A 102,557-nucleotide genomic window follows, 5' to 3' on the forward strand; every position below is an offset into this window, starting at 1 on the left:
TTTCAGTGAAGAAAAACAAAACATAATAATAAAGCGGAATATTAAAGTTAAAAGTGATATTAAATATACCATCACAAATATCTCATGAGAAATTTTTATTTAAGATAGTAAATATTTTATTTTTAAAATGTTAAAAAATCAATTATCTTCTCTGAGCATCTTTTACTACATATTCGAGTAAACTTTAGTAATACATAGTTTCATTTTAGGAAAACGTCGAGTACATGATCTTATTTTTTTTTGATCAACTACTTTCAATAAAATTTTAATATTGTTAATCTCAGATTTTTGTACAATAATATAGTTAAAAATTTTAATTTAAATTATAATTAGTCATTTACTTTAAAAACTGTTCTATTCAATTTTTGATTTTATAGCTATAGAAGTTTTAAGCATAGCATATTTAAAAAAATAATTCTTAGAAAATTGAGAGAATTTTGTTAAAAATTTTATATTTAAACTTGAATGGCATCAAAGGATGTCGCCAATTTTAGCATTAAATTCGCTATTGTATCCACTACCAAATTTTCACCATTAAATTGTATCACCTGTTTCTGTCCGTTTCTATAGAAACGGTGTGCATTTTTAGGTGCCGGCACCCAAACTAACATATTGGGATTTAAACAATTGATCCATAATTCAGCATTTGATTTACCTTGCACAATGATATATTCACTTGTTTTAGATGCATTTGTAATGCAATCAAAGTCTTCTTCCGACAACGGAAGTCGCTTGAGAATGCGATGTGTCGGATTTGATTCTGATAAGGTGCAAGCTATGATTAGCAATTCAGGTTTATCTTCATCATTTAACAAATGTTGAAGTAATACAAACATACGATTATTATCTCTTTCAGTATGCATAAAGCACAATACACCTAAATTAAAACCCAAATTTAAGTTGAGATCATAATTGAATAGTGTATCGCCACTGCGATGATTCCAAATCGTTACAACAGTTTTACCAAATCCAACGAGTTGTTCTTCTAAAACGAAATAATTTAAATAATTGCAAAAGTTTTTAGTTTATCTTATTATATACCATACCATTTAAGCATTGTAATTGTAATATTTTATAATTTATATTTTTAAAGTCACGTATGCTGGCCAAACTATCCATTAGCGGTGAAACAGCATATTTACATATACCGGAACGATTTTTTCCTGCAACATTCTGTTGATACCATGACACCAAAAAATATCCAGAACCCGGTATGCACGTATAAGTAATATCATCGAATCGACTGAAAAAAGTTCCATATATTTTACATTGTATTAAAGGTACGAGTTGTGATACTTTAAAAAAATGATATATTCAAGTACTATAGTAACTATTTTTTAAATTGTTTATGTCATAAATTGAAGAGCTTTTGATAGAATAACTTTTTTTAATACGATGTATGTCGATATACCTTTATTATTGAGTAACCAGACTTTAAAGTAAAATGCTTTTTATATAAATCAAAAATTATAACGATATCTGAAGCAATAAAGCTAAATTAACTTATAGTGCAAGGAAAAAAACTTTTTGAGAATATTGAATTTTGCCATAATTAGTTATTAAATTGCGATTTCTGTGCAATTGGAATCGTTCCAATAAATTATATAATTATTAATTTGTATAGTAGATGCATTTTATAATAAAATTGATTTTTAATGTATATATATGGCAAGCAACATAATTCATTTTGGAAGACCTACGTCACTACATCTGCCAGACGACCAATTGGCGGTCAATCCCAATTCCAAAGATGGATAAAACCAGCAGATGTCTTCATGTTAAATCAACAACAAAAGTGACATATAAATTACTTAGTTCAACACAGTATTAATATGGAAATAACACAAGATTTAATTGTAGTGTTCGTAGGCTGCACAAGTAGTTCTTGAGATAAAAACGTTACATTCAAAGCACAAAGACGTTTTTTTAATTTCTAAATTGATAGCTTGTTGCATAAACAATTTTTTTTTTTAAAGAAATTATTCTGATATAATTATTTAATAGCTTCAGCAGTATAAAATATAAAGTATATCCTTCATTGCTATTTGAATCATAAATCAATGAACCACAATGAAATTAATATAAACGTTTTGCGTTAGAACTATATAGTAAACAATTTTTAATTAAATAGCAAACTCTAAATTATATCTAAACGTGCATATTTCTATGCTATGAAATGTTCAATGCCCTATAGTTAGTTACCTTTGTAAAGTATCCAAGTTTATTTGATGCACTCCCACGCTATCAAACTCATCACTATAAAAATATATTTTTATGTACATACAAACGAGATCACATGTCCGATATGAACTCTCGATACCTTTACCATGCAATTCCAAGTACATTGTATTATTAGTAATCGTTGTGCAGATACGGTTAGAAACAACTGTTTTAACTTCGGTATCTAAAAAAATTTCGTGTCAATTATTTTGAGATAAAATAAAAAATGTACGACTTACCATTCACAGTTCGATTACTACAACCCAACCTTAACCAATTAATTTCTTCGAATGAGGTGGCAGCATTACTTGTATTACTTGTATTTGTATAATTTGGGACGCTCTGTGTTTCAATATTATCAGTAGTTTGAAGCTGTTGTTGATTTACATTTTGCAAAATATCTACTGAGTCAACTAATGTATTTACCAATTTCGAGTATTTCCAAAAACTGACTAAAATTTCCTGTACTACAACAAGTACATCAGATTCAAAGAATATATGTAATATTTTTCCCTTTTCATTATTTATATCAATTTTTGGATCAGGTGGAGGACGAGTTATGTATTTGACAGGTAACTCAGGTTCACAATTTTCGCACTGAGTTGCTATATCCTTTGTCTCTACTATTATATCAGAGCTTATAAATGAATCTTTACTAATCATCAATTCATCAGCTTTTGTTATAACGTTGTTGTTAATAGTCATTTCAATCGAATTATCTGTATCTCCATTTAATAATTCTACAACATTATCATCTGTGCTCTGGACTACCGCCTGAGACGTATCAACTTCAATAGCCGTTGGCAATTCATCAGGAAGTAAAATTGTTGCGTTCGCTGTTTCTTTATGAATATTATTTATTGACTTATTTTCAGGGGAATTCCGACCTGATACCCTTGAACTACGTTCAATCATTTTTGATGTGGCAATCAAAGTTTCTTCAACGGGTTTTTTATTTTTATTTTTTTTATTTTTACGCAATTTATGTAGTATTATTACTTTTCTACTGCGTAACGTTTTTTGTAAACTCAATCTAAAATGCCCAGAAGTCATTAGCTTTGACAATCGAGCTCTTGGGTTACGTTTAGAGACTACACCATTTACTAAATTTGTTTTACTTTTTGTTGAAGTTGGAGAGTCAGTAGTATTAGCTTTTGGTATTTCATGTGTGATAGCTGCACTTATAGAAGGTATTTCTATTGGCGGCGGCGAATTTGATAGGGATTGCTGCGAAGGTATAACAGTTTGTGTCCCAATTTCCGTTTTATTTATATCAGATATTGCCTTTGGGTCTGTATGTACCTCTTTTGTACTTGAAAATTGATCCACAATTATAGATCTGGATTCTTGATTCTGTACGGAGGCGACTAAGAGTCTATACTTTGCTTGTACCTTATCTAATAATTCGGAGCAGTTGTAGGTTTGTTCATGAGGAATAATTTTTTGTAACAAATCGATACTTCTTTCAAAATCAAGAGCTGTAAATTTTTTTACTGGCGTATTATTTAAATTTATTGTAGAATTCTGAGTGGATGAACTTTCGTCCAATCCTTCTGACATTACATCATTTTTTTGAATTGGTTGTAATGATGATGGAGTACAAGAGGTCTCTGGAGTTCGTGAAAATACTGCTCTTCTTTGTACTTGGTATAATAAGCGTGAATTTTTTAAACTTATATTTTGAGATATTGGCAAGATAGAATTGCGTAATGTTACATTATTCATATTTGGCAAATATCCACTACAATCACCCTGGCAACATTGTAGTGGGCGCGGAAACAGCTTTATCTTTTTGGTAGTTGGAAAAGGTGGTGTCACTAGTAATCGATAACCATTTTGTACACGATAGTACTCTGATTTGATGCTACCTCCACCCCTGTCACTAAATGATGAACGTGGACAAGTTGATGATTCTGGTGTAGATTTTCTGACGATTTTTTGTTCACTTTCTAAATGAGGGATTGTAAGTGGCGTAGTTGAATGACTTTTGCTATTGTCCGTATTGTCATTAGATGAAAAGTGGTATTCTATCTTTATTTTGGCTTCACGATTATTAGGTATATTAAATGGTTTTGGTACTGTTGGAGTTTTCTTATTTCTGAAATGAAAAAAATTGTTTTGGTATAAATAAACTACATATATAAGAATTATCTTCATGATACGTACTTTTCTTTCTTTTGCTTATCTTTAGCTTTTTTTATTCTTGACTTATTTGGACGCGCTATTTTATAAGACTTCTTGTCCTTAGTCATATTTTTCTCCTTATCTAACTGCATACGTCGTACGCGAAGCGAACGACGTTGTAGATGACTAGTTGCCAGTTCAGCGCTCGCACTTGTTATGGCATTCATATTTGACGTGTCAGTCAGGCCTAAATAAGTATAAAATTCTTGTTGTTGGTGTTCATTACTAAGTGATGTTGAAAGTTCATTACTATAATCTGCAGTACTATCGTCGCTATTGCTGTCCTTATGGTTGCTTTCACTGCCACTGAAGTCATTTGAGTTTGATCCTTTGCGGGACTTAAACAATTGGTCAGCATGTTCTTTTAAATTGAAATTTTCTTTAAATTTTGTAAAATCCCAGAACGTTTCAATGAGGCGTTTTGTATTATTATTAAGACCTGTTGGTTTAGAAACAAGAGCTATGTTATTATCGCATTTATTGCAATTATCTGCAGGTGTTGTATTTGTATTTGTATATTTTTTAGCATTTTTATCTTCAATTGTGTTTTCTTTAATTGCAGGATGTTTACCATTTTCATTCACTTGAGTTATAAATTGGACATTTGTACGCTTTTTGCGGGCAAATTGGGCTCTACCCTCAGTTGACGTTGAGTCTTCATATGAGGACGGTTTACCACAGTGTCCAGTTTCTTGTAATCTAGCTCTATAATCGTTAGCTTCTTGCAATAACTTTTGCCTTTTTGTAACACCAGATGTGCTAGGAAGTTCTGGATTGTTATCTTGTAAGTTTGATTTATCGTTAATAGTCGTTGAATACAATCTAAAATCTTTTAAATCTGTAGGCATAGATCCAGTTTCAATTAGTTTACGTCTTTCAACTTCGTATTTCTCAAAATCTTTATCGAAATTAATCACGTCTTCAATATCACTAACAACATCAGAGGAATTCCATGCTTCTATTTTATCTCGAATATTTAGACGTAAATGCTCCAATTGTATGAGACGAAATTCAAATAAGTCTGTTGATAAACGTCGTTTTCTTTTACCTTGACACGAAGAATCACTGACCGGAAAGTCACCTGTTGAATCTGTTCTACTTTTATTTGCTCTTTCAATTGGTTTTCTTTGGCTAATGCTTATGGACATTCCGGTACGATATGGTGAAAATTTACGCAAAGAATTGTAGTTGGAGCTGGAGATTTCAATTGCAGCACTTGTATCTAAATTCTCACTAGCTCCTTTAAAGGATATATAATAAGGAATTCATATTTATACAACACACAGAAGTATTATTGTAAGTGTATATTTATATATAATGTAATACAAATATATAAAATTGTAGAGTTGTGAGTACTAGACTGAATCATTAATTTTATCTTATTAGTAGTTATGGTATAAGTCATTATTGCCAATATTTATAATTATGAAAGTTAATGCGCACATATGAAAAAAGTTGCGATAAGATGAATTTTATTCATTCTTTGAAAGCAATGATATGCAATCTCATAAGGTTAGATTGTAATACAAAACGCATATGCTTATTGACATCAACCAGGTATCATATTCCGCACTCATGCAATTTAATATATCGATTCAAAATTTTTTATATAACATACTGCCTTACATACATAAATCTAAATAAGTTAATTCATTGTAAAAGTGCGACTTAAATAAAAAAACGTAATTAATATAATAGGCATTTTGATGAACAAGGCGTTGGCAGTTATATCAACTTTAAATAAATAAACATTTCTAAGGAATAATTTGTATACATTAAACTTATAAAAGAATCCTCTATATACACTAATAATATACAAAAGCGTTTATATACAATCGAAATTAAAATGCAGATACATATATATATATCTATAAATATATGTATATATCTACATATACTAAATACACACTTGCTGCGATAATTAACTATGTAGATGTATATATATATAAAAATATAGGCGTATATGAAATTATTTATTTGACTAAAATATTACCTATATTTTGACTTTCCATATTGACCACAGCAGGGCTTTCAGAATCGATTATATTTATTTTTTCATCTTCAACATCGACAACTATAATATCAGAGTCGTTGTCAATATTAACAGAAGAATTCACTTGTTGTTCATTCTTTGGACTTGAATTTATTGACATATTGTTTTCTGTTTTAATCCTAACAGGAGCAGCAGCATTAAAACGTTCTGAAAGAATATCATTTTCGGGACCCGTTGACTCGTTACTTAAACCACTGCCGCATGAACTTATAATAATTGTATCTCTGAAATTACAAAAGGCGCTACCTTTCAATTTGTTGGATTCAGTATTGCCTTCGTTCACTGGATTATTTGCTAGCCCGCGTTTTTCCATTTTTTCTCCCGTTTCAGGCGAAGACAATATAGTTTTCTGCTCCATTCCCTCTCCAGAAGGAAGAGGAGAATGGTGCGACATCTGCAAATATTAAAAAATATATGTTTATATTTTTTTTTTCATTTTTCGCACTGAAATAAAATATATTTTACTATTTACAGTTAGTTCGCTTTATAGATATTTACCTTCGTGTATTTTGCACCCCTATTAATTATTGGTATATTGCGCTTTGTATGTATAACTATTTTTGTGTATAATAAAAGGATATTTTGAAAATAAATATTTTTCACTTAAATTTTTATTTTACTTTAAACGCGATCGCATTAAAAATAAATCTAACACCAACCAAAGTTAACACTGACAAAATATTCGTACAATTTATGTATTAACTTCGTAAAATATTCTGACATTTTGGTACTCCGCTCGTGGACAGGGTTGTTAAATACAGAGTTGCTTATATGCACTGAATTAAAAATTTTATATAAAATTGATTTTTAACGTCCGCTAACTTTTGAATCAAGCTTTGTATTGATTACACAAATATATAATTTATTTTATTTCTCGAACCAAAAAATCAATTCTTACAGTTAATTTAAGTTAATAAATTATAATATATAATTTAGTCACTTTTATTATTTCTCTTGCGAGTTTGTTTTTATTTTTTCACCATATCTTCCTTTGCTCTATAAAACTTATGTATATTAAAAATATTTATGTAATTTTCTTTGTTTTTATAAAAACTTTCATCCTAATTTGTATGCAAAATGACATCAAATATATATTGAATCGTATCACGTATATCACGTATATTTTCGTGTTTGATGATCGACGAATTTGTTTTGGTAGTGAACTTTGAGAAAATGAACTGTTTTTCTATTCCCTTCCTTGAAAAAGCAATCAAACACATATTTCTCCAAAACATAAAGAAATCAGTTAGGAAAACATAAAAAAATTTTGAGTAAATGCATAGCACAGTTACTTTTTAGACAAAACTTAATGGTTGTGATAATAAAAAGAAGGTTTGAAAAATAATTACAAGTTTCTGACTTGCACATTATTTTCCTAATTGGTCTGTAATTTATTTAAATGGAAAGTGATGTTTATGTTGTTCGAATATTGCAATAGTTAAGCAGTGCACGTATATTCGAATTCGAATATTTGGATCGAATATCTTAAATATACTTTATATTTGTTTTGCGTTATACAATTACATATGTTTAACAGCGAACATGATATAGTGGGAATTTCGATGGTATTAGGTTATTTTAAAATATATCGGTTTGGTTCCGGTTTTCGCTCTGGCAAAAATATCGGTTTTCGGTTCGGTTGCGTACCAATATTTTTTATGTATTTGTTTTTTTTTTTGTCATAATTAAAATACTTGTTCATTCTTTTAGAAAGCATAGGTAATACATTTATTTAATAAAAAAATTTCAGCTTCAGAATTTCTTAAGTAAATTTAAATAGAAATAAAATAATTAAATAAATAAACAAATTTCACTTTAATTTTACTTCAAGTTTAATTAAAATTTTTCCTATTTTTCTTGCTTTTGTATAATAAATAAACACAAAATCAGTTGTTTTGAAAACTATGCGTTCTGAAGTTTGTCATTTTACAACGTTACCGAGTACACAGTTACCGAGTTATGGAGCTACCTCTGAATACCTTTATTATAATATTATGGTAGATATCAGTTTACATAACTTTCCTTTGAAAAAATGTTTCATTATTGTATATAACTTCTATACTAAAACAGGAAAATATTATGCATAATTAAGAAGTTTATAAAAATGATAACTTTGGCTATTAGAGTTGAAAATAAATTTTCAATCATCGACTACTTTAAGTGCATACATATATTAATATGTATATGTTAATGTAACATTTAAGATATATGGTCTGTGCCACGAGCTACTCGTAGTAACTTTGAGTAACACTGTGTATACACAAGTGCGTTCCACCAGCATATTCGTATAAATTTAACTTGTGTTTTACTACGAGTAGCTCGTGGAACAGACCTATAATTTGAGTCAATTTTAAATATATTTAAAAAAAATAAAAAATCGACAACTGAAGAGAAATTCAAGTAAATGAACAGATACTAAACTATATGGTGCTAAACCGAAGTAAACCGCTACATTTTATTCGGTTCGGTTCTGGATTTCGCTCTAGTAAATATATCGGTTTTTTTTCGGTGCGGTTTCGGTTAAAAGCCTACAAACTTTTTCTTAAATTTTGCATAACTTTTCTAATTTTTACTCAAATTGATTTTGATTTTCTGATTTATTTTACCCAAACAAACAACAATGAAGTACATACATATAAAATTAAAGGTTATTCTTTTTAAAAAAAATTAAACAAAAATATATACAAAAGCAACAATTTTCGAAGCAGAAAAAGTCTGCGTTCACTTCTTAACATTTAAATTAAAAGTACTAAAATTTACAGAAATCTTAAATTTAATAACCTGTGGGGTAACGTCTGCGTTTAATAACCTTTTTTAAGCGTCTTTGCATGGACTCAACCAGCTTTGCAATATCCTGTGCGTTTATTTTTAGCCATTCTTAATTAATGACGTTTCTTAACATATCCTCGATGGAAATCGTGTGCTGGTGAATCTTATTTTCCAATGATATCTGTATATATATATCAATATTTGGTGATCGATTTTTCTTTGTTGTATTGAAAAGCCAGTGACTGAATATATCCATACTGCTTTTCCGATCAATCATATTTCTATCTGTGCGTTAAAAATAACAATATTTGGATATTCAGCATACCCACACTGCCTTTTTTGCCTTATCCTATCTGCAGCATATTTCTCTAACCACTCTTTCCACCCTGCGCTGCCCCTTATGTTGTATTGCAATTCATTTGTATTCTTAACCTCACTGTGCACATAAGAGCAACAACAATATAAGTTATTTATTTACTGATAAAAACATAAAGATATCTTAATACATATATGTACATATCTATATCAAGTTAGCGTGGTCCATTAATTGCTATATTGAGTCAGAATTTGCTGAATTTAAATTTAAATTATTTTTCTATTTTAATTAAAAATTGTAAAGAACAATTTCCATTGAACTACTGTATGTTTCTTCATATGTAATTGCAATTCAAAATTTTATTACCGTTTAACAATCAACATTTGACTTAGATGTGATGCTGATAACTTTTTATTCCTTCAATTTAATAGTTTATTCCATAAGGATCATATTACAAATATAATTTACAGCCCACAAGGACGGACAGACGGAGGCAGCACGGCCTGTAAGCCATGTAATAAATTAAGAGAAAAAAGCTCCAAGCTCTTCACGTTCTCGCCATTATACTTTTTTTTTTTAATTCTATTAAAGTTTTTAATGTAAAAGCTTTAGACATATCACAATAATTTAACTAAAGCTACAGTTATATTTTTATTTATTACAAATAAATAATACATTGTGTTTAAATTTAGTTATTTATTTGATTTGATAATAAATGAGTATATTGAATTCGCTATACACAACATTAATTACAAAAATTTTTTCTGCCCAGCATTTGTCAGTCAATCGCAGAACATCCTTATGTTAAATTTTTGAGAGAGTTGAATTCAATGAATATTACGTGATATCTTGCATATGGCTATATATTAAAAGTCCTTAACCCTTGATTACTGCAATAGGTCTTAATTTCATACATTTTTTACTTATGCCAGCTGCATGACAGGTGTCTACTACATCGGTTACATCTTTATATGATTCAGGTGCTTCTTCCATGACTAGTTTAGGTGAAGCAACTCGAATTGCAATGCCAACGCTCTCCAGCTTTTGTAGTACATCTTTATAATCTAAGTTGCGACGAGATTTTGCACGTGATAATGCACGACCCTAATATTTATATATATATAATGTAATTTATAATTAATAATATATTTACAATTACTTACAGCTCCATGACATGTAGAACCAAATGTTTCGAACATTCCCTTTTCAGTACCTGTTAATACATAACTGCACGTTCCCATAGTACCACCAACGAGTACAGGTTGTCCAGTTAGCTGGTAGTCTACTGGAATCATTGGGTGATGTGGGGGAAATGCACGTGTAGAACCCTTTGATAACATATATATTATTTAATGCATTACTACGAAAATTCCTTCACCTACCTTTCTATGTACAAGCAGCTTTTTTTCTTTGCCATCCACCATATGGTTTTCTATTTTTGCTATATTATGTGATACATCGTAAATCACATGCATGTCTAGGTCGTCAGGTGTGGTGTCAAACTGTTTGGCAAATGCTTGACGTGTTAAGAAAGTCATTGAACTACGATTGACCCACGCAAAGTTTGCAGCCGCTGCCATAGCCTTAAGATAATCTTGTCCTTCTGGAGAATTTATTCGTGCACAAGCCAACTGACGGTCGTTTGTTTCAATTTTATCTCTTTTCATAGCCTTTTCCATTTGTACTAGAGCATCAGTAGCCACCTGATGACCAAAACCACGGCTACCAGAATGTATCATAACACATATTTGTCCCGTTTCTTCGATACCCATTTTTCCAGCACTCCACTTATCAAAAATTTCATCAACCACTTGAATTTCTGCATAATGATTACCAGCGCCTAATGTGCCTAATTGTGGTAAACCACGTTTTTTAGCACGTAAACTAACTTTAGACGGATCAGCATTTAGCATACGCCCATATTCTTCGCAATGTTCTTTATCTTCGGCCCAAACATAGCCTTCACGTAATGACCAATCCATTCCCATTTCTAATGCTTCTTCCAAATCACGAGCATTCATGGGTATAATACCTTTTGATCCCACGCCAACTGGAATATGATCAAACAGGGATTGAGCTAATCGCTCTTTAACTGGTTGAACATCGTCTTCATATAAATTTGTACGTAGTAAACGTACACCACAATTAATATCAAAGCCAACACCGCCAGGACTTATCTAAGAAATGAGTAGTAATATGAGTTAAAAGTAATAACATATTAAAAGGTTTGATATACAATAGACTTGGGGTCATCCATATCAAATGCTGCCATGTTACCAATAGCAAAGCCATAACCGGAGTGTATATCTGGCAAACCAATTGAGCGACCAACAATGCCTGGTAATGCAGCAACATTTGCAATTTGTTTAACACCTGGCAAAAAACCACCAACTGCACCTGGTCGGCAGGAGTTTTTTAATTCTTCAAGCATTAAACGTTCCAAACGGCTGTTGACATAAAAGCAGCCTTCGACATTCATATGTGGTTGAAAACCTTTTTTGATGCGCCAACAGCAATCACTAATTTTCTCCATATATTTCAATTCTTCCGTATACGGACGCACAACCATTATTATTTTTTAATTTCAATATTTCGTTTCAAAGAAAATTTATATATTATAATATAATATATTCTCTTTTTTATTTAAAATTCAATTTTTATCTATAAAACCAGGGAATGAACCAATACCGGCTGCATTAGTTTTGATCGAATTTAAGCTGTCAGAATTTGATTAATTTTGTAAATTGTGCAAATCAAAGAACATCTTACATGAAAGGTCTTGTTTACTGCAGATGCATCCAGATTCACAATAGGGCATTAATTTTTATTTAAATAATATTCCGCAAATAATAAAATATTGATTTTATAGCAGATAGTTTTACAATAGTTTTACATTTAGTTTTACAATACACGAATATTACTTAAAAATACAAAAAAAAATTAAAATAGATGTAAAAATTGTATACATGTATATAATGATTGCAGTTTATGTATGCGCATTTATTATATGATTTATTTAGCAACTCGCTATTTTTTTGCCATACTTAAAAGCTGCCGAATGCACCTTATATTAACAGTCGGATTATGTAGCTGCTAACGCTACTGCAGTATTATAACGGACTAAATAATAGTGGTATTCAGTATTTATTTGGTAACTTGAAATTCGGTAAAGTGATGGAACGCCAAACATCTGAACGGTCCAATTTATTTCTTTCTCAAAAAATTGTACAATGACACTATAACTTCAACAAGTTTTAAGGTGTATTTCTTTGACATGAATGTTTCAAGAAAACACGTGGTGCTTACAAATAAAAATGCAAAGCAAAAACAAAAGCACTAAAATAAGTTTACTTTTCTGAAATTGGTTAACAAATAAGCATGTCACAATACAATGGTGTCAAATCGTAAAACTGATCTATTGTGAATGATTTTTGAAAAAAAGTGGAAAACTCCAGTCAGCTGTTTATTATAGACAACTGTTGCGAGTGTTAATGAATAAATTTAAATATTTTAAATAAGTAATTTTTTAATAAAATTTGTGAAAATGACTGAATGATTAGTAATTGTGAAGAAGTCATTGGTTAATTACTTGTTAAGGAATTTTTAATTTCTGTGTTCATTAAAATATGCAATGAATGACTAAATACAAAAAACAATCATTAAAATAAAAACAAAAAGTTGTAAGAAAGAATTGCAAGAAAAATAATACAGTGTTGAATACTGCTCATTTAGCATTAACTACTGATGTTATAAGTTTAAAAATTATAAAATACATAATTTTTGAGTTATATAACTTTTGTTAATTGTCCCCTTCATTTAAAAATTTATTGCTTTGCTCATTATACTAGAATTTGTACTTTATACTACTATTGTGAATAACTCTTTTCTCTCTCTGCACTTGTTATTTGCTTTCCTTTTAATTTCACAATATTAAAAAATAACCCAAACGCCGATAGTAAGTTAATGCAAATTATTAAAATCTTGTGAAACATTTGTAATATTTTTGCTTATAAGCTATACATTTGTACTCGACGTAGATATACGGTTACACACTGTCAAGAAGTTTAAAACATATTAGTATTTTGAACTTTTAAGTAAATTTTAACGGTCCATATAGATATAAAAAAAACTTAATATGGTTGTTCGTAAATATAATGACGAGTTACAATACTTAGAAAAAGTTAACGATTATTGTTGGCGAATAAAAAAGGGTTTTCAGCCTAATATGAATGTGGAAGGCTGCTTTTATGCAAATAGTCACCTGGAGAATTTGATGTTTGAGGAATTAAAAACCTCCTGCAACACAAATACAGCAGGTGGGTTCCTTCCTGCTGTTAAACAAATTGCTAATGTAGCTGCACTGCCAGGTATTGTGGGCCAATCTATTGGCTTACCTGACATACATTCCGGTTATGGTTTCGCGATTGGTAATTTGGCTGCTTTTGATATGAATGATCCGAATGCAATTGTAATAAAATTTGATATACAGTTTTTATGTTTGCGAATTTTATTAATTTAACTTTCTTTTAGGTAAGCCCTGGAGGTGTAGGATTTGACATTAATTGCGGTGTACGTTTGCTGCGCACAAATCTACTTGAAAAGGATATACAGCCGGTAAAAGATAAATTAGCACAATCACTTTTTGACCACATTCCCGTTGGTATCGGTTCGAAAGGTGTTATACCAATGGATAGCACAAATCTAGAAGAAGCTTTGAGAACTGGTATGGATTGGTCATTAAGTAAGGGTTATGCATGGCCGGAAGATAAGGATCATTGCGAGGAGAATGGTCGCATGATGGCTGCTGATCCATCTAAATGTAGTCAGCGTGCTGTACAGCGTGGTCTACCACAATTGGGAACGTTAGGAGCCGGAAACCATTATGCAGAAATACAAGTGGTTGATGAAATTTACGATAAAAACAGTGCTTCTAAAATGGGTATTAAAGAAAAGGGGCAAGTTTGCATTATGATACATTCCGGTAGCCGTGGGTTCGGTCATCAGGTTGCAACTGATGCCTTAGTTGAAATGGAAAAAGCAATGAAGAGAGATAAAATCGAAACAAATGATCGCCAATTGGCTTGTGCACGAATAAATTCTCAAGAAGGGCAGGACTATCTAAAGGCAATGGCAGCTGCTGCAAACTTTGCCTGGGTTAATCGTACCTCAATGACATACTTAACACGTAAAGCATTTTCCAAAATGTTCAACACATCTGCCGATGATCTAGATATGCATGTTATTTATGATGTATCACATAACATCGCTAAAGAGGAAACTCACATAGTTGATGGAAAAGAAAAAAAATTGTTGGTACACAGAAAAGTAATATTAACTAATATAAATTTAAAACTGCATTATAATACAAAATACATTTGCATAGGGTGCTACACGCGCATTTCCCCCAGACCATCCACTTATACCTGTTGATTATAAATCTATTGGACAGCCGGTATTAGTTGGTGGTACTATGGGTACATGCAGCTATGTTTTGACTGGTACTGAATGTGGTATGACAGAGACATTTGGTTCAACATGTCACGGAGCTGTAAGTATAAAAATTTTTTTGAAAATTAATATTAATTTATTCTAACAGGGACGTGCACTGTCAAGAGCGCAATCACGACGTACTTTGGACCACAAAGAGGTGCTTAAGAGGTTGGATGCAATGGGTGTAGCTATTAGGGTTGCTTCACCAAAATTAATTATGGAAGAAGCGCCAGAAGCATATAAAGATGTTACGGATGTTGTAGATACTTGCCACATGGCCGGTATCAGTAAGAAATGTGTTAAATTAAAGCCTATTGTTGTGATTAAAGGTTGAACCTTTTTAAAATAGTATTTAATATAGTTTACTACTAAATTATTTTATATTTGTAATATATATGTATATATATATTTATATATATATTTATATATATATTTATATATATATTTATATATATATTTATATATTATATAGAATTATATATATATTTATATATATTTTATATATTATTTATATATTATTTATATATATATATATAGTATTTATATATATATTTATATATATATTTGTATATTGAACTATAATACAAATAAATGCACTATATTATTATTATTTTAAATTTGCAGTTTTTCTCTAAATACTTAAGAGATTCTTTTACTTATATAATGTGCTAAATTAAAGGTCCATGCCCAACGATTGGAATTTAAGTGTGCTTTGCCCAATCCACAAAAAAGGTGATCCTGCAAACTGCGCCAACTACCGCGGGATCAGTCTTTTAAATATCGCATATAAGGTTCTATCAAACGTACTATGTGAAAGATTGAAGCCAATCGTCAACCAACTGATTGGACCTTATCAGTGTGGCTTCAGACCTGGCAAATCCACTCTAGACCAGATATTCACAGTGCGTCAAATCCTGGAGAAGACTCAAGAAAAACAAATCGACACACACCACCTATTTGTCGACTTCAAAGCTGCTTTTGACACTACGACTAGAAGCACACTCTATGCCGCTATGTCTGAATTTGGTATCCCAGCAAAACTTATACGGCTATGTAAAATGACGTTGAGCAACACCACCAGCTCCGTTAGAATTGGAAAGAACCTCTCCGAGCCGTTTGATACCAAACGAGGTTTCAGACAGGGTGACTCCTTGTCGTGTGACTACTTTAACCTAATGTTGGAAACGATAATTCGAGCAGCAGATTTAAACCGTACTGGCACAATATTCTACAAAAGTGTAATGCTGCTTGCGTATGCCGACGATATTGATATCATTGGTCTGAACACCCGCGTCGTCAGTGCGGCATTTTCCAACTTAGAAAAACAAGCAAAGCAAATGGGTCTTGTGGTAAATGAGGACAAAACAAAGTACTTTCTGTCAACAAACAAATCTCCTGAGCGTCTTGGGACCTACGTCACTGTTGACAATTATAAGTTCGAAGTTGTGAAAGACTTTGTTTATTTAGGAACCAGCTTAAACACCAAAAATGACGTCAGCCTAGAGATTCAACGAAGAATTACTCTTGCCAACAAATGTTACTTCGGGCTAAGTAAGCAATTGAGAAATAAAGCCCTCTCTCGACAAACAAAAATCACGCTCTACAAATCCCTTATCATGCCTGTCCTGCTGTATGGTGCAGAAGCTTGGACAATTACCAACAGTGATGAGAAGGCGTTAGGAGCATTCGAGAGAAAAATTCTTCGGAAGATCTATGGTCCCTTACGCGTTGGCGACGAGTATCGAATTAGATGGAACGATGAGCTGTATGAGCTATACCGCGACATTGACATAGTTAAGCGCATAAAAATTCAGCGGCTACGCTGGCTTGGTCATGTCGTGCGAATGGAAGAAAGTGCTCCGGCTAGAAAGGTATTTGATTCGATACCCGCAGGTGGAAAACGCGGTAGAGGACGTCCGCATCTTCGGTGGAAGGACCAGGTGACCAACGATTTGGGGGCGCTCGGTATTACCAACTGGCGTCAGAAGGCAACTAATCGGGCTGACTGGCGGAGGCTACTCGACGCGGCCAAGGACGACACACGTCTGTAATGGCCAACTAAGTAAGTAAGTAAGTAAATTAAAGGTCCAACATCATTAGTAATGTTTCTACATTGATTGCTAAAAACGCATTTACAAAATCATGATGTAAAATAAGTTATCTTGAGTTAACGCTTAATGTTAAAACTCATACACTCAGCGATAATCAAAAGTACTTGATTTTCCTACTCTATAGTTGTAGTGATTTAGTAGCTAGTCTCAGAACAGACTTAGATCTAAAGCGGACTCATAAAAGGAAACACCACGACATACAGAAGATCTAAAAATAGTTGCATAGTTACTTCCTTTACCAAAAGAGTGAATGTCACTTCAAAAGTTGTGACATTAAACAATTCTGGAACTGCATTATAAAAATTGTTTTAATGAATGCCACTTACTTTCCCAAAATGTAGGTGAACAGAATGAGTCACCATTTCTCCTTACCACTGTTACAGACATAATTACAACCGAATAACACAAGTCAATTTTTTTCTGCAGAAGATCTATATGACTCATATTTAGAATTCTCTACGTCTAGAAGGTTGAATAAATGAAATAGTCTAGTTTTTAAACGCTATGATCGTTAATTAAAATTTTTACACATCCAAAATTGTACTAACTCCTTACCATTGTCCGATCTGTAGAAGAGTAACTTCTTAAGTAAGTAAATTGTAAGTAACCTTCCTGACAGATAAAATTTGAAGAGTTTCAATAAATAATAATTAAAGAAATATTATTAGAAATAAAAACTTAAATGAAAAACTAAACGAATGAAAACAAAAACAATTCTAATTACACTAATTTACAAATAATTAAAAGTTTCGTTTTCCAAAGACGAGCCCTAATTCCAATTACACTAGTTCACAAATAGTTAAAAGTTTCGTTTTCCAAAGACGAGCCCCAATTCCAATTACACTAGTTTACAAATAATTAAAAGTTTCGTTTTCCAAACACGAAACCTTATTTACAAAAAGGAAATTGGAAGGAAGGTGAAACTTGTACGAATATTTTAAGCTATATAAAGTTAATATATCTTAATTGGTTTAGCTATTATAGCTAAAAATGTACGGATGAAAAATGTTTTTTTTTACGCTTTTTTAAACTCTTTCGATTTTCAATGTGATGGGACTCCCACAAATATATTAAAAAAAATTTTATGAATATTGAAAAATTGGTCTTACATCATCATTATAAAATATATTTATAAATAAATCTATATATAATGAAAATATCGGTTCTTTTATTAGGTATCCAATTATAAATTTTTTTGTTTATTCATTGATATGATTTGTTTTATAAATATATTTCAAAGTTAATTAGGGTTTATACATTCACAATTAATAAGAGCTCATATACATATATATATATGTAGGCTAGGTTATACAGGCGATCCCAAGGGGATCCATTGTGCGCCGTATTATTAAAAACTCAAGGGTTAGAATCATTTAGAACCTTTGGCAAAGTTTATGATGCTATTTAAAGAGAGGTCCTGAAGTTCGCCAAGATCCTCAAAAAAGAAAGCCCTTAAAGTATAGAGGCGGCACCGCACATCTACCGGATAGAAGCAAAAGAGGTGGGATGCACTTTCATCGTTCTTACCACAACTGCGGCAGATATGGTTGAAGGGGAGCTTTAGTCTCTTAGCATGATTACCTAGAATATAACGACCTGTAAGTAAACCTACTGCAAGACTGATATCTCTTCGAGGCATCTTTATGAGAGAGTTTGATTTTCTTCTATTGGTGTGTGGCCAAATTGCGTACAGATGCTTGCATATCGTAGAGTCTTCCCATCTTTTATTAAAAAGATCGGCACAGGAAGAACTCTATACCAGTTTACATTATGTCAACGATATGATTGTTTAGATGTTTCTGTTGCTTTGCAATTGCCGAAAATATTCCTATGACTAGGAACTCAGAATAGAGAGATATTGAACTGCGTCGACATCCCATTTAGAGATGTGTATTTCTGCTGGTGTTGTTGTTGCTGTACTGTTGTTTTGAATGCGTTTTATTCATTTATTATTATTATTATCATTTTACGAATATTAATAATAAAATATATTTATAAAAAACATTTATAAATATTAAAAATTTTAAGAATATTAACTCAGTTTAATTAAAAGAAGTACAAGGTCTTTATATAATTTATTTTTGTTATAAAATGAAGTGGGCTTAATTATTTACCAGAATTAATGCAAGATTTAAATGAGATATATTCTTTAAATGCTTCAAAAAGCCATGGTACATCCCCACAAATGACGTGCTAAGAGGCCTTAGAATAGACCCGGTCGAAAAATACATAAGGGACAGAGCTTTGAAGCTATTCGCGAAAACCAACAGGCTGTTCTACTTAGTACTATCTAATCTCAGAATAATCTATAGCAGCACGGGGCGGTACGCAATTATCGAATAATCACGAAGCTTTTGAGGAATACTTAAATTAGTCAGTGAGAAGGTTGGGACTATGCAGAAACCCCCAGCTATTAAAAAGTAAAAGTGCACAGATGCACTAACTTGAAAAAGACTCATCATGAATATATATAAAAATAAATATTTTTTTTGTATTTTTGATCTGTAGAATATATGAATATTTTCTTTAGGTTTTAAATGATATTATAAACATAAAAATGTATTAGGATTCATGATGTGATTAAGTAATGTGGCGCCTTATGTGAAATGACACATTTTAGTATAAATAAATGATTGTCTAAGTAAAGAGGACTTCCAATTTTTTATAGTTCACAGTTTACAGTTTTAATGAATATGTACTCAATATTCATTAAAGTAATACATGCAAACTTCAGTCTACAAAATTACTATAAAATTTATATTATTATTATATTATTAATATTATTATAATCTTAATGTGAACATAAAATGATCACTTACTAATATTTTAACATAAATAATGGTAAAATACTTTTACAAAACATTTATATTAGAAATGTGCATAGAACTTGAATGAAAATTTATTCACTTCTATTCTAAATAATCCCAGGGAATAACTCTCCCTCTTCCCACGCTATTCCCAAAAAATATAAGTTTCTTGTTGTGAAATGCTTGGGAGATAGCTGTTTTGAGCATAACAAAAATAATTTTGGGCATAAAAAATTAAATATTCCATAAATAAGTTATGTCGCTTTTACTCTTCCAATTCTTGCTGTTTCAGTTTTTCCATTTTCTGGAAGTGTTTGCTTTGAAGATCGAGCAGCTTTCCAATAGAACGGTTTATTTTGTTTGTGTTTTGTGAGTCTTTCTTGCTATTTTCCATTTCAATTTTAAACAAGTTCCTCTTTTAAAGTACTTGTAGCAATATCTCTATTACTTGCTGATCCTTTCATAAAGGTAAGTGGATCGGTTGTGGTTTTGGCCAAAAACTTCAGAAAAAGGAGCTTCTTTATTTTTGAACTGCTCTCCTTCTGTTTCTGTTGTCTGTAGAAACTTCTGTTAAATTCAATCCAATTTCTTTTACAGGCAAGCCTTCAACACCATTTTTAGTCCAATTAGGTTATAAATTGCTTCTTCAACAACGGAAAATTTATTTTCTATATTAGGAGCTCCTTCTGTTTAGGACCTCTTCTGTTTAACCCACACATTTTTCCAACCGTGTAACTTAATTTCTTTTTAACTGTTTTTTAACTTATCTCCTACACAACTTGCTGGGAAAAAATTTGGTGCGAAATAGGGAAAAAAACTCCTATTTCCATTTCATTCAGAATATGAGAAATGGGAATAGGGAAAAAAACTACCATTCCCATTTGATTTAGAATAATTCAGAATAAGTGGATAAGGAAATAAACTTCCACTCTTATTTGATTTAGAATACAGGAACTGGGAAAAGACAAAAAACTTCCCTTCCCATTTGATTCAGAATAGGGGTAATTTTAACTATTCAGATTGAATATACTGATTCTAAATACACATGGTATATAACTGCTCTAAACTAACACTCCAGATCACCAGTCTCCAGATTCAAGTGTATTCGAGAAGAACTTGCCACAATTTTCCACTCACAAATCTTCTGAAATACTATGGAATAGAAATTTAAATTGAAATTTAATTAAAATTTAGTTTATTTTGAGCTATAAGATGCGTCATAAATTTTATTCGTTTGTATTAACTACTGTGTATATTTTATATGTAGGATTCCCGAAGACAAGTTATAAACGCTATTCATCCATTTCACAAGTTAATAAAATTTTAAAAAATTTTTTAAACTAATAGATTGGCGTATACATGATAGGGAAGTAGATGAGTAGGGGATGTTTTCAGTCTCTTCTTGAAAAAATAATCTACATATACATATAAAAAATTATTTGCTTTTATGTCTCCGCCTTGGCACAATCCTGAGTATATCACCGGTCTCATATCAAAATAATTAGATAGCATGATTTTAAAAATAGTATATTTTTAAATCTATGTATAATGAAAACATCGGTTCTTTTATTAGGTATCCAATTATAAATTTTTTTTGTTTATTCATTAATATGATTTTTCTTTTTATAAATATATTTCAAAGTTTAATGGGGTTTATACATTCACAATTAATATGAGTTCATACACATATATATATGTATATTTGTATATATATATATAGATATATATATACTATTAGCATACATAAATTAAACATACTGTTTATTAATTTATTCAAAATTTTAGAATAATTAAAAACTTAAAAAAATCTTAGTAAATATTTTTCAAATTCTGCTAGTGTTTGTTATTGTAGTGCAGTGGTAGTGTTGTTGTTGTTGTTGTTGTTGTACTGTGTTTTGAATGAACAAAAATTAATATTAGAATTTGTAGTTTCCATAATGGAATAGTGAATCCCCTAATCCTTTTCGTATTCAAATTTTTGCCGCGTCAGATTCAATATTTCCAAGTCAAAGACCCAAATTGATATATTTACTTGATTTGCTATATGCATTTTAATATATTCTTTTATAAATTATTTTAAATTTCTTTAATAGTAAAGTGATAGAAGAGAACGGTTCGTTTATGTTAATTTTTTTTTTGTTTTTTTATTTATTTGTGTTATATAGTAAAGCGCTTTTATTGAAAAGATTAGGCGTAGTAGGCAGGTTAAATGATTATATTAAAATAATAAACTCTTATTATTACGTTTATTACGATTATGTATTTTTTCTACATAAAATTTAACAAGCATTTTAATTATGTATTTATATTTTTATGTAATTAAAAAATAATTAAATAAAATAAAAATAAAAATAGAAAAGTAATGTTAAGAATTTGTTTTTAGTATTATATAAATAAGTGTTCTTTATTAGGTTGGGTGATGTGTTTGTATTTATTTGATATTTTTAATAAAATAATTGTCAAATAATTATGTTATTATTTTACTTTTCAAAAAAGCAAATCATATTTAAAACTTCAAAAATAAAGTTTGTCTTTCAATCTCAACTTATATTAAAAGTACTAGTGTAAGCATATTGAAGTTCATTGCAGAGCATAGGTCCTCATTTTCAAATTGCATATAATTTTGACTAAAATAATTTTTTATAGTTTTACGTCCATAAAGTTACTTTACATTATTATCATTATTTACTTGAATTAATTATTTAATATATTTCAAAATTATGCATAGACAAAATATGATTTTTTTTCTTATATTGTTTGCTTATTTGTAAATTAATTTATATATATTTTTGTTACTTTTATTTACTAAGTTCAAATGACCTTATTTCATCATGTACATTTAAATTGTTTGCTTTTAAAACAGATTATATATATTATATATATAAAAATTACCTATAAATTTCATTTATATTTTAGCTTTAAATGCTAAAGGTAAAATAAAACAAAATAAGATTTTTTAAAATTTTTATTTATTTTTTAAAGCATTTTATGATTTAATAAAAAAAAACGTTATACAAAAGTATTTTAAAATGATTTTTTTAATTATGTTTTCAACTTAACGCTAAAATTATTAGTGATAATTGATAATAATAAAAATAATAATTATACATGTAACCAGATAATTTTACCATTTTTGGCTTTTAATTTTATTTTTCTTCGTTTACATATTTATATGCTTATTAGCAAATATATAGGTAGTTATTTATTTTTAAAAGCATATTTTATTTTCTGGTTATATATTAAACACACGATAATACTTAAGTTATTTTAAAAATAATTTTAAACTCGACGCTTAGTTTTTTTTAATTAATTTTTTTTTTTGTGTAGAATAATATTTTTATATACGTATATATAAATGAATTTTGTTTTCAATTTACTCTTTACTCTAACAAAAATGGTTTATATAGCAATTGCAAGCGTTGCTTCGGAAAAATTAAGCAATCAATAGTTTATATATATTTCTCGGGCCATTGGTTTTTTAAGTTTATATTGGAAATAGGTAATAGGTAAAAAAAAGTTTTTTAATATTTAAGTTTTTGAATATTATTTAAAAGAAAACATTATTTATAAACACGCAAAATTATAACAATAAATATGCGTTACTTAAAAAATAGACTACAATTGAAAAATTGATTAAATTAATTAAAAAAGATATATCATTTTACAATTAATTTTGAATTGACATATTTAAATAAAGTTATATGAAGTCATAGGGATTTAATTATAACTATAAAGTATTATACAAAGATTATAGGTACTAGTGATATTCGAATAAAATTGTATTCGAATTTTTTCGAATATTTTGAAGTATTTTTGATTCAAATTTTCGCATTCGAATGCATTCTAACTGCTCGAAAATAAATTATAAACCTAAATATTAAAAATAAATAATTTTTATTTAATGTTTGTGTCGAAATGTGTTTAATTTATTTAGTAGAAATTTGTTTCACTTTAAGAAAATTTCAAAAATTTTTTTTTTTTGTATTCATCTTGAATACTTTAGCAATTTAATAATAATAAATAGGTACTCGGAATAAAACTTGTTTCTGAACTGTGAATTAGTAATATTATTAGTTATATTATCGTAAGCAATTTTAATTAATATTAAATTAAATGTTATTTTTAAGAAATATAACATATAACGTGTTCATAAATAATGTTTCAAGTAGAAAGCAATAATATTAAAATTTAAATTGAATATTAAATCATATTATGCAATTTAAAATATATACGGTTTTATGGTCTTTAACAAATTAATAAAATCAAATTAATTATCATGTAATTAATTGGGAATTTAAAAAAGAAATAAATATAAATATTTTACAGTGAACGCTTGGTTCATTTTAATACGAAAGGTCAATAAAATCATACACAGTGAGAGACTTTTCCCTTAGAATAGATTATTAAAATGAGCAAATATCCCACATTCAAGAGATTAAACTTAAGGGAAATTTGTTGTGTAGTTGGTATATACATCCAATGCTCGCTACCATAATTTTCCGTTAAGTTCATAAAACCCTTTCCATATATTTAATTAATAATTTTTGTTTCATATCACCATAACTTCTTAATTAGATATTGCATAGAGTCGCAGGATAATCAATTAATATTGTTGATAGATAATTACTTAATTGTAATTAATAATTTTTACTGTAGGTATTAATATTGTAAGAATTGAGATAAAATAATTTGATTTGTATATGGAATAATCGTATATAATATCTAAATAAAATGGTAAGATAATGAACATTTCTATGTCCAGACAAGAAATCTTTAAACAAGTGAAGTGTTTATCTGAACAAATATGTTAGTTATTATCAGACATCAGACATGACCATATATCCATCATAAGTGGACCAATTAAATCAATAGATGTTTACAAATATCACTAATAATGTACAATGTATATTTGATAATATTTAAAATACCTTTGTATGCGCGAACGAAAAGTTCATTTGATTAAATGTTAAGTTATTGGATTTAATATATACTCACAATTACCCCATTTCTATTCTGAAAGAGTAATCTGAAAATATTTTTCATAGGCAAATTAAAACTATTCTCAATAATTTCGAAAATTTAAAACCCACTCTAGTTGGTCCTCAACTTTTCAGTATAAATTTTTCTACATTGTGTATTATTGGTTATCACAATGGCTTACGTGATTTAAAACGCGACTTAAGACGTGCGTTAAGGCGTGACTTAACACATAACTTAAGACATGACTTAAAACATGACTTAAGACTTGACTTAAGCTGTGACTTAAGACATGACTTAAAGCATGATATAAAACATGATTTAAGGTTTCATTAAAGGCATGACTTAAGTCATGATTTAAGACGTGATATAAGATGTAATTTTAAATGTGATTTAAGACGTGATCTAAGACAAATATAACACTTAGCGTTGCATCATAACTAATATGTGCAGATTTTAGCATTGTCATCGGTATTGACCGATGTTTAGCTAATTTATTGAAAACAATGTATATATATCCTAAATTCTGCTAATGCACTTTTATTCATATAGATTCGCATGGAGTAAAAAAGTTCTTATTATGAATGCAACTCCTGATATAACAACTGAAAGTGTTATATTTAGGCTTTATGGTCATTGATAACACAATTTCAGTATAGGAAATCAGCGTTATCATTACCACAATATATGCCAGTATTTCGGGATATGAAAGCCTTAATCACGCTTCTGGCTAGTGTATACAGTTTTCACCATTGACATTTCCTTGGCATTACAGTAATATTGTAAGTACTAACAATTGCTATATAGAAACTATATAAATGCAAAGTATATGGCTCTCATTTTTTTGTTTTGTCTGTTTGTGGCCGCATATGTGTGCAAATTTTTTTAAATATATATTAGATTTTTAATTTTTTAAATTTAATTTTAGTATATCTTTTACTGCTTTAATAGAGTTCCTGTTCAGCTATTATATTTTGTTTGAAATTTGTTTCTTATAAATACACATATATTTATATATAATCGTATATTCATAAATGTTGTTTTTTTTAACATGACACATTATTAGTATTTATGGTTTTGTTTGGTTACATTCGGTTACACAATTTACTTGATTTTTAAAGATATTTAAGATAAAAATGATCGATTTTATTTTATATTTGCAATTTTTATTTTTTTCAAAATTTTACTTTTTATATACTTAGTACATCAATAAATTTTTATTTTTATTTATTTTAATAAGTAATAATAATAAAGAATTTATAAATAATAATTATAATAATAATAATAATAATTAATACAATATTTATATATATTTATTTTTTTATATGGGCTTATGTTGGATTTCGTTCTTCGAATATATATTTTGAATAAAAATTTTTTTAGTTTTCTGTTGTTTGCTGTTGTTTTTAATGCGAACATTTCTGTTAATAAATTTGAAATGAATAAATTTGGTTTTTGTTTCAATTTTATTTCAAAGTTAAATTTAAAAATGATTTCTTCTTTTTTGAAAACCATTGCAATCATGTTTTCCATCTTAATGATGTTTTATTTTTCCTAACACAATTTTTGAAAAATGTGTAGAAATTCAAATAATTTTCTTCCTTTTGGAGAAAAAATAATTTTATTATTTTTTTAATTGTTCACATTAAATATTTTTCTTATCAATTTTTTTAATATATATATATTTTGTTGAAAAAAGCTGCTGTTTGTTATGTATTTGTATTGAAATTTTTGCAAATTTTATGTTGTTTTTTCATTATTTTAATTTTAATTTTAATTTAATTTTTTTGTTCTTAATTTTTCTTTACTAATATTAATATTGTGTTGCTTTTATAGCTGCATTTATTGTTTTTTGTGGTTGGAATTTAACCAGATGAAGCAATTGGTTCAACATTCTCATCAGTTAGTGGCTGCTGGGCAGCTTTATTCTGACGCACCAATTCTGCGCGACGTTCCTACGGTAAAGAAAAAAAAAAAAACAAATTATTTAAAAAAAAAACAAATTATTTAAAAAAAAACAAATTATTTAAAAAAAACCAAAATTTATTATAGGCATTTAAATATTATATATATATATATATATATATATATATATATATATTATATATATATATAGTACATATATGTATATAGTAGGTAGGTATATACAAAAGTTGGTATAAAAAAAATAATAGATATACATATATACAAATCATATTTGCAATTAATATATAGTATATTTATTTACAGATATTACTATATACAACAGCATTTTTTTATTTTTTTTTTTGAATAGTTAGTTGAGTTCCCTATTGAATAATTAGTCGGTAAGCTGACTGATGTCATATATACAAATCCTATTTGCAATTAATATATAGTATATTTATTTACATATATTACTATATACAACAGCACTTTATTAATTTTCTAATAGTTAGTTGAGTTTCCTATTGATTAATTAGTCTGTAAGCCGACTATGGAAAAAGAGGAAAAATGCCTTTCGCATTCAGGAAAACTATCCTTGACGAAATAAGGTCAGAATATAGCCACGTGTTAAATAATTACTTGTCACCCATGAATAAGTCAATTCTCCATGAGTGCACCAATTGCAGCTTTATTTAGCATGACATCTCCATCTGTTTTCCTGTTCAAATGCACCTACTTTTTGTAGTTCTATTAATCTAAGGCTCTATTCCATTGAAGTGGCCTGTCACCTTTAATTCTATCCAGGTAGTGTCAGTTAACACTTACCTTAAATTCTTATTTCTATACCAACTTACACAACCCACATCTTTTACTAACCAATATATTTCACTTACATTTCTGGTGTCTGTTATATAAATCCTAATTATAGTACTAACAACAACTGACATCTCCTTAGGTCATTGTTTTTTTTTTTAAATAACTCGAAATTAGTTAGAAAGTTTTAAAGATGAACTAAACTAGTTTCAATCTAAAATTCTGTAATATATAATTTCTTTTCTTTTTTGTTATTGTAAATCTTTGAGAAACTCTTCTAGGAACAGGATCTTTACTAAATGTATGCTTGAAGTAATACAAATTAATTTTATTTATTTAAATAAAATTTTTATACAATAATATAATAGAGGTTCTGTTTTTGCCAAGTTTGTTATAAAGTCCATTACTTTTTATTAAATATATAGAAAGCACCAATTTTTTTGATAGACAAATTGAAGAATGAGAATCAAGCATAAAAAAAAAATGCGGAGTATCTAATTTCCCGGTTCGCGCTGTGACAAGGGATTTTAATAAATTTCAGTTTTCTGGGCAATTCCTCTATTTCACTATATCTAATATAATTGTAAGCTTACAAAAAAAACTACCCACACTATTTAGTGACAATTTGTATATATAATTTTTACATTAATTTACACCAAATAGGTAGGTAGATGACGCGACTACATTTTGTTTGTGTTGTTTGCAACTTAATATCTACAGAATTAGGGTAAGGCGCCGTAAAAAATGTTGCTAAGAATATTGAAATTCATTAAAATAAATAATTTAAAATAGGTTTTAAACACATAAAGTTATAATTTTTGATATTTTGTTTGCTAAAGCCTATTTAAATTCATTGATATAAAGAAACTTGTGAACTTAAGTAATAGTTAAATCCGTTGCCAAAACTAGCGTCTGGCAGATCGATAACTCTTTAAATATTTTCATTGCATATTTTTATATTTACACTATATTAAGGATAGATGATGGTTAACACAAACACCATTTAAATAAAATCTGTAGGCTATTAGGATCATAGAACAGCAAAGCGCATGTACTGTTGTGGCTAAGCTACATATATCAAATATCTGAGGTTTGCGATCTTGAAGCTTTAGATAAAATTAAATCCGGACCAATGGTTCGATTTTACAATAGTCCACAATTAGGTTAACTAAAATAGAAGGCCATACAAAAGATTTTTTAAAGTCGTGGTACACATATAGGTTAAACTGCAATAATTATGTAATAAGTAGTAGACAACAAATTGATCTCAATTCAAAACGATATAGGTTTCAGATATTTATGTATAAATGAATAAAAATGTGTTAAAATTGTTAGAAGCTTCATATTATTTGTTATTTCAGATTAATAGTTAGATAGCATAGTTATTAATATTACTTGTACCGAGTATTTAGAAGACCCGATTACACATGTAACATAAATTATTGAAATAATCTCAATATGAATAACATACATATTTTTTATGTTAATGCATTATTATCTACATTTATTATCTACATTATTATTTATATTCTACAAAATATAAGGTTGAACTTGTTAAATTTATATGATAAAAACTATTTACGATGTGTCCAGATTCCTACAATTGTTTTTCAGAAAGATTACTGTATCTACAGACCATTAATATGATAACCTAATTTTTAATTAAAAAGTACTGTTTTATATATATTTTTTTCTTGTAAACTTGAGTTTTGCATTGGACTGTTAATTTCGCTCAGTAACCCTGGTTTTTTGTTCTATAAAAAATATTTAATTTATTTCTTTCTCTGGTAATAATCTGTACGGTTGTTAAAAAAAATTAGATTTAAAATTGATTAGCTAAATATTTTTATGTTTACATAAATATACAATACTTAATTATAATGGGAAAAAGGGAAGAATTTATATATATGTATTTGGACTTATTACGCAGATTGAGTTTTGATTGAAGTCTTTGTTTTAGAGTATTAAAATATAAGTAACATAAGTTGAATTTACAATTACTTTTTGAATGGATTTCAAACTTGTTTAAAAAATCTTATATACTAAACAATATATATGTATACATTTTAACTAATTACGGACCGATCTAAAACTTTGCTTTACCTTTTGTCCTATTATGTTATAATTAAAGCAAACTCCTCTCTAACGCTTTTTCGCGTGATGTAATATTTGAATGACCTATTATTTAATATTTTATAAATAACAATTCGCTTACGAATTAGTGATGTATGTATGTAGTACGAATTTTCATATTCATAATTTAAATAATATATATATAATTATAATATATAATATATATATAATTATAATATATAATATATATATAATTATAATATATAATATATATATAATTATAATATATAATATATATTTCTTCACTATATCAAAAAAATGTTCCTTTCGTTTCTTTCTTCCGTATTTATTTATGACAGCGATTTGTGAACTTTTCTTAAGACACATAAACAAAGAATTAATCAAGGCTCTACAATAAAATACTGACTACATTCCGTACTTATATCTGGTATCAAATTTTCCGAGTTTTCCTAGTTTATCTTTTAAAAGATATTAAAAAATATATAATACTAGTATTAGGCATGTAGTTAGAGGGCAATTTAAGGACCCTTTACCATGAAAAATAAAAATATATTACCACGAAATATAATATATCACGACAGGCTGAGTGCACTTACTTTAATTTTAGTTTACTGAACTTCGCGGATTCTACTGATCCGGTGAAATAAAATCTAGAATATTATTTTTATAATTATTCGGTTATTAATCTGCAAGCACCCTTCGAAGTGAATGTTTAGCTACAGGCCTTGTCTGTGTTCACAAATACTTATTCATTATTTAGTCAGTAACAAAACAGAGTTGTGATAATCATAGATGTGAATCTGTTCGGAACCACATAGATTTTGAGCCAGAACCTACGAACTTAAAATGTGAATTTTTAAGTTCCGAATTTTTTTTGGGTGACACATAATTTGGATGCTTGAGATCATAATAATACACAAGATTTAGTTGCAGTTCATAGTGAAGCAGTATAATACATTAATAGTAGGTATAAAGTGGTAAGAATAAAATATATGTGTGTATCATAATATTGTTGATAATATATAATATAATATTGTTGACATTGATATGACCTATTATACCTAACAATTTCTTTGATTTTAATAATGTTTGCCACATACTTGGCTTTGCAAATAATTATATTGGCGAACCCCACCAATAGTTCATAGTATAGAACCACTACTGAACAACTTCAGAAGACATTTTTATGATCAACTTATAATTCCAAATTTATTTATACTTATTATTATATATATTCAAATTCTGCCAGAAGAGGACAGGAATTTGTTACAACTTATAGTTTTGAACTAAACAAATTTTTTATAGGTACACGTGCAACATATTTAACGGAAGTAGGTAAAGCTATGTTATAAATAGAGTAAATAGTGGCTTTAGTAAGTCAAAATCTTACGAAGTAAAAAATATTTATTTATATAAATCTATAAGTATATGCGAAATTTTAAGGTTCATTAATTTTTTTCTCAATTAATATATAAAACAATATGCCTGATTCAGGTAATGTGGTTATGTATAGCTAACTAATCTCCAGGTTATGATAATCTAACACAATGAAGTATATTTTGATTTCGTACCCTAGCAGAACTATTATAGGTGAGCTTAGTTTGTTAGATATTATACGTAATAGATTATAATATTGTACCACATAGCAGACCTATTATGATAAGCTTAATACCTTATACACACGTTATAGATTTTAATTTCGTATTCTAGCAAACCCATTATAGGTAAGCTTAGTATGTTATATACATACAGGTACATAATATTTTTATTTACATGCTTAAAAATAATGTATCATAAATGGTTTGAAAAACGACATTTACTTAATGATATGATAACAAAATGAGTAAAAACCACATTAAGTAGTCTGCAAAAATAAAAAAAAATATTCGAGAGAAATGAGTTAAGTGGGGTTATATTAGTTTTAAGGCATAACATAAATAAAATAAAAAATATTTAAGAGCATTTGCGATTTTTACACACCTTTAATAAAAGTTCAAAAAAAATTTTTAACTTTGTATTTATAAAACATAAAAAAATAGATTAAAAAAGAAAGACATAGAGATAGAGAGAGAGAGACAAAGAGAGTGATATAGATATATGAAACGTACAAGTTGTTGAACTTTTTCAATTTTCTTTTTTAACTCCTTTTCACGATTTTGCTCAGCGGTGTATAATTTATTTTCTATAATGCGGGTCTTCTCCTCGATTTTCTGTGATTCCAATTGATCGATTTGATTTTTGATTTCGGCAATTTTGTTTGTGTTCTAAAAAAAATTAATTTAAATTGATAATTAAAAAAAAATATGTGATGTGGTTTTTTAATGATTTTCTGTTTACTATAAAATTAATTTTTTACGGGTTTTTAGTCAGGCATTTGCAATTGAGTTTAGTAAGATTATATTAGGGGTTAGTACTTAGTTAAATGCATTACCATTGGTGATCATACAAATTTATTAGAAAGTGTTAAGTTAGTAATATAGACGGGTTATATAAACGTAGATCAGATTTTTTTAGATATATTGTTCATAAAATTTCTTCGAGATTAAAATAAGATTAAAGTGTTCTAAATTTTTAAGTTTAATACTAAGAGGGCTTGTGCAGCGTGTTGTGCTTATCAGCTCGATTTGTTCTATTAAAAAATATATATAACAAAATATAAATACAATATTCAAACTTAATTAAGATTTGAAAAAGAAATAAGCTTTGAAATGATTAAAATTTAAAGAAAAAAATTGTATGATTCATGAACTCTAGTAGGAAAATAATAATAAGTTTTACATGTTAAACGTTGATTCAGGGATGCAATTAATTAAAATTAAAAACTGAACAGATACTTTAAGCTTATTAGAATATAAGCGAAAAATAATTCCTTTTTTCAAAAATATATATATATATAAAATGATAAATTTATAAAACTAAAGTTAGATCAGTTTATTAGTTTTAATGTTTTATTTGATAATTTTTATTTAAAATAACACCCGATATGAATCAGCTCAATGTTTGTGGTTGCCTTAAAATGTGATTGTCATCTACACGGGGCATGACTATGTTGATTATTATTTTGAAATAGTCTAATTATTACACAGAATTTGTACAGAATATCACATTATTGAGAGTCCTAAAATTTGAAAAATTTGTAGTAAAGTGGTCAAAAAATATTCAAAATACTTTCTCAACATATACAAGGTGATCAAATAATTACTATAAAATATAATATTGTACCTTCTTTCTAAAATTAATATTTGTTTTAAGTATTGTTTGCAAATTAAATTTTTTATAAAGAAAAAAGAAAACTGCACGGGTTTTAATATGAGGATATGGTGAAATTTGTGGCCAACATAATTGACATACAGAGTTATTAAGTAATTCAAGAATTCAGGTGAAATGGCAATGTTTGTCAAAACCGTTATAAACGTTAAAAACCCGCTAAAAATGTAGATGGAGTTAACGTACCCAAGTCTGGCCTAAAATTGAAAGCAATAAATTGTATGTCATTCACAAAAACTTGGAGTTTTCTATGGTTTAATGGAACTTATCGTTCCAATTAATTATTGCATTTCAATGCGTGTAAAAATCAGTTGACCTATGAAGTTCAAATAAATGACGATTGCATTTATAGAAAGTTTGCAGAATTGGGCTATCGAGAAAATTGAAACAGTTCCATTACTACATGGAAAAATCATCTTTAGTAATAATACCTATTTATGACTAGGTAAGGATATAAAGTCTTAATAAATAAGAAACATCCCTGCATTTCAATTGAAGAAATTCACAAAGTATGAAGACACAGTTTGGTGTACCATAGTTCATGGTTTACGAGTATATTCCGCAGAAACAGTATAACTGATTTTTTGTGGCATAAATTAAATGATTTTGAATTGGTCTATATGTGGTTTCATACAAGATGTTGCATAATGCCGTACATAGTCATCATGAATTTATCTTCAAAAATGTTGATTTAGAGTGGTCACCAAAATTCTGCGATATACTGCTATTACATTTTTTCTTTGTGTGTAAAAGAAAAAACCTTTTCTTCCAATAAACCCTATATCTATACCCTATATCAGGTTCGTAGTTAGAAATTTACTTTTATGCTTTTGACAATGAAACATAGTGAAACATAGTTACTTCATATAAATAATCTTTTCGAATATAACCTAATGAATTTTGAAAATCATAACGAAAAATTTAATTAAAGGATTTCCTTTACTGCTGTCAAGTTTTCAAATAAATAAAATATTGGTTTATTTAATTAAATATAATTTTACAGCTGTGCTGCTAAAATTGTTGTTCATTTCCCCATAAAATCAACGTTTACATATTCTACTATAAAAATATGAGGTTAATGGTGCATAAATGTGAGGTTTAATTTTATTAGTCGTTAGAAAAAAATAAAGAATAAAGACATTAAAGTAGATACTATACAAAACCATAACAATTCATGTTACTCGTAAAATATTTTCATAATATTATTTTGCTTTCTCATCATAACATTGTTATTGTGCTTACATGCTCCTTAAGACGTTCCAACATCTTTTTGATATAATCATCACGCAATGACTGAGCGCTTTTCAATTTCTCCTCGATTGCCACCTTTTCAGAAATCTTTTGCTGCTCCAATTGTTCACGAGTTTTTTCAATTTCTTGTGAATGAATCTGTTGTTGTTGGATTTTTATAGAAAAATAAACAAATATTATTTATTCGCAGAATAATAAAATAATAAAACACTTTCTTCTTATATTAAATTACCTTCAATTTTTCCTTCAAGTCACTAATAATAGCTTCACGCTTCTCAACATGATGTTCCATTTTAGATTCCAATTGTTCCTTAGTTTGATTGATGAATTCATTGGCGATTTCATCCTTTTTACGTGTAGCTTCTTCAATCTTAGCCAACTTATTGGTCAAATCTGCCATTTTCTTTTGCTCCAATGACTATAATTATTTTATTAAAAAATTAATTATATAAAATCTTTATCTAATACAAAAAAAAATTAAAATATAAAAATAAAATAAAAATATACTTATTTAATAATATTTAGAATAATAATAATATATTAATAATAATATATATTATATTATATACATAACATATATATATATATATATATATAAATATATAATAATATATATATTAATAATTATATATAATATTTAATAATAATATATTTATTATAAAATAATAAGATATTTATATTAAAGCACATTACTAATAATAATTTATATCAAAGATGTTCTTAAAGAAGCTTACAAATCAAATCACCGGAATAACTAGATTTCTTAGAGATATATATAATACACATTTTTATGTACTATATATGTCCATAAAATAAGTCCATGTTCTATAATGACATATACTACCGAAAGCAAATACTACAAACTAACCAGATAGGATAAACTTAAGCCTTATTGATATAAGGCTCCATCTCGTTGAGGTGAACAAAGTCACAAAGCAGGTACTACAAATTTACCAGAAAGCTATATAATTAAGCCCGATTAATTGAAGGGTCCATCCCACTGACGTGAAAAAAGTGCTTAAGCAGATACTACAAACTATAGCGGCTAGTATAAAATTGGTACTTAATGATTTATGGCTCCATTCAATTGAGGTGGCAAGAATCTAAGTTAAATTGAATATTTCACCTATCCCTTCTACCATATTACCTTCTACCATTCACTTCACTATGTGTATGCTTAACTTTCTTTCATGTGTCTACTTTTCAGATTTAGAACAGGAACAACATAAATAACAAAATACAGGATTATAGATGCTGACTATAGAACATATCGGATTAGCCATTTGGGTCACAAAAGTGTGATACTTTTAGCTTATATCGGTGATATTGATATCATTAGGTATAACAACCGTACGAATTGCGTTGCGTACGATGTCCCAAAGAAAAAAGCTAAATGGGTGGGCTTTGCGATGAACGAGGATAAACTGATTTATTTTTTATTGTCAAATATTTCCTTCCAGCATGTAACATATTAATCATAGTTTCAAAGTTGTAAAATGCCTTGCCAGCATTAACATCAGCAATAACATAAACCTCGATAACAAGCTAATAAAAAATTTTGCCAACAGGAGATATTGAGTTTTCTTCCGATAAACAAAAATAACTACATACAAGTCCGTTTTAATTTAAGGCATAAAGGCATGATTAATTAATATCACGTCCTAAGAGTTTTTTAAATAAAATTCAGTTCTATCTACTCTATTGGTAAATATTTTTCAGAATGATATGATGAGTTGTATGAACTGTAACACGACATTGATATACATAGTCAAGCGATCTGTATACGGATCCAGTGGCTATGTTGGCTAGTTGTGAGAATATAAGAACATACAAGCTAAACAAACGTACGAAATGGTAACATATAAGAAAAACCGCGGTACCTAGTACTTCATACTTTCATCTTTCTTTAAGATGAAAGTATGAAGTACTGGGTACCTGGCTGTAGGTTACATTTTCTAACTGTCGTCAGTGCGGGAAACGTAGAAGTCACTGGTAGCTATTAAAGCTTATTAAGTAATTAATTAAACCACAACGATGTTAGGAGTGGATTAAAAATAATGCCCGAATAACAACTACAATGTTGAGTAAAGTACATAACTTCTTATAATATATTATGAAGTGACTTATAGGATTTTAATCATTTTTTAAGTTGTTACTTACAATACGTCTCTCTTCGGCAGCCTTCAATTTTTGCTCGATCTCTTCAGCTGAGACATTTTTACCAGGTGTAACTGGACGCTTTGGTACAGCAACATTTGGTGCTGGCTCAGCTAAAATCACTTCATAACTTAAACCGCCGCGAGATTTCTCCTGGCAACGAATCTCAGTGGCTGCAAATAAGAGAAAAGGATATAAAATAAATATATAAAAATCAAATTTTAGACAATTATAAAAATTATTAAATTAAATATTAAATAACAATAACGTTTCGCCACAGAAATGAAGTTCTTTCCTCTTCTTTGAGTTTTCAAGAAATTTTGATCATTTTGATCTGTTTTGAATCATTTCGAATATGATTTTGATCATTATGATTTGGGTTTCTGTCAATAACGGTTTTAAGTTCAAAAATTGAGGTTCAAAAGGGTTAAAAAATTTTTTCTATTTCAGAGATACGAATTTCGTATTTGCAGTAAACTTGCTAAGAATGAATAAATAAAAATTATTGTTTTAGCCATTCTACCTTAAATTCCATTCATTCTCTCTTAAAAAAGGATTTTTTTTTAAATCAATCTTTAGAAAAAAATCGTATTTAAAATATTTGCAAAATCTCAGTTTTTGATAAGAAAAACAGAAGTTTGGAAAAAGATGTCTTATACAAAAATATTTATTTATTTATTCTTGATAAATTCACAGAATACACATTTTTTGTATCTCTTGAAATAAATTTTTTTTTTATTAACCATTAAAAATCACAATTTTTAAAGAATAGGCTTTATTGTCAGAGACACGGGTTGTAAATTTGAGCTGAGCAACCTCCAACTAACTTAACATCATATAAAAATTCGAAAAGAGAATTTAGTGCCGCACAGTGTAATCCATTAAGTTAGTATTTTCTTCACAATAGTGTTAAGGTTTGAAATATCAGCACTTTATAATAGTTAACTTATGTAGCTTTAGTTTATGCATTTATTGCAATAATACCACAGCAGGTACTATTACTGTTTGCGAATAAACAACATAAATTGGCGAAACTCTAAATTCGAATAACGCAAATGGAGTGCACGTTGGCTTTGTGTGCCAACACGCGGGTCCTCAGTTTAAATTGGACAGGGTCAAAGAGGATCTAGTGATTTCCATTTAGAATAGCTGTAAAAAACACAATAATAATTGTTTTCAAAAAACGCTGTACTTGACGAGGGGTGAATAAAATTAAAAAAATTATTATGAGTATCTTCAATATTGCATAGAAGTTAATTTTATGACAGAAATACCATATTTATATATGCAGATCTCGTTCAATTGTTTGTTCACATCATCTGAAGCGATGTTTAACAACAATGCCAGCACTGATTTTTATTTTATTATTTTTGCAATTGGTTTATTTTATTCAGGCTTTCATGTGTTTCTACTCGTATTTTATGTGCAGTTTATCATTAATTTTTCATGCTCCCAGCATTTAGCACTGCTCCCATTGTCGTTTCCATTTCTGTACAGTTTAATCCACGGACTGAAAACGTGAACTGCCGTCGAGTTCTGGGACATACGAAAATGAAAAAATTGTAAAGTAAAATTTTTCATTTTTCACACATTTTTCCATTCTTTTTTTTTATTTATTTAATTTTTTTTTATTTTTCCTTTAAAAAATATGTGCAATTAAGAAAATAAATGCACTAGAAATATTTTTCCAAGTGAGTACAGTCTTGTATTTTAATGTTTTTAACAAATTGTAGAAGACATTTGAAAAACCTTATGAGCTAAGAGAGTTCTAAAATATTACGAGTAATTATCTAACTTGTCCAGTAAAAAATATTTAAGCAATATATATATATAATAATACAATATTTTATATTTATGAATTTTAGCATAGCGTACTAAATGTGATGAAATACCTACCCCTTAAAATGGAAATAAGTATATATAGAAGAGTCACTCTCTATATTCTGCTAGTATGTATAAATATTATTATTATTGCTACAATAATATGTTATAAGGATGACTACTTACTGGTATTACCATATATAGATGCGATATTATACGATATTACCATATATAGAAGAGTTACTTCATACATTCTGCCGTTATAATAATATTATTTTTATTATTGAATTACTAACTGGTATTAACGTATTCCGGGTCATTGACCGAAGGATTCAAGTTTTACACCCTTAGCCGATTATTTCCCTCATTAAGTTCGCCGTGCTCAACAAGACCGCTTTCAGCATTTGGGTTATGTTTAATGGTTTTAGATTTATATGTGCATGTGAAATTATTGTTGTTTTCGGGAGTAGCCCTGTGGAACTGTGGTAGTATTTTTACTGCATCTATGTCTTGTGAATTTTTAATATATTGTACTACTTGTTGGTATTTCCTTATGTTATTGTTGTATGTATCTTGAATGTTGTTATTAAGGGGAACTGCAGAATCTATTATGTGTGCTGTTTTATTCTATTTATTTATTATGACCATATCAGGTCTGTTGGGTATTTGTGTTTTTTGTATTGTATTTATAGGAATGGACCGGTCCCAGTATATTGTGATTTCAGTAGCACTTATCACAAGTTCCGGGTTGTATTTGTAATATGGTGTTTCTACATTAGCTATTTTTAGAGTTCGTAGGATATTAATATGCATTATTTTTCCAATATTGTTATGTTGTTGTTCCACCATAATTATTATTATAAATATAAGGAAATATAATACTGAAATCTTGAGAGCTATTGTATGGCTTTATTGTATGTATTTAGAGTTATTGTATTAATCCAACTTACCCAATATATAGTAGGAGTTATTCAAGTTTTAAATCATAATTTTCTGCTATTAATAGAATCCTCACTGTTTTCTTTGAGTAAGGTTTATGAGTAAATAGAAAGAAGTGCATATGGAAAGGAGATATATAAGTAGTGTTGCCGACTTAGACTAGACTAGAGACATCAGAGAAGTACTTGTGTATATAATAATACTTGTGTATATAATTATAAAAGAACAATGACTACACCACCGTATAGGCTATAGAATTCAAATCGATAAATAACGAATTACAAAAGCAAGTCAATAAATTGGTAGAAAATCAGAAAGAGGGTTCTTATAGTATGTCGATACATTTTTTTTTAAAAAGTTAAATTCTTTATAGTCCGTCATATCATATCGACTGATTGAAGAGTGAGAGTATGCATATATATTGAAGTTAAAAACGATCAATAAAACTGATACAGTGTTTGATATTATAGAGCATAAGCGTGACCGTGTTAACATATTTTTGTGTTAATTTAAGGCAACAAATAAAATATAAATTGATTACTATACCCATCAGATGAAGAAGTAATTAAAACAAAAAAAAAGTGAGCGCGCTGCGAAAAAGATGAAGAATGTTAAGTTGACCAAAAAGATAATGGCCAAGTTCTTGAAAAAAAAATTTAAATTATTGTTTTTCATTTTCAGTCAGAATTTAAATGACTTTATGCTTTCGATAGGTTAAATTCTAAACTTCACAGTTATTAATATTTAATATGAATTCTATTGAGCACGAAATTCTTTACTTTAATAATATATATTAATAATTTCCATATGCTGTGCAACTATAAACCCTTTAATTGTTACTTCTTAAATAATGCTAAACAAAAATGACAGTTTTGGTGGGTATCTAAAATACGTGGTCGGTACGATGCTTAAATTATATAGTAATGATTTGATCACTCTGTAAATACTTTTTACTCGAGAACCCTCCTTTTGCTATATTTTTGGGTATTAAAACTCAATATTTAATTTCAGTGGTAAATAAAAAGATTAAGATTATATTAATTTTTTACCGTTTTAGATTTAGATTTGTCTTTATAGCCTGAGAGCTTGGGAATCTATCATTGCTGTAGAGTTATGTTACCCTGAAGAAAACTATGTATTACTGCTTTAGATTCAGTGCAATAATTTATTAGTTTATGTTCCATGAAAGCACCTTTTCAAGGAATTCAATGAGTTGTTAAATGTACCACAATTAAACAAATAGCGATGTAATTAGCGATGTAGACATTATATTGTATTTTAGTCCTATCAAAATAACTTTTGCAAAGTTTTACAAACCGCAAGCAAAACTTTTCGTAGTCCTACTACTAATTGTTTTAAGTTCCATTCATAAGATTAATCCATTGAAGTTAAATACTTCCTTAACGTACGAGGACTCATCAAACGTGATTGCGTTTTTATTGTACATTTTTTGTGTTTTTCAATCTAGTAAAATATTGAAAAAAGGAACTCCACATAAACCACTACAAAATTAAGTGAAAAAAAAATACTTTTGTCCCAAAAATAAACGGAAAAGACTAATCAAGCGGCGACTGCCAGGTGCAAATACCCATGTCGATTTTAAAACTATTCATATATCAACGGAACGTACTGACCAAAATAATGAATTTGCAGCGAATGTGTTCCTGTGTCTAACCGACAAGAAAATAAAAAATTACAGATAAAAAACATAAAATAGCGTAAAGGAGTAGGAATTTTTAAATTGAACGCAAAAACCACAAATATTTCTGGTTGGCATGGCATAAAACCCAAAAATTTATTTTTATAGATCGGTACGTTTGTGCATATTTGCAGATATTTCGAGTCACAAGTAAGCGTAGAGGAGGAGCCGGTAGAGCTTGCACAGCAGGCAGTAGCACTTTTCACCTTTCGCCAAAGGAGCAGAAGACCACTGCTGTCGAAATGAACGCAAAATATTCGTACCATAAATACAAAAGAAAAATTGGTAAAAAATCTTCGAAAATATTATAGTCAGTCCTTGGTTGGAATGGCTGATAAAAATGGATTGGTGTTTCCATTTGAGGTAAACTTTTCGTTGGTGCCAAATGTGGCAGTACAAAGAGCAAATGAAGTGGAAAATTATTTGTCAAAATAATGTAACAAAATTTTGGCATAATCGTCTCACAAGGACCTTTGAGTGAAATTGGTTCTTTTTTTCGTTCACTATTTATTTGTGTAGTGTATTTAAGTGAGTGTGGCGGAATCGTTTATGGGTATACATGACAGTCTCTTGTGCCTATTTGGCTTTGTGTTAAGCTGTTCGATACTCGAGTTTGAAATATGAATTGAATCAGTCAAAAGCCACAAAGAAGCTAATTTTTCCTTTTTCGCCTTTTTGCCTATATAAGACTTTCTGCTGTTCATTTATTGGCAATTGTGGTTAGTTTCAGAGTGACTCCTACACATCAACAAGTAGGAAGGACATGATAAAATTTGGAATACTCGACCAATTAAACCATTTTTTCAAAGTCACAATGGAGAAAACGACAAAAACATGACATTAAACTAATTTTTCTTAAATTTAATACTGAAGTAAATAAATTTTAATTCCGGAGAAAATTTTCAATGAAATTTAGCTATCATAAAACTTTATGAAACATTAAAAGTAGAATATTTGGATACATTGAGGTATCCATACACTTTTTACAATTTTATAATTGAATAACTTATAACAGTTATATACTTGAAATATCACGTATGTTGTATAGATGTACATTATCTGACCAAAACCTGAATGTTTTGAATGTATTAATAAAAATGATAAGAATCCTTGCACGACGTCCTTGATTTCGATTCGCTTCTATTACTGGCAATAGGCAGTCTAAAGCCATTTTCATCTTTCTCATCGTAACGCTAAATTCTTCACTTTGCCAATGTTACTTATTCTCCCGCTCTGAAAACATGTTTACAGACCTTTGAATTATTTAAAACCAATAAACTTACTTTCAGTGTGTAGAAAAATTTCGTAGCAAATCTTGCTATTAAGACTATAATAAAAAAAATCTAGAAATTTCCGTAATGTAATTTGATTTTACTTATAACCATTCCAGTAATCCGTTTTCAACAAGGCTTTCTTAAACGCCTCGTATTGTTAGACACTTCCAGAACCTATATTAGATTAGATAATATGTCAATAACGACTCTGTCAATTCGTTCATTCTTGTTAATGCAGATGTTGACTGTGTTAGCAAAGACAGAGTCTAGACTCCAGTCGCCTTTACAGCACATGTGAGTGGCAAACCTCAGATCGAGGTTTGGATTAGATCAGAACAAATGTAGTTGATTGAAAATGGAACTGGGAAATCCTGATTCAGTTGGTGTTTGTGCGAAATATTAGTACTGAACCAGCGTATTAGAGTGTTAAATCTGTTGACTGTTAAATTATTTTGCTGTTTTACCAAGAGCTTATATTATTGTTATTATAAGCACTTACAGTTCGTGATAGATTTTAGCAAATAACAGAACTGTAGTCGTAAGATATGATTTTTTAATCATAATAAAAACTATGATTTCTTGAATGAAACTATGATTCGCTAAAAACACGAATCGGTCGTGTGATTTTACGTATTTATTCTACACTTACAAACAAATTTACATAAATTTAAATAACAATTTAATTTGATTATAATTGAATAAATTGAATAAATATCTGTAAGTTTCTATCTCTCTGTGATAGACAAATACATCTGAGATATGAAATTCTTGTACCAAACCAGTTGTTTATGATGTCTACATATATAAATTTATTATTGAAAATTACAAATTAATTATTTAAACAAAATAATAAATTACATAAATAAAAATAATTTTTTGTTTACTTTGAATCAATTTTAAGTAATGAAATCTTCTCATAAGCACACACAGCCAACTTCAGAATTCTAACTGAATGTTGTGGCGAAATTTAATTGCTTTGAACTGCACACTTAATTGTCAATATTTGAGATATTCAATTGCGTTAAATTGCACAAATATGCCAATAAGGCCTTCAGCAACAGATGCAACTCAGTGCGGTCTACAAATAATGAAAATTCAAAATATTTTGGCGTCCATATCACAACATTTTGAGTTATCGCTGGAACTTTGTTTGCATCCATTTCAATCGTTGCTCTGCTGTCTGCCCTATGATGTTATGATCCACATGATTGAAGCAAACAGATAGTGTGAAATATAAATGCCAATGGCAGTTCTGAAATATGTCATCATTTAATGTGCACCTACATATTCATGTGGAGCAATGAGGTTTCACTTAGAATATTTGCTAAAGAACTTTATGAAAGCAATATTTTTTTAAGCGAGAGACTCACATATAGCACATATGCTTTGTTGCAATAGTAAAAAAGTAACGTGGGGCTTTAAAAGCAAAAGAAAACCTAACAAAGAAGGAAGTACAAAGTTTTAAGTTTCGCCCCCCCAAAAAATAGTACCATTTTACAAAACTTAGTTGAAAATATAAAAAAAAATTTTGTTCCGAAGTAAAAGGAATTAGTTTAGATATTTTATTGCAACCTTGCTCCAGAAAAAAATATAATAAAATTGAAAAACGTACGTCAATGCAGTGCAGCATCAACTCACCTCTACATTTCATTGATGGTGTCTCCGGAAGACAAAATCAATCAAATTCAGTTCATAAACGACAACTTGAATTTTCCAAAAAAACCACATGTTTAGGTTACCTCAATCTGCCTTATATCCTTTTGCAATTATAAAAAAAGTATATATTATTTAGTGTGTGTATTTTTTTTGCTGCATAGGAACTTAAAATGATAATAAAAGACAGAAATATTATTGAAATGAATTTTTTTTTATTCTAATCCGGTGGATAATTTCATGCCATTTATTAATCATTTTTGAATATGCGTTCTGACATATATCCGCCGCGGCTACATAATCCATTAGATCAGTCTACTTATTGACTATTTTTTGCAATAAATATGGCTTTATGTTACGTCAATGATGGCCAAGGACTTAAAATAGCCCCATAAAAATTAATCGAGAGGCGCTAAATCACACGGACGGGGAGTTTCATATAAATCGATTGTTAAGCGCGCGGTATGGCAAGTTGCGCCATATGTCGCCTTGTGGGTACCAAATGTCGTCGATGTCGATGATTATTCTTGGAAACAAAGAAATGTAGTCAGAATGGCTCGATAGCGCTTGCAATTCACCGTAACGGCAGCTCCTTCCTCATTTCGAAACAAATAAGGACCAATTAAGTCAACAGCGAGCAGCAAACAGTTAATTTTAATGAACATAATGGTGATCCGTTAACGGCTTGAGGATTATCTTCGCAGAAATGAATCTTCGTCATTTAAGCAAAAATGAGCTTTAACACTAAAAACAATTCTTCGATTTGGATTTTGAAAAAAGATTTATATTTTTCAAAGTAAATTTCCAAAATTTGGAAATATTGTTCTACCCGTAAACGATTCATAATGAAATGGCAAACCTTACTGAACAGAAATATCAACACAATTTGACATTTTGAGTTGGCAAACCATAGTTATCGATATCAAAAGTTCTCATGCAGCTAAAAAAACATCCGTTATTTAGATAACTTAATTATGTAATTAATTAATAATTACTTATTTTCATAACGTGCTACTAAATTTGAATATGAAATACGAAAATATAATACGAAATTGTTTATAGTTAATATTTGGCAGTACGTGTTTTCTAATGATTAGTTGCCAAGCCCAGAATAGAACTACTGGTTTCGTGACGAAGTGCATCATTATCTTTTGGTTTTGATAGCAGTTGAATAATACCTTACTCAGAGATATCTCGTTTTTACAAGTGCTGGTTGCAGCGATGTTCTGTTATGCCATCGAAAATGATTCCCAGATTGTGAAAACACGCCTGTTAGGTCGTAGAGCTTTCTCATTTCTACTTTTTCTGAGTGATACAAACTTCTTGGTATGTACTAACTTAGCTTATTCAAACAAAAATGAGTGAGTTTATATGTTTAAAAATTATATAGGTAGACTGTTGCTTAGGGCCAACTACGTGATATTTAACAATAATATTATTTTGATCCTTTAATAAAAAGCGTAAATTGGTTGTTGCTAAAGAAAAAAAAATATATTCTGTTTAATAACATTATTTTTTTTTATGATTTTATTTGGTTTTTATTTCTGATGTTTGGTTTAAGTTGCCTCCTTTTTGAATTAAAAATATTGTTTTGAATAGTTCAACAATACAAAAGGTGCCGTGAGGCATATGTAATCCATTTTTACAAGGATAAAGAATATTTTTGACTATCTTTTTACAAAGTAGCACCATTTTATGTTGCAATCCATTAAATAATCATATAATATTAATATAATTATCATTTAAATATATAATAATGTTTATAATTTAAAACAAAAATTCTATTTACGATAAGATACTTAATTGGATGTCCTTAAAATAAGAAATCAATTTATGGTGATAATTATTAAAACGATTTGCAATCATTTGTACTGAAAAAATAAAATTGGTAGACAAATGACTTCCAAAATGAAGTATATGCTCGTATTATATTTAAACTTATGTATGTACATAAATACAAAGTATATGAGTACTTGGTACTGGGTTCATTGTTGCTGTAACTATATAACAACAAAGTGTAGTAATTGTCTACCAACGCTGACAGTTCCCCACGAGTCACGCCAATCGTATATTCTCCAATTATCGTAACCGCAGCTGGTGTCTGCTTCCTTTAGATAATTATTACATCGAGGCAGTGGCCACTGAAATTTGACCGCACAATATTGCTGAATGGTATACCCACACCTTTGAAATATATCTTTCCTTTTCATCATATGCTTTATGCTTTTCACTCATTGTTTTTGCTAACCTTATAACCGCAATTGTATTCAGAAATAATTGAAATCATTGAGTAATAAAAATAAAAACTTTGTAAGAAATTAAATTATTCAATTTATGCCCAAATTTTTGAAATTTATTAATTATGAAATGCCCTACGCACTAATATAGTTTAGTGAAATGTTTACAATACATTAATGAATACGTCGGTGACCATTAGAACTGAATTTAATTTTCCGCCTGTCCGTCTGCCTATCTCCGTGCCTGACTATGAATTTGCATACTACGTATTTAATTAGTCGACTAGAACCTTGTACAGAGATTCTAGTGAATCCAAAAAGAAAAAGTTTAAAAATATATTAAATTTGTAGACTATAGCATGTAGCATCCGTAGAAATATGAACTGAAAAAAAACTTTGGATTGGACAAAAAGTTTTTGGCATTTTTCTGTTTAATGGACTTTGAAGTGCATAAGAAGTGATATGCTTGGTTCTTTGAAAATAAATTTATTTGTGTTTCAAGCCGATTAACTCGGCAAATGAATAAATTGATAACTGTTGAAAATAAGTTCACATTTATATAAAAATTTTTGGCTAGGCAAAAAGTATTCGGCGTTTTGGTATTCGATTGAATTTGACGTACATAATACTAAAATGATTATTGTTTTCATAATTCCTATATATTCATCCGTAACATTCAATTATTTTGGGTTATTTAAAAACTATATTAAAAGTTTTCAACATTCTTGCCTTGTGATTGTTTCGTAATTATTTTGCATTTTTTTTAAAGATTCTTTTCATCAAATGCGGTCAAGGAGAAATAAATATTGAATATTAAATAATTCAATTTTATTGAAATTATTTACCTCAAGGATGTTTTAACTTAAATGGAAAATGAATGGCCTAGTTTGACTATTGAATGGACAAGGATTTGGTTGCAGTTTAAGAAGGAATGAAGTAGAAATTCATTGTTCATGGTTTAAACGAGTTGAAAAGTATTCTATACTATATAAGAAACTCATTGTAGTGTTGAAATGAATTTAGAAGAAAATCCTTGTCATGTTCGATGTAAAGAAAGGTTTTTAAAAAAAAATTATTTTGAAGTTTTCTAAGAGAAAAATAAATTCCATAAAATGAATTTAACTTAAAAATAACTGCTACGGACGTATTTATTGTAATATTAATACAAATGCATTTATTTATTGAAATATCACAAAAAAAAATTCACTGCACTTTGTTCAGAAGTCTTTCTAAAACAAGGAAAAATTTAAGAAAATGTCAAATATGTAATAAACTAAGTTACAAACGTTTACGTGAAATATATAAGAGAATTGTTCATTAATATTTAATACTTACGATATATGCCATCATTGGACGAAGGACCTTACACAGAGCTATTGCGAAAGCTCAAACCAAAGGTTGGCAGGTAAAACCCATAATCTTATATATACACAATACATACATAATATATAATTATACAATCTGTATAATAGATACACAATTTTATACAGGAAATTTTCTGTATACAACCCGAAATTTATAAGTTGATGATTTAATTCCCCTGAAAAAAATTTCTGAGAGTTTCATATGAACCTATAAAGAGCTCTGTGATGTATCTCTTTCTATGTTTCAAATGGTCGACGTTCAGTATGCTTAGTTTTGGTGGTTGTTTTTTAAATCAAAATTGTCAAATTACAAACTTTACATTGTTTTATTAAACTGGTAGACTTCCTAACAAGTTAGTGTGATATACGTAGGCATTCATGCAAGAAAGGTTTAGATCAAGAAAATTTGGGCTGCAGTTATAACAAAGTTGAAGCTAGTTTGTCACACCTACTTTACTGATTGTTAGCTTCATTAGAGTAGTTCTATTCGAGCAAATTATTTACAATTGTGAAAGGATCGCAATGTTGTCAAACTCATCTTATAAAAATTAGTAGTATTACAATACCTTTTTGGCTTAAAATCAATATATTGGAACGCTTTTCGTCACTTACATTAAAAACTTATACAATGTTTTAAAAATTTAAAACTGTGTTGGATGAAACAAGCTGAGAATTACTGTATATAACTAGATATATGTATATATACAACTATAGGAACTATAGGAAAGCTGAGAAGTTCATTATGCCCACCATTTATTGGAGGAAAGCTAACAAGTTCATTTGCCCACAATTAACTATACCTATAACTATATATATATATATCAATATACCATATATCTATATATAAATATATATATACTATATATATACAATATCTATATATAACTATATATATAGTTAAGTGTGGGCACAATGAACTTGTTAGCTTTCTTCCAATAAGTGGTGGCCATAATGAACTTCTCAGCTTCTTGGTGAAAAGCTAACAAGTTCATTGTGCTCACACTTAACTATATATATAGTTATAGATATTAGTTATAGATATTGTTAACTTTCCTCCAATAACTATGTATATCACTTTATGTTAGTAAAGTATTTTAAAAAAATTTTTACTGATTAAATAATTAATTACTATTTTTTTCCCAACATATTTTATTTAATTTGTTTATGATATAATATTATCATTTTGCTTTACTTTTTATATTTTTTTATCTCCAAATCGTTTTTGAGTGCTGTTAGTATAAATCCCTGTTGGTATTATTGATACTACCAGCAATTTATGATAAATAAAGTTAATGATGTTGTTGTTTATGTTGTTGATATCACAGCCAAATAACAGAAAATAAGATATAAAAAACGAAATTCTGTTCAAAATGAAAGAACTTGTGTCAAGTACAGCAAATTTTGTTACATTAATTTCGTGCTTTTAATATTTAAGCTCTAATATCATTGATAAATTGATTTTTGGTAAAAACCTCTATATTGCATTGTTGACAGGAACAGTCAGTGCTAAAGATTGACAGTGCAAATGACAACATAAACAAGTTAATAATGTTGCCGACAATATATTGTAGTTGTTGACCAAGCCGATAACAGCAATAAAAGTAAATTGATAAGCAGTGATGGATTTGGTGGGTAATAGCAGTGATGTATCTAAATGTAATAAAAAAATAATGATTGGAGTTATAATACCATTTGCATTCAATAAAAATTTCATCAAATTCAGGTTCGATCGGTTTTCTGCAAAACATAATTCATAGTAAAATATTAAGTATAATTTAATGCAAACCATAACTTAAGCATTCTTCATATTTTTCTATTATTTTGTTATGTTATTTGTCTTGCTTAAGTATTTTATGCTGATTACTTGCTGGGATTAAGTATGCAACAGTGCCCCAAAGCGTACCAAATACTTTTTATTTAATGTTATATTTCGTATTTATACTTTCTGCGTTTTGCAATTTACTTAAGTGGCTTTTAGCCATTCTTCCCTACTTAGCTCGATTTAGCACAACATTAAGTTTACGTATACACACCATTAGCGGCAGCAGCATGACTTGGAGCGCTTGGCACCTACTTTGTCCGCAGGACTACGCAATATTTTAGTTTGGACGGCGAAACATTAAACTAGTTAATGGCACTGCGAGGAGTTAAAATGCACAGAGCGTAGGTGTAAACGCCAAAGCAACACCCCGCAGCCGCCCTCCTATCAGGCGACTGCAGTAATATTACAGGCGAAGATATTCAAGAATTCGAATGCTGGACCACAAATTCTGGAAAACTTAATCTACTTAATGTGTTGTGACGATTAGTCAGTAAATTAGGTATAAAATTGCAAGTTTATTTTAAATTGAAACATTTATATAAATTATAAGTCAGAGAAAATAAAAACTAATTAATTTAAGAAATAAGTAAATAAAAGTTCATTAAGGTTTTTTTTGGTCGTTGTTATTGTTTTGCTATTTTTAATTATTATTCAATATGAGAACATCATTCCACTGATGAGGTGACCAAAAGGTACGGTGCAACATCGATTGACAAAACTCCTTATGGACTCGAATCAGCTATGTTTATGTGTATGTGATTGTTTATTAGCTAATTATTTACTACTTATGGTTTATAATATGTACAGGTAAGTACCTTATAGACGATTTCGGTAACGCTTATAGTCTAAAGACACTTCTTTTATCAGAATCTTTACTTTACCTCGCAGTTAGTAGAGAGCAAAAGTGCTGAAACAGCTACGACATAATAATTTAAAAACAAAATTTTATCAACAACATTTAGTTAATTTTATATTTTTCAATAAATTATATTATATTACTCAAAAAATTATTTACGAATATTTAAATACTAGAAAACTTTCTCAAAATACCCATCATGTATTTGATTATACTCGAAACAGCTGTATAGTCAGCCAAAAATTCAATTCAACAAGAAATAATAAAATTTTGTTGATGTAATTCACTACTGTTTAAAACACTTCTCTATTACAACAACAGTTTCTATTAAAAAACATGGTTTTTTTTCCGTCAAAATTGACTTCAAAAACTAATCCTGATATGTTATACGACCTTTTTAATAATTTATTCGAAATTGATTAAAAATAAAGTAATCAACACATTTAATTGTATAATAAAAAAGTTGGCTTTAACTTATATTAATTAATATATTATTGCATTTTATTGTATTTATATATATTAATGCATAAAATATTATTATAAAATTATAATGCAAATATTATTAAGATACACGGTATCAAGATCACACAGCACTGAGTTTGTACTTTCAGGTTAATGTATTAAATACTTATTTGAAATGCTAAATGAAAGCATTAGACTTTTGTTGTGATCAAAAATATATTCATAGAGTTATATACTATTTTCAAATATTGACATTTTTCGAAGATATACCATCAACAAATTGTATATGAAACTGTATAGTACAGAAGACTCTACATGTATTCAACGAATTAGTTATTTCTCATTTAGTGCTTTATTATTTTGTTTATTTTTTACATATACTATCTCTGCTTTAGAACTTGATTTTATATGATAATCTCATAAATTTATAAAAGATATTAATACATATAGACTGCTTTTTGAATATCAGAAAATATAATCTACTCCACATTAAGCATAACGATTTTATTAAAAGAATACAAGTTGAATAAGTTTCATTGAATATATATTAAATAACATATTCATTGTACATGAGAATTATAATCAAAATTATAATTATAACATATTAACTTATATTCTTTGTTATATTTAAGAAGTTCGATTATGTCGTGGTGAAAACTGGAACTATATTGAAGAAAAAAAAAAAATAAACGCAATTGATTTATTAGTTATTTTTCATTTGTACACATAGCACAGATCTAGTAAGTCGTCAGTGCTTTATTTTGTTTACTTTTTACATATAGTATGTCTGCTTCAGAACTTAATTTTACATGACAATCTCATAAATTTATAAAAGACATTAATACATATAGATTGCTTTCTGCATATCAGAAAATATAATTTACTCCACATTAAGCATAACGATTACATTAAACGAATACAAGTCGAATAAAAGTTTCATTGAATATATATAAAATAATATATTCATTGTACATGAGAATTATAATCAAAATTATAATTATAAAATATTAACTTATATTCTATGTTATATTTAAGAAGTTTGATTATGCCGTTGTGAAAACTGGAACTATATTGAAAAAAAAAAAAAAAAATAAACGCAAATTGATTTATTAGTTATTTTTCATTTGTGCACATAGCACAGATCTAGTAAGTCGTCAGTGCTTTATTTTGTTTACTTTTTACATATAGTATGTCTGCTTCAAAACTTAATTTTACATGATAATCTCATAAATTTATAAAAGACATTAATACATATAGATTGCTTTCTGCATATCAGAAAATATAATTTACTCCACATTAAGCATAACGATTACATTAAACGAATACAAGTCGAATAAAAGTTTCATTGAATATATATAAAATAATATATTCATTGTACATGAGAATTATAATCAAAATTATAATTATAAAATATTAACTTATATTCTATGTTATATTTAAGAAGTTTGATTATGCCGTTGTGAAAACTGGAACTATATTGAAAAAAAAAAAAAAAAATAAACGCAAATTGATTTATTAGTTATTTTTCATTTGTGCACATAGCACAGATCTAGTAAGTCGTCAGTGCTTTATTTTGTTTACTTTTTACATATAGTATGTCTGCTTCAAAACTTAATTTTACATGATAATCTCATAAATTTATAAAAGACATTAATACATATAGATTGCTTTCTGCATATCAGAAAATATAATTTACTCCACATTAAGCATAACGATTACATTAAATGAATACAAGTCAAATAAAAGTTTCATTGAATGTATATAAAATAACATATTCATTGCGAATGAGAATTATAATCAAAATTATAATTATAACATATTAACTTATATTCTTTGTTATATTTATAAAGTTCGATTATGCCGTGTTGACAACTGGAACTGAATTGAAAAAAAAAATAAGAACGAAAATTGATTTATTAGTTATATATTATATTATATATTAGTTATTATTCATTTCTACATCTAGCACAGTTCTAGTTGTCAGTGCTTCATTATTTTGTTAGGGATTTATAATATTTATTATAATTTATTTATTAAAATCTTTGCAATAGAATTAAAAAATTTTATATACTTATAGGTATCCATTTATTGGTTGAAGCTTTGTGTATTATATTTTCATTTCAATATACAATTTACATTAGAAAAATGATAAAGCATAACCTACTTTTACGAATTCAATGAATAAAATTTTCTGTGATATTAAGAGAAAACTTGTACTTGCACATAAGTCTAATGGTTAAATATTCCATTTACAATACAAGTTTCTAAATAAACATATTTGGCTTCAAATTCGGAATTTAGAAGATTTATGCAATTGATATTGGTTGTTGCATAAATTGATGCAGACTGGCATTGTGTTTTCTACAAAAGAACATACACGAAACTCAGCTCAGGCAATCAAGAGATCTTCCATGTGTGGTAATAAAGTACTTCATTATATGCAAATGCTTACACATTTAATGGATATATACTTTATAAAATAGAAAAAAAACTCAGAGATTTACTATAGAACCAACACGCACATGGGATGTAGTAGTGTCAAATTACAATAAAGCACAGCAGAGCATAAAACAAACCCACAGAGCACCTAATAGTGTCACATTGACACACCACAACGGCATGTGCACCGAGCCAAAGTACACACCTCAAGTGTTTTTGGCGTAAATGCTGCATTCTGCATATCATGTATTAATAATGCTTGCTGTATCCACTATCCAATAACCAGTATCCAGTATCCACTATCTGGGCAGTGAATAGTGAATGATAGTCGAATATTTGCTTTCTCTACTTCGTATAGTTCAGTGGAAGTACTTTATTATATGTCAACATATTTTTCATAGCGTATCATATTTCAACGTGCCGTACATTGTTCCATTGTGCATGGAATTGGTAGAAGAAGGCCAACTAAAAAGGCTAATGGTTTGGCATGTGGCAAGGTAACAACACTACCATTCGGAAGTGGAACAAAGTGTGGTTAGTTACGCCTCGTATATAAGGGAGGCGGTGATGTGTGAGATTTAATTTTACTTAAATGTACTCAGCTCTCAGTTTAGTAAAGATTTATGACTTGATTCAGATGTCAATGTGCATACCTATTACGTGTCAGATACAGTTGGCTGCAGGGATACGAATATGTGGAGTTTAAGTTTTAATCCAATTGTTGGTACTCATATATCAATCCTTGTTAAATCAGTTTTAGTTCTAGTGGGTGCAAGGTAAACAAGCGGCACCAAAATAATTGCTATATTTTCAGCTCAATAAATTAACAAAATGTTCTCGGTTGGTTGAATAATATTAACTACTAAATCAAGAAATAAACATTGTTTGACTTACTTAAATTGCTTTCAATAAAGCAATTTTTTGCTAACACAAAGGAGGAGAAAAGCGTCATAATCAAATGCTGTTATTGTCATTAAATCTAATATAATTTTAATTTTAATATACTTAGTTTCTTATAATTTAAAATAGATAATAAAATTGTTGAAAAGTAGAAACAATGGTCGCCTTAAAATATACACTAAACTCGCTATAAAAGAGGCATAATAATATACTTATAAGTATTCAATTTTTGGGTAAAGTTAAGTTTATTATATTGACACTTTAATACATATATTCAAAAATTGATAAAGAATAACCTACTTTACTGACTGAGATTTTCTTGAAATATTAAAAGAAAAAATGTATCTTAATGGTTAAATAGTTTTATTTATAATACAAGTTTGTAACTTAACATATTTATTTTCAAATTCAGAATCGAATGTGAGTGAGAGATGCCTGTAGTAATACTATATAATGTATATATTATAAGTATATATATATATTCGTATTATATTAATACACGATTATAAACACTCAGTGGATACATGCAATTAAAATTAGAAGAAAAAAATCTCAGAGATTTACTATGGCATTAAAATTCACATGAGTTGCAGTAGTGTCAAATGACAATAAAACAAATAATTGCTAGAGAAGAATAATAAAAGGGTGTTCGGAATCAAGAGAAGTATACCTAATGTAGAATCATTTAACGTTAACGTTGGTCAACAATTTCAATAAATCTATAAGATATTGGAAAACCGCAAGTTGGTATGGTAAAAATTCTCGAACATCTCAATATGCATACATTATTCATGTCTTCAATCACAGCAATACAACAAAATGGTATCATGGAGCTTAAAAAAAACTGAATATGTAGTAGAAAGCTCGAATTGAACAAAATTTGCGCTACAATAGAAGATAAATTAATGTTTAGTTAAAAATTATAAGTTCTAAAAAGGACAACATTTTACCGATGTTCACAAAAAAGAAAAAAAACTGGGTTCAATAGAATGCAGCTACTGCTGTATTTGCACGAATGTACCCAATTACGGAACACAAACTTCTCTGATGAAGAAAAGTTTGTAATTGCAGAATTCGTAACTAAATAAAATGTTTGAGTTTAAGAAGGGTCGCTAGCCCCTGTAGCGAGTACACAAAGCAACGTGCCTGATTGCATTTGACTTTCGAGATGTCAGCGTAATTCTTGTCGTCATGCAACCAAGTTGTCACAAAGCCTTCACGTGACACCTCTAGATGGATACGTAGCATCTGCTTGGTAGTGAACTAGTAGTACGCACAGCAAGTCCTATTTCCAAGACTTTGAGTTTGGATTGTGCACAGGGTCTGACAACCGTTACTCAGTAAGTAAGACCAAGTTTGATTAAAAAAAATATCTTATTTAATATTTCAGTTCGAAATTTATTTAAAACAAAAGGTATTTACTTGATTGCTATCAATATCGTGGAATTTGTTTTTAAACGCAGTATTTTCCATGAACAGTTTTTTTTATAAATTTGTAGGAATATTAAACTATAGAAGTTATTTATATTATATTAAAATGGTGTAGAAAAAAAATTTAATATTTTATTATATCATTACATTTATAATGATATATATCAATATTTGTTGTTCATTACATCAATATTTATAATTTATTATAAGTACGTTAGAATATTGATTCCAAGGATTCACTTATACGCATTGATAGATAAATTTAAAATTTTTTTGTACCATTAATAATGCTTAGGATGCTTTAATAGTTAAGATTCTTTCGTTGACTAAGATTTCTCTATCAAGTGAGTCTACGTTCCGCTACGATCCTTCGTCTTTCTGTTAGCTGCGGTAAAAAGCATTGAAAGGAAGATTTAATTATGGTAGGTTATCAATCACAGTGACTTAGCACAATGATTATAAGAGTGATATCTTGTTATCATATCACTGATATTATTGATATTAAAAGATATTATTGATATCTCCAAGAGATATTTGTATATCGTTGAATTTTCCTATTATCTATTAAATATCTCAGTATAGGAAGATATCAGCAATCATTGACATGCATGATGTTAGAATCTTGTTAAGCCAAGATTAATTATTCAGACACATGGCAGTCTCTTACTGTAATATATGCTGTATACGTGTAAGAAATAAACTATTCCTTTGAGTTGAAAATTATAAAAAATATTCAATTTGTATTAAATCGCTGTTGTTCCATGAATAACTGAAAATTTCTGAAATATTTTTTTAATAGCTTTTAAAAATTTGTTGTTTTTTTTTTTAATACAACATGAAAAGCAATATTTATTTTATATTATATTACGTATACGCACAGGTGCGAAAGAAATAAAAAAATTTAAAGAAGAAGCACAGCCTACAGCTCGGTTCTGAAAGCAAAACTAAACATTTTCCAAAAATGAAGTTGATATTTTTTTTATTTAATCTTATTACTTTGTTGTTGTTGTTGTTGTTGTGCTTTTGAGTAAGAATAGTGCCTTTAAATTAAAAAAGAAGAGAAATAAAAAAGACAACAACTATAACAATAAATAAATTGTATTACATGTACGTTCGTTTATTGTAAGCATTTCACATTTTAAGCTTTACTACTTCACAGACAAATAGACCAAAATTTTGTTACCAGTGCTAAGGTAAGAATTAGGTGAACGTGTAAATGTATGCAGCAGGAGTGAAAATGATGGCAAGAGGTAAGCATCGAATGAAGGAATGCGTTTGTGTGCGTATAACTTCTGCACACCTTTTATTTGGTGATGCATGGCGCTGCTGTCAAAGTTATTTGAGCGCATTATTAACATGTTTTATGTGAAAACGTGCTGCTTCAAATGTTAAGAAATGTTAAGAAATGTTCTAACGTACCCTTCACACTTCAAACATTCCAAAAAAACAATACACATCTATGTGGCAAGAAGAGGACTGGGGAAGAGCAGATTTATGTAATTTTATACTTTAAAAGAATTTCTATATGATTTTTTTGCATCATTAAAGGCTCTAGAGTAATTTGAAGCTATTGCTGTTAAAGCTGATGTTTTGATATTTCCAGTTAAATTGTTTAAGGTATAGGTGAGCATAAGCGAGTGAGTGAGTGAGTGAGTGTATGAGTGCTCGTATGTCTTTTGTATGTGTATAGTAGAATTTGAGTGTGATACCTTAGCCAGATGCTTTTAGGGTAATTGCATAAAAAGAAAAATTGTGTAAATTATTTAGGATTCCTTTATAGAAGGTTTGATTTGATAATAAATTTTGTAACATATTTATTAGCTCGAGTTCTTATTCTCCACATTGTTTTTATTGGTCGGAAGAAGTGGGAAAAGGAAAGTAATTTTACCTCTAACAGTGAATGGGAATCGAAATTTAAGTAATACTAAATTGTTGGACGAAAAATGTAATGAGACAAGAAAATACGTTAATGACTTCGGTGGTTGCCACATATTTTTAAAAACGAAGTAAAAAGATTAAGATTGGTTTTTTTTTAATTTATTGTGGTTAGAACAACTGCGAGATTTGTAATATTGAAAACTCTTTTTTGTTATGTTTTAGGCATAATATTACGTTTTCCTCTTATAAATGTGATTTGATTTTCGCTAGACAGAAATATATCAAAAAAAGGAATTTATACTATAGAGCAAGATACTTTTAAATTATAGAGCAAGATACTTTTTAAAGTTTTTCTACTTACATACAATTTTCTACGGCCGTGTGCGAGTTCGAGTAAATTGATGATAAATTGAGGGAAATAGTAAATTATGTGGGTATTGCAGCGAATATTGGTATTTACCAGAATTTCGAGTAGGGTGAATTAAAGAAAAATTAAGTTAATTAGGTGTTAAAATTGTGAAGATTTTATAAGATGTTTAATAAATAAATAAATAAATTTAAAAACTTTTAATCAAAAATAATAAATAAGTACAATAAACAAATAAATAAATATTTATATAAATGCAGCGCTAAAAGCCCCTAAGAAATTTCAATTTATTTTACCTTATTTTACTCGAACTCGCAAACGGCCTAAAACTTTTAATATCGTTATAATATAAGTACTTTTCTTAACATAACTTTCTTAACATAACTTGTTTAACATGACTTGTTTAACATAAACTGATTTCAACAATATTTTTTTAGTATTTAATTTATCAGCATATACTACAAGGCATAGTACATAAGGCATAGGAAGCTGCTTTATAAATATCATTGGTCAATACCATTGACTTATTGATTATCCCAAGGAAATTAATAATTCTATTATAGAGATTTAAGCATTTATTTGGCTTTTTGTATTTGCACTTATTAACTTCAAAGAAATGATATTAATACAAAGAGCTAAGACGATTTACATACTCGTATATGGATTACGGTTAATGCTCCCTCAACCTGATCATTCTACCAGAGACATGGTCGATATCTAGTCTTCTTCCATCAATTACCACTAATCTACTGAATTATATCAATGTCGTAATATCAATTGTCGTGCAGCTTGTAATTTAATTTATGTCTTGGTAGTGGAAGTCGTCTTTAACTCGTAAAGCACCAAAGATTTTACGTAGAACCTTACTCTCGAAAGCTTACAGTGTGGCTTCATCATTCTCTGACAAAATATATAGTTCTGTGCCATACAGTAGCACACTGGATAAGCGGTTTCATTTTGCCTGTGCGTAAATTTTGTCTTTCGAGACAGAGTTATACATTCCCATTGCCGATTAAGCCTATAGTAGCACGTATTGTCAATGGTGATTTTTCAACTAATCTTAAGGTTATTTTTAAAAAATAACTAAATTATTGGTATAAAAAACTGTCTTACTTATTTTCGGATAATTTTTGAAACCTCAGCAAAAAAAAAACAGAATGAAAATTTGCACTAAACGAAAGAAAATCAGTTCTGATGAAGATGAAGATATCTGTGAACTTTATCATGTGGATCACATATCATGCATATGATTTCCCATTATTAAAAACAGAACCAATTATTTAGGTTCACTCTCAAAGGAGATGAAATGGGTGTACTTTGCTTTTCATAGAATCTAAAAGCCTCCTGTTCGAAGTTTCCAAACGCCAGTTGGTTTAATAAAAGTACCATACCGTTTCATATGTCCATTTCTTGACAGTCATGAGGGTAATGAGATGAATTGGATGTACATTGCTTTTTATAGAATCAAAAATTGTCAATGCCTTTTACTATAATCTTTGAAAGATAAAAGTTATTAGAAGTTTGGATTTGAGAAACTGGCCAACATTTTTTTTTATTGGTTTAATAGCTGATTAGTTTACTTGAGTCTTTTGGGAATTGGTTCCAGTTGTGATAAATAAATTTTATACGATGTTCATAAGTAGAAACCGTATTACATGTTAGACATTCGAGTTCTATTAAAAAATTAAGGACAGTCTTATTTGCAAGCATAAGCAGGTATCCAGACAGATAAAAGTGAATATTGTTCGCAGTATATAACTGGCATATGATTCCAAATCCAAAATTAAAGACATTTAAAATCTGTTTCGTTGAGATAAAGTGTGTGAGATGAAAGTAGTCAGAATTTAGTGGGAAGAAATTCGAAGACCATGAGCTATTATACCTAGAAGGATAAAAAGTGGCCAAAAAAATATCAATTCTACATTTGGTTTAAATATTATTCTCAACGATTAGTTTTTCGCTGTTAAATTTTTAAATGCAAATAATTTAAAAATTTTATAGGTCACACAAGAACAAACGCAAAAATTACTAAAATTTAATTAAAGTCTATTTGAGGAGCTTTTAACCGGAAGCAAATATAATTTAATGTACTCAACTATTTCCCTATTGTGTACGCGACGCAATAGAAAAACAACCCGAATAGTCCGGAGGCAAACAAACTATTCGCTTTTGATGTGTTCATACAAATCAAAATGGCGCCTAAGGCTGTACGCAAAACATTCATTAAAACATTTAAATTCGTTGTACGGCGTTGCCAACAAGCAGCAAACATTCCTCTTTTTCTCTCAGTTTTTTATATTTATTTTCATTTTTATTTCTATTATTGTTTTTGTTTTTCAAAATACTTATTTTAATTAATTTTTACACTACAAAAAATGCGAAAAAATTAAAATTCATTTCTATGAAAGAATTTGAAATTGCATTTTTTTTCACTTTTCTTTTTATATAGAATAAAAAAACTGTTTTTTTCTTCTTTGTGATTCAAGTTTTGCAACAAGAACTTGTACGTGTGTATGAGCACTTCAGACTCTTCTAATATGTTCAGAAGTCAAAAGAGGAAAAAACTCATTAACATAATAAGGGCGATTATGGGTAGCAAGAACGGTGAAAATTTTGTCCTATTTTAGCAAAATGTAGCCATTTTAGGAGCTTCTATTTAGTCAAAAATGTGTAACCCTAGTTTCGTCAAAAGTTCTGTACTAAAATGTTAAATTGTAGTAAAAACATCAAAAGGACTTTAAATTTTCTAAATTTGCAAAAAATCGTTAACATTTCAATAATATCTGGCAGCAGGAATTCGGTATATATAATAATGAAATATATGTAGTAAGTAGGTATATTAAGTTTTAAAATATTTTTTGTGGGGACATCAAGATTCATCCCATCAAAAAATACATAAAGGATAGAGCCCTGAAATTATTTGCGAAAACTGACAGACTTACCAACACCGTGTTATCAAATCTCAAAATGGTTACAGGCTCCTCGGGAAGGTATGCAGATCTGAGGTCAATTATTGCTTAGTCTGATGAAGTGGTAAACAATAATCTAGTCAAGATGTAAAGAGGGGTTTTGAAAATACCTCGAGTTAAAAAAGGGAGTAAAAGTGCTTAAGTGCACTGGCTCAAAACAGCTTCAACTTAATATACATAGCTTTAAAAATGTATATATAAAAATCGATTTGTAGTAGATTTTATTCAAAGATATTAAAGATTAATTATATGTATTTATCAGAGAACTCGTCTAATAGTTAGACGGGGGTAGTGGTCTATAATCAAGTCTGTTTCCACCAATATCGTAATTTTACAAAAGTTGAGTATTATATATTTAGCTCTGATAAAAAAATGAATTTCTATGCCTTCACGTGAAGCATAATATACTCATATTGTTATGGAAGGAGGGAACGATGTGTGTCCAGGAATACTTTTGGGCCATAGGATTACTTCGAATCAGCAGTCAGCTGAGTGTACAGCAGCCCACGAAACTCGCCTAAAGCGGCTACAAATGTAACAGACAGATGGCAGGGATCAACTATCATGAAAATGGCCAGATCATCAACAGCAATGGCTACATAGGTTAAAATCACGACACAACAGCCCCACATGAGCAAGAAAAAAAGTCGTTCTTCATTCAAACAAAGCGCCACCTTACAAGTAATTAGCAGCTATGACCAAATTGCACGAATTACATTTTGAATTACTTCCACATATTACCAGATTATTACGCCAGCAATTACTACAAGTTCGCAGATCTTAAAAAAAAGTTCTAGGGTAAAAGATTTTATATTTTTAGGCCAAAAATGAAACATTTTATAAGAGAGGTATCGAAATGTTAGAGAAGTACTGGAGTGATTGTATTACTCAGAGCCTTATTTCTCAATTGCCTACTTAGTTCGAAGTAACATCTGTTGGCAAAAGAGATTCTTCGTTGAATCTCAAACCTGACGAAACAGGTTCATAGTTTTCATAGTTTTCATAGTTTAAGTATATTTTTTGTTTTTTTGAATTTTTAAAGTAAGATTTATTATATATATTATTTATGAAAAATTCGTTGGAAATGAAATTAATGGAAAAGTCAAATTAAACAATAAATATATATGTTCAGAATAATTCAATACGTAAAATTTAACATAACATAGCTTGTTTAACGTAAAGTGATCTTAACATTGCTTTCTTAACATTAAATTGATCAGGATTTATATAATTTATAAAAGAAATTCAAATTTGTACTATGATAACAATCTATCTATCTAATCGCAATTATTAAACATGTGGATAGGTTACAAAACAATACTTAAACGTCATTAAATTTTTATTACATGGGTTTATCTATATATATGTATGTAATAAAACTAATAGTACACAATGTAGTTGAAAGTACTCATGACTTTAACATATTTCCGAGAGATTCTACTAGGGAATAAATAAACGCACATGAAGGCTATAAGTCCATGGTATGATTTATTCTGCAGACCGTAAAAAAATTCAGCAGTTGACGGTGAAAAAGTAACTCGTTTAATTAAAATAAAATTCATTTTATACAATTTACGAAATGTAAGAAGCGAAAAAGTAAACAAAAAAAAAAGATTTTATTTTAATATTAAAATAAATGCAATTTTTATGAAATGCTCGGACAACTTCGAAAATACGTGAATGTGTGAATATTGTAATTAGTCGAGACACAAACCATACCATCAAGTTTACTTATGCCAAATCAAAGAACAACAGCACATGGTAGGATATCATAAAAAATATATAGTGAAATTCCACAAATTTAATTTCATACACCAACGTTGATGACACATTTGGGTGTTAAAGTGTAATATCACAAAATCATACTCGTATCATATAAGTTGGCAAAGGCAGCTGCAGTAGCAGATAGATTGTTCTACATGTTAACATAACCGTAAAGTCAGGATACAGCAGTAGCAGCAGCAATATCCTCAGAACGAGTAGCTATGGTAATGTGATAAAAAAATCCTTCGTTACAGCAATAAAAGGACATCAACGTGCAGATACTTGTATTAATTAAAAAATAAAAAGGTTGTTAAAACTGCATAAAAAGTGTGGTTTACTGCTAATGAAGATAATGAAGTTTAATACTCCAGTCACAAGCTCGTGATGATGAGACGTAATGATATTTTGTAGAAAACTAATGAGAGAAAATTATTGTTGTAATTAATAAGCATATTATTATATTATAAAATGAATTTGTTTAAACAAATGAAATTAAGTACATATAATTTTGATCAAATGTATCCTATATTCTTATAGGACTAACTAATGGCCAATGATCCAGGCTGAACTTAAATAAAATTTAGAATCTAAATTAGTTTTTATAACAAATTTCACACAGTTTACTGCATTTAGTGGATTGAAATTTTATTCACGCTTTGATGCTGTTGACAATGTGATGAAATCAATACATTCATAATACTTTTCTTCTGTTATGTTTATATTTTCTATTTTGCATTTACATAGGCGTTTTTTTAATGAAAGATCGTAAGAGTGAGCAGTAATTTAAATATAATATGACAATACCAAAGTAAATTATTACTAATTATTACTAAAAATGCTTCATTTGATCTTTTACATACACAGAATTAAGCAAAGTTCATGTAAACGATTTTTCAATCTGCAGAATTCATTAAGTGTAGCAATCAAAATTAATGCACCAAAATTAATCAACAAAAATTACTTAAGTGTGGCAGGGGCCAATGTATGTATATTTCAATGCATACGTTGATGCAGAGATAGATACATTTAAAAGTTACGCTTTCCACACACTTATAGAGAAACCATCAAGAAAATTGTTAGCCATTTTAGCTCTTAATTAAGTTCTATATAAAAACAAATATGTTGATCTCGTCTCTACCTCAATTATAGAAATATTCCTTGTGAGGAAACATACATATTTTTTCACAACAGTAACGATTTAGGTACAAATACAAGTTTTAAATTCGTTATACAGAGCAGACAGTCTTAAAAGTTTAATGTTTGTTAAATTAGATCATCGTTATGTGGCCTGTCTACTGTATTTCAATCCAAATAGTCTTGTTCCGATTTAAACAGTGAGTCGCACTGTCTTATGAGTGATTTAGATTGTAGGTTGGGATATTCTACAGGAAATCTGTATGGTTTAATGTTTAGAAACATATAAAACGTTTGACTTTCAACAAAAATCTTTTTTTTAAGTATCATTTTATAAGTATTAATATTTTTTTTTGTTTTCATATTGTTTTATAATGAAATATTAAACAATAAATCAGCTATTTTTAGCATTAAAAATATGAATAATGTATTTATTGTATGTCATATATTCGCACTGACAAGAATATATGATCTGAATTTGTTACTATTATTATGTTAGTATATGAGTATAAGTAAAATATAGCATAAAAATTTTAAATTTTTTAGTTTATGTTAATTTATTTATAAGATACCCGTATTTTATAGAAACGTTTTACTTCTAAAATAACTTAATATTTAATAAATTTGAGGATTTAGATCAGATTACGCTATACCGACGATTATAAAGATCCATTTAGACATATTGGCTCATTATATTGCCGTATAATCAGCACATATGTCTAAAAACCATCTTGCAGCATTAACAAAGCGCAAAATGGTCTTAAAAGAGAGGTCCTTAAGTTGGCAAAGATCCTCATAAACGGAAGTTTCTAAAATAGTTAATCAGCGTCTGGTTTGCGTTGGGCAGTAAGAAAGTAGTTCTGGGGTGGTTTCATCATCCTCTTCATGTGAACTTCTGTGATAGTTCTCAACTAACCTACCAGAAGGCTTTACGGGGCATTTTAATGATAGTGCCGGATTTTTTCTTAATTGAACGCGTACAATTTGCATACAGATGCCTACATATCGCTTATCTTCTATTAAATTGCTCAGCATAGAAAGAATTTATTAAATATTTGTATGATGTGAACGATTGCCCAGATTGTTTAAGTGTCCCCTGTAGTTACCTGAAGCACCACGTCTGGCCAGCTCGATTGCCTCAGAGTAGAGAAATGTTAAACTACTTAAACAACTCATTCAAAAACGTATAGCAGCTTGACTGTTTGATAGTATGTATAATATATATACTTATTAAATACATTATTCACTGTCAGACAAACTATAGTTTTCATAATATCGATGACCTCTGCTTGAAAACAATACAATGACCGGGAACCCTGTAGAATACAGATTTATTCAGTCGTTTTGAGAAATCTCCACTGTCTACTTTATTATCTATTTTAGACTCGTCTTTGAAAATAGTTAAACCTCTTTTCTGAAGATAGCCCTGCCGGTAGCTATGTATCTCAAAATGGAAAAGTGACATTACATTTCATATCGAAATTACTTATGGGATAGATGTTGTCAGTATTTTTTGGAGTAGGATTGAAAAGATTTATAATGGACTTGTGGCAGCAGTCAATAGTCTTCCTCTCTTGGAGGTCTTTCAAGTGGTTTTAAGTCTAAATGTAATTTTCAAAGAGTAAATAATTAACTAACTGAATGCCTGTCAGACAAGAATTTTCTGCTTGTTAATTTAATTTTCGACAATTTTCAACAAAACTGAACGAAACAGAGAAAAAATCAACAGAAAATTATCACAAAATTGACACATTCACCTTCACAGTTTGTGTCGACTTGGAACCCAGCAGCCACAATGTTACGGAGCACAACTTCTTTGTCACCAACAATGAAAATATTAGCAGAGGCCTTAAAACTGTTGTTGCCAACTTCACACGACTTTGTCACTGTGTTTCAGTAGAATTGTTGTTATTAATTTGCTTAGTACAGCGCATTGCTATATTAACGAATTTACACGAAGCGGTTGCGACTGTTTTGATGCGATGAGGATATTTGTCTGTATTTGTGTGTTGCATTTGTCACTGGTACATTTCTCATACTAAATAGAGACAACGGCAATGACTCATTCATTCCAGCGGGATTTATTAATCTAGAAAATAGTAATGTCCTTCTGCCTGCGAACAGTGCTGCCGCAGACTATCGCAGTCGACAGTGCTGTGTGCAAGTATGGGTACTTTTTATTTATGGAGCAAATATGAGCTTCTTTGTAAAAAGTCAAGTGTTGATTTGAGCATTTTTGCTACATTGTGCTTGTATGTGTGCGTGTACTAAGAGCACAGCGTGTGAGTGTCAAAAAATATAATTTAATTAAATGCAAATTAAAATGCTTTTATGAATATTAAAAACCCTTTTCTTTGCAAATTTTGCTTGCAACAAAACATTTTTAGTGCGGAGACTTTAAAATTTTAATAATTCAAACCATTTGAAGTTATTTTATTCCATATCCTAAGTTAGTTAATATTACTTTTCAAATTTTTTTTTGATTTATGCACATAATTTATTTTTTTTATTTATTCATATAATTATAAATAAAAAAAAAATTTTAAAATTTATATTAAATTAATTATAGAAAAATAATAGAAATAAGAGAAAAATTATAGAAAAAAATGATTATTTTATTGTTTGTTAGTTTATTGTTTTTATTTTATTGTTTGTGAATTTACCGAAATACGTATAGAAACATACTAAAAATTAATGCTCGAAATAAAAGTTAAAATATTTAAAAAAACAAATCTGTTTTTAAAATAATTTCAACGTAATAACTTAAACATTATCTAGTTTTTCAAATTGATGGAATAGAAAATTTGATTTCAAAAATCATTAACAGACAACAAAAACATCCTACGTACAAAGCTGGTTATCGCTGTTAATATGCGTCTGTCTATTGCCTGTAAGTGTATGTGCGTGTGCACTCAACAGTGTACTGTAGAGATCATTACATTTTAATTAAATTTCAATTTTAAGAAAGAAAAAAATTAGTAAAATATTTTCAATAAAATTGAAATTCAAATAGCAAAATTATTAGCATAATTTTCTAATATAAAATCATTGTATAATTTTAATTTTCCAATAACTTGAAGTTTATGCACGAATCATCCCACTTATGATTAAATAAATGCTAAATGCCTAAGTTTTCTGCTACATACTATATATACGTGTTTAATTAATAAGAATTTATAAATTAAATAATTTGCAAAAATAGCAATTTTTGAATTTCTTCCAAATAAATATCAAAATGTCTAGCGTAAAATAATTAATGTAAGTAATACAAATTAAACACAAATTTTAAGGCCATAAGCCCACAAACATTTTAGAGCGAATGTACCCGCCAATGGAAGTGTAGGTAAGCATTTGTCATTCGTTATTCCCACAAAATTTTAAAATGAGTTTAGTGTCACGTACGAGTATACATCCAAACACTAACGTGGTACATGCGTACCCACCTATACACACTCTCTGATATTCAAGATACATCATTGCCTGCTGCTTTATAGACTTTTAATTACATACTTAAGCATAAGGAAATTTTAATAACGAAATTCTGTTAATGACAGCCAAATGTGTTGTAAATATGTGTGCACTTATAAACAATATTTTTTATTTTTCTTATTTTGCTTTAAATTTACAAACACTCAGAAAAATACCAACTCATCCTCGTACACATGCAAGCAACAACGTAATTGGTTGCAAAGTGTAGAGTGTGCAGTACTCATATACACGCACATACGAACTCGAATGCATGCATACGTAACACTTGACTCAAGTGTTATTATTATTTATTACCAGTTTTATGCTGCCAAAACAACCACAACAACTACAACAACTTATCAAGCCAAACATTATTAAAAGGATCTGGCTGTTGTTGTTGTGTGTGTGTGTGTGTTGTGTGCTCGCTTTTGACATTTAATAAGTTCTTAAGTAAGGTTGGTTGTCATTTGAATTTTGAAAATATGTTCCAGGCAGAGATTGTTAAGGAAAATTTAATATAACAAGTGAATATTTTAAAATAATTTTTTATTTTGAATAAAATAGATTGCAAAGATTATTTATAAAATTTAATTTAAATGGGCTTAATGACGGTTATTTAACAACAAAAAGTATTAATGATTAACACTTACTAAGCTCTTGTTAAAATTTTAACCAATTTGCCTGTTAAAAAAATATTTAAATATGTTTACTAAAAAAAATAGAAATAAAATATTATCAATATTTTTGCTATCATTTCATTCCAATTCTTTAAATATTTTACTTTATTAATATTATTATATTTAATAGATCTTTACACATTACGAGAATTATTATGACTAACTAACTAAGTTATAAATCTAAATTACAAATAATAAATAAATATGCTTCTGGTATATTTTATAAAATTTCAATCAACGGATATATGCATGCGTTTCATATGGGACGACCGATTTATTAATTTTTTTTTAAAAATATTTCTAAAATTAATTTCATCATGAAAATTAGGATTTTTAAAAAAATTTTATTGATAAATCTGAATCCAAAGAAAAAAATTGGTGGTTTTTTAAAATATAATTCAAAATTTCATTTGATGAAAATTATGTGCATATACTTATTAATTATTTAAACAATTTTTAGAAATGAATTAAAAATTTTTATGGAACATAAATCGAAAATAAAAAGTTTACATAATCTATGTATACCTTGAAACATTTTGTTTTTTGCTAGTGGTAGGTTATTATTAAAACTATTATTAAAACGTTCAATTATCTTTAAACTGCAAAAGACTTTAGATCTTTATCATGTAGTGGGTCTGCGATTTAAACCAAGTATCTTACAGAAATACTCAGTAGAAATGCTGAGTATTTTTATATGGGTTATTTAACGGGTCGCCATGGATTGCGTTATCACCTTAATAAAATGAATCTGTCCCAAGAGATAGATTGTCGATTCTGCCTAGAAGCAGACGAGACATTCTGTGTGACTACCAAGCCTTGATTTGGGCTAGGAGGTCATTGGGTCGAGAAATACTTTCCCCTTCTGACATTAGGACGTCATCAACGGCTAAAATACTGGCTTTCATTCGAATGACCAAATGTCTTCTGTTCGGTTAGGGTCTGTTGTGGCACAAAAGATCAATTATGATCGCAGTGCTCCGCTCCGTTGGGAGCTGGTACTCTGTTCTTTTCTAATCTATTCTATTTCATATTACAGAAAAAATATTATATACATTTTTTTTGTGTTATTTGAGAGGTTTATATTAGCATATAAAAATTTCATCCAAATCGCAAGCAATTTTAGACAATTTTAGGGCTTCTTGATAATGGTGAATATATGATTATATCATTAAATATATGATATATATCATTAAAATTTTGATCATATTATATTTAATATATTTATATAACACATAATATGTATATTATATTTGTCTGTCTGGAATGTAATTTAATATCCGTCAGTGAACAAAATATCAAAAGTAAGCACTCTTGCTAAAGAGTTAAATATTTTTTAATATCCGTCAGTGAACAAAATGTCAAAAGTAAGCACTCTTGCTAAAGAGTTAAATATTATTAAATGTCAGTCAAAATACAGTAGTCAAATTTCAACTTATCTTACATTCTTACATTAATATATTACAGAATACACACTATAACATATTATAAACATTTTACATTTTTACCAATATTTTTTGCGTCAAAATACATATACTAAGCTCTTGCTTGGTTGGTTGCTTACAGTAGCAGGTTAGCAGATAACTTTCCACTGACCTCAATTAGCGATGTTTTACTGTTTTTACTACTAAATTGTTCTCAAGAAACCTTAAGATATAAAAACACAAAAACTCATTCCATACCATCGATTTTAGATAATTTAACAGATCTTTCATTCTTAACGATGAACAGTCTAACATACTAGCGGAAAAGTGCTTTCCTAAAAAAGAATTTCTTCTGAAGGCCAGACCTGGGCATTCATATCGAAAATGCTTAACTGTTATTTTTTCCTGTAAGTTCGCACAGCTTCTTTAGTTACTCACTAAAGAAAGGGAATATGTATTTTCTGTACAGTAAAGATCAGCGAGAACTACAGTTGAATAAATGCAGTTCCTTTAAATGATTTTCTAAAATGTGCGCTCTTAAATATTAAATTTTTTCGTGTTTTAGACGAATGAATCGTGTCTCTTTTATATGATTGTTTTCTTCGTTTCTTGGAACATGAAATCGTTGGAAACTCGGACTTGATCTTATACTGTTTGAGTCTTATGGACACATGTGTATGCATTTATATGCAAATACATTCATAGTACTTCACAGTTTTTATTATTATTTTTTATTTGTCTATGACTTAATCACTCTGCAATATATATTGATTATAGTAGTATTATTGGCGTTATTTTTACTTCGTTTTAAATTTGTTGTATTACATAAAAATTAATAACAATTAAACTACATATATAAAAAGCTTGCAGCTATGGCATTTTAGCCATCTCCCGAATATTGATTATATATATATCTCATAATTAATAAAAAAGTTGATGGAGTTTTGTGACAAATTTCTAAATGAGGCAATATAACAAATTTGTACCACGTTGCGTATGAGCAATGTTTTTCATACAAAAAATTGTGAAGTGTGATTCCTTGCAGAATCCATATTCAACATAATAGGATGACATTATGTTATAAAATATATTAATTTATTTCTGTTTGATTAAATGCTATTTAATTTATTATAAAATAATGAATTTTAGTAACTTAAATGCAATAAGCAAAGTTCATGTTCCTTTACTCTTTGATAGCTGGGAGTTTCTGCAGAGTCTCACCCTTCTCACTGACTAATTTAAGTATTCCTCAAAAGTTTCGTGGTTTGAAATGATACAGTGTAAAATGCGTGCAAACACTGGTAACGCCATAGTCTGGTTTAAAAGCCAAAAATTATGCTTGGAAAACTTGTGCCGCATTGTAGTTAAATTTCATTCCTGAACCTGCACAAGGGCGCTATGTGATATTTCCATTTTCATAGACAGAATACGAGTTTGACAGTTAATAGTCTCATCTGCCATTTTGTGGATAATTTTAAAAACAATTGAAAGCACAATAAGGACAGAAAATATGTTCTGAGTTGCGCAATATTCTATGGAGGTATGTTAATCAGAACACGTAAACTGCAAAATTTTAGAAAATTTGTTTGTTCTTTAAGCAAAACATAAATATAAAGCCCACGTATTAACTATAACAAAAACAGAATCGCAAAAAGCATTGAGAAATTGAAGAACAAAAGTACAATTTCATACTCATAATATTTTGTCGCATATTTTATGGCTTTTGACAAGTTTAGATTCAGTCTAACTTAAAAACTGGCATATGTACTTCATCTGAGTGTGAAATACATGTGATTGTACACGAAGTGCAAATTTATTTCATAACCAAATATTGCCATTAGCATTTATTTGCGACAATTGGTTGAGTTGTAGTCTTTCATGTTTGTTGGTGTTATTTTGATTATTTTTTGAATTAATTTATATTTTCGTTGTTCACTGTAGTTCCCTTGTACTTTGCGCTTTAACAAGCACTTCTGCGAGTGACATTATGCAAATGTCACTACATATAGTTGTACACACATATATACGTATATATATGTATATATATAGTTCTTTATACTCTTATATAAATATTCAGAAAGTATCTTTCAAGCTACAATACAATAAATACAAAAACTGCAGCACAGACAAGTTGAAAAGCTTGTGAGCAAACGGTGCTAGATAACAAAAACGTATCCTTAAAACTTCTAATAATGATAAATGATGTTGCAATGCTGACGATGATGCTTATGGCGTTAAAACTTTTAAATTGCAGTTTCACTTGTTGTTATCATTCCAACGGTTTTCTACACATTATAAATTGCACATAGATTAATATGTATGTCTTTGTCTGAATGTTAGTATATTTCGCTAATTGCATTAATTAAAAACGGCTACCATATTGCCGTGAAAACTTGAAAAATTAGAACCCTGTCAATGCAGACCTATGCTTTAATTAAGGTACATTTATAATAGTTTCAATAAAAAGATATTATGAAGTAATCATTCCCAAAATATAAGGGGCGATGTTACAGATTAAAAGAAACAAAACATATTGAATAATGTAACGTCAATAAAAATCAAAAAGATTAATTGCATTTCAGTAATGGTTGGCTCGAATTGATTTCGAATTAAAAGTCGTCTAGCTCCCGTCTTCTAGCGGTAATAAAAAGGTGCCCATCAATAAGTTACCCAACATATCTACGCGATCTGGATCTTTAACTCGGTTAGGCCCTCCATTCAGGTGGAGCTACAAAGAACGCTGAGCAGCAATTACACTGCTCGATAGATATGCCAATGTTTCGATTGCATTCGAATCAATGAAGTCCAGGATTGCCTGGATAAACCAGGTACTCAGTGCTTCGAAGGACAACAAACAGGAACCTGCGACCAAGCGACAGCGCTCATTAGATAAGTCTGCTTCAAAACCCGATACAAAGAAGGTACCACTTCATGGCAATGCCACCACTGCAAAATCCTTTATCGACATGTTGAAGGGTTTAATAATAATGACAGTCATTAATGAAAATGATGATGCTGATAGCATAATTTTTTTTTGAGGACCTTGGCGAACTGCAAGACCTCCCCTCGAATAGCATTATATGCTTTGCCAAAGGTTTTATGTTGTTCTAACTCTGTAACTAATTCTGGTAACATAATGGGCCTATAGCCCTAAGTAAGTACATTGGGATCACCAGTATAATCTACCTACTTACTTTATAATAAATGAAACTAAAGAAGCTTTCATTTGTAATGATTATATTAATATATGACATGGAAAAAGTCTCTAAAGAGTATCTTTGGTATTTAGATTTTAGTTTTATTAATTGTTTGAAAAAGAAATATCTCACAAGAGACTTATTTTTTTTGTTTTTCCAGATATGATATCTACCATATCTACCCAGATAGTGAAATTAATATCCTATTTTTTGTAATTTCTATAGATTTAAAGTTTAGAATCCTTTGCAAACACATTGTCAATCAATTTGTAGCATTTATAATAGTGTCTCTCTGAAAACTGAAAACTATTGGGAGCTGGAGCATACATTTGTTGTGAGTTTCATATGATCAGACGAGTTAAAGAACTTTAGAACTATCACTTAGGCATCTTATGATTGTCATTACTAAATTATATAATGTTGGACAAATAGAGAGGACGAAATAGTGAGGGTATAATTAATTTCAGGATAAGACACAAATATATACAACTATATACGTTATGGGGTCAACAATGTTTTTTTTTCGTATAGAATACAAATACTGTATATTAAATAAAAATTTTACCTAACATACTGCTTTCCTTTAATAATAGAGCATTTTGTACCACAAATTTAAAAATAATGCAATTCGTTTCAGGATTGCAGAAAATTCCTCGAATAGTTATCTTGAAACTGGGTCCGTGAGGCTGATTTTTAAACATAATAAAAAAATAAATTATACTATTTTCCGATATATTAATAGATAATCGGCTACACTAATTTCGACAAATTGAAGCCACTAATAAATCGAGTAATATCTGTAAGCTCAAAGTTCCTGACAACATTGGTTGCAAAAAGGTAATTCACTTATTTTATAAGAAATTGTAAGAGTCGAATCCGCAGAATCTGCAGGTATCAGCATCTATTAAGCTTATTTATGAAATTTGTTAGTTGAGAGAATCCAAAAGAAATGAACTGAATGAGGTGATATATTAACAAATTTTTTTTGTTTGTAATTTATCTTTCTATATTAAAGGAACTAGTTTCGATTAAGCCAAATTCAAGTCTTTCTACATCATTCTATAAGTAAACGAGTATTGTATGTTACGTGCAGATCGAAACAAATGTCTTATAAAACACCAGGTTACACTACATTTCTTATTATTAATATTTTGATCTTATATTCAAAATCAATTTGTTTGCTGTTTGGGATAACTTTTATAGCCATTATCGTAAAAAATCAAAATTAAATGCTCTAAACTCGTATGACAGTGCTTTATAAAGGCATTTTATTCGTATATATGTCACATAAAATTTTTAATCAATAATTTGAAAAGTGTTAGTCAACGTTAGCTTAAAGTCACATCGAAAAATTTATACATCAATGTGGCTTTATAGATATTCTTATATCTACATCTGCATTTTTACTACTACTAGTATATTTACTATTATACTATTATGTATTATACTATAAGTCGACGGACGACATTGAGTCGCAGTCACATTGGCGTTCCGCAATGTTTTGTACTTGGTCTTGTGGAATAGGATGTGATGTACGACGGTGTACTTAAAGTCGTCCTTTCAGAGAATTGCACAAGCATTGCCTACGCTGATAACCTTGCATCGTTGTTGTTGCGAAAACGATAAAGAAAATTGCAGAGCAGTGCTCAGCAGCTGCTGACAAGATAACCAGTTGGCTTTACGAAAAGGGACTCCACCTAGCGGTCCAAAAGGCGGAAGCAGTGCTACTCAGTACTCGAAAGAAACGAGTTGTCTTGTTGTTCTCAAGCGGTAGCTTTGTAATAGCCTCGAAATCATTTTTGTGGTGCCTGGGTATTCTCACAGATACCAGGAATAACTTTTAGAAACCATCTAAGGGCTGTAAATGAGCAGGCGGCTAAATTCACAGTTGCCCTATTACGACTCATGGCAAATACTTCGGGCATACGACCCATCAAGCAAGAAGTACGAATCGGCTAATCGCGTAATCAGTGCTTTCCACACTGTTTCGGATGATACTGCATATGTTATAGCAGTTATACCGCCGTTTGTTCTGCTGGCCTACGAACTTCGAGAGATTTGACACAAAAGATTGCACGCAGCACTACCATGCTTACATGGCAACGACGGTGGAATGACTCGATGAAAGGGAGGTGGACACATACCCTGATCCCAAATCTTGATGTGTGGGTACACAGGACCCATGGTGAGGTGGATTTCCATCTCACTCAAATCCTAACCGGACATGGAGTCCTTAAACAGTATCTACATTGCTTCAAGCACAAAGAGAATCCGTTTTGTCCCAGCTGTGAAGGGGTCGTTAAAGATGCAAACCATGTTCGCTTCTCTTGTCCACATTTCGACGAAGCCAGAGCAGAGATGAGTCAGGCTATTGGCGAACTCATTTGCTCGGGAAATTTAATTTTGAAGATGGCAAGCTCGCCGGATACATAGCGAATAATGTCGACCGCTGCTACGAGGATCATGAGTCAATTTAATGTCACTGAAAGACTTCGTGTCAGCGAACGCGCCTCAAGAAAGGTCTTCTCTCCAGAAATTGGACAGTGATGAACTCGGACGACATAACTAATTATTTCAGCTGATGCTCAGGATGCCTTTTGACGTAATGCTTCACGGTAGTTATTATCATATATTTATAATATAGTGTTTAATTATTATTATATACTAGATATAAATAATGCCAGAAAGATACTTTAGTCGATTGCTTATCAGTGTTAAGAATAATTAAATCTTTTTTGTGCATTGCAGTTAAATTTTAACCCTAAAAACATGCAACTAAAATAATTTTATGGTTAATGTATCTAGTCCTAATTTTATGCTAAATTGTTAATATCAAATTGCTAATATTTTTGAGAAGCAGAAGAGGAGGAGGAGAAGAAGAAAATATTTTTTTTTATATAATAAGGTCGACGAGGTAAAGCAGAATCTCTGCTTAATTAATATTGTTTGCTATTTGTTGTATTTTATATAAATATATACAGTGTTGTGCATAACAAAAGCAACCAAAATTTGCCCATCAAATAAATAAGTTTTTTGTCTACTTTTTACTTTTCATTCAAAAATCTAAATACACAGTTTTATTTGTTATTGTATTAGCTATTATAAAAAAATAACAAAATCTACAATTCTTCATAACGGGTTAATTAATTCACACAAATAATAAAATATTGCGAAATGCGGCTGTGCAAAACAATAGCAACTGAGACAAGATCAATGATAGATCTATGACCAAAGTGCATTCTAGCAAGATATTTTTTTGATTTTTTGCATTTTTATGCTGTGATTTATGTTTTTAAGCGAATTAGAACATAAACACAGAATAGTTCAATATTAAATCAGGTAATGGAAGTACGTTTTTATCATGGCTCGTGACACGTATACTTTGAAGTTTAAAGAAGCAAGAATTGAAAAATATTTAAATGGCAGTGCTCAAATGAAATAGCCAAAATATTTAAAATTAATTAGTTTATTGTTTCGCAGCTTATAAAAAAATATAATTTGACAAAATACCGTTAAAACTGTTTATTTGGGTGAAGCCTCTCTTAAGATTACTTGTAGAATTGATCGAAACATCATAAGAATTACAAAAAAACAACCATTCGTGTCGTTGAAAAAGGTCGTAGCCGAGCTTAAACAAGGTGTTGACTCTAGTACTGTACGCAGGCTTACTCTCGAAGCCGGTTTCAAAAGTTACAGACCAGTCAAAAAACCAATGTTGACTAAAAAGCATTAGCAAAAGAGGTAGATTTTTGTTTTTCTTTTTAATTAATATTAATATACTTCAGTTAGATCAAATTTCGCGTGGAATCGCTTAAATTAGACTCTTACTAAATGGAAAATAATTTTTTTCAGCAATAAATCAAAATTTAACATCTTTAATTCTGATGGGATGTGCACAGTGCGTTTGTATTCGCGTAACTGCCAAGCGACTGTGAAGCATGGGCGTGGGTCAGTAATAATTTGAGTGTTCTTTTCAGGATTTAGACTAAGATCTTTTCATGAAATTCATCAAATAATACCCCAACATGTGTACAAAAAAATTTTAGAGAGCCATATGGTACCCCATGGCGGATGAAAAATGTCACTCCGAAGGGTATATCAGTACGATAACAACCGAAAACACACGTTAAAGCTGATAAGAGAATGGATTTTGAAAAATGGAATTCCAATTTTAGATTAGCCAGCCCAAACACCTGATTTTAATTCAATTGAGAACATTTTGGTATTCTCAAACGTCGCTTTGGGGGTCAAAAAGTTTCCAATTGTTTGAGGTCATGAAAGATGAATGGTGTAAAATTCCAAATAGTTTTATTAACAATTTAATATCACCTATGACCCGTAGAAGTGCCCAAGTAATAAAAAGCAAAGGGATTTATACAAAATTTAGAAAAATAATACCAAAATTTAATATAATAAATAAAGTTGCTATTGTTCTGCACAGCCGCATTTCGCAATATATTATTATTTGTGTGAATTAATTAACCCGTTATGAAGAATTGTAGATTTTGTTATTTTTTTATAATAGCTAATACAATAACAAATAAAACTGTGTATTTAGATTTTTGAATGAAAAGTAAAAAGTAGACAAAAAACTTATTTATTTGATGGGCAAATTTTGGTTGCTTTTGTTATGCACAACACTGTATATTTATTATATTTTATATATTTTATATTACCTCGTGATAAAACTTTAAACAAATAACAATTTTATAAACTAAACTAAAGAAGACTTTAGTTTTAGGAAACTTTCTTGTAAGAATTTACACAGATTGTATATAAATCTATTATTTACTAATTATATGAAAAAATTGTTTTAAATTCAATATAATTTATATTATAAAATTTTTTTTTGATTTGAATTCATCTGTTTATATAAGAAATTTTTCTTATACGTGTTGTGTTATATAGTCTTCGTCTTTTATTGATTTGTTAATTTCTTTATTCTGGATGCATTCAAGAACTAGTATATTAGATTGAAGCAAATTAGTAGTTTGTTTTTAAGTAATTAATCACTTATATCTCTTTTAATTGAAAAACAATTTAAATAGAAAAGAAAAAAAAAATAATAGATAAATTTAAAGGTTAAAAAAAAATTTCTATAAATGTTTCATTCAGACAAAATAAATGTAAATTTTTTTAATTAAAAAAAACAGGAAAAATATATTGTAACTGATTTATACAGTTTTTTGGTTCCTTGTAAGAGAAAGTTACAATACAGACCACAGTGTGGCAGGATGAAAATTAGATAATCAAAATTCGATATTTTCTGAACCAGTAGAGATATTAAAATGAAATTTCCTTTAACATAGTTTCAGTTGAGATGGGCGGTCTAATTGAATCGAATTCAATTTCGTAATAGGCAGAACGATTAATTAAAAGTTATGTGCAAATTGCAGGGCGTTCATCCAAACATAATACGTGATAGCTTTGTTGTTTTACAACCGCAATAGGTATTAAAAATAGAGTTTTAATGAGCAATGTTTTGTTCTTTCTAAACCCTTAACATAATAGCCTATGTTAAGTACCATAGGTTTTATGGTAAAATTAATACAAAGTTTTTGGATGTAGTAGCTTGAAGTCAAAAAGTCCATAAAAGTAGGCAGATTTTTTGTACATTTTTATTTATTAAATTTTACTGTTTAATGAATTTGAAAACTTATGTTTATATAATTAATAAGTATATGATAAGGATTAAAAAACATAAAAAATCTTAATTTCTCGAAACTTGACTTCGCAAATATTTCATAAAATTGCAAATAACTTAAAAACTAATGAGCGGATAATTCTATTTTTTACCTTAAACTCGTACTATGACATATATAATTAATATATGTATTCTAATGGAAGTTAAAGTTTTTTTTAAAATAATAAAAAATGTTTTATGAAAATTTTGTATGGGCAATAGGTGTAATGAAACTTTTTGAACTTTAGTGATATAGTCCAAATATTTTGTACTATGAATACTCCGCCTTCAGTGAGCCAATCGGGCTCATCTCAAAAACCACATATTTAAGGAAATTTTCATACTAATATCTTTATTAGTTCAGGAATACAGAATTTTGAGTGTCTCATTCTAAATTTACACTGTGCAGCGGTGTGAATTTTTCTTTTAAATATCAAAATTAAACCAAATCAGGCCTTGGCATTTAGCCCCCATTTTTTCTATATTTTAGTTATAAGATTTTATTTTTGTAATTAATTACAATAATATAAAAAAAATTAAATAAGAAACAAATCAAAATATAATGCGAATGTTTTATATCTATATCTAAAATTATTTTTAATATTGTATTTATAATTCAGTTTTTTCATAAAATTGACTTTCAAGTCGAACTACCTTTGTATGATTTCGAATCATACTGTAAATATATATAGAAATTTTTAAATAAATATATATATATATATAAAGTCATATTTATTATTTTAATACTATGTAATGTTAAAACAAAAAAAAAGGTTTTTAAATGAGTATTCAATAGAAGAGGTTATGTGAGTCACATTGCATACCTATTGCAGGTATAAAATTTTTTTTTTTTTAATTATAAAGTTTGCATAACTGTTCTTGTAAGTACACATTACATAATCCAAGTTTTTAACAATTAATTTCTTTTGTATGAAGAAAAAAAAATTGATTACATTTCAACACTAAAAGCACTATTAATCAGCATTTCTTGCACTTTTCACACTAAGAAGAAGCAAGTGAAAAGCACGTGTTTTACTTACAAGTCGAATTGATGGCAACCATTTCAATGCAAATTTCCAAGAAATCTTTGACAAAAAAGCGGAAATTACTGCACAAAACTCGAATAAATTTTCTTGTTGATTTACTCGAATGATTTGCTATAAAGTTAATATAACTTTAATTATTATTTATGACACTTTTTATTAAGATACAAGCTACAAGATACAGTAGAATTATTCACAGCACCGTTTTTATGTGGTGTAGACCAATAGAACACAACTCTATGACGTCTGCAACACAAACTGAACGACACCGACAACAAATGCCAAACGAAAACTTCAGAACGATGAAAAATTGCTGTAAAATGTAACCAAAAAAAAAAAACATAAAATAAAAAGAAAATAGGAATAATTTTTGCAATGAAAAAAAAAAAAATATATACAAAAACAAAAAACATAAATGAAAGGATATTCGAGAAATTTCATAGCATAGTTTTTGGCATGTGGCTAAATAATTTTTTCTCCATTTTAAATAAGTGTCGTTAGTGTGTGTTGTTTTTGTTTTTCTTTTTGTTTTTGCTTTTGCTTTTGCTTTTGCATGTGACTAATGGAATGTTATTTGCTGTTACTGTTGGCGCTTATAATAGTAATTTCAATTTGTTGGTGTTGTTGTTGTTATTATTGCTATTGCTATTGCAACTATAGCCTTTACTTAACATATTAAAACAAGTTCTTCTCTTTGTTGTTGCTGTTGCTGTTGTTGTTGTTGTTGCAATTGTAAATGCTTTTGAACTATGTTTGCTTAACGTTTCAAAGACGACATAAAGCCAACAACAGCTAATACAACACTAACAACTGGCATGCAAGGACTATAGTTACAACAACAACTTAAAACAGAAACTAACAACAATTTTAGTGGAAAAACAGCAAAAGAAGAAAAACAAAGCAGCAGAAATACGTAAAACGTAAAAAGAGTGAAATTAAATTGCAGCAGCAGAAGAGGCAGCCGCGTAACGTAGCGCTGTTGCCAGGGCAATTAGAATTGTCGGAACTGCGCTGAGACCCATGTATGCACAAAACTACATGGGTCTAAATGGAAAAATAAAGAAAGCACAAAAAAGAAATTATAAATTAAAAAATAAAATTGAAACCAACTGCAAAATAGGCGAAAAATGTATAGAATTTTATATGCTTCTAAAAAATAGTAGCAAAAACAAAAGTAGTAGAAGAAAAGGTAGTAGCGAAAACAGTGCCGCACATTTCCTTGCAAATGAGCGGTATCAAGCGTATCTGGACGTGAACACACATGCATGGAGAACTTGCAATGGAAACGAAAGCACTGCATATTGAAAAGGAAATGGATAGACTTATTAAAACCCAAAAAAGAGGTTGAAATCAAACGTTGACGTCAAGCCCAAATGTTGCCAAAATTTTCAACGTAAAGTAAAATATTAGTTAATGGAGACGATCAAGGAGACGAAGCTTATATTACTTAGAAATTAATTTAACAAAACAAAAAAATGTGAAAAAGCAACACTAGCCAAAAATCTGGTTTTGAAATAATTTCTTCATTTTTTTATGATTTTTTTGAAGTTTAAAAATAGAAGATAGATAAATAAATTCCAATGACAGTTTAACTCAACAAAGACTTCTTCGCAGTTACTGAGATTTAGAGCCAATTTTGCATACGGTATCTCCAGTCGGATCTAAGAAGCCATTATATTCTTTTTATGAGACAATAAGTATCTTTAATTTAATTGATTGGTAGGTCAGCGGATAACTATGCGCCGATCACAATTAGCAACTTTTTGTCATTTTATTATAACAATACTCGTAAGAAATCGTAAGATATAAAAACATAAAACCTAAATTCATTTCGTCAAATTTAGATAATTTAAATTGTCTTTCGTTTGTATAGGCCAGTTCAGGATATTCACGGAGAAAAGACTTAATTGTTTATTTTTCTTCTAAGTTCTCATAACTTCTACAGTGAGTATTAAAAGAAGAGCGCAGTTTCTCGCCGTAGGTTCTTATACACCAGTAACCAGAAAGAACTGCAGTAAGCCTTGCCGTATTCATATTAACCGGGAAGTTACACATGATCAAAGTGTCTCCCATTTAATATTTGCAAGATGAAGAAAGTAAAGGTAAGTAATATTCTTACCGTGCTACAGGGGAATATAAACAGCTACGCCCAGAAATACACGTAGGAAAGCACCAAGGCTGATCGGGTTATCTGCTTTTTTATTTCCTCCAACGTTCCTATGTCCAGGAACTCAGATGAGAGTGATGTCAGCTAGCCGGTTTAGCCTCTGTACATTCTTTAAAAACCGTTGACTTTAGAATGAAGAATTTATAGAGTTTAATTTCCACTTGGCTTACACAGTTTAATATGGTTTAACTTGCCATTTAAACTAAATACGCCAAATAACGAATTGTAGTTAGAAAAATCATTGTAGTGTCATTGATAGTAGTTGTAAGATTTGTCGAACACTATGCCCGGGATAAAATTTGAATCATATATTATCGTTACTAATTAGTACGTATAAAACGAAGATCTCTAAACTGATGACAGTAATCCCTGGTTTTTAACATAGTGGTAAACAGAAGACCAGAATGAGAACCGTTTATAAAATTAACTGTCTTAATTACAATCAGATAGAAAAAGAAACTATCTCCTATTTTGCCTGTTCATGCCCTAATCTTTGGAGGTAGAGAATAGCTATCTTAGATAAGTCACTATTCAATACTGTTGCGGAGCAAGTGGTGTTTAATATTAAACCACTTTAGAGCTTCTTAAATCGTATAAATTTCATCTTAGAGTGCAGTCTTAAAAAGTAACCGAATGATCTGTCAGTTGGTAACGAGAGTGTGGCAGCAAAACGGTGCAAAAGTGTTAATTGGATTCATGAAGAGTCACCACTATAACCATATAACCAACAGACCAACAAAAATTTAATGGATAGATATTCAGAAACTTAAAGATCATATTATATAAGACCCTTGTCAAATAGTTTGTTCTCATGCAAATGCAAAATGGATGTTGTTCGTAAAGTACATATTTGCAGATAATCTTTTCAAAAGATAAGTAATTCAGAAGATATTTGGTATAGTGTAGGGAAATTTTAAATGTGCACTGAAATTCACTGCGAATATACTAAAAGCGATGGCTGGACAATGTGTTAAAGGCTGGATATAAAGTTTCAATAATTTGTGTGCAAAAGTAGAGCAGACTTCTTCACGTGAGCATAAGGCACATCTACGTACCGGGTCAATTATAGCTACTGTTGATGAAATGTTACAATCAAAAAGAAAAAAATATCTTAAGAAATTTAAAATAAAAATATATATCATTAATATCAGTACCCTAAAGATAACTATTGAATGTAGTTGAAAATTTGGTGACAATGAAGTATATTTTTTAATAATAGCTTTGTATTATTTAAACAATTGATCAATTCGCCAGTTCAGAAATATGAAAACATTATATATAAATTATGAAAATAAATAATCATATCATATAATAAATTTGCTTTTATTTAAATTAAAAAAGAGTCTTTATTGTAATTATGGCAATTAACTGACATTATTAAGTCCATTAAAAAGTATTTCATTTGGTTAATAATATATTATAAATACTCATCTGAAATAAATTGCTAGAATTTCTCACAATAACTTAAAGTTTACCTTGACAAAATGGATGTAGGAAGGTACCTATGGCTAACAATGACATCCATTAGTGAGTTATTAGTCAATGCAGAAATGCTGTTTAACATATATGTATCTAGTATCTGATAGAAACAGTTGCAACTACATGTCACCATATATAATAATAAATAATTATATGTGCATTTCATATAATTACCTTACTGGCACAAATATGTGTTTCGCTTGGTCTTAGGGGACCGATTGTGTGACACATGGCGCTTTTCGTGTGTAAAATATGCAACTGAAAAAAGGCACTTAGAAGAATGGGAAATGAGTACACACTACGAAAAATCAATTTGTATTCATATTATATATAAAATATTTAAAGCAAGTAATTTATAAATTATAGTACTTAATATATAGACTAATTTAAATTATAAAACTTGAAAATGTATCAATGTATCAACTATCTTCATTGAAATGAGGATATTGGCCGAACCTCAGCAGGACACACTTCACTAATATATAAATAAAGAAGTTATAAGTGACTCAGGAATACACTTGCTACGTACTAAACCCTTATACTGTAGAATATATTCAGTTCAAAGAATTTAGTGCTAAATAATGATATAATTGTATATGTATTTGGCTATTTGCGTCATCGCTTCTAATTTGACAGGCACGAGTTCTAAGCCTGGCACTTGCAATCCAAACAAATTATATATTTAGAAATTTTAAATATTTCCTAAGACCACTGATGATGAGTACGTGGCAATACTCGTTGGTCAGCCAAATTACAATAAATTAACTAAATTTTTGTTCTTGTCTTTTCTTTGCTATTCGAATCTGTCTAATTTTTAAATAGTTTCTTTTTGACGTATCAATCTCGAAAAGAAAATATTAACATTAGATATGTTTTTTCGTTTTTCGCTTTTAATCTTAGATATGTATATTCACTTGAGCAGAAAATGATGTATATTATAATTGTATTTATATTGATTCATCAATTAAAAAATAATATATAATTAGATTATGGAATAATGGATTGATACTTGGACAAAAATATTAGAATTTCTGCTCTTTCTTGCAGTATAAGTCAATAAAGAAGAAGAAACTGAGTATGGGCACTCAGTACATACAATAAACAAAGGACTCATTTGGAACGCTTTAAAGGAGATTCGACGAAAGGACCACGTGTCTGACAATATGAAGGCACTTGATGGTACCAACAGACCACACCAAGCCAGTTGATGTTGGGCTGGTTGATTGATAACTAAATACGTAAGTAAGTTAATAACTAAGTAAGTAAGTAAATAAGAGTGAGTAAATAAAAAAGTAGGAAAGTGAGTAAATAAGTAAGTAAAAAAGTAAGTAAGTAAGAAAGTAAATAAGTAAGTAAGTAACTCAGTAAATAAGTAAGTAAGGAAACTAGTGAGTAAGTATGTAAGTAAATAATTAGGTAAGTAAGTAGATAAGTAAGTAAATAAGTGGATAATAAGTGGGTAAGGTAATAAATGGGTAAATGGGTAAGTAAATAAATAAGTTAATAAGTAAGTAAATAAATAAGTAAGGAGGTTTTTAATTTAATTGTAACAAAACATGATTTTAATTTAACAAACTTAAAATTTAATAGTAAAAAACTTATTTGTTGAAAAAACTATCTATAAAAAAGATGCTGAAGTTTTTGTCGAGCCAAAACTAACTATATTTCTTGCTTTATTCAAGTAATGACTTTTTACATGTTTGAATGCCGCGCATAGTTTTATTTTTAAAGTGATATACTATAAGAATATGAAAAACTGAATTGAATTATAAATCTGCTTATCTTTAATATCATTATTTTTTTCCGGTACAATCTTTAAATGCCACAACAGTGAATCTGTGACTTTCTCCTAAACATTACTGCAATAGTGCAATTTAACGATAATGCCGGCTATTGTAATTCAAGTCTTTCGGCTACGTTGAGAGAAAAATCACTAATCAAAATAAAGAAAAATGTGTAATCCTTGAACAAGTATGGCATAATGCAAAGAAAATCCTTGCAACAAAATATCAAATAAGCTGACTTCATGCTGAGCATGTCGTATACGTGACCGGTACCGTTTTTACCATGAATTTCTACGTTTTAACTCTAACAATCTTTCTACACGTTGCCAACTAAAGTCAATACACGTCCAAAAATATATTTATATAAATGTATATTTATACATAGATGTGTTTATATATATTGTGAAAGCAGTTGCTGTAGCTGTTGGTATTATATATATATATGTATGGCGAAATGTATATAATAACTAAATCAATCAGTACTTATGTACGAGTATAACGATTTAGTTACTCTACTCTAGCATGTGGCATATATACGATTACTAACTTTATATACTTATTTATATTGTTATATATATTTGCCTCAACGATATATATATTATGCGCATGATGTAAAAGGATATAATATTGTATTTAATTTTTCGATTATAGCAACGATTGACTTGTATCCACGACAATGCAAACAGAGTGGAGCTCCATAGTGGAGTGGACTGACTCAGCACTGACACTAACAATTTCACTTATGAAATGTTGCATTATTTTTGTATGTTGCATGTTGCAACTTTGCTGTTACTATGTCTGATGAATCATCGTACTTGGCTGGCTGCGTCTGCAATCGATTGTTTGAAAAGACGGCTTAAGGTAGGTGGCAACACTCGAGACATTTGGCTGTTGTACTTTAATTTGTTTTTGGAACGGAAAGCATTCATAATCGGAATCATTACAATTTTGGCATAATCATCAAAATCGCATTATTGTTTAGAAATAGGCAATAGGCAATAATAATAGCAATAGTGGTACAAATATATTTCATTACTTACTGTAAAAGTTGCAAAATCGTATTTGATCACATATACAAACTTACCTAAAAGTAAAATAAATAAGAAAATTATTAGTTATGTAAATATTTTGATTTACTTTGATGAATCAATCAGAAATACAATAAAAATAAATAGAATAAAATAAAGCAATAAATTCAAATATTTGATATATTACTGAGGTACATACATATATAAATTTAAACAGGGCGTTTCCTAACAATAAGCCACGAATCCGATAATTTCTTGTTTAAAGAAAAAAAGAAGTGTAAGGGAGAAGACCAATTTTCAACATTTACCAAAATACATGGTCTATTTGATATATGTTCAGACAAAAAACGTCTAAAAAACGATTCATTTATATAGATTTGGTCATATATCATATACAGTCAAACTACCATAACTCGAACATTTACTCGTATAACTAGAATTTTCTATAACTCGAACTAAATACAATGCAATAGGGTTTAGAGAGCAAATAACATACAATACAATTACTTCAAAAGTACAGTTTGAAGTTTGACTGTACAATTTTTTATACTCGTATACTTCAAACAAAAAAGTGTAAAAAAGGTATATTAGCTTTGTCAAAATTTCTGCAACGCATTAAGAGTAATGTCGTAAATCCTACAAAATAAAAATATGCGTGAACGGTTCATTAAGCCTATTTCTCTATCCGTTTCATCTAATACTACTTTTAAGCTGTTCTAATAAAACTTTGCTCATATACTTTTCGGAAGTGACTTCTGATCATTTGTCTGATTGGACGAAAGCAAGCCACTATATCTTATAGCTGTTATACAAACTGAATTATGGAACAAGAGTTGTTTCTGTGTTCCCTACAATACCTTCTGCTCAAAAAGTATTCGGATTTTGTTGTTTGTTTACTACTCCTTAAGTAATAAACCTTTTTTAAAAATTTTGACATATGGTGCAAATTTGAGCGCCATCTGTCAATTAGTTTGTTTACAGCAGCTGTTAATGTGAAACTACCTCAAGTGCAATTAACGATTTTTACTATGGAAAATTCTTGTTGTACGCGATTTTTTGACCAAACACGGCTGTCAACACCACTGTCATCGCTCAGGCACCATACTCGCCAGATCTGGCGCCGTGCGACTTTTTCCTGTTCCCGAAACTCAAATTGCCCCCTTCGTGGTAAGCGTTTTGAGTTTATTGAATCGGTGAAAGAGAATTCGCTGAAAGAACTAAAAGCTATACCTGCACCGGCCTACGAAAAGTGTATGGAAGATTGGGTTAAGCGTTGATATATGGGTATCGCTTCAGAAGGAGCATGTTTTGAAATAGATAAAATAAATTTGGAATAAAATTTAAATTTGTGTGTTTTATTTAAAAAATCCGAGTACTTTTTGAGCAGAAGGCTTGTTCAAATAAAAATTGGTAAAGAATGTATATATTTCATATGAGAGAATACACAAAATATTATTCATATCGGTTTAGATTTTATTTAATCTACCTGCTATAAAAATTTTGGAATCAGACGCAGATTTTTGTTAGAAAAACTTTTTTATTTCTAATTTAATTAATTAGAATTTTTAAAATATATTTATTTGTTGGATTAGCTAAAATTGGACCGCTATAACTTATAGCTGATATATAAACCGAAAAATCGTATATGAATAATCCTCGTATTTAAGAAGGATATTCGAATAAATTTGGTATATAACGTACTTATATTCAAATGAGAAAATATACAAAATATTATATACATCGGTTCAGATTTAGATGTAGTTGTCATATATGTTGTTGACTCAGACACAGAAAATTTAAAATTGCACAAGGATCGAAAAGTCTATTAAAAGTGAAGGTAGTTTGGCATCGAGATAAACAGTGGTATAAAATGTGTTTGGGTGTATCTAAATCAAGTAGAGAGCTTAAATGCACACGATTTCAAGACCATTAAGAAAAGTGACTATTTTTAGAACTTCGACAATCTCCCTTCGACATTTAAACCCTCTTTTATATAAGATATGCTTTAATGATTAAACAGTCAGTTACAAATCTAATGGTATTATAGTGGCATTCCTTTAGCTTAACTAGTGTATTACTGAGTACTAGTGAGCAGAGTATTTTTAAGAAAAACACACCTTGAATATTATCGTCTCGTATCTTTTCTTTATTGATGTTCTTGTTTAGTGAAAAAAGTTATTTTGATCTTATAATATATCATCTTTACAAACCAACTTAAGCTATTCGAATCTGTATGCCATTTAGTCAGGAATCCGGATATAGATTTATAAATTGTCAATTTATTATTATTATTAGTAAATTGTTCTTGTTTTGAAAATCATTTGATCAATCAACTAGAGGGAGTGAACAGTGTGGAGTGGTGCATAAACATTTTAATTTATACCATATGAGAAAGTCAATTAGTGACTTCAATGTTTTCAATATATGGTAAAAGAGGTCACGGTTATGAACCCATAAATCTTGAATTGATTTAAAAATTTGTTTTAAAATTGAAATAAATTTCAACAGAAACAATATATAATTTGTAGACAAATCTACAATAACATGGTTTGGAGAAAAAGTATATAGCGTTTTTTTGTTCACATGAACTTTCCTCAACTTCTGTGCATAAATTATTAATTCATATTCAAATCATAATGAACTTTTTAAATTAAGTACATACTTTTCACATTTTTATGAGTATAAATTAAAATTGTTTCCAACAATTCTATAGCGTGATATCAAAAGTGACAGTGACATGTGTCAGTTGTCAATTTGATTTATGCGTTCTTACTAATTTACATATTGGGAAATAGTCTACGTGTGTACCATTCCATATTGTCATATTGATGCAGAGCTTTTTAGGTCTGTCCAGTTTTTTCACGGCTGGTTCGCAATATGAGTATAATGTTATTTATGATTTCCTAACAGAAATAAGTTTTATGCCTTGTGGAAGAGAAAAGGGTATGATAAGCGATAGAAGCAAGCATAGTACGAGTATATCTTAAAAAGACGTATATAAGTAAGGTTCAGTTATTTCAGTTAGATTGAGCTATAAATTTGAAGTAACAACATTAGTGACGAATATTTTATATATAACCTTCTTACACAATAGTGAAAATATACAGATTATATAAATAATATAGTTAACTCTCTAATGCCCAGTACCGCTTCAAGGCGGGCTTTATAAAAACGGCTATCAAAAGTTTATTTGGTTATGTTTTTCATATTTTATTTATGTCCGGAGCTAGATAAAGGGGCATATCTCTTTGCAGCATTCAAAATATTGCAATACTTTGCTCCTATTTTTTATAAAATCCATATTTCAGTATGATCTGAATTCAAATCAGATATATTATATTATTGCCCTAAATTTGCTTAAAGTCATTTATAAAATTATAAGGAAATATTTGGAGTAAAAACGCAACAATGACTTCGTTTTATCTATTGGCATAAGTTTTACTATAAAATATAAAAAATATTTGTATAACATAACCTGATCATATATATGTGAAAATTTGACATATATAAATTATTTTATAATAAAAAGTTAGAAAGCAATAACATATAAACATTGAAATGAAATAAAATCAGAAGAAGGAACTATCACTAGTCTCCACAGTCTATAAAAATTTCTTTTCTAAGTAATCTAAGTAAAGTTAAGAGATATCTCTCGTATCTCATAGCCAGCAATATTCGTAGATTGTAATGTTCATGTGGAAATAGTTCATTTTTACGTCAATAAAATCTTTCTTTATTTATTATATTAGTTCAAATACACTGTTTTCTCAACTTTTACATTTTCTATTATCAACAATTTATTAAAATATATATTTAACATACTTCACTGATGCTAAAAATAAGGTAGATGATGAAGATGATGATAAATATGTATATGATGATGCAACATTCATAAGATATCTAAATTGAAGACGCCGATAGTTTTTATTTAAAAGAAACTGATCCAAATTTGGGGTAGCAGATTAAGGACAGAATGATGTTTGCTTACTGCAGATTTATCGACTGACAGATATATTTTGTAGTATTAGCTTGACAATTCAGTTCCTAGTCTTTAGTTTTATAGTCTAATTTATTATATGGATTTAATAAGGTATGGGATTAAAGGTCACCATTGGCAAAAAAGTGTTCATTCTTTTGCTTAATTGGTATTCGCTGTGTACTGTTGGTTTTATGACAGATTTATCAGCTACGGTCTGTACCCTTTCCAAGACGTTTTGAAGAATTCCAGGTTTTTACAAGAGCAAATCTTGTTTTTTCATAAATAATATATAAAAAAATACTATATATACCATATGGGAAACTTAGTATTTTATTTCTCAGAATTATTTTCAAAAGTTCGACAAATACTATATCAAGTAAATATTGAAAAAATATTGTTTTTATGCGATTTTATTTTTTTGTGCGGTATATGAAATCGCAACATAATTGACGAAGTTATCAACTATGTACATGTGATGTTATATATTTTGTGTAAAATTAAACATTTATAATTGTGCATAGATGTTTAAGCAACCTTTTATTTGTAATATCTGCGCAGATCATTAACTATTTGTAACGGTCCATTAATTAAAAGGCATTCTATCTTTCTTTATTTTCTATCTTTCTCTTCTATTCTATTTTATTCTATTCTATTCTATTCTATTCTATTCTATTCTATTCTATTCTATTCTATTCTATTCTATTCTATTCTATTCTATTCTATTCAATTCTATTCTATTCTATTCTATTCTATTCTATTCTATTCTATTCTATTCTATTCTATTCTATTCTATTCTATTCTATTCTATTCTATTCTATTCTATTCTATCTATCTTTCTATTCTATTCTATTATATTCTATTCTATTCTATTCCATTTTTATTCTATTTTTATTCTATTTCTATTCTATTTATACTGTATTTCTATTCTATTTTTATTCTATTTTTATTCTATTTCTATTCTATTTCTATTCTATTTCTATTTTATTTCTATTCTATTTCTATTCTATTTCTATTCTATTTCTATTCTATTTCTATTCTATTTATATTCTATTTCTGTTCTATTTCTATTCTATTTCTATTCTATTTCTATTATATTTCTATTCTATTTCTATTCTATTTCTATTCTATTTCTATTCTATTTCTATTCCATTTCTATTCTATTTCTATTCTATTTCTATTCTATTTCTATTCCATTTCTATTCTATTTCTATTCTATTTCTGTTTTATTTCTATTCTATTTCTATTCTATTTCTATTCTATTTCTATTCTATTTCTATTCATTCTATTCCATTTTATTCTATTCTATTCTATTCTTTCTATTCTATTCTATTCTATTCTATTCTATTCTATTCTATTCTATTCTATTCTATTCTATTCCATTCTATTCTATTCTATTCTTCCTATTCTATTCTATTCTATTCTATTCTATTCCATTCTATTCTATTCTATTCTTTCTATTCTATTCTATTCTATTCTATTCTATTCTATTCTATTCTTTCTATTCTATTCTATTCTATTCTATTCTATTCTATTCTATTCCATTCTATTCTATTCTATTCTATTCTATTCTATTCTATTCTATTCTATTCTATTCTATTCTATTCTATTCTATTCTATCCTATTCTATTCTATTCTATTCTATTCTATTCTATTCTATTCTATTCTATTCTATTCTATTCTATTCTATTCTATTCTATTCTATTCTATTCTAATTTATTAAATTAAAATTGATTGTCGCAATGACATCCAGTGAATATAGATGTGAAGGCCGTTTCGGAACTAATGAAAGCTTTTATTAAGATTAGGTTAAATTTTAAAACGGTTCCCAACTCGTTTGTCACCACGTCATTGTATCCTTTAAGGATTGTTGTGACATACCCACTTTAGTTCCATAGAAGAGTAGCAATTAAAAACGGTTTTATTTAATGCAGCGTTTTAATGCACTTTTTTAAATATGTTGGCATATTCATTTTCACATTAGAAAGTTTTTGATTAATTCTCATATCCGAAGACTTTGACAAGACAAGTTTTACTATTCAATCTAATAAATACATCCCATTGCAATTTATCAACAAAACTTTTAAGTTAATTTTATTAAAATGTTTTCAAGTTAGCGTTAGACTAACTTGTGTATTTCTCTCAACAAAAAGAAACAAAATAGTTTAACTTGCATTTGGTAGTTTAATCCTATTTAGTCTGTGAATCAAATAGTAAGTTTTTTTTGAGGTAGAACTGAAGAAAAGAGAACTGTATAAAAATCAATAGTGCAGTACCCTCATGGATGGATTAGTTTTGAATGTATAAATGTATAAACATATATATATATATACATATACGTAGATTTATATGAGTTTTGGCCACGATAGTGCACAATATGCTACCATACAAAAGCTATCAAACCGCATTACCAAGGAGATCATACAAATCCAAACTGCCAAGTACAATGTAAGACGGATAATAGCTTATATGCGAAAGAAAAACAGGAAGTGCAGGGGTTGTTTGCTTGCACACCCCATTTTTCGCATTGCTTACATTTATTCTTTTCTTGATAGTATTATTTGATTTGGCTTTTTTTTGTGTTTTTTTTTTTTTGTTAAAATTATACTAAAGTTGTAACAACGAAATTCAGACTAACAAAAAAAACAGTCATTTATTCACTCTATTGGCTGCACACGAAATGCACGTTTGCGAAAAAAATAAAAAAAAGTGTTGCAGGTAGCAAAGTTTTGCATACTGAAGTGCAGTTAAACTAAAGAAAATGTAATAAAAAATAAATTGGAAACTAAAAGAGAACTCTACGTCATTTGGAACCGGTGTTTAAGCTATACGAGTATAAGCTCGGTGTAGTCCAAAATTATAGCATCTTATTTCCAGAACAAACGGGGGTGCAACCAAACAGACAAATACACGACGTGTTCCGACCGTCGTTGTAGGCAGCTTAGGTGCAATTTAAAAGTGCAGAAGTCTCGTGTGCAATAATGCGGCAAAATTTTCACACAGTCGAAAAATTTGCTCACAATACGGACACACACATACTACTAACACATGTGCAAATATAAACGAATATACAAGAGTTATAGTGAAACTAACGGAGGTAACGTGAAATAAAAAGGTGAAAGGTTGTACAAAAAAGGCATAAATTGCTATGCCTTTTTTCGTCAAATTGGTAAAGTGGTATGTCAAAAAGTACTTCGCGCTTTTGCACATAACGTGTAGTGGCTTAGTTCGTGTAGTGTTGTGGGGTTAGGGTTACCGGTTTTTTTTCACGTTTGAACGGTTGAAGCTTCCAATAAAATTATTTTAAAAATTCAAAAATTCGTCAAAGGGAATTCTCAACTGGAAAAAGTAGTATAAAACAAATTTGTAGAAGAGGAAGCAGTAAATTTCAAATAAAAAGTAATGACAGCTGTTAAAACTACAAAGAGCCAAGTTGCTGCGCTTAGTAATTTTTGTTGTTGTCACCTTTGTCACCTTTATCACTTTCATGGAGGTTCCATATTAACTATAAAAGCATTTTACATGCTTTTAAATATATATTTCTTAAACAAAGGATATGGTAAGCTGTCAAGTTTTTTACTTTGAAAAAAATACCTTTATGGTATGGAAGTTTGAAATGCAATTATTTTTTTTTTCACTAATTTGGTAGATAGTTTTTTGTGTCAAAAGATCTTGTTGTTTTGCATGGACATTTAAAATGCTATTAATTTTTTTTTTACTTACAAGATAGTTAGTTTTTGTGTCGTTTTACTAATCTTTAGAAAAATTTTTTAATATAATAGCTCCTTTAATACAACTTTAATACAACTTACCTCTTTCATAATCCTTTTTCTAATAACAAGAACTATTTATTCCTATTTATTTTCTATTATTGCTCATAAAGGAGCTTTAGCGAATAACGCTATAGAAAAATATGAAAAATATTTTAAAAAAAAACTACAACATAGAAGATAATCGGTGACCTTAGTAATCTCTAATTATTGCTACTGAGGTCCGAACTCAAAGCCCAATTAGGGAATACATTTAATACAGAATTATGAAAGCACACTAAAATAAATTTTTTGCTGTTTTCTTACATATTTGAAAGAAGTTATACAGAATATATTTAATATAAATTAATTTTTTAAATTTCATATTAAATTAAACTTTTCTTGAATGTTTCTCAAATTTTATGAAATAGTTTTTTATCACATATTTCATTGTACATATTTATGAAGTTTTTCTGACTTATCGCACTTGTCTTTTTTTTGAGTTTACGAATTAAAGTAGCCGTAATTTTTTCTTTAAGAGTAGCAACAAAACACTCGTAACTTACGAATGAAAACATGTGACAACAACAATGCTCTTAAAATCTTCAGAGTTAGGTTTTACTCGTAAAACATTTTAAGTCTTAAGTTTCAGTGCAGTAAACAGAATCACGGCAAAGTCCATCTAAATGTCAATGAATTCATGAAAAAATATACAAAATCTTCATTGAAATTTATGGATTTGGAATTGAGCTTCTCAATAATAATCGGAATTCTGTAAATTAATAGACGAATAAAAATTGCGTAGAGTTCAACATATATCAGGTAGATTATCAAACAGGTTCAAGACGCTCATTTCATATTTGAGACTGGAAATGAGGTTGGGGGAGTTTTCAGTATGAATCAGAAATCAAGCAAGAATACTTTTTTTTGGTTTACAATTACAATAATAATTCATCAATATATCTTTTTTACTTTACATTGTGGTTTTGTCCAGCTATAAGTGTCTTTAATTTGTCATTCACGTTTAGATCTATTCAACGAATGGCTTCAGATGCTGAGTGATAGCATGAAAACTAAAACTCGAAAGATACTGCTATTTATGGATTGAATAACCCATAATGGGCACTCTAATCTCAGCCACGTAGAAATAAATGTTTTGCCAGTAAACACCTCTTCCAAGCTGCAGCCCCTTAACTAGGGTGTTATAAAAAATTATATGAATTATTTTATAGCATGGAAATGGTTATTAATCTGGCTAATAGCATTGATGAAAAAAAGGAGTTTAAATCTACGCTATTTACGGATATGTAAGTTTCTTTTAAAGCGTGGAATAGGTCAGCACATCTTGCATTTAAAACTGCTTGCGGGCTTTCGATTTTAAACGAAAGAGTATGTCAAGTCGTACAATTAGACATAAGATTATCTATGAGACCGTATATGTGAGAACTTTGAAAATGTCACCCTCTTCATTGATTACGTGAACATTGATAGTGACGTGACTGTATCTGGTATGTTAACAGATAACAATATTTTGAAGACGTGCAGGAACGAATAAATAAAGAAGCAAATCGGTCTATCAACTACGATAATATGTTCCAAATCATGAGGTCCAGAAAAATCTTTTTGATTGTTTATTAAATTTGGAAAAATTAAATGAAGAGATAGGCGAAAAGAATCTGAAGCTTTATCTATCTCTATATAATTTTTTGTTTTTATTTTCTTATTAAATTAATAGTACGTAGGATATAAATACATATGTAAATTGGATTATTTAGTTCTAATAAAGTTACGTATATATATATATGTATATAATATGTAAAAATCAACTAAAATGTAAACACCCAGTTAATTTGTATTTTTTTCTTTTTTTATCTTGTTAAAACGAAACCTCGATAATTCGAAAACTCGATTTCGAATTATTGGGATTCGACTGTATATATTTATTTATAAAAATTCTATAATTATAAATGCATTTATTTCAATACCTATACGCATATTGTCCTTCTGATTACTTCCATAAATTAAGACATCTATAACCTGTCTTAGATACTTTCTTATGTTTTTATTATTTGTTTTGGCCCTCATTATAAGCATTTTTCTTTCTTTTTTATGCAGAAATGTTTTATTTGTATTTTTTGACTGATTTATTATGAAAGCTCTTTGAAGAATATAAAAAATCAGCAGAAATTGGCATTTGTGCGACGGGTCGGGGGAAGGAACAATGCGATAATAAATTGCGTACTTAAGGATATTTTCGTGTTTGAATGCGTGGGTGAAAGTTTTGTATGCGTGCGTGTATTGCTGCGTGCCACTGCTACTTCATTAAAAAGGAAATGAGGATTGTTTACACAGTTGCTTTTGTTTGAAAATTGAAAAATTACAAAAAGAACAAACACGAACTCCAACTCCAGCCCCAACCCCAATCTCAACCCCAACCTCAACACCACAACGACTTTCTTTGCATAAAACTCGCATCAAAATTTGCTTTGCTGGAACATAAAATGGTTGCCAGATCTCAAAAAGAAAATTGTTTAATTAAAAGCCTTTAAACTGTGGTTGAGACATGCTAGAGGGCTTGAATGTGGTCTTTTACATGGATCTGTGGTAATTTGAATTAAAGTAAATCATGTTTGTGTTTTAATTTCGCATGAAAATGGTAACCTTTTCTCAATACATATTCTGTTGCTATAAAGTAATTTGATGAACTAGTTTTCGCAATTTCATTAAACTTCCAGAGACTAGGGTATGTCTCTGTAGATATACATAATATATCTACAACAAAAAATAAAATTCCAAAAGATGCAATTGAAGTGTGTTAATATTAGTGAAAATTATTAATATCTAATAAAGAGGTTTTTTCGAACAGTAGTGAAATACAACAACAAAAAATTATTTTTTATATTATTTTAATTAATTGAATTTTTGCCTGACCATACAGCTGTTTCGAGTATTGCCAAATACTCATCATCAATGGTCTTGGAAATAATTCTTGTATTTAATTATTCGTAAATAATTATTTTTTGAGACTGCAAGTACCAGGAATCGAACTCGGGTCCTGCCAAATGTGAAGTTCAAAATCGGCGCACCTTAACCAACTGATCCAAAGCCGTACTTGACTTTTTTGTTCGCATATTTTTCTGGAGTTTTGTTACTATTACTATGAAAGTTTTTATTAACAATTTTACTTGTTATGTTTATATCTTATAAAATTAAAAACAACAACCTCATATTCTCTGCTTAAAAACTTCCAAATTTATTGTTTAAGTAATGTACGGAAGGATAAGTCAACTAAAATCGACTATAAGCCAGTAAACCAAACTTATTGATTTCATAGGATAGCAAATAGAACTTATTCTCAATGTTACATTTCGTAGAAGACATTTACCGAATCTAACAAGTATTTAAAGTTCTATTCCTGAAACAGTTACCAAGGATTTTTTAAAGATTGTTCTAAAAGGCGTGTTTCGTTGAGATCTTTTTGTGTGTTTTTGACCCATATTCTGTGTGCCGGAATAAAATATAAGAACACATCTAGCTTAATATGAGTGTGGTCTGAAGTGTGCTTAGATATCTAAGCAAACTTTAGACCACACTGCAATGTGAGGAATATATCTGCTTTTTCCTCACATTAATAGAAAATAATTAGACCTAAACGATTTTATGGTTGTGTATCCTGTGGTAAATCTCCAGCATTCACCGGCATCAAATTTATCAAAGTATTGCACTGATACGTATAATTCATTGTATATCTGGATGGAAATATACACAAATACTTCAAAGTCAAGACTGTCAAAATTACATCAAAGACAAACCGATTCTTGTTTGATTCTGTGCATGATCGCACTAATTCAGAACTGAACGATCTTAAAACAAATGCGCTTTAAATTACATTTCTATAACATCTCTTGAATAATTTATTACTATAACTCAAATGAGCACTTATTACAGTGGATCACCTAAATGATCATAGACACTATTGCGTTCTTCAGTGCTTCAGATCCTAACTCGTGTTTTATTAAGCATATAATAAGTAGCAGATTATTTGTAAATAATCCTTTCATTATGATAAATTCGGTCATCGTTGGTAATAATTACTTTGTCAAACACAACGCAAATATTAGTAAATGCATCAGATGTGATTGGATTTGACTTATCAACTTACTAAGCTTAAATAGGTAACTTTTTTGGATTCACAGATCAATTGAATTCTCACGAAAGAAATTTTAATTGTTGAAATAAATATTGTCATATAAATATTGGATACTACTTTAAAAACAATCAAATAAATATTTAACAACTAACTTCAGCAGCTTTATGAACAATAAAGGCGTTGCCGGGATAGTGACAAGAAGGGAGGGATTTCTCAGAAAATAATTTTTTCAAAGTTAAAGAATTGTGTTGTATTGATAGATCCATGTTTGGTCGCATAACATGCGCACAAACTAAACCTAATTCCCAGCGATGCTTGTAGTAGTTGTAATGAGCCAGATGCAAAGAAAACTCAGGACCATTTCCTGTGTAACTGCCCGGCTCTCTCAAAAATTCGACTAAAATATTTGGGGCCTGTAAGTTTCACAGAACCAGAGCACATATCTAAGGTTTCTGTTGAAATTCTAATAAAATTTGCCAGAAACACGCGCATGCTATGTGATGCACACTATTCTGATCTGGTATCGCAATGGACCAGAATGGTATACGCGTGACCTTTTTGGTCTGCCAGCATAACCTAATCCAATCAAAAAAATCGTGACAAGTTGTGGAAACTTGCAGAAAAAAGAAAAAAATAGGTATTTTTCCAGAACTTGCGCCTATTAGGAGTAAATTTGTATATTTTTATGTGGATATGTAAGCATATCCATACAATTTTGATTAAATGTTATTTCTTTACTAAACAAATCTTTACAAGAAATCTTTACAGAGTGACATTCCACTTGTAGATTCTGTGATGATAGCTAACAATTGCTCAGCAATGCTTCTGGAAGATCTGAATTTCAAAACTAATATAAACTTTCTCAACGAAAGCATATGATTTGATTATCAAAGAAATAATTGTTTGGACACTATTATGTAGTGTGCGGATGAGTTTCCGAGTTTTGACGACTATTTTACGGAACTATCGGTTTCAATCCCTGTTCCTGCCATTAGAGACAACAGTTCATTTTTTGCGACAGCATATAGTAATTGGGCTTATATATCTTCAGCAGCAAAGTGAATTTGCAGAACGGTCGACTTAGTGCATGGAAGTAAAGTATCTAAGATAATTTCAGTATTATCAAGACACTGAACTCTAGGACAGCATGGATGCAGACTCGGCCTGACCTGTTAATAATCTTTCAGTATATTACCACTGGATCTCGAAGAGGACATACTGGAATATCTGTTGTGTCTATGCGCAGACTTGTCCAGAGGCAGGTTTAAATTTTTGGGCGCTTCGTTCTTCCGGTGAAATTTCCAATATTGGTATTAGGTAAATATTTGTATTTATCAAAGAGATGGTTTTAATACACATAACTTTTTACCCACGACTACGAAGAATGTGGAGTATTCAATCTTTGTTCTACTACCTACTTACCTAAAATCAAAATTTGAAACATTAAATTATATGACAGTTAATTGCAATTCATTTTATAAATATTATAAATGAACTATGTTAGTGTAAGATTCAGTTAAGTTTATATAATAATATATAATTACGAGTTTGGTTGTTTTGTTAGTTTCATGAGCAATCTATTTTAATCTATTCTAACTAAGCCAATCCACTAATTCATTTATTGTGTTGTCTTTTAAAATTACTCACTCGTAGATCAATCTACCTGTCCACTGTTTATCTTAGTAGAATATTTGCTATATATTTACTATATACTGTATTTGTGTCAGTCATTGTATTTGCATGACAATGAAGCTAGTTTTACTAATATTTTCAATTTGTAATTAATACAATTTATTGATTTTTTCTGCTATTTTGTACAAACATTAATAATATACCAACGTCAGGTCGGTCAACTTGTGGTTGCAACACAGGCTGTGTTGCAGGTTTGTAAAAACTGGCTACGTCAAAAAGTGTAGCATAGTAGTAAAAAAATAGGGTTGCTTATACACAATCGTTGGATCAAACACATACATGTATGCCCCCTGTATTTTGCATTACCTACAAAAGAAGAGCAGCATATGTGCCACACACGACTAAACTGTCCAGTAGTTAATTCTATGTTGCCAAAGTATAGGTATTTTACTATAACATATTAAAGAGGTGGTATGGATACGATGTATAGCAATGATAAACAACACAGTGTTTCTGTGTAGGAATACCGTATTACTACATGCTAAATGAATATGTAACGCATATTGTACATACATTTTTTAGTTTGGGTATTGATTATGTTTTGTTTACGGGCGAGTGAAACTTTCTAGAAGGTTATTTCTTCATTTGACGTTGCGTGTAAACACATGTACTCGTAACTCGTAACGGCCGTATTGGCTCGGTTATCGGTTTAATATCGAAAGTGGTAATTAAGCTTATATCTGCAAATACGTAGACTGATGTGTTTATAGAAGACAGCAATGCAATAGACCGATGCATAGCAATGAATAGCAGAATTTGATACAAATAGAATGTAAAGAAAGCAGAAGACAAAAATTAACAAGAAATATGTAAATTTTATCAATATTATGTCAAACTGCCGTGCTTCACTAAATGACCTAGCTAGGTTTGTTAGGGTCAAACTCATTTGAGTTCCTGGTCACATGGATATCACAGGAAATTGTAGGGCAGACGACCTAGCCAAGGCAGGTGCTCTTCTCCCTAACATCAACCTCTCTGATATAGGCGTCCCACTTGCTACAGTTAAACTGGCAATCATACAAAAATACCTGAGCATAGCCAAGCAATACTGGGCTGACGAACCTCAATGTCAGATTTCTAGGTTGACTTGGTCGAACTTTGACAAGAAAAGAACCAGTCAGCTACTTCAACTAAGACGGAACCTGCTCAGCACTACGGTATCTGTGCTGACGGGACACTGCGTAATAGGAAGGTACGCTATGAGACTGGGTCTCCCCTTTAATGACTTTTGTCGAGGTTCTGGTTCTGGGATGAGGAGAAGACTGTACTCCATCTCATGTGTCAGTGCCCTTCCCTAGCCAGAAGAAGATTAAAAATCCTTGGATCTCCTTTTCTAACTCATCTGACTGAGTTGTCATCCTGTAATGTTAGGGACCTAGTCAAGTTCATAGAACTGTCAGGTTGGTTTTCCTTTACCTAATAGGGGAGTCGTTACCTTTCTTCGGCGTTCAACGTATACTGATTAAAATCTATATACAAATAACGTAACTCCTGTGGTACCACAATGGGCCATTATTTGTGCTTAAGTGGGCTTTTTGGGATACAAGGCCGCCACTCCAACCTACCTATGTCAAACAAAGTAGTCTTGCTATAAAAAAACTTTTGTCAAATTTTTAAAAGTTCAAAAACATGCGGTACTAATGACTTTAATACTTATCCCTACTCTTTTCAGCTTGCCAATAACAAATAGAAGACATTGAGCTTATGTGTGACTTTCCAGCTAACGAGACGCTTATATAAAAAGACTCATTTAAAGGGATTGCGTGAATTCTGCAAGGATTACTGTAGTTCTCTCTGATCATTCTGTTCACTACATTCCTTTTAAAAGTCATTAAGAAATTTTCTCTGTGAACAGTGAGAGTTAGATGCAGTGAACTCTAACTTTCACTAGTAGGAAAGCACATTTTTGACAGTTTGTCAGACTGTTCATCAGAATAAAGATCTGTAAAACTAACATATTTCAATTCGAATGAATAGATTTAGTTTTGGTCCTTTTATATTTTTCTCGCAACGAGTGCAAGATTTGCTAATTGCGAGTGCAAAATTGCTAATTGAGGTGAGCAAAGATAATTGCAAAGACCTACTACTACAACCAACCAATGAGTTGACGGGCCAGATTGCTACACAATATTAATTAAATATGTAGATTATATTAGATCAGATTAATCTGGGTAGTAGTGAGTTATGCCTGGACCTAATGATTCTTAGCGTTAACAGACTAGAACTAAACTATGCATAGACCAAATGGTTCTCAGCAGGACTAGAGTCAAATCACTATGTAAATTATGTAAACATATTTTCAAATCCAACTAGCACTTGAAGCTGTTAACAAAACCATCAAGCCTTTCTTTAAGATTTACAAATTTTAATAATTATTTTATAACTATTTAATAATTAGAAAAATCGAAAGGCTCTTTATTTTTACTAGTAACTGACACTGACACCGCCACAGCATATAGAACAGTTTGTCTGAAACAAAATTTAAGTCCAACCGTTAATAGCACAAAATGCAAATTCTTAATAGATCAAGTTAACGTTTAGGTTACGTTATACCGGTGCTTCTGTGAATCTATTTAGACCTATGGACTCATTGTAATAACGTATAAAACACTAAGAGGTTTAAAAACATCTTGACAAAGCCTTAAATTGTCTTTAGAACAAGGTCCAGGAGCTGACCAAGATTTTAGAAAAAGGAAATAATTAATCATAGCTTCTAGTTGTTGAAGTTGTTCTGAAATAGGTAATCAGCGCCTAACATGTGTTGAGTAGTAACAAAATGGATGTGTGGCACTTTCATTATTGAAATGGAGATTAAATTTGCTGGCATGGTTCCTTAATCGGCTGTGCCCCATTAACAAATCAACCATAAATGATGTCTTGTAGGGACATTTTAATGAGATTACGGATTTTTTTTTAAAAGAACGCGGCCAATTTGCATACAAATTCAAGTTTCTTGTAACAAAGAAAGAATTCAACATGAATTTAACGATATACACAGTGTTTTTAGGTATTGCGATTGATCACGAAAGGCACCCCAATTGACCAGTATGTCGGCCGGTCTTGCAGTTATCGCAAATATTCTTCTGATCGAGAACTCAGAGTAGAGAAGTGTTAAACTGCATCGATATCTCATTTACAGATGTCTGTAAATCTCTAACCATACTGGATGTAAATTGGTCTGAGCTCAGTGACTGTAAAGCAGCATTAATCTTTGATGATATGGTATGAATAAATTTCTATTTAATATATTTTACACTTTCAGACAAACTATAGCTTTCTGAATACCAATCATCTCCATTGAAAAACACTGCAATTATCAGGAAGCTTATAATAAATAGATTTATTCAGATCTTTTGATAAAATTCTTGCCACACCACTACTTATTTTTGAGTTGTCAGTAAAAATGGTCAGACGTTTCCTAATAAAGAACCAAACCTAATGTTTCGTTCCGTCATTTCTTTACGAAACCTTATTTTAAAGATTTTGTAAATATATTCTATTTATTTTAGCGTATATCAGTGCGTTATGGAATTTTTTTATCGATAATCGATATACCAATTTTAAAATATTTTGGTTTTGGAAGTAATTTTTCAGGTAAACTTATCATTAACATTTTGTAT

General features: G+C 29.2%; 4 protein-coding genes across 11 annotated transcripts; 1 reads left to right on the forward strand and 3 right to left on the reverse strand.

Moving 5' to 3' along the window:
- Positions 1-341: 341 nt before the first annotated feature.
- On the reverse strand, positions 342-7,178 carry LOC119687518. Of its 7 annotated transcripts, none has more exons than XM_038101861.1 (8): positions 6,956-7,178; positions 6,398-6,851; positions 4,655-4,843; positions 4,387-4,591; positions 2,460-4,318; positions 2,203-2,404; positions 1,047-1,243; positions 342-985 (listed from the first exon to the last, which is right to left on the reverse strand). In XM_038101861.1, the coding sequence occupies exons 2-8, from the start codon at positions 6,849-6,851 to the stop codon at positions 456-458; spliced, it is 3,636 nt and encodes a 1,211-aa protein (XP_037957789.1). In that variant the 5' UTR covers positions 6,956-7,178; the 3' UTR covers positions 342-455. The 7 variants fall into 7 exon arrangements, with proteins under 7 accessions (XP_037957789.1, XP_037957787.1, XP_037957786.1 ...); XM_038101859.1 differs by adding an exon at positions 4,976-5,644 and having other exon boundaries at positions 4,387-4,843; positions 6,956-7,152; XM_038101858.1 differs by having other exon boundaries at positions 4,655-5,644; positions 6,956-7,151.
- A 3,045-nt stretch (positions 7,179-10,223) lies between these two features.
- LOC119689621 (RNA-splicing ligase RtcB homolog) lies at positions 10,224-12,265 on the reverse strand. Its single transcript, XM_038104489.1, has 4 exons — positions 11,779-12,265; positions 10,925-11,719; positions 10,706-10,870; positions 10,224-10,646 (listed from the first exon to the last, which is right to left on the reverse strand). Exons 1-4 carry the CDS (start codon positions 12,109-12,111, stop codon positions 10,419-10,421), a joined length of 1,521 nt encoding a protein of 506 aa, XP_037960417.1. The 5' UTR covers positions 12,112-12,265; the 3' UTR covers positions 10,224-10,418.
- Positions 12,266-13,489: 1,224 nt separating this feature from the next.
- On the forward strand, positions 13,490-15,392 carry LOC119689933 (RNA-splicing ligase RtcB homolog). Its single transcript, XM_038104875.1, has 4 exons — positions 13,490-14,010; positions 14,073-14,867; positions 14,926-15,090; positions 15,139-15,392. Exons 1-4 carry the CDS (start codon positions 13,678-13,680, stop codon positions 15,364-15,366), a joined length of 1,521 nt encoding a protein of 506 aa, XP_037960803.1. The 5' UTR covers positions 13,490-13,677; the 3' UTR covers positions 15,367-15,392.
- Positions 15,393-26,618: 11,226 nt separating this feature from the next.
- Positions 26,619-79,031, reverse strand: LOC119688099 (stathmin). 2 transcript variants are annotated; one of them, XM_038102744.1, is made up of 6 exons: positions 78,910-79,030; positions 36,418-36,587; positions 34,490-34,675; positions 34,249-34,395; positions 31,848-32,003; positions 26,619-26,882 (listed from the first exon to the last, which is right to left on the reverse strand). In XM_038102744.1, the coding sequence occupies exons 1-6, from the start codon at positions 78,929-78,931 to the stop codon at positions 26,793-26,795; spliced, it is 771 nt and encodes a 256-aa protein (XP_037958672.1). In that variant the 5' UTR covers positions 78,932-79,030; the 3' UTR covers positions 26,619-26,792. The 2 variants fall into 2 exon arrangements, with proteins under 2 accessions (XP_037958672.1, XP_037958673.1); XM_038102745.1 differs by lacking the exon at positions 31,848-32,003 and having other exon boundaries at positions 26,721-26,882; positions 78,910-79,031.
- Positions 79,032-102,557: the final 23,526 nt, after the last annotated feature.

The sequence above is a fragment of the Teleopsis dalmanni genome, chromosome X, assembly GCF_002237135.1.
Source record: "Teleopsis dalmanni isolate 2A chromosome X, ASM223713v2, whole genome shotgun sequence".
NCBI classification, from domain to species: Eukaryota; Metazoa; Arthropoda; class Insecta; order Diptera; family Diopsidae; genus Teleopsis; species Teleopsis dalmanni.

Coding starts and splice junctions, on each gene's coding strand:
- LOC119688099 (XM_038102744.1), bottom strand. CDS start 78,931: ATGGTTGCCATCAATTCGACTT. Junction 36,588..78,909: donor GGTTGCCATCAATTCGACTT/GTAAGTAAAACA, acceptor TCTTATTTGCAG/CCACTGAGATTCGTTGCCAG. Junction 34,676..36,417: donor CTGCCGAAGAGAGACGTATT/GTAAGTAACAAC, acceptor AAATAATTATAG/TCATTGGAGCAAAAGAAAAT.
- LOC119689933 (XM_038104875.1), top strand. CDS start 13,678: ATGGTTGTTCGTAAATATAATGACGAGTTACAATACTTAGAAAAAGTT. Junction 14,011..14,072: donor TGAATGATCCGAATGCAATT/GTAATAAAATTT, acceptor ACTTTCTTTTAG/GTAAGCCCTGGAGGTGTAGG. Junction 15,091..15,138: donor GTTCAACATGTCACGGAGCT/GTAAGTATAAAA, acceptor TTATTCTAACAG/GGACGTGCACTGTCAAGAGC.
- LOC119687518 (XM_038101855.1), bottom strand. CDS start 6,851: ATGTCGCACCATTCTCCTCTTCCTTCTGGAGAGGGAATGGAGCAGAAA. Junction 4,319..4,386: donor GATAAGCAAAAGAAAGAAAA/GTACGTATCATG, acceptor TTTTCATTTCAG/AAATAAGAAAACTCCAACAG. Junction 986..1,046: donor ACAATTACAATGCTTAAATG/GTATGGTATATA, acceptor ATTTCGTTTTAG/AAGAACAACTCGTTGGATTT.
- LOC119689621 (XM_038104489.1), bottom strand. CDS start 12,111: ATGGTTGTGCGTCCGTATACGGAAGAATTGAAATATATGGAGAAAATT. Junction 11,720..11,778: donor TGGATGACCCCAAGTCTATT/GTATATCAAACC, acceptor CTCATTTCTTAG/ATAAGTCCTGGCGGTGTTGG. Junction 10,871..10,924: donor AGCTGCTTGTACATAGAAAG/GTAGGTGAAGGA, acceptor ATGTTATCAAAG/GGTTCTACACGTGCATTTCC.